Source organism: Geotrypetes seraphini, chromosome 16 (assembly GCF_902459505.1).
Source record: "Geotrypetes seraphini chromosome 16, aGeoSer1.1, whole genome shotgun sequence".
Classification (NCBI taxonomy): domain Eukaryota; kingdom Metazoa; phylum Chordata; class Amphibia; order Gymnophiona; family Dermophiidae; genus Geotrypetes; species Geotrypetes seraphini.
The window spans coordinates 52,521,248-52,643,143 of record NC_047099.1 but is presented as its reverse complement, the minus strand read 5'-3'; the positions used below and the strand labels follow the sequence as shown (position 1 = coordinate 52,643,143).

Sequence of the window (121,896 nt, the reverse complement as noted above, 5' to 3'; positions counted from 1 at the left end):
AGTGCAAGTGAATTCCAAGCCCTAAGTACCCTGAAAAACTCTCTAAGCCCCTCCTTGTACAGTTGTCTGTTAATTTGGATTGTTCTAGAGCGCTGCATATGCCTATCAGTTCTATAGAAATTTTAAATGGTAGTAGTAGTAAGAGTAGCAGTTTGTCAGGCAATTCCAAGCCTCGTTCGGGTGCTCCAATAGCTTTAGTTAGGGTGTTCCGGGCCTCTCTGTGACTGCTCACCTGCTTCTGAGGGCGAGTGAGTTCCAAGCCTCGTTCTGGCGCCCCAATAGCTTTTGTCAATGTGTTCCAGGCCTCATTCTGACTTCTCCCCGTGTGCAATTGACTTCCAAGCCTCGTTCCGGTGCTCCAATAGCTTTTGTCAGGGTTTCCAGGCCTTCTGTGACTGCTCACCTGCTTCCTGAGGGCGAGTGAGTTCCAAGCCTCGTTCTGGTGCTCCAACAGCTTTTGTCAGGGCGTTCCAGGCCTCACTCTGACTGTTCCCCTACTTCCTGCTGGTAGTTGATGGCTCCCCCTTGACAGCGTGATGACTGCAGGCAGCCACCCACTCAGAAGCGGCTTTTGGAAGTAAGAAAAACCAGGGGTGAAAATAAACTGACTTCTCTCTTGGGAAGCAGATTCTCCTGATCTCAGGCAGGAGAAAGGTGTGGGGTGATGTTAAATTCAGATTGGTTGTTGGGTTTTTTTTATTTTAATAACACAGGGACTCACTTTTAAAGGCAGTCTGTTATCTAACTGTCACTTCTTTTTCTTTTTCTAGTTTATTTCATATAATAGTGCCTTTTTACAGCATTGGGGCCTGGCCAGTTTGGTTTCAGGCCCGGCCACCCAGTAGCCACAGGCTGCTGGCTGCGGTTTGTACGCACTGCCTGCGGCTGACCCGGAAGCCTTTCCTCTGGTTCGCTTGCGTTTTACGTCAGATGGAAGGCTTCTGGGTCAGCCGCTGGCAGCAGAGACACATGATGGCAGATGAAGGCCAAATGGCCCATCCAGTCTGCCCATCCGCTGTCGGCAATGTGAAGAAATGGTACATGGTCTGGCGGTGGGTGGGAAGGAAGGGAGAGCGAGAATCTGCTGCACAGGCTGGGGGTGGGAAGGGAGGAAGAGAGAGAATCTATGTGGGGTGGGAGGAGAGAGAGGATTTGCTAAATGGGCTGAGGCGATGGGAAGGGAGGGAGAGGCTGCTGCACAGGCTGGGGGGATGGGAAGGGAGGGAAAGAGATGTATGCCCGCTTTGGGCTCAGGCCCACCAAAAAAGCTGGCTGTCTGGTTATGCCACTGCTAGAGGAAAAGTGAAACCATGACTAGTGTGTCTCAACCAGCAGTGGCAATGCAGTCTCGCCACTGACATGGACTTTGCGTCTGCCCTCGTCCCTCTCAACCCTGCCAATTGCTATACCTTCTGCATGATCTTGTGTCCACAGAACATGACTTTATCCCGTTTGCGAAAGCGGTACCATGCAGTTTTGACAGCTGAACTTTTATGGATTTGAACAGAGGGGAAAATGTTAGTTTTTAAACCACAGGCATGATCAAGATCTTTACAGCAGACATTTCTTCACGTTGGATATTCACAGACCATAAAGAGCTTATGCAAGAGGTCTTAAGACCGGTGAAACCTAAAATAAGACAATATTATTTATTTCTGTCCCGCCTTGGGTTGGATTATGCATACGGGAGACAGAACTTCAGTCTTCATCACAGATATAAAATTCATACAGAACTCCATAAAGAAAGAGAATTTACTTCTTAAGTCGTAGCCGCCTGACAAAAATCAGTTGTCAGTCTTTACAAAAGTAGTCCAATCTCGCGAGAACCTCTCCCCAACTGACAACAGTGCCACAAGCCAGCCCAGTGAGCAAAGTTTCAAGAGATGAAGGCGTGGCAATGCCAGACTCCTGTGCCACTGGGTGGAGGAATGCAGAGGTGGGTGGGTGGAGCCTGAAGATGAGGTTGTGGTGCTTCAGGTCTGGGGCAGAGATGGAAGACTGCCTTTGCCGTGTTTGTGAGTGCCCTACCGGACGGGACATCATCAGGGGAGGTGCTGCATCGTGCCTGAATGGTTAAAATGCCCCCCTCCCGGGGCATCACCCCTATCATACTGTGCAGCTGAGGGGGAGAGGTAAAGACGTATCCAGACTTCTAGCCCTGGCAGCAGGAGCTGGTTTCATGCACCAACATGCATGTCCTTCTGTTCCTGGAATAGTGCTTCTGTCTCTTTAATTTATGCCGTTTTCTGCATCTTTATTTCACTGTCAGCATGCACAGCGGGGAATTTGTGCAGTGACAGGGGTCCCTTCCCCAAAGAGCTTAGGAGATAAGGGAGGTGTGAGGGTACTATAAATTCCAAGTTTCAGCCCTGGCTACAACATGCACACATTTCTATCCCTGGAACAGTTCTTATATCTCTCTTTAATTTATCTGCTTTGTGCATGGCAGAGAATTTGTCCAGTGACAGGGGTGCCTGCACCAAAGAGCTTAGGAGCTAGGGCAGGGGCGAGGGTATATCCCAATTTCCAGCCCTGGTAGCAGCATGTACACATTTCTGGCTCTGGAACAGTGCTTATATCTCCTTAGTGTATCTGTTTTCTGTATCTTTATTTCTCTGTCACTGTGCACAGCAGGGAACTTGCCAAGTGACAGTGTGTCCCTGCCCCAAATAGCTTAGGAGATGGAGGAGGGGCAAAAACATCTCCCAATCTCCAGCCCTGGCAGCAAGAGCTTGTCATACATATACAGTATGTGTGGAACAGTGTTTATGCTCCTTTCTGCATGTTAATTTCTCTTAGTATGCTCGGTGTGTGCATTGGTGGGGGTCCCTTCTCCAAAGAACTTAAGGCTATTGGAGCATAGGAGGGGGGGTTGTTATATAACATTGTGAAAAGTCCCTGGAAGGGACTTTCTTTTATTTTTGCTATTTTGTTCTCACCCAAACCACCCTTATGAGGAACAGAGATAAATCAATAATGTATTTATTATTATGATATGTATTTTAAGGTAACGTGATACTACATTATGGACCCCCTGTTATGCAGTGGATCTAGGTATCTGTTAGGCAGTGGGCTCTTTTAGGTTTGTTTATTCACTTATATAATTCCATTTATCCCTAAACAGAGTGACTAAAAAGTGCTTCTCCACACTTTGGAAATTAAAAACCATCAAAAATATTTCGAGCCTCTATCTTTCAGACTATTGGTACAGTCACTGATCCTATCCACCTTAGACTACTGCAATATCATCTATGTGGGTTTTCCTAAAAAAAACGGGAGAAAATTAAGAATAGTGCAAAACACGGCCGTCCGACTAATATTCGGACTAAAGAAAAGGGATCACATTAGTCCCTACTACAAACTGCTACACTGGTTGCCAATTGAGGCAGGGATTTTATTCAAGTTCTCCTGCTTTTGCTATAAACTGGTGTGGGGAATGGCCCCAATTTATCTATTACCTCACTTCGACCTTCCCCCTCCCATAAGGACAACCAGAAATCGCAACCTCTTTGCTTACCCGAAGATCATAGGTTGCAAATACAGAACCTTTCTGGATAGAACTTTTAAGTTTCAAGCTGAAAACCTGGCTAGGCAACTTCATTGACAGAGCCAGGTTAACCTACGGCGCCTTTCGGAAAGAAATCAAGACCGCTCTGTTCAATAGATTTATACATTTACATTAGTGATTTTTACATTAGTGATTTTTATTCCGCTTGTACCTTGCGGTTCAAAGCGGATTACATAAGAAGAGAACTGGACATTTCCAGGATGGTACATGACAATAGAGAATACAGTTTGAGGATAGAGACTTAATAACAGAATGATAGTAAAGACTTAATAACATCGGAAGATGTTTTGGACGGCAGTGTTTTGGTTTCTTGGGGGATGGGGTGAGGGAGGTTAGGTAGATTGTATATATTTTTTGAACAGCAGTGTTTTGATTTCTTTACGGAATGTCTTGAGGTCTGATGTTGTGGTTAACAGTCTGGTGATGGAAGGTTCGAGTTTTGCAGCATGTGTTGCCAGGAGGCTATCATAAAGCTTTTTGCGGTGAGTACCCTTGAGTGGTGGGTATGTGAATGATGTCAGTGTTCTTCTTGTTCTGGTTGGAAGGTTACGGTTTAGGCGGTCATTTAGGTAGGTGGGTGCAGTACCGTTAATTACTTTGAAGAGTAGACAGTATAGTTTGAATTGAATTCTGGCTCGAATCGGTATTAATTTTGCAAAATAAGCAAAAAACATTGCAAACACAATATACAAGATCTACAACCTGATATCATCCCCCCTCCCCGTCCCCATCCCCAACACCCCAAAATCCTACCACCCCAATATCCCACAAGAACAAAGATCCATCCTCCAACAGTCAAATAGTATTACGGGTTTAACAGGTTACTACGAGCTTTATGAGTCAACGTAAGCCAAAAGGGTTCCCAAACTGAACAAAATACACGGCCCTTAGGTGTGTCCTAAGAGGTCAAGGACATACGCTCCATAGAAGCTTGACGAAGCATGAGAGTACGTCAAAGTGACACTGTTGGTGGGTCTGATACAATCCAGCAATGCAATATTGTTTTCTTTCCCAAAAGGAAGGTCCGGGCCAAAAAACCCCGGAAGCCCTTCGGGAACACCCGGGGGAGAGATTCCATCGTAAACAACAATTTCGGGCAGTTAACATAGCCATGGTGCCACATTGAGGCTATATGCTGCTGCAATTGTGACCAAAAGCTGTTCAATAGATTTATTTCCTAGCCAGGCAACGCCCCCCCCCTTTTTTTAAAGCTTTTCTCTTCATGCTGAAATTACGCTTCTTCACTAACGGTATTCTGTTCTTCACTCGACTGTTTAGTGTCTTCCTCACCATTTGTATTCTGTAATTCGCTGACCATCCAGCCCCTTCGATGTAACATGTTAAGATTATACTGTAACCTATTTGTACCCTGTAATCACTGACTACTCAGTGACATCTTACCTATTCTTACCCTGTAATTCGCTGATTGTACAGCTCTCTTTACTGTAAACCGCCTAGAAGTCGCAAGATTATGGCGGTATAGAAAAAATAAAGTTATTATTATTATTATTAAAAACAAACATCCACAATCAATGAAATACATAACAACAGTTGACACAAAACAAAATAACAGATAAAAACCGAAAGTCAACTGCTAACTTTACATCACAAGGGAAAGGATCTGTGAGTTCAAGTTTATTAAGATTTTGATTTACACGCAATATCAAATATTTTCAATGCGTATTACAAAAATTAAAATTTGGGGAAATAAATAAATTATTTAAACAATAGACATAAAAACATATCCATAGACAGTAAAGAGTACATAAGGACTACTGGGATAAAATTACATTTGTTTAAATTTAAAAAAAAAAACAAAAAACAATTTAGGGAGGAACAACATCAGGAAAGGTATAGATAGGGGAAGAAAGGGAAAAAAAGAAAAGATTATCTAATTTAAGAATCAAATGCATCTTTATAAAGGTAACTTTTTCAGTTCTTTTTAAATTTTTCTAGAGAGGTTTCAGCGCGTAGAAAGATAGGAAGTTTGTTCCAGAGCTGAGGTCCAAAAATAGAAAAAGTTGTATTTCTTCTAGTGCCTATTATTTTTAGCGTTGGAATGGTTATTAAATATTGTTCTGCTGATCGAAGAGATCTGGCAGGGGAATAGGGTATTAAGTACCGATATAAGAATATTGGGTATTAGTTTTCTGAATTTTAAATGTAAGCAGCGCAATTTTGTATGTTATTCTATGTGAAATCGGTAGCCAGTGTGCATTTCGCAGAAGAGGTGTAATATGATCATATTTTTTGGAATGAGTAATAATCTTTATTGAAGTATTTTGTATAATTTGTAATCTTATTTCTTTCTGTGTTATGCCTTGATATAATGTATTGCAATAATCAAGCCTGGAAATAATCAGAGAGTGAATTAAGATATTTAGAGCTTTAGGTTCTAAAAATTTGACTAGCGATCTAATGAGACGAAGTTTATAAAAACAATTCTTAACTACAGAGCTAATTTGATCATGATAGGATAGCTCATGATCTAATAATATTCCCAATATTTTAGTTGTCGTTACTTTTTGTAATGGAAAACTGTCCAAAAGAATTTTTGCTTCAAATGTAATTTCTTTTTTCCATGGCAGGAGCATTATTGAAGATTTAGATGGGTTAAAGGATAGCATATTTTCTTTTAACCATTGTGTGAGTTGTGATCTAAATTAGAAAAGCTATTAATTACAGAGTTCAACAATTAGCCTGGCAAGCTGGATGACCGATTCAGTTGGGGATTATGAATTAAGTTGTTAACCCATCAGGAAAGGGATGGAAAACAAAGATGAAAATGTTATAATGCCCTTGTATCACTCTATGGTACGGCCGCACCTCGAATACTGTGTGCAGTTCTGGTCAATGCATTTCAAAAAAGACATACTGTAGCAGAATTAGAAAAGGTATAGAGAAGGGCGACAAAAATGATAAAAGGGATGGGACGACTTCCCTATGAGGAGAGGCTAAAGCGGCTACGGCTCTTCAGCTTGGAGATGAGGAGACGGCTCAGGGGTGACATGATAGAGGTCTATAGAATAATGAGTGGAGTGGAAAGGGTAGATGTGTGAATCACTCGTTCACTCTTTCCAAAAATGCTAGGACTAGGGGACATGTGATGAAGCTACTAAGTAGTAGATTTAAAACAAACCAGAGAAAATATTTCTTCACAAAATGTGTAATTAAACTCTAGAATTCATTGCCAGAGAATGTGGTGAAATCAGTTAGCATAGCAGGGTTTAAAAAAAAAAAAAGGTTTGGATCATTTCCTAAAAGAGAAGTCCATAGGCCATTTTGAAATGGCTCAGGGAAATCCACGTTTTATTCCCAGGATAAGCAGCAGAAAATCTGTTTTACCACTTGGGATCTAGCTAGGTGCTTGGGACCTGGGTTGGCCACTGTTGGAAACAGGATACTGGGCTCAATGGTCTTTCGGTCTGTCTCAATATGTCAGTTCTTATGTTAGGATACCTCATATGTGTTTGTACTGTAGCAATGAGCTCCCTCTCTGTTCCTCCCTCCTCCCGCCCATTCATCCTGGATTTGGCTGCCCTTTCCCTGTCAGTCACCTTGGGCTCCTTTCCCAGTTGCAGGCCTTGGGGGTAAGAGGGAAGAATAAATAGCCTTTGCCAGGCAGAGGCAGTTCCCACCAGGGATCAAAAGAGTCAATTGGATGTTTGCACTGCGGCAAAAGAATCTCCCAGTCGTGCTTCCAAGAAGCCTTTTTAGTTCTGCTTCTGTGTTTGTCGCTTCTCGGATGTGGTCAGATTTCAGGACCCGCTCTAGTAATGGCATCTGTAATGAAGAGGAACAGGGCTTCCCGCAGCTCAAAATCTGCTTTATGAGACTGAGATATGAGGTAGGAGCTGGGGACTCGCGCATGCGCACTCCTGCTTGGCCACGGACCTACAGAACGTGGAACAGGGAATACAGAACACGATAGTTGGAGTGCGCATGCGCGGCTAGCATTTTATTATATAGGATAAGAATAGCCTTACTACAAGTACCTGGTAAAAACCCAGATGGTAGCAACATTCCATGCGACTGATCCAGGGCAAGCAGTGACTCTCCCCCTTGCCTGTCTCAATAGCAGACTGTGGACTTTTCCTCCAGGAACTTGTCCAAAACATTTTTTTAAACACAGCTGTGCTAACTGTTGTTACCACATTCTCTTGCAACAAGTTCCACAGCTTAACTATTCACTGAGTAAAATAATATTTCCTCCTGTTCTTTTTAAAAGTACAGGTACACGTTCCATGACCCTTTGCTCTTCCTGTTTTCGGCCTCTCTAGGGCTATTTGTTGTGTTAGCTGGAGTTTGACAAATATCAGAAGTCACTTGAAGAATGATGCAAAGCAGGGGGAGGGAGTGAAGACCAGTAATGAGGATGTTGAAGTGGAGGGTGGAAGACGATCTTTCTGTTCTGTCTCCTGCGCTTGGTGCTAATCCCCATCTCTGTTACTGACTCATTGTGGGACCTCAGGTTAAATCGCCGTTTTATCTCCTATGTCAGGGTTGTAATCGCCATTAGAGCATGACACGGGGATAAAGTTTGTCCCTGTCCCCGCAAGCTCCATCTCCATGCCCGTGGGCTCCATCCCTGCCCTGTCCCTGTGAGCTCTGTCCCCGTCTCTTCCTGTGCTTAGTTGGGAGTCTGTACGGCCTCGGCACCCTGAGGTTGTGGGTTCGAATCCTGCACTGCTCCTTGTGACCCTGGGCAAGTCACTTAATCTCCCCATTGCTCCGGGTACATTAGATAAATTGTGAGCCCACCGGGACAGACCAGGAAAAAATGTTTGAGTACCTGAATAATTTGTAATCCGCATAGAATTGTAGGATATGCGGCAAATAAATTATTATTAAAGAAAGAAAGAACTTGAGATTTGATGGTGATACTTCTGACGTCTTGACTTTCCATGCTACAGAAGTGAGCATACAGCCGCTGAGTTGCAGGGAGATAAAATGACTCAGTTCAGAATTGCTCAAGGAAATTGTGGCAGAGTTTATCTTGATCTAGGCTCTCTTAGTTCCCGCTTTCGTTACTGTCATCACCAGGGGTTGTTTCCCCTCTGGAGTCCTTCTGGTCCGACAGCTGGTTTTTAAGTTTTATTTTGTTTCCCCAGAATGCAGTGAGATGTTTTCAGAGAAGAAACGACAGGCATGGGACAGACTGAGTCGGGGGAAGAGGAGAAACAGCCCCAGCCACAGGTAACACTGCGTCTACAAGATTAATGCTGCTGACCAGTCTCTGGGCATCTCTAGAAATATATAGACCGCATATGACCTACACGGTTTACATAAGAAATGTACATAAAATTTGACAATACAACATAATTGTTATTAAAACAGATCCCACATATCATAAAATAACATCAAAAGGCATAAATTATCACCACTCCCGCGGAATCTGTCTCGGTCCCCATCCCGTGCCCGCGTGAGTTCTGTCCCTGCCTCATCCTTGCAAGCTTGTGCAGATGAGGACAAAAGCTTGCAGGGATGGGACAGGGACACAACGTGCGGGGTGTTCTGAATACAATTGCGCAAGAGCTGGCATTAGCGGCCAAAGCGCGCCTGCTGCGTGATCCAGGCAGGAGACATCTTTGGCTGCAGGACTTGGCATCCCCGCCATCCATAAAAGCAGAGGGGGGGGGGGGGGGCGATGGTGAGGGGACCCAGGCTATGCCACTGCTCCCTACTCTCCACGGTGCTCCTGTTCCAGGTTGACCCTGGGAGCGGAAGCCTGGTCTACCGGATGTTTTTATTTGCCTTAGCTGACGATGCCTCATGCATTTATTTCCCTCTTGTTGGCATAGCCTTTGGGTTTGAATCAATTCTGGTTGTCTCTTGGAACACGTTTTCACCTTCCAGACCTTCCAGCAGCTTTGCTAATGCTTACAGACTGGCTGGCATGATAATCGTAGATCCAGAGCAGCGGTTCTCAAACGGTGTGTCGCGAAAACTGGGCCAGCACTGTTTTGTTTTTTTTATAACTCCAACCCCTTGGGTCCATCGCTTCTTCCTTGGTCCTCTCTCGGCCCCCTTCCTCTCGCCCCCCCCCCCCAGATTTCAAATTCCTCTTCTTTACAGGCAGGAACAGTGGCAGCACTATCTTGCTGCCTGAACCGACCAGGAGCCTTTCCTGAGCTAAGGTCCTGTTCCTCTGACACAACTTCCCGCTGGAGAGGAAAGGGGGCAGGGAGATGCTGATCATAGAGATGTAAAGAAAAGAAAGGAGGTGGGGGGAACAGATCTAGGTGGAGAAAGAGAGAGGAGATGCTGGGCTACAAGGGTGCAAGAGGGAAGATACTGAGCATGGTGAAGCTATGTGGGAGAGGCCATGGAGGTTGCCAAGGAAATAAATAAGAAGAGAATATTGAATACAGAGGGTAGAAGTATAGTAACGGGTGGGTGAAAGAGAAGGGAATAGAAAGCAAGGGAAAAAGTGAGATAGGAGAGTTAGAGGAGGAGAGGAGGACATGGAAATTGAAATATAAACGGAGGATTGAAGAGAGAGAGGGGGCAAAATCTATGTGGACAGACAGAAGAGAGAGAGAACATATGTCAGAAAGGGATGTAATGAAAGTGGAAAAAGTACACATGGAAAGACAGGAAAGAAGAAAAAGAAATTGGGACCAACTTAGATGGAAAAATAAAATGCCTAGAAAACTAACACAGGCTTTCACAAAGCTGCGGTAGAGGTTTTTACCAGGGGCCAGTGAGGTACCGAAAATGCTGACACTCGTAGAATTCCTGTGAGCGTCAGAGCATTTACCTCACCGGTACCTTTCCAAAAGGAGCCCTAAGGTTAAAAAAAAAAAAAAAGTTTTATTTTGAATTTATTAGGTGGAATGTATTAGAAATGGTAAATGTGCATCATGTAGATAAGACTAGCCTTACTGGGTCCATCAAGCCCAGTAACCCATCCTCATGGTGGTCAATCCAGGCCACTAGTACCTGGCAAAAACCCAAAGAGTAGCAACATTCTAGAGTCTCAAAGAGTAAGCGAGATTACGGAACCTCAAAGAGTAAGCGAGATTCCGGAACCCCAAAGAGTAGCAACATTCTAGAGTCTCAAAGAGTAAGCGAGATTACGGAACCCCAAAGAATAGCAACATTCTAGAGTCTTAAAGAGTAAGCGAGATTCCGGAACCCCAAAGAGTAGCAACATTCTAGAGTCTCAAAGAGTAAGCGAGATTACGGAACCCCAAAGAGTAGCAACATTCTAGAGTCTCAAAGAGTAAGCGAGATTACGGAACCCCAAAGAATAGCAACATTCTAGAGTCTCAAAGAGTAAGTGAGATTGCGGAACCCCAAAGAGTAGCAACATTCTAGAGTCTCAAAGAGTAAGCGAGATTGCGGAACCCCAAAGAGTAGCAACATTTTAGAGTCTCAAAGAGTAAGCGAGATTCCGGAACCCCAAAGAGTAGCAACATTTTAGAGTCTCAAAGAGTAAGCGAGATTCCGGAACCCCAAAGAATAGCAGCATTCTAGAGTCTCAAAGAGTAAGCGAGATTCCGGAACCCCAAAGAGTAGCAACATTCTAGAGTCTCAAAGAGTAAGCGAGATTCCGGAACCCCCAAGAGTAGCAGCATTCTAGAGTCTCAAAGAGTAAGCGAGATTCCGGAACCCCAAAGAGTAGCAACATTCTAGAGTCTCAAAGAGTAAGCGAGATTGCGGAACCCCAAAGAGTAGCAACATTCTAGAGTCTCAAAGAGTAAGCGAGATTACGGAACCCCAAAGAATAGCAACATTCTAGAGTCTCAAAGAGTAAGCGAGATTGCGGAACCCCAAAGAGTAGCAACATTCTAGAGTCTCAAAGAGTAAGCGAGATTGCGGAACCCCAAAGAGTAGCAACATTCTAGAGTCTCAAAGAGTAAGCGAGATTACGGAACCCCAAAGAGTAGCAACATTCTAGAGTCTCAAAGAGTAAGCGAGATTCCGGAACCCCAAAGAGTAGCAACATTTTAGAGTCTCAAAGAGTAAGCGAGATTCCGGAACCCCAAAGAATAGCAGCATTCTAGAGTCTCAAAGAGTAAGCGAGATTCCGGAACCCCAAAGAGTAGCAACATTCTAGAGTCTCAAAGAGTAAGCGAGATTCCGGAACCCCAAAGAATAGCAGCATTCTAGAGTCTCAAAGAGTAAGCGAGATTCCGGAACCCCAAAGAGTAGCAACATTCTAGAGTCTCAAAGAGTAAGCGAGATTCCGGAACCCCCAAGAGTAGCAGCATTCTAGAGTCTCAAAGAGTAAGCGAGATTCCGGAACCCCAAAGAGTAGCAACATTCTAGAGTCTCAAAGAGTAAGCGAGATTGCGGAACCCCAAAGAGTAGCAACATTCTAGAGTCTCAAAGAGTAAGCGAGATTACGGAACCCCAAAGAATAGCAACATTCTAGAGTCTCAAAGAGTAAGCGAGATTGCGGAACCCCAAAGAGTAGCAACATTCTAGAGTCTCAAAGAGTAAGCGAGATTGCGGAACCCCAAAGAGTAGCAACATTCTAGAGTCTCAAAGAGTAAGCGAGATTACGGAACCCCAAAGAATAGCAACATTCTAGAGTCTCAAAGAGTAAGCGAGATTGCGGAACCCCAAAGAGTAGCAACATTCTAGAGTCTCAAAGAGTAAGCGAGATTGCGGAACCCCAAAGAGTAGCAACATTCTAGAGTCTCAAAGAGTATGCGAGATTGCGGAACCCCAAAGAGTAGCAACATTCTAGAGTCTCAAAGAGTAAGCGAGATTGCGGAACCCCAAAGAGTAGCAACATTCTAGAGTCTCAAAGAGTAAGTGAGATTCCGGAACCCCAAAGAGTAGCAACATTCTAGAGTCTCAAAGAGTAAGCGAGATTCCGGAACCCCAAAGAGTAGCAACATTGTATGCTACCGATCCAGAGCAAGCAGCGACTTCCCCCACATCTTGGATGTCTTTGTATTTTGTTCAGTACCAAAGGAAATGGATTTCTGTTTTTAATTTCACCCTCATTGTGGTATATGTTTAGTTCAGCTTCTCGAGGTTCCCAGTTCAATGTTTCTCTTTGCTATTTGGAATCCCCTGTTCTGTATTTGGAGAAGGTCTTTCTCTGTGTTATGACTGATTGAGGTGTGGTATCCCATTTGAATCTCTATTGAGATCTACAGCAGTCCCGCTTATTCTCTTTTACCAGGAGTAGGTGTATTGGTGTTCTAGGGCCCTATTGTATATTTGTAGTGCTGCCTATTCTTTGGTAGATTTCATGTTTGAATCATAGGAATTAGTGCTAATTCATTTTGCTACATCTTCAGTATGCTGAGCTAGGAGTTTTTTCAGGGTTTTTATTATTTCACGCCCTATTAGTGGAGGGATTTATGTTGATATTATTGGTGGTCTTTACTCAAAAGTCATGAGAATCAGATTTTTTTTTTTTTGGTATAGTAACTTCCACAGAGAAAAGGTGATTTCTGATCTGCATCCATTTTTTTGGTTGGGGGGGTGATATAATGTTTTTGCGGATGTGGAGAATGTTTACATTTGATTCATAAAAATAACCACACTGTATCAGACCAAAGGTCAGTGAGGTTTTTCTAGGTGATGTGTCACATATGTGACCATCGTCCACCAGGTGTGTCCTGACTGAAAAAAGGTTGAGAACCACTGAAGCAGCGCTTTGAACTCTGAGCGGATGCTGAAATGAGTGGAACAAATTTTGGGCATGCAGTTCTCTTATTTCCTTGCACTCTTTCCTGACAGGAAACGTTTTTAACTGCGATTCTGCAGACCATCGGACTCTTTGTCGAAGACCCGCTCCAAATCGGCGTGGTGAGTGGAGACAGGAAATATGGATATGCGCGTGTGCATGCGTGTATGTTCGCGTGTGTGGGTGCACTTGTGACTCTCTAGGTGAAGTCTTTGTGTGCGTGCCTGTGCGCTTTCTGTTTTCTCCGGGTAACGTTTGCGTGTGTGTGTGTCTGCTCTGTAACTCTTGGAGGGTTACACCTGTTCTCCCGCATGTGGTGCCAGTGGGCATCTCTACTCTCTAAGTTCCTATTCCGAATGTTGTTGGTTTTTTTTTGGGTTTTTTTTTTAACTTTCTCTGAATTAATGTTTTTTTGTTTTTCCAGATGTTTGCCGTGATGATTGGGGTCGGGCTTGCCTTATTCATCGTAACTGCATTAATTCTGATTTTTGTCAGGCGGCTACGGCTTAGAAGTAAGTTCTCTTTCTTTATGGAGTTCTGTATGAATGTCATATCTGTGCATGAAGACTGAAGTTCTGCCTCCCGTATGCATAGTTCAAACCAAGACGGGACAGCAATAAATAAAATTGTCTTATTTTAGGCTTCACCGGTCTTAAGACCTCTTGCATAAGCTCTTTCTTGGTCTGTGAAAAGCCAAAGTGAAGAAATGTTTTCTGATGCTACGTGGTAGTCCTTCCCCTCTCGAGTCTCATCTCGCCTTCTCTTGATCCTGTACCATTGTATCTATAGCTATAAACACGTCTGCCCACACACAAGTCTGCTGTAAAGACTTCGGACTTGCTTGTGGTTTAAAAACTAACGTTTCCCCCCTCCGTTCATTCCATAGAGGTTCAGCTGCTGGAAACTCCACGGTACCGCTTTCGCAAACGGGATAAAGTCATGTTCTATGGACGCAAGATCATGCGGAAGGTACAGCGACCAGCGGGGCTGGGGAGGGAAGAGGGCAGAAGCAAAGTCCATGTCGGTGGCGAGGCTGGCTGAGACACGCCAGTCATGGTTTCGCTCTTGCTGTAGCGCCATCGGCTACATGCTGTAGCATTGTCTGAGACAAGGGGATTAGCGAGGTGGAACCGAGATCTCTGTTCTTGGCTCTGTGCTCTAACAGCCATCCTCTTGCACTGTGTAGCCATACATGGCGCCTTTTCTATTTGAGCAGTGCTGAGTTCGATTGGCTTGAGTCGGTGGCGTGGTCCTCCAAGGGCGCCGTCTGAGTGAGGGCGCAGACATCTGTCGTCCTCTCCACTTCCCTCTGCCACGCATGTGCGCCGCTTCCCTTCCCCCGTGCCTCTGTAACTTTCCTGGCGCGGGCAGCAAACCCCCAGCTGCGCTCACGCCAGCGTCGGCTCTTTCTCTGATGCCACTTCCTGGACCTGTGCCTAGAAAGTGACGTTGGAGGAAGAGCCGAGGATGGCGTGACAGCAGCTTGGGGGAAGGGGGGTTTTCTGCTCGCGCCAGGAACGTTACAGAGGTACGGGGGAAGGGATGCGGCAGGAGGGGGCAGGAAAGGAGCCTGTGGCGGAGAAGAGGGCGGGGGAGAGGTACCTCTCACCTTTGCTATGCCACTGGCTTGAGTACAAGATTCAGCTTCCTGGACTGTGTAGCTATCACTTAAGAAAAGAGGTGGGAATGAGCCTTTATATCACTGGACGCCCACAGAATGCAAGCCATTAGATTAAAAAACGGGGGAGGGCGGGGTGCTGCTCTGTTTCCTCTCTTGACCTCTTTCATGTCAGCTCTCTGATAACTGTGAGGCTGTGGGAGGCGATGGAGATGCCACCAGAGCAAAAAGTTTCTTGCCATCCATCCCCCAGAGTCTGTCGTCCATGCACCAGCTGGGAATGACACAAAGTCTCTGGGGATTTCACCTTGCTGTTGTGTGAATATCCATCTGCAGGTTATTCCATTTGCAAAATTCTCTGCATATCCTGGACTTAAAATTGTACGTTTTCACTATGTTTGGAGTGGTTTTTGTCCCTTGCGTAAGAGTTGGCACCTGATTTGTTTAAAACGAAACGTTTCAGCCTTCGCCACTCACAGCGGTGCTTTCCGTGACGCCTTTAAGCTGACTATTAATGCTTCCCCCCTCCCATCACAGGTCTCTCAGTCCACTTCCTCACTTGTGGACACTACAGCCACCAGGTCCAGGATGAAGAGAAAACAGAAGATGTTGAGTATCGCCAAAAAGTAAGTGACCGGCCTTGTTTATTTCCCCCCACACTGCCCTGGCTCCAGGTAATTCTCTGCCGCCCTGTAATTGCTGCGAGTGAAATTGCATTTCTGGTTTGCAGGATCCTGCGGATTAAGAAGGAAGTGCCCACTCTGCAGCAGAAGGAGCCCCCTCCGTCCGTGCTGGAAGCCGACCTCACTGAGTTTGATGTCGCTAACTCCCACCTGCCCTCTGAGGTTCTCTACATGCTTAAAAATGTGAGGTCAGTGCTTCCCCTCCCCGTTTGTGAAGGATCCTACAAACCGGGGTTGGATTATTTAGGTATACACACAGTGCCTTTTGTGAATTAATGAATTGACAGTACATGTGGCTGATCTATATATGACACAGTGGCGAGCCAAGTTTGTACAGCAGCTTCCTGGTAACGTAACCACATTGACCTGTTTCAAAAGCGGGATATCAAGATTTTAAGAAACATAAGCATGGAAGGATCAAAGGATAACGAGGTTGCTGCCTGAAATAAGACCCAAAGGCAAAGAGGAAAGACATCCTGGTTCATTTTTGGTGCAGTTCCCCTCCCTACCCCAAGGGAGCAGTGTAGGCTCTGATAAATCTCTGAGGCAGCCATGCTAAGCTACCAATAGATTCCACAGAAAAAGCAGAACCAAACCAAAGCAAATTATAATAACTCCATTTAAAAAAATTAAAAATTGAAGGGCATTAATAACTGCCCCAGCTGTGTTTCGGCTCATGCCTGCTTTCAGGAGTGTAAAATGTCAGAAATATCTTTTCATTTGAACCAATCAGCTTGTGCGTGGAATAAATCCAATAACATTTGCTTGATATTCCACAAGTACCTGTGTGACATTTGAGTGTTGCTCACGCTTTGAATTCCTGGGTTTTAAGAAGCTGCTGGATTTATTCCACACACAAACTTGTTCAATTGAAAAGATCACTCCAACATTTTATGCCCCTGAAGCAGGTTTGAGCCAAAACATGGCCACATCAGCGTTTAATATTTTAATATCCTTCATTTTTTAATATTTTATTTTATGATATTAACCCCCCACCCCCCTCTTTTTGCAAAACTGTAGTGCAGTTTTTAGCGCCAGCCATGGCGGTGACAGCTCCGACGCTCATAGGAATTCTATGAGTGTTGGAGCTGTTACTGCCACAGCCGGAGCTAAAAACCGCACTGCAGTTTTTTGTAAAAGGGGAAATGAGGTTGTTTTCATTTGGTTGGTGTTTTTTTCTTGCAGTCTTTGACACCCTTTCTCTCTCTATCCATCCTGAGGAAACAGCTGGATTTCTTTTAAAATACATACATTTCTAATAAATTGTTGAAAATACCTCTGTGTAGTAATGCAGATGTTAAAATCAGATTTTTTTTTTTTTTTAAATCTTTATTTATAATTTTCAAACATTTGACAACAATATCGGTCAAAAAGAAAAAATACAGTGAACTGAAACAGTTTCATCGTAAAGGGTCAAAAACACATGATCCCTACTTTTAGGATAATATCAATTTATCAAAGTATGGTTAGTCCACAATTACAGAGAATGGAGCTAAAAGAATTGATTGAGAAACATCATAAAGGTAACTAAAGAGAAAAGGAAAATAAAGATCCGGCTTGATAGTCCCAGAACCATTTATCAAAATCAAATTTAAATGAGAGATTAAAAGGAGCTGTGTACTAAAAGGAGGGAGGGAATCACATGGTAGACTTTCTTATCGGTGTCAGGTCAAAAGTGCGCCGGGACAAAGGCGCGCCCAGACAATTGAGCGCAGCGCGAAGGTGCGCGCCGCTCAAAATTACTGTTTTTAGGCCTCCGACAGGGGGGCGTGGGGGGAACCCCCCCACTTTACTTAATAGACATCGCGCCGCGTTGTGGGGGCGTTGTGGGGGGCTTGGGGGGGTTGTAACCCCCCACATTTTACTGAAAACTTCACTTTTTCCCTGTTTTTAGGGAAAAAGTTAAGTTTACAGTAAAATGTGGAGGGTTACAACCCCCCAAACCCCCCATAACGCCGGCGCGATGTCTATTAAGTAAAGTGGGGGGGTTCCCCAACAAAACCCCCCATTGGAGCCCCTAAAAACAGTAATTTTGAGCGGTGCACGCCTCCGCGCTGCGCTCAATTGTCCGGGCGCGCCTTTGTCTATGAACCTTCTTATTGCTTGGTTTTTTTCCGATTGGGCTGTGTTAATGAATGTTATGTTTTCTGTTTTGTGCATTTTCTAAAAATAATAAAAAAAAAAAAAAAGGAGGGAGGGACAGTTGAGTGCCTGATTCTCTATTAAGTGATAATTTTATTTATTCCCTCTCCCCATCTAGGGTCCTGGGACACTTCGAGAAGCCGCTGTTCCTGGAGCTTTGCAAGCATATGGTGTTCCAGCAGTTCCATCAGGGGGAGTACGTCTTCCGCCCCGGTCAGCCCGATACAAGCATCTATGTGGTGCAGGAGGGCAAGCTGGAACTATGCCTGACCGAGCAGGTGAGAGGGGATGGAGTGGGTGGGGAAGGGAGCTGTACCTGAACCGGCAGGCTAAAGGGGTGGGGGAGGGGAAGCTCTACATCAGGGGGTATCCAAATGGTCGATCGCGATCGACCAGTAGATCGCAAGGGCAACGCGAGTTGATCGCGTTGCCTTTGCGATTTTTTTTCTCCCTGCTGCTTCCCCAAGCCAGGCCTGGTGCGTACAAGCGCCGGACTTACAAAACTTCACCTCCGACGTCAATCGCTGCCTGGCGTTCTGAGATTCTACCTGCATATCCCTCTCCTCCTCTCCTTTCTGTATATCTCTTTCCCTCCTATTTCTCCCTCCTCCCACCCCTTTTGTCTCCCTGCCCCTTCTGCCTGTCTTTCTCCATTCTCACTCTCTCTCCACCTTCTCACTCTGTCTTTTAGGATGGGAAGGAATCGGTAGTGAAGGAAGTGTTTCCCGGGGACAGCGTTCACAGTCTGCTCAGTATCCTGGATGTAATCACGGTAAGAGAAGAGCACCTGCATGCTCTGTGGAGCTGTTCACTTTTCTGTATTCCCCTAAAACAGAAAAGTCAGACTGACCTGCTTCTCTTTTTTTTTTTTTTTTTCATTGCTTCTTGCTGAAATTGTGCGTCACAGAACAGAGTTGGTTCTGTTACCTTATTGTCCAGTGTTAATTAAATTTTTAGACTTGTAGCAGGGGGAGAGTGTGGTGCTGTGGTTAAAGCTACAGCCTCGGCACCCTGAGGTTGGGGGTTCAAACCCACGCTGCTCCTTGTGACACTGGGCAAGTCACTTAATCCCCCCATTGCCCCAGGTACAGGGAAAAAAGCTTGAGTACCTGAATAAATTCATGTAAACCATTCTGAGCTCCCCTGGGAGAACGGGATAGAAAATTGAATAAAAAATAGTGTGAAAAGTTTCAGCCTCTGATAACCAGAGCTGGTATTGTGACATCATAATGCCTCATTCCACCAATAAGAGCCAACCTCATCAGTGATGTCACAATGGCTTGATTTTTACTACAGTGGAATAAATAAATATCACGTTTCCTGAGGTTCGGGTCCCTGTCCTGGGTATATTTGGGAAGACCACACAGATAGGCAAGACGCAACAGCTGAGACCCTTTACCCCCTTGCTATATTTTATAACTGTTTCGGTCTCACCACAGGGACACCAGAGACCATATCGGACAGTGACGGCCCGTGCCGCAGAGGAATCAACCATCCTGTGCTTACCGGTAGAAGCTTTTTCGGCAGTATTTGAGAAATACCCAGAAAGCCTTGTTCGCGTGGTGCAGGTGAGAGCATACGTGAGTGTGTGTGGGGGGGGGGGCTTGGCTATTCTTATACTCAGCAGGTGTCGCAGTTAAATGTGCTGGGGACCAGGGCAGAAATTTATTAGGGGGCCCCAAAGCTCACCTCAGCGGACTGTATCTGGTTTTACGTAGGCACAGTGGAGCCCCCTATACCATAGGGGCACAGGGCAGTTACCTTGTTTATACTCTCCCTGAAGCCAACTCTGTTGAGTAATGTCATGTCACGCTGATTCACTGTGTTACCTCGTTGAGGTGATGGTGAGGTACTGGTAGCACCAATGCTAAGAGCTACCATTTTCTTTAGCATCCCTCCAGACCTGCACAGATGGTTGGGTTTACGCTCCTATGCCAGCAGGTGGAGACAGAGAACACACTGAATTCTATCAGCAGTACTGTACAAGTGGACTGTGCAGTCCCTCTCGGTCTCCAGCAGGTGGAGGTGGTAAATCTGTGCAGTCCCGTTAGGCCTTTGGGTTGTGGCTGTTGGAAGGAACAGGGGTATCCTTTCTCTGGCCCTGTTCTTGTCCGGACAGAGGTTGGGTCCTGCGAGGGACCTTTTTTGTCCTTGGGGGGTGTCGCACTCAGGCGGCCGAGTCCCTTACTTCCTTTCCCCCACCTCCCTCTCCATGTTAGTTGTGCCTCAGCTGTACACCTTCCCTGAGGGCACTGACTACAGCTTAGAGAGCAAGTGGGGTCTGCTTCTTTAAGAAAAAAAAACCCATGCTGGCAGAGCCATTCCCACTCTGAAGGGAAGCCTTTCATTCATATTTTTCTTGCCATAGCTGACTGGATTTTGTCAGGCCTGCCTAGCGTTTTTCACAATGAGCACTTCTTGGCCGAAGAAGTGCTCAGTGTACTCTCCCCGAGGCCTCAACGATGCTGGCGTGTGTACTTTATGCTCACGGCCACACAAAAGGAAATCCTTGTTGGGGCTGGCTTCATGAGCTGGCAAGAGAGATTTCCTGGCAGCCGTGAAGGCAGAGTTGTCCTTAATCGGTATCAGAAATTACCCTTAAGGAGACCTGTCTATCAAAGAATATATGGGCTCTATCTCAAGTAACCTTACAGGGTGAAATTATGTCGTTAAATAACCTGAAATGTATCCTGGACCCCCCTGAATTTGAATTACAAAATTGGCAATTGATTTTAGAATCCTTCATCTCCCTAAGACCGATGGGTAGAGATATTTCTCCTAACTCACCAAATTTTATTAAGTTCACACAGTCTCTCTTAATAGAGAAAAAAAGAGCTTCTAAATTATATAAAATAATGCATGAATTGGGGAGGCAAGAGGTAATTTCCTTTGATGAACTTTGGGGGGAAGAATTAAACTTAATTCCAGATGAAACTAATTGGAACTCTTTCTGGTCTTTATCAGAACGTCCCACCATGTCAGCCTCAATTTATCAATCAACCTTTTTTATTCTGCTTAGGGCTTATTGGACCTTAATAAAATCGCTAAATTTAAACATTCAGTTTCTTCAGGTCTATGTTGGTCTTGCCATACTCAGGCCGGTACTCTTAAACACCTCCTTTATAAATGTTCCAAGGTACAAGTATTCTGGACAGATATTTGGTCCAGAATACTTTCTATAACACATTTAGAAAATAATCCTCCCATTTCTTACAAATCCATCGTTCTACGCTCCTCAAATCCTGATATCTTGATCCCACAAAAGCATACTAAAATATTTGACACAATGATTGCATTAGCTATCCAATTCGAATCGATTCACCGATTCACTTTGGGTGAATCGATTTGTTTTTGTAAAAAATAAAATTCACCAATTCATCAGCCCCCTTGCTAGAGACCCGTTCGAGCTTTCCCTCTGCTACCGGAATCCTTCCATCTAATGTAATTTCTGGTTTTGTAAAACCAGAAGTTACACTAGAAGCAAGGACTCTGGTGGCAGAAGGAAAGCTGAGTGGATCTCTGCGTGCAGAACGGCAGCAACAAGGTGATCTTTAATTAGTTAGCTGGCAGCAGATGCCCATGCCTCATCTTCCCGTATGCACGCTTATGCTTCCCCCGGAGCCTGGCAAACGCCCCCGATCTACCACCTGCATGCACCACTCTTGCTGCTGCTGCTCAGTGGCGTGTGCCTGCTCTCCCAGGTCCTGCCAGCAGCTGGCCTTTCATCGGCCATATGACGGCCAGAGCCTCACGCACTTGCAAATGCCGGGTGACGTGGTGGCACATGGGGGCTCCTGAGGAGCGGTGTGAGCGCATTGGAAGTGCTGCAGTGCGGAGATGCTTCTCACTCGGCTTTTGCAAGGCTGCGTCTTCTGCAGCTCATGGGAAAAGTGTTTGTCCGCTGTGCGAAGTGTCTGGAACTGTTGATAGGTGCCACAATACTGGGAGTCAGAGCTGGGGGGAGAGGGTAGATGGGAGATTGACTTGGACTTGCGGATGATGGACTGGAGAAGGAGAGATGGGGAGAAGATGGATGGTGGAGGGGGGGGAGATCATAGAGAAGGGGGATTGGCTTGGGGGAGGGAGAGATGAACTTGGGGGAGAGGGGAGATGGGAGGGGGAGAGGGGAAATGGGGGAAGGGATAGAAGAAATAATGGATCTAAAAACAGGAGAGGGAGAGAGATGTAGGACAATGGGATTTAGGGAGGAAAGGAACAGAAAGGGAGAGAAGTTGTACACAAGGGATGGTGCAGGGTGGGGGGTAGAGATGATGGATAGGAAGGTAGTTGGTAAGAGAAAGGGAGAGCTGCTGTAACCTGGGCTGGTGGGGAAGGAGGGAGAGATGTTAGATGAAAGGGTAGTTGAGAAAAGGTGGATCTGGGGATGGAGATGAAAAAAAGGAAAGATGTCAGACCTCTGGGGGAGGGAAGGGAAACAGAAGGGGAGGATAGAGATGGAAGATGGATGGTTAGCAAGAAGAAAGAAGGAGACCCTGGCAAGCGAGGTATCAGAAGACAACCAGCGCCTGGGACCAACAAGATTTGAATAATGACCAGACAACAAAAGGTAGAAAAAATAATTTTATTTTCTGTTTTGTGATTCCAGTATGTCAGATTTGAAATGTGCATCCTTCCAGAGCTGGTGTTAGACCGCGAACGTGAGCTAGGATTTAACAGAGAGAGGGAAAGTCTTTTTTGTTTGTTTATTTTGTTTACACCACAGCACCAGTGTGGATAGGAGAGGGTAAAGGGGGTGAAGAGGCTGTAAAATAAACCCACCAGGATGTTTGAAAAAAACACCCACTTGGGCAGGAAAATCGAATCGAAAAATCGATTCAATAGGCTGAATCGAATCAAAATATTTTTTCCTGAATTGGGCAGTACTACTATCCACCATATCGCCATCAATTGGAAAGATAATTCTAAACTCAACTTTCCTGAATGGTGGAATCATTTGAGTATAATTAGAAAATATGTATGATATTAATTTGTACACTTGTTGAAAGATTAAAAATGAATAAATATTTATAATTAAAAAAAAAAAGAAAATATGAGGAAATAATAGCCATGAAACAGAATAATATTGCTAATTTTACTAAGAAATGGGCTCCCGGGATGGTTTTTGTAAAAACTTGAAGGAGAATCTTCCCTAACTCCCTCCCATCTGAATTGGATATATGAGTATTTTATTTATTCTATGTTTAATTTTTGTTTTATTTTAGGTTGTTATTTTATAATAGACATAGGGCTCCTTTTACTAAGGTGCGCCAGCGGTTTTAGCACTACAATACCACACACGCTAAATGCTAACGCCGCCATAGAGTTTGCGTTAGTATTTTTCGTTTAGTGCGTGGTTAGCGCGTTAAACGCTAGTGCACCTTAGTAAAAGGAGCCCATAGTCCTCATTAAGTTGTAATAATGTGTGTATAATAATTATTATTATTGTAGTATACGTATTGTTATTAAGAAAATTTAAAATAATTTTAAAGAAATTACCCTGTAAAACACAAAACAAATCTTTCAAAACTCGACCGTCTCTTCTAGCTCAAGGCCGCGTTTTGAGGCTTCTTTTGCCCCTTAAGATGGCTCTTGCGAGCAAAACGTCAGCTCAAAAGTTGGGGAATTATGCTACTTAGTTTGACTTTGCGACTTCAGATTTACAAGAAATTCCCCGTGCTGTTTGATTGAACATCAAAGCTGAGATGATAGCATTTTTGAGTCGTCGGTTGAATGCAGGCTGTCAATTACTGCAGATTGCATGACACGGAATCTGTAAAAGCAGCCTGTGACTTCTGAGACTCATCCTTTACACCAGGGGTGTTCAACCTTTTGGCTTCCCTGGGCCGCATTGGCCAAAAAAAAATTTTCTGGGAAAAAGAGGAGGGAGCTGGCAAGACGGTAAACACCAGGGGGCAGCAGAGGAAAGCACTGCATCGCCCTCGACCGGGGCTGCACAAAATCCTTCACGGGGCTGCATGCGGCCCTTGGGCCAAAGGTTGGACACCCCTGCTTTAAACCTTATTATTTATTTTTGTTAAGTTTGGGCTGATTTTGACTCCGTGTCACACTTCATTGAAGGGGCAAAAGAAAGACGGGATGGGGAGAGGGATCTGATAGCTGTGCTGGGGCTGAGCTGTGACTAATGTCTGTGGGTTTTTGATAGCTGTGCTGGGGCTGAGCTGGACTAATGTCTGTGGGTTTCTTCTCCTCCAGATTATCATGGTGCGGCTGCAGCGAGTCACCTTCCTGGCTTTGCACAACTACTTAGGTCTTACGAACGAGCTCTTTAGCCACGTGAGTTTCTGCAGGATGATGTCCCTCTGTCTATTTATTTATTTTAAACATTTCTATCCTGCTTATATACTAAGCGGATTACAATATCCACAAACCTAAATGGAGCTTGCATGATGCCGCTTTCTATACTGGCGGGCACACACTTGCGTCCACAGGCTTAGGGGAAGCCTCATGACTTTGGTTTAGCTGATTTTGTTCAATGCCAGCGTGAGCACCCGTGTGCACATCCCAAGGGGCTGAAGCTCCCAGGGCTGCAACATATCAAGCTGGGGGTGAAGAGCTGGAGTAGATTTTGAGGGATCAGCGGAGGGGTTGGCACTTCTGTGCAGTTGGGAGCATTCAGTGTGTCGAGAGTCTGAGGCAGCGTGTGACCCAGTGTGCGAATACTGAGTGTCTCGGCCAGCGAGTAACCGGCGCTCACTTGTTTTTTTTGTGCTCTGTGAAGGAGATGCAGTCCCTCCGACTCTTCTCCCAGCCCAGCCATCCCGCCAGGACCAGCCCCATCAGACACAACAAGAAAGCCACCAGTACCTCATCAGTGGATGATCAACGGGAAAACTCTGGCAAGCCACCTGATTCGACCCGAGACTTGGGTAAGGAGCAGTAAACCTTTTGTAGATGGTGCCGCGTGCAAATTCCTTTTATCCACGTGTCTCGGTTCTAGATCTGTGTCTGTGTGATCTTGGAGAACAATACATAACGCAGACTATAGGAGGCCGGGATGGAGTCTGAACTCTGTGAAATTATTTATAAAGCACTCTGCATGTGGTTAAACCAGTCCTTCCAACTTTTAACCCTGCCACGTGTTTTGATTTCACTTCCAGGCGATCAGATAAAGACAAACTCCTCGGAAACCTCGGCAACGCCTCTCCTGAGTCGCTGTATCTCCATGCCGGTGGATATTTCAGGTACCTAATATTTTCTGTAGGAAGTGACTTCAGAGGAAGAGCCAATGCTGGCGTGACAGGAACGTTACAGGGGTACGGCCTCACACCCTCGCTACGCCACTGGATGTGGTAATGTGTGTGTATGTACGGCTTTAAGTGTGCTCCCTATTTTGTCCCTGTGGAGCAGTGGAAGTGAGCAAATGTGTTTCGTGCGTGTGATTCTCATGTTGCACCAGTGGGGCAGTGAATTTGCTGCCCGTTGTTGAACCTTTCCTGTGCCTCTGACTTCAGAAATGTCTCTCGTGTCTCCCTCAGTAATCCAGAAAGGCCCTCGCTCAGATTTTGACATGGCTTATGAACGCGGTCGGATCTCTGTTTCGCTGCAAGAGGACAGCTCCGCCACCCTGGCCTCCTTTTCAAGAGTGAGCAACAATTACGTTTATTATTATTATTTTTTTTTTTTTCCTGAAATTTTTGAACTCCTTTTTAATTTAAAGAACCGAGCAATCAAAGCGCTCGTTCACCTACAGACCAACAATTTTTATGGAGCATAGAAAGAAATGAAAAACAGCCATAGATTAGTTGCCATATTTCTCCCACCCCACATCTCAAATTAAATAAAATAAACTTTTGAACACCTTCTCTTTTCCAATTTCACACCAGTCAAGAATAACAACATTATAATACAGGAAAGGAACAACCCGAAAACAATGCACACCTTCAGTATCCAAGTAGACTAACACATTTCAGTATTTCAGAATTAATCAAATTATTTTTTAACCCAAATATTCATTCAACACATCCTCTGTCACACTTTTTGGCCTAGTTTTTGTTCAGCCTTTCAGATACTTTATTATTCAGTACTTCAGAAATTTTTCTGCTTTCATCACTGGGGCAGACAGCTTTGGCAGCGTTTGTAGTACATAAGATGATAAGAACAGCCTTACTGGGTCAGACCAGTGGTCCATCTAGCCCAAAATCCTGCTCCCAACAATTCAGGTCACAAGAGCCTGAAAGAAACCCAAATAGTAGCAACTAATCCCAGGATAAGCAGTGGCTTCCCCCATGTCTATCTCAGTACCACATTTCAAGCCACTGCTCTTACCCCCCCACCGGTAAGGAAGGGGGTGGTCCACCCCAGGCCCTCCCCCATTTCTTCCCACTCCCCCTGCCACGACCCTTTTCTTCTACCTCTTGAATTTTCCCGGCGCGAGCAGTATGACGAACGTGCCACCTGCGTCGGTGTTGGCTCTCTCTGACATCACTTCCGGGTTCTGTTTCTGGGAAATGATGTCGGAGGGAAAGATGACACAACACGGGCGGCAAGTTTGTGGTGCTGGTAAAATGAAAGAAGTATGGGGAAAGGGAAGGGGGAACGCATGCAAGGCGGGGGGTCACGAAGGAGCGGAGGGTGGAGTAGAGGGCAGGGGGCCACTCGCCCTCGTTACGCCACTGCCTCCTACCCTCCCTCTTTCCCGCGGCTTGAATGGAGATCAACTCTGCAGTGGTACAGATAGAAATTGAGAGGTAATGGAATGAGAACGACCTCAAATCTGACTGATGCGCAATGTCCTCTAATGTCTGGAAGTTCCTTCTTTCACAGCGAGATTTTCCCCCTCCCCCTTGCGTAGCCCAGTCTCTGTGACAGTATTTTGGGCAGCTGGGCTGGGACCTGCCCCTCTCTTCTTTTAAGGAACGCCTTGAAGGGAGGAATCTTTATCCTCTGCAATGTGACTGGCCAGATTTGGAATTGCATTTTTCTTGGATGGCCCATGTCACAGCTTGTCTGCCTTTGAGTTTTCTGGTTTCTCAAGTTTTTTGTTTTTTTTGTTTGTCCCCTAAAGAAGGCATTCCAGATTGCCGAAACTTGGATCCTGGTTGGGATCACAAACAGACATTGATATACTGGGGCTTTATATTATTGATGTCGCACAATAAAATGACTGTGTCTTTGGATTTGACATCTCGCTCGTCTTTTGCATGTTTTCCCCGTGTCGCAGGAAGCCAAAGAGCGTAAGTCTGTGACTGTGGAGGAGCAGCCCTCGGGGATCTATCATTACAACTATCCCGAGGAAGGAGACGCTCCCGACTACGGACTGTACCAAGGCAAACAGCCCAGCGCTGTGTTTGAGGCAGCCAAGCAGGAGCTCGTAAAGCTTATGAAAATAAAGGTTAGAGTAAGATCCCCTCACCCCTGCTCTCGGTGCCTCTCAACACCCCTATTTCTGCTACTCCTACTCCCAGTCCTCTTTGCTCATAGGATGAGAAAGGCACTCCCACCCTTCTCCCCATCTCCCCTGATCTATCTGTAGCGTGAGAGCCAGGTGAAGGCGTTACTTCCACTCAGTGAGAGTATTGTCTTCATTCCCGTGCCCCATCTGCAGTTGAAGAAAGGGTGGAACTGATGCTTTTCCATCTCTTCCCCTTTGCAGTGTGAGGGAATCACTTTCACTCACCCTGTTTGCAACATGAGAGTGGCAACAAAGGGTAAGGAATGACCTGTCACACTTGTTTGACAGAAGGGATATCTCCTTTCATATAGAGTGTAGTGGGAAGGACACACAAGAGTATTAATTGATGCTGGGACAGTGTAGGTTAAGGTAGGGGAGCCAGATGGCCTTTCCTTAGCATCCTGACCAGACCAGTCCAGAACAAGTGGGTTGTGTGTCTGTCAACTGCAGATGGTGGGATTAAAGGAAAGAAAATTAGCAGGTAGGACCTAATTTCTCCTTAACTGCTTGTATCGATCATGTTGCTTAGAAATAATTTTTATTGTTGATTTTCAATTTTTGGGGGAAGGATCCATCTATGCTGAACCATCGTGCTGTGCTACATCATGCGAAAGCTGGCACAGTGATTGCCCGCCAGGGAGACCAGGTGAGTCCGTGTCTCATCTAAGCAAGCGGAGCAGTCTGGCTCATCCAGGCGTCCACGTGTCATTGAGAAAGATCCTAGATTAGGAAAGGGGACTGTGGTAGGGAAGACGCACTCCTCAACCTAGCTTTTTAGAAAACTAGTAAAAACAAACTTGTTTAACCGATTTTTAACCTAAGAACTCTTAAAGGCTATCTCTTTATTCTGCTTACATGTATTCGATGACTTTACATTGTGACTACTTCTCTGATTGTCCAGCTCTTTTTATTGTAAACCATCTCGAACTATTATGGCTTTGGTGGTATATAAGAATAAAATTATTATTATTATTATCTTCCTTAAAAATGCACATTTTCAAAATACTTTCACATTTAAAAAAATTTAAAAAATCTATGCATCTAGTGGCCAAGGCCTGCTGGGTCCCTGCCTGATTTAAAATTGTGTTTTGAGGCGGGGGGGGGGGGGGGGAGGGGTTGACAGGTCACTTTACATTCCTCTGTCCACATTTTTGCAGTCCAGTTGAGCCAGCCCCATTCAAGGCCTTTGTTAACTGCAAGGGGAAAAGTCTGTTTCTTTATTAAATGCCTGCGTGGAACACTATCAAAAGCTTAAAATCAAATTTCGTCGTATAATAATAAACTTTTGTTAATCATGACAGGGGTCGCCATTCAGCATATTACCAATAATTGGAAAAACTATTCTAATCTCAATTATACGTTTTGGTGGAATTCTTTATGCCACATTTATAAGATGGAAAGAGCTATTGCTCTACAGAAAGGGAATTGCAATAATTTTATAAAGATTTATGGAAATATATTGTAATGAGTAGACATCACTTTTTAAGGGAGATTATATGTACACAGAGGGGGGGGTGAGGGGTGGTATATTTTTCTGTTGCGATTTTATTTTATTTTAATTACTTTAGGAAGGGTGGGAGGGACGGAAGTTATATTTTTGTTCCAGATGATATAGTAAAGATTTTAAAGCGTTTTATTGAATTTATAATAGATGAGTATCTTGTACACTTGCTGTATGTTTTAAAATGAATAAAGAATAAAAAAAAAAAAAGCTTAAAATCTAAATACACTGCATCTAGCTCTTTCAGTGGCATAGTAAGGAGGGTTGGCAGATTGCTCCGGGCGCAGTCTTTGTTGGGTGGGGGTGGCTCCTCTCCATCCTCCATACTTCTTTAACTCCTCACCGGTGCAAGCAGCATCCCAACCTGCTGCTTGCGCTGGCCTTGGCTGTCCCTTTGAAGTCACTTTTTGCCAGGAAGTGACATCAGAAGGAGAGCCGAGGCCAGCTCAGGCAGCAGGTTAGAGATGCTGCTCGCACCGGCATAGAATTATAGAGTTACTTGGGGGGGGAGAGGCACTCATGCGGCAAGGGTGTGGGGTAGGAGCAAGAGGTGCCACCGCCCCCAGGTGCCTCCTACTCTGGCTACACCACTGAGAGCTTTCCCTCTATCCTAACACTGAAATTTCTCCTGCCGTGTCCCTGCTTGATCCCTCTTGCTCCCCTTTCCCCTCCTCCTCTCTCCATTCATTCTCTCCCCCCCATCTTTTGTTTGGGCTCTTTCTCCATGCTCTCTGTCTCCCCCTACAGGATGTGAGCCTGCACTTCGTGCTGTGGGGCTGCCTCCACGTGTACCAGCGTATGATCGACAAGGCAGAGGGCGTCTGTCTCTTCGTGACGCAGCCCGGCGAGATGGTGGGGCAACTGGCTGTCTTGACCGGGGAGCCTCTCTTCTTCACGATCAAGGCCAACCGGGACTGTGCCTTCCTCCGCATCTCCAAGTCTGACTTTTATGAGTTAGTAGTTACTTGTTTATTTTTTTTTTTTTTAACCCTGTTGTTGGTTTAGTTTGGTTCTCGTTTAATATTCAGAGCTCTGATTTTGAGATGATGCTAAGTTCATTTTGGGTTTTACTTGTGGTTTTGCTTTTAGCCTTGACTTTGGATTATTTGTTTGTACATTTTCTCTTGCCATTTCCTGTTGCTTTATATTCTGTTTTTTGTGCTGCTGTAATTGTCTATTGCAGTGTTTCTCAACTCGGTCCTAGAGTACCCCCTTGCCAGTCAGGTTTTCAAGATATTCACAATGAATATGAACGCCACTAAGACCAAAGCCATTGGTTTCTGCACCGCACAAAAGAATGTCATACCTAACCTCACTCTTTCATCGGGCATCACTCTCATAATGGAAAAATCCGCCAAGGTACTAGGCTGCATCTTAGACGACACTCTCACAATGGAACCACAAATATCTAACCTTCGGAAAAAGACCATCTACACTATGCGTCAACTGCGACTCTCAAGACCATACGTCCACCCACACCACTTTGCTCTGATCGTTCAGATGATGGTCCTACCCCAACTGGACTATTGCAACTCCGTCTACCTTGGCATCAACATCGCTCTTATCCACAAACTACAACTCATCCAGAACACAGCCGTTAGACTAATCTACAAATTAAAGAAATTTGACTCGATTACAACCTTCATCAGGCATCTACATTGGCTCCCAATATCATCCTGAATAATCTTCAAATCATCATGTATCCTACCCCAGATCCTATACGGAAGCTTAGCAGCCCCTCTCATCCAATTATTCTCTAATGTTTGGTCGACATCAAAAAGAATCCTTTTTGATATTTACTGTACACTTAATGTAAGTTATAAAATGAATAAAGAAATTAAAAACAAAAAAAAAAAGAATCCTTTTTTTTTTTTAAATAATTCTTTATTCATTTTTAGAATCCAGCTAAACCTACCATCCACAAAATACCTCCACTACAAACAAATTTTCCACTCTATGCTAACCTATCTGGGTGTAAAATTCTGGAATGACCTACCAGAGACTATCAGGAAAGAGACAAACTACACTAGATTCAGAAAACACCTGAAGACTCACCTTTTTGACAACTATCTCAGTTTCTGTATGGCATCCCTTACGTCTAAGTCCCTCCTCTTATCTCTCCGTCTTCTTCTCCTCCTTCTTTTTCCCTTCCTCTTTGATCTGTCGCCTTGAGCCTGTATAGGTATGTGCGACTCACAAATGGAAGATGGAGGCAGTGTATGCAAATTTAATGGGGATATCCTTTAAACCTGACTGGGAAGGAGATACTCCAGGACCGAGTTGAGAAACACTGGTCTATTGCTTATGTTTGACTATTTATTTATTTAAAAATTGATATACCATATATTAACTATACGATTTACAAAGATTACAATCACCACATAACAGACAAAATTGCAAACACAGCTCTCGGGAAAAAAGAAAAGAACTTACATAGGAATGCACTAAAAAACAATTTTTTAGCATTTTCTTAAAATTCATCCTCCCAGCACAGTATCGCAAAGTTCCAGGCAACGCATTCCAAAGCCTGGCACCTGCCACAGACAGCATTGCTGCACCAATCCTAACATGAGAGGTTGACATCTTGCCCTATAAACTCAGTTTCATACTATTTTCTGATCTTAAACGCCTTCTAGGCCGATAATTTAAAAAAAAAAACCAAAAAAACCCTTGTAAGACAACCGGAGAAACATGATACAAGATCCAATGTATAGTTTTTTGGGTTTTTTTATATTCCTTATTCATTTTTGAAACTTTAATTGTGCACAACAAATGATGTATTTTTACATACATTATTATCATTACAGCACGATATACTTAATAAAAGAAAGATAAGACTTATTTTCTCCCATCCCCTTCCCATTTAGAAACATCTCATAAAAATGCTTATAATCAACTCTTCTTTACTTCTTAACAAATGCAAAAACATATCCCCTCACCCAAGATGTGCACGTTTTCCACAATTATACAATTAGATTAATCTTTACAATATTTAGTTAATGGTTCCCACACTTCCATAAATTTTTTATAATGACCCTTTCCATTTTGAAGATATAACATAGAGCAAAGAGTCAGATTTCTTCAAAAAACAATAAGCTTTTATTTATTTTGACTGGAGTTGCCATTCAACAGATTACATTCAATTGGAAAGATCATAGCAGATGAAATGACAGCTTCTGGTGGAATTCCCTTAGTCATATCTATAAAATGGAAAGAACATTAGCAACACAGAGAGGATATTTTGTTAATTTCAGGAGGTGTCGGGACCATGAACAGATTTCTGTAATGAGTGATGAACATTTTCCCAAAGATAAAATAATGGTAATGATGGGATGGGTGTGGGGTGGGTAATATTTTAGAAAATCGTATAATGTACAAATAATACATGAATATTTTTGGAGTATTAGGGTTGGAATTATGTAAGGGGAAGGCTGGGAGGGGAGGGATCTCAGATCTGGTATTAAGGGATGTAATTAGGAATATTTTTAGTATATTGAATTTTATATAATTTAGGTATTAAAAGGGTTGGGAGGGGGGTTTTATTCATTATATTTTTGTGGTACATGAAAGTTAATCAAGTGCTGTTGTATAAGTTCAACTATGTTTCTATGTTACACTTGTAATATGTAAAAATGAATAAAGAATTATAAAAAAAACCCAAAAACATAGGGATTCTCACCAGAATGAATAACTTAATCTATCCCAAATTTTCCAATTAGATCCGATGTATAGTTGAAAAAATCTTAAAGTACTCCACCTTGAGTGAATTCCTTCAAAAAGGCAGTAAATAAATCGTAATAAATAAGTGCACATTCGTTATCTTAATGGTCTTCGTGGTCATCTTGGCAGCAATCTTGTAACCCTTTCTGAGCTCTTCTGGGAGGAAGGGGTATAAGTCCAAATAAATAAATCTCCTTTTGAACCTGGTGTGTATGCGTGCTGAGTCTGACCACTAGATGGCGCCATTGTCGAACCGGTTTCCCACCCCTGACCGAGGGCCGCGAGTGTTGTTTCCACAGCTTTGCCAGGCCTAGAAATAGAACCCAGGTTCCCCTTGTTAATACACGGTACTACCGAGTAGCACATTTCTTTTGCTAGGTTCAGAGTGGAGGTGAGACAGATTTTGCTTATTTTCAGATCCTGCTAGATCGTTTTGTTTTTTTTTAATGTTATTCATGATTCCCCCTTGTGTTCACAGGATAATGCGGGAACAGCCAAGTGTGGTCCTTAGCGTCGCACATACAGTTGCCAGACGCATGTCGCCTTTTGTGCGGCAGATGGATTTCGCCATCGATTGGATGGCCGTAGAGGCAGGCCGGGCCTTGTACAGGTAAGGGCAGAGGGCCCTGGTCAAGAAGAAGGAAATCCCTCCTATTCCTTTCATAAATGTTTATGGCCAGCACCGGATTCGGGGAGCAAAACCTCGCTTCTCCACCCGCTCTTTAATCCAATCGGAGTTGTACCCATAGCCACATAGGTGGGGGATGGAATAGTCCAGGAGTCTCAGTGTAAACATGAGAGTTGATGAGCCTGGAACACATCCCGACTTCACCGCTGAATGTGGAAGCCTGTGTGTCGAACATCTTGGAGTGAGGGAGCGTTCTCAGGGGTCATTTAGGTTGATTGGGGGTAGGGGGTTACCATATGGCTTCAGAAAAAGGAGGATAGATTGAGACTTCTGAGTTTTACTTCCATTGCTTGTCAGGAAGGCAGGAGGCATGAATCAAACACACATAGGTGGAGGAAATGAAGATTCGGTGAAAGTAGTTAAAGTGGGCTTCAGCCAGAGTCGGATAACTCTTTTTTTTTTTTTAACTCCTCAGGCAGAATGACCAGTCGGACTGCACGTACATTATTTTGAATGGACGACTGCGCTCGGTCATCCAGAAATCCAACGGGAAGAAGGAGCTGGTTGGAGAGTACGGACGCGGAGATCTGATTGGAGTGGTGAGCCTGGGCTGGTTTTGTCTGTGATCTCTTGTCTCTGGTTTTCACCTCCGGCTTCACTTGTGATTTTAAAGTGTGTTGAGGCTGGTGCAGATGAGGAAACGGTGATACATTTTTCCCCCCGTGTCATTCTCTAGTGTAGGGCATTGGCATGTGCACTGGGACGAAACCTCAGAGAAATGGGAATGTGTAACCTTTCTCCTTGAACCCTTAGGTGGAAGCTCTCACACGGCAGCCCAGAGCCACCACGGTGCATGCGGTGAGGGACACGGAACTGGCCAAGCTGCCGGAGGGGACGTTGAACAACATTAAGCGCAGATATCCTCAGGTACAAGAACGGCAGGAAATGGGATGAGAGAGCTTTACGTATAAAGTAGGGTGTGGGGGCTGCAGAGACCTCCAAGTATAGGGAAGAGACTGTAGGAAAAAGGGAAGAGAGACGCCCAAGAACAGGACTTACAGGGAACGTGAAAAGAGGTTTCTAGGTGTGGAGTGAGGGAGAGAAAATGGGAGAACCCCCATTCCAGATAAGGGGCTGTTGAAATATATCTAGCCTTCTCTCCCCAATGTGTTGGGTAAGGGTGAAATTTGGTGTCAGCTCAGCGATTGAGAAGGTGAATTTGCATTACATGTTACCAGTTCTCCATCAGCTGCAAGTCACACTTTTCCTGTGTAATCTGGGACTTTTCTTTCCCCCACCCCTGTTTTCTGTATAGGTTGTGACCCGTTTGATCCACCTGCTGAGTCAGAAGATTCTCGGGAATCTTCAGCAGCCTCGAGGTTCCTTCCCAGGTAGGAGAGGGGGTCACGAGGATCTTGGGGGTCACAGAACCTCAGGGGTCCCTAAAACCCTTCAAGTGGCCCAGATCCCTGAGTGCTGGCCAGGATAAGTATGTTTTTTTTTGCCAGGTGTCGAGTTAAAATTAAAAAATAAAATTGCTGGGGTGACGAATCAAGCTATGCTTACTAGATCCAATGGGAGAGGGGGGGAGGGGAAATTTCAAAAAATACATTGAGATTGAGGCAAGAGGGGGGGAAAGGCAAAGACAGGGGTGTCTAGGTTGGGGATAATCCACATCTCCCTTCTCTCTCAGGGTCTGGGCTGGGGATGAGCACCACGTCGGAGGTGACAAACCCGACTAGCAACCTCTCCACGGTGGCCGTGCTTCCTGTGTGCGCCGAGGTACCCATGGCAGCTTTTACGCTGGAACTGAAACATGCACTCAATGCAATAGGTGAGTGCGTTGGGTGCGCTCTGGCGCTACAGAAGTGCATGGGTTAAAAGTGGAATCAAAGGGAGGGGGGGTTCTGGATATGGGGAGTGGCTGGATCGTGTTTCTGCGCTTAGTGTTGCGTGGGGGAGTGTATGTGTTGGCAGTTCGTCCCGGGAACCCTCTCCCTAAGGGCGCAGCACCGCCGCTCCTCTCCTTGCCGCGTGCCCCTTGCTTTCCCCCGGTACCTTTTTAACTTTTCCGGTGCGAGGTTGCTGCCCACGTCGGCATTGGCACTCTCCGACATGGGCACGCTGCTCACGCCGGCGAAGTAAAAAAGGGGCGAGGGAGAGGTGCCGACCACTCTCACTACGCCACTGAGTGTACGAGGTGGTTTGGGTTATGTGTGTGTTTAATATTGGAAGTACGTATGAGGTTGGATTGCGTAAATCCTTAGAGCTAGGTGTGTACGTTTTAAGTCCTGTGCCGATTGTTCTGTGCAGGGTTTGTTTTGGTTGTGTTTCCATGCTTGAAAGTTCAGTGTGCACTCAAGGTGGGATGAGTTGGAAATGTGTTTCTGCTTTTAGAGTCGGGCCAGTTTTATGTTGTGTATGAATTTATTTGATTTGTTTTTTTTAAAAAAATCTTTATTCATTTTCAAATCAAACAACAAGTGCACAAAAATATATCATACAAGTAATTCCAATATAGCACTATAATATCTAACACATTAGATCTAATAGTGTAAAAACAAAAAAAAACCACCCACCCTTCATCACATTTTCAACTAAAATAGAGTGTACAGCAATGAGAGCACAGAGTCAAATTTCTTCAAATAATAAAAAACTTTTATTTATATTAACTGGAGTAGTAGTTCAACAAATAACATACAATTGGAAAAATTATGACAGGTTAAATTATAACTTCTGGTGGAATTCAGTATGCCATATATATAAAATGGAGCGTACATTTGCAACACAAAGAGGTTATACTGATAAGTTTAAGAAGATTTGGGGACCATTAGCAGACTTTTGCAATGAATGATACAATTTTCCCATAATAAGATATTTGATAAGAGGGGATGTGGGTGGGTTTATTTTATTCATCTCATAATGTAAATAATTTATCATTATATCTTGTTGTATTGTATTCAATTTTCAAAGGAAGGGGAGGGGATGGGTTTATAATTTGAGTAATAGTTGGTATACTTATTAAGTACGATATGCTTTTTCAATATTATAGTAAAGGATTATAGAATGATACGTTGTATTTACAGTGATGCATGAAGGAATATCAAGTGTGTACTCAATGAAATTGTATAAATTTATGTGATATACTTGTTGTTATATGAAAAATGAATAAAAAACTTAAAACAATAAAATAGTGTACTATATTATATAACATATGATAACATATCTTATTAACTTACACTCCATATCCATCCTCCCCCTTGAGTGTGCTAAATAGATCTAAAAAAGAATAGAAAAGGTACAGAAAAGAACTGATGACTATTCATCACAATACTTTGCCAATGGCCCCCATATCTTTACAAACTTATTATATGTCCCTTTTTGTATCGCTATTGCTCTTTCCATCTTAAAAATATGGCATAACGAATTCCACCAGAATGTGTATTTAAGATTCTTGTCATTTTTCCAATTGTTGGTAATATTGAATTTATTTGGTTTGCGTTTGAATTTGTTCATTTCCATACTTCCATACTGCATAATCCAAAAGTTCTAAGCGGTTTACATAGATTACCGTATTTTCACCCATATACCGCGCACCCGTGTAAAAAGCGCACACGGGTATAGCGCGCGGGGAACAGAAATTTCTGTAAAAATTTTTTACTATAGCGCGCACACGCGTATACCGCGCATGCTGCCCCGACTCTCCTTTCGCCCGCCCCGACTCTCCTTTCCAAAGGACCGCTCGCACCCCCACCCGAAGGACCGCTCGCACCCCCACAGCCTCCTCCCTCTCCCCCTCCCGCATGGAGAAGCTGCCTACCGTTGTTTCCGGATGCCAGTGAGCCCAGCTGCTTCCTCTGCCGGCGGTCCTGCCCCTTCTCCCGAGCCCTGCGCTGCGCTGCATCCTCTTCCGGCGGTCCCGCCCTTTCTCTGACGTCAGAGAAAGGGCAGGACCGCCGGAAGAGGAAGCAGCGCAGGGCTCAGAGAAGGGGCAGGACCACTGGCAGAGGAAGCAGCTGGGCTCACTGGCATCCGGAAACAATGATAGGCAGCTTCTCCATGCGGGGAGGGGGGGAGGCTGTGGGGGTGCGAGTGGTCCTTCGGGTGGGGGTGCGAGCGGTCCTTCGGGTGGGGGTGCGAGCGGTCCTTCAGGGTGGGGGTGAGAGCGGTCCTTCGGGGTGATGAATCGGACGTCGGGGGGGGGAAACTATGTTAAAAAAAATTTGTACAAAGCGTATAACGCGCATGGTTATGCACGGTTTGTAAAATCGTGTATAACGCGCACGTTATATGCGTGAAAATACGGTACATACACAATAAATTATTGTCAGAGACAACATAGACTTAAAAACGTAACAGTTGTCACAATTTTAGAACCAAGAAACCAAATAAAATGAAACATCCCTTCCTACGAGATCTCGCTCAGTCGGACCGTATGCACACAGGAACAAGCTTGTTTTCAATTCCTTCTTAAATATTTGAAAATTAGGTAACTGGTCTTAGGGATATTTGGAGCATTGAGATCAAGCACCAAATTTCTGCCTCTCAATGGCCACAGATTTTGGTCTTGGAGATTAAAAAGTACAAGGTCAGCATCTATGAGACAAACTTGGTTCTTTTTGTTGCAAAGAGCTTTTTGGACCTCAGTTCGTTTACAAAAGTTGGATAGCTCTAGGTCTAATAGATGCTGGCATTGTAATTTAGATGCTGGGACTCTAGATCATTTACTTTTTTTCCGTCCCTTTGTCAATGCCTTTTGGAAGTTAATTTGGTCCCAAATGAATTCAATGTTAGAAAATCATGTTGCCCTATCCTATGATACTATTTTATTTGGAACGTCTATGAGATTCAAGAGTCAAATTTCAGCAAATAACAATACACTTTTGTTAATACTGACGGAGGTTGCCATTCAACATATTACTGGAAATTGGAAGGACTATACTAAACTTAATTATACCTTTTGGTGGAATTCAGTCTGTCATATTTATAAAATGGAGAGAGTGCTTGCTATACAGCAAGGAAACTATAATAGTTTCAAAAAGATTTGGGGGCCATTGATTGCATATTCTAATGATTAGACACCTTGGACACCTTTTTATTACATGGGGAGGTATGTTATGTGATTTAATGGGTTTATTCCTGATGAATGGGATGGGTGGGGGGAGGGGTCTTTTTTATATGCATTTGACAATAATTGTTACAATGTCAAGTGATTTATACGAATTATCTGATTGAATATTGTACACTTGTTGCAAGAGTTAAAACTGAATAAAGAATTAAAAAAAAGAAAAAGAAAATTAGGTATCTCTCGAACAAACATTTTACCACTAACCAGAGGAAAGACAACAGGGGGAGGGTGGGAGTTCCTGGCTCTCGGCAGCCTCGTGGGAAGGAAACATCTTTTTCCTTTGCTTTTTCGGAGCATCTGCTTTAAAGAATTTTGCTCCGGTTTTAGCATCCGTGGGAAAGCTGCGATCCTGTTCGGGGCACACACGCAGTCGCCGGTCCGCTTGAGTCTGGGGTTTAACCAGTGTTGCATCTCTCTTAGGCCCAACGCTGGTCCTGAACAGCGACAGCATCAGAGAGCGGCTGGGAGCCTCTGCGCTGGACAGGCAAGTCCATTTGAATCTTGTAATAACGCTTCTGCTAAATGTCCAGTTACTTTATTATTTAATTACTAGTCTTTAAGCCCGTTACATTAACGGGTGCTAGAATAGATGTGTCTGTCTGTCTGTGTTTCTTTATCTCTCTCTCCTTGGCCGCTGTCTGTATCGTTCTGTCTCCCCCTCCCCCCCGAGCAAAGCTGTCTGTCCCCAGCACACCTCCCCCCAAAGCAGCCCCCTTTCCCTCTTCCTGTCTCTCCATGGCCCCTTCTGTCTTCCCCCCAGAGCAAAGCTGTTTGCCTCAAGTACACCCCTCCCCCCAAAGCATCCCCCTTTTCCTCTCCCGCTGACTCTCTCTCTGGCCCCCTTTCTCTGTCTGTCTTTATGGCCCTCTCCCTGCCCCTGTCTTTCTTTCTGTCTCCCTCCCTCCCTCCCGCTGTCTGTCTGTCTGTCATTTTTCCCCATTTCCCTGTGCAGCAGCATTTCCATCCCACTTCCCTATGCAGCAGCAACAGTATTTCCCTCCTATCTCCCCCCCCTTTCCTGTGCAGAAACAGTAGCAGCATTTTCCCCATCCCCCTTTCCCTTCTCTTACCTTCTCTTCCCTGCTCCGTTCGGCCCCTCCCCCTTCTTTTACTGCCTTGTCCTGCTCGATCTGGCCTGTTCCTGACCCTCCCACCGCCGACAAATCTCAAGGCTCCAGCCGCGTAGGCAGCACTTTAAACACGCTGCTCTTCGGCCTTCTACTGCCGATTTCCTCTGCCGCGTCTGTCTCCGATGATGTCATCAGAGACGACGGCAGAGGAAATCGGTAGTAGTAGGGCGAAGCAGCGTGTTTATAATGCTGCCTACGCCGCTGGAGCCAGGTTTGGAGAGCACAGTCGCGCGCCTTCAGCCCCCGCATGCGCCCTGAGGTTTAGAATGTTGCCACAGAAGCACACCTCAGGGCGCCAGCGCTCACAAATTTTTAAGAGCGCATGCGCCTCTAGCTTTTTACTATTATTGATGTATTTGGATTTAGTTATTGCTTTTTATGTTTTTGAAGAAATTTACCCAAGGCGGTGTACAGAGCTTATAAATATGTGTTAAGGCAGCAGGAGGTGTCCCTCTACGTGAGGGGCAGAAGCTCCCTTGTACTATGTAAATCCTTAAAGAATTAGCATTTCAAGAAGAGATTAACCCTTGACTTCAGATGTTACGTTTGGTGCGGGTTTTCAAAAGCTTTTTATCTCCCTGAGGGCTTCTGAGCTCCCTTCCCTTCTCTCTGCATTTTTTTAAACTCAATCTGCTGCTGAAGGACCCTGTAAAGCAGTGGTCTCAAACATGCGGCCCGGGGGCCACAAGCGGCCCGCCAGATACTATTTTGAGGCCCTCGGTATGTTTATCATAATCACAAAAGTAAAATAAAACAGTATCTTCATCATAGGTCTCTTTAGCTATAAATGACAATATTATTATTAAGACTTAGCCAAAAGGAATGATTTATGAACTATAAAGAGTTTTACCTCATACAAAATTGTCATTTCTTTAATAAGACATTAGCTATTTTTTCTGCGGCCCTCCAAGTACCTATAAATCCAAAATGTGGCCCTGCAAAGGGTTTGAGTTTGAGACCACTGCTCTAAAGATTCCTGTTTATATTGGTGCAAAAAATGGTAGGATAGAGCCTGTCTTCTATGTATCAGGGTAAGAGTCATCTAAAGACACAAATTACTGAAGTCTTCAGGTCGGGGAGGGGAGGAGCATTGGAAATTCTGAAGAGATGGGGCCGTACCTCTGATTTCATTTCGGCTCACCCTCCGTACTCATCCCCTCTCTATCCTCCTCTCCTGCAGCATCCACGAGTTTCGGCTCTCGGGCTGGCTGGCTCAGCAGGAAGACATCCATCGCATTGTGCTGTACCAGACGGACTACACCCTGACACCCTGGACCGTGCGCTGCATCCGGCAAGCAGATTGCATCCTGATTGTCGGGTTAGGAGACCAGGAGCCCGCCCTTGGAGAGGTACAGCTGGAGGCCGACACAGGGTCAAATTTGTCTCCGTCCCCGCGGGATCTCGGTGGCCCTGTCCCATCCCTGCAAGTTCTGCCTTAACTGCACAAGTCTCGAATACTTACAATTTTTTTTTTTTTTTTTAATTCTTTATTCATTTTTGCATATTACAACAAGTGTATTAGATAAAATCATATGAACTTATAAATACACACTTGATTAACTCTCATATATCACATTAAATATAACATTTCATTACATATTTATATTCTATAATATCTTGAATATTATGTAATACACCTAATATCTAAACAATTATTATTAAATATAAAACCCTCCCATCCCCATCCCCTCCCGTAACAGAATTTCATACAAATATAGTGAGACTATTGATATATTCATATGCATTATGAGATAAATAAAAATAATACCCACCCTTTTCCCTTCTATCAAATATCTTACTTTGGGAAAATGTTATTATTCATTACAAAAGTCTGTTAATGGTCTCCAAATTTTCTGAAATTTACCAAAATATCCTTTTTGTGTTGCTATTATACGTTCCATTTTATATATATGGCATACAGAATTCCACCAAAAGTTATAATTTAATCTGTCATAATTTTTCCAATTGTATGTTATTTGTTGAATTGCTACTCCAATTTTAAAGAGTTTGAGGCTTGTGCGTGCGGATGAGGACAGAGTTTGCCGGAATGGGGCAGGGATTGAGATATCCCACGGGGACAGGGAAAATGTCCCCGTGGCTTTCTCTAGCGCTCGTAAGACAAATATAATCCCTCTCTAATCCTTCTGCACCATTGTGAAGCCACCTCTCAGACTTCATAGTCTAAATAATCCCAGCCCCTTTACCCTATCCCAGGGGTAGGCAGTTCCGGGCCTCAAGAGCCACAGGCAGGTCAGATTTTCAGGATATCCACAATCAATATGCATGAAATAGATTTGCATCTCAAGGAGGCAGTGCATGCAAATCCATCTCGTACATATTCATTGTGGATATTCCGAAAACCCGAGCTGCCTGTGGCTCTCGAGGACCGGAATTGCCTACCCCTGCCTTATCCTTATAGTATTTTTCAGCTTTAGCATTAAAAGAAATTAATTCTGGCATCTGCTTTGTGTTGAATGATCTGAACCTGACAGGGTCGAAGTCCAGAGTAAAAAGATCTGTGGTATTTGTACATTCTGGCCTAGATTCTCTTAAGCGCTGTTGTCGGCGGCCGCTGAATGCGAGTCAGTCACGCGACGGGTACAGAATCGCACCACTGGCAAAGATAGGCACCAGAAATGTAGGCCAGGGTTTCCCAGGCCTGCGTTTCTGGCGCCTACCTGTGATGTGAATCGCATCTCCGCAGATGCTTAGGGCCGCCTAACGCCACTTCTGGCGTTAGCCCGTGCCTACAGTGGAGTTAAGTGGCCTGTTTTTGAGGCCAATTTCTAGGCTTCTTGAAACTCACTTAAAACTGTTATTTAAATGGTGTTTTTTACTGAGCTTGGCTGCCCACCGTTGCCTAAAAAACCGGCGCCAGTTAGAGAATCCAGGCCCATGCCTCTTTTTCAAAATGATTTGACGTTCCTCCAAAGCGCAGTGGTGCCCACAGATATCCTTTCCTAAAGGTTTGGTAAAACTGCTGAGAATTCTGTCCCACTCTGTCTGTCTTTCTCACTCTCTTATAAGAACATAATAATTGCTGTATTGGGACAGACCGAAGGTCCATCAAGCCCAGTATCCTGTGTCCAGCAGTGGCCAACCCAGGTCCCAAGTACCTGGCAAGATCCCAAAGTAGTAAAACAGATTTTATGCTGCTTATCCTAGGAATAAGCAGTGGATTTCCCCAAGCCATCTCTATAATGGCCTATAGACCTCTCTTTTAGGAAATGAGCCAAACCTTTTTTAAACCCTGCTAAGCTAACTGATTTCACCACATTCTCTGGCAACAAATTTCAGAGTTTAATTACACATTGTGTGAAGAAATATTTTCTCTTAAATCTACTTACTTAGTAGCTTCATTGCTCTCTTGCATCGCTCTCTCATACTTGAGCTCTCTCTTCCTGTCTTAAGGCACGCGTAGCTTGGTGATTTCTTCTGTGTTCTCGTCAGGACTGGTGTTAGCATGCTGGGGCCCAAGGTAGAAATCTGGGATAGGGGTCCCAAAGCCCACTGGCAATTTGTGCCTTTCCTAGCTTCAGGCAGGCTCGGGGGCTCAGGGCATCTGCCCCGGTTGCACCCCTCTAACACCAGCTTTTCGTCTATTCACTCTCCATCTCTCTCCTCATATTTCTGTGTTATGTAGGGTGTTTTTTGTTTGTTTTTTTGCAGCTGGAGCAGATGTTGGAGAACACAGCAGTGCGGGCCCTGAAACAGCTTGTCCTGTTGCACAAGGAAGACAGCCTGACCCCCTCCCGTACTGTGGAGTGGCTGAACATGCGAAGCTGGTGCTCGGGCCACTTGCACATCAAGTGTCCGCGCAGGGTCTTCTCACGCAGGAGCCCCCACAAGCTGGTACGAGAGTGGCACCCCAACACTTTCCCTCAGCTAGCAGGAATTCCTTTCTCTCTCTCTCTTTCATCGGGTACTTCAAGCATTTTCCCTCTCTGTCCTGGTGAGCTCACAATCTACTTGAGGCAGTGAAGGATTAATTGACTTGCCCAGGGTTACAAGGAGCAGTGTGGGATTTGAACCCACAACCTTAGAGTGCTGAGGCTGTAGCTCTAACCACTAGGCCACTTCTTTCCTATGTTCTTTTTTTTTTTTTTTTAAGTTTTTTTATTGATTTTTTCACATATCAACAAGTGTTATAAATTTTCCATACATTTATGTTAACAATACACTTGATATCTCTATAATGTATTTTATATAAACCATATTTTATATTATTTTTCTTATGAATTTATATAAAATATATATTGTAATGATTTTATCAATTATTATTTAATTATGAACCCTTTTCTCTCCCTTTATCACATTAATTTCTCATAGGACTATCATTCATTCATTATGATATATTTTTTATAATGTATAATAAAGAGAATAAATTCTTTACCCCTTCCCTCCCTCCCTTCTTTAACCATTATCTTATTATGGGAAAAAATTAAAATCAGTCATTGCAAAAATCTGTTAATGGTCCCCAAATCTTCTTGAACTTATCCATATATCCTTTTTGTGTTGCAAATGTACGCTCCATCTTATATATATGGCAAACTGAGTTCCACCAAAAATTATAGTTTAATCTGTCATAATTTTTCCAATTATGTGTAATTTGCTGTACTGCTACTCCAGTCAATATAAATAAAAGTTTATTGTTATTTGATGAAATTTGACTTCGAGCTCTCATTGCAGTACCAAACAAAATCATATCATATGTCAAGGCTACCGGATTTTCTAACATCTTATTAATTTGAGGCCAAATTGATTTCCAAAATATTAATATGAATGGACAATAGAATAAAAGATGATCCTATGTTCTGCTTAGGGAGGAGGAGTGGAAGGTGAAATGTGCATAACATCAACTGGTTTTTAATCTTATTTATAGAAACACCATTTGGGTTTTTTGTAGTCCAGCAAACTGCTTCGTACTGTGTAGAGAATGAGACGGGAACTCATTTTCCCATCCCGGCGAGTTCTTTTCTCGTCCCTGCCCCATTCCTGCAAGCTCCGTCCTCACCTGCACAAGCCTCAAACACTTCAAAATCATAAGTGTTCGTGCAGTTAAGGCAGAGCTTACAGGAATGGAACAAGATGGGGAAAAATTTGTTCCCGTGTCATTCTCTATTATGCCCCATCACGTTTAGACGCCATAAAATAATGCTTAGCTAACTGTACTAATATTTACAGAATTCTGGTCTTTGACACACGTGCCTGACACCTAAATGTTGGTGCCTGCCTTCTCAAATTATCCCCTGAAGCACAGTGCTTCAGGGAACTGGAAAACATCCGTCCAGGTGTGGTGTTAGAGAACAAGCTTTGCCTAACTTACGAGTAGTATCTTTCTTTGGGGAAGGAGGGAGCCTTCATCTTTCTTGCTGTCCGTGGGCCATGTTTTCCTCTATTTCTTCTCTTTCTTTTCAGAGAGAGATGTACGAGAAGGTCTTTGAGAAGACGGCGGACAGGCACAGCGACTTTTCCCGCCTAGCCCGTGTCCTGACAGGGAACACGATAGCACTGGTGCTCGGAGGAGGCGGGGCCAGGTGTGTAGCGCCCAGTGGTATTCAGGGAACAAGCAAATACACCGAGCAGAGTGATATAATGGATAGGGCTATGTCTGATATACAGGATATAATACATTGCATGGTCAATGTAGACAAATCTTCACTCCCAGGATTAAATCATTAACAATCCTTAGATTTCCCGACAAGGCCCTGTTTCGCTATTAGAGTCATCAGGGGAAACTCTGAGCTTCAGGTTCAGTAAAGTTCTGCTGCTTCTTTGGAGCTGTGTTTGCACTCCTTCTTCCTTTTGGTTTGGCCATAGGCTGCTTCAGAGCTGTTTCAGAAGTTATTGTTTCATATGTTATAAATGCATAAAACTGGTTGTTTTTATGTTTACTTTTTCTAACTGTTTTGAATGATGGAGAGGGATACTACAACTTTGTCTGTAAATTTTTAATGATTAGCATTATATAGCTCTTACTGTATATATTGCGTAGGACAAAATGTAATTTGATTGAATAAGCAAAGGATGTGGAGAGCACCTGTGCCTGATGGCTGCCTGATGAATGCTCATTTGAGAATGAGTAAGGAAAGAAACCCTAGCAAGAGCCAGACATATTTGATCTCTTTTTTTTTCAGTATTCTTTCCATGGGTAGTGTCCAAACTGTGTTTATGTTTACCCTCCCCTGTCCCCTAGGGGCTGTTCCCATATTGGCGTGATGAAAGCGATGGAAGAATCTGGGATTCCCATTGATGTGGTAGGGGGTACCTCGATAGGATCCTTTATCGGGGCTGTGTATGCAGAGGAGAGGAGTGCTGTGCGAACCAAACAGAGAGCTCGGGAATGGGCCAAGGTAAGAGACAGCCCCTGTGAGAGGTCTTCCATAGCCCTCCTCCCCAGTTCCGTGCAGACTAAGCCTAAAACATAGTTCAGGGCCAAGATGAGCATTTTCTCATTTCTCCTTACCTTAGGGTGGTAGTTTCTAATCCCTCATTATCTACAGTTTTAAAAATCAGCCCAGAAGGATACATTTGTTCCATGGATATGAGTGGTGTGCGATCAGGGCCTTCAGGGGATTCACCCCACCTCTAAAAGCCCTGAGGGCACCGCTCTGAATTTTATTGGTTAATCAGGCAACAGGCAGATGCTGCTCAGCCAATCAAATTCAGATCAGTACTATCAGGGCCTTCAGGTGGATTCAGAGAATCCCCAGCCCAAGAGCTCTACTTTTTGTTTTGTTTTGTTTAATGTAATTTGACTCAACAAAAGTAAAAAGCAACAAAAGAGCTGGGGATTCACTGAATCCCCTAAAAGCCCTCACCACACGCCACTGATGGATACAAAGGTAGCAGGTACACTCATGCTGATGATTATTAGACATAAGATCTAGCCCACCTGGGACAATGATTGAGACGTTTGCTGATATTGGCTACAGTGACAGCTCAGACAAGTGTTTTCTAAACTAAACTAAGCCTTAAGTTTATATACCGCATCATCTCCACGGAAGTGGAGCTCGACACGGCTTACAAAGCATTAAAAATATAAGAAGAGAGAGGAGAAAGATTAAGCTGAGTGGATGGATGCTGAAGTCGCACATCTGTCCAAATGTTTGTTGTTGGGAGGAAGATCAGAGAGGGCCAGAGGGGTTGTCGTCTCCTTGTTGATTGAAACCACTTTCTCTTGACATTTCTAGAACATGAACTCGGTATTCAAGACTGTGCTCGACCTGACCTATCCAATCACCTCTATGTTTTCCGGGTCGGCTTTCAACACCAACATTTATAAAGTCTTTCAGGAGAAGCAGATTGAGGTAGGTGGCTCAGTTTAGCCCAGTGGTCTCAAACTCGTGGCCCAGGTGGGCCACATGCGGCCCGCTAGGTACTATTTTGAGGCCTTCGGTATGTTTTATCATAATCGCAAAAGTAAAATAAAACAGTTTCTTGATCATATCCTGGAAATGACCAGTTATCTTTTTGATGTAATCCGCTCAGAACTGCAAGGTACGAGCGGAATAGAAGTCATTAATGTAATGTAATGTAATATGTCTCTTTAGCTATAAATTACAATATTATTATTAAGACTTAACTCATGCAAAATTGTCATTTCTTTAATAAGACATTAACTATTTTTTTCTGAGGCCCTCCAAGTACCTAGAAATCCAAAATATGGCCCTGCAAAGGGTTTGAGTTTGAGACCACTGGTCTAGAGCATGCAGGTGGCTCAGTCTAGAGCCAAGCCAGGGTCACTCATTCTTTCCTCCTGGGTGTTGGACATAATAATAATAATAATTTTATTTCTTATATACCGCCAAAGCCATATTAGTTCTAGGCGGTTTACAACGAAGAAGGGCTGGACAATCAGCGAAAATGGTACAATGTTACAATCAGATAAAATTAGGTGGTAGAGAAAAAAAATGGTACAACAGAGAGAAAAAATGGTACAAACAGCAAGAAAGATGAGTGCAATTATGGCAATGAAATGGTACAGTGAAGAAGGTCAAGACAATCTGTGTAAAGGACATATAGAGATAGAGGGCCAGGGTGGGCATAGGGTCTTAGGGTATGAATCGGGTAAAAAGATTAGTTTTTAGTAGTTTCCTGAAGTTTAAGTAGGATGAAGAGCGTGAGATGATGTGGGCCAGCCAGTTATTGTGATGACCTGCTTGGAAGGCAAGAGTTCTATTTAGATATCTTTTGTAACGGCAGGTCCTTAGGGTAGGGTAGCTAAACAGGTGGGTTCTACGTGTGAGTTTGGGTGGGCGGTCTAGGATAAAATGGGGTACTAAGTAAAGGGGGGCCGAGCCAACAGGTTTAAATGACAGAAATTTCTGTTTAATCTATAAATCACACGAGCATTTTATGGATCTCGTGGTTAATAAATGCAAACATAGACAAATGGATATCCAAGACAGCAAGAGAGACATGGTGACTTCGCCAGGAGCAAAAGGCACACCCATGAAAGAAGCGGGAATTGAATCTGGGTTTCTTAGACCAGTGGTTCCCAACCCTGTCCTGAAGGACCACCAGGCCAATCGGGTTTTCAGGTTAGCCCTAATGAATATGCATGGAGCAGATTTGCATGCCTGTCATTTCCATTATATACAAATCTCTCTCATGCATATTCATTAGGGCTAGCCTGAAAACCCGATTGGCCTGGTGATCCTCCAGGACAGGATAGGGGACCACTGTCTTAGACCCCAGTATATTACGCCCAAATCGCTCATTTTTAATCGACTCAATGAACGGAGCAGAGCACAGCGCTCAGAAGACTGTACCGAAATGGTTCAAGTTAGACCATGGGTAGGCAATTCCGGTCCTCAAGAGCTGGAGCCAGGTCAGGTTTTCAGGATATCCACAATGAATATGTATGAGATGGATTTGCATGCACTGCCTCCTTGAGATGCAAATCTATCTCGTGCGTATTTATTCTGGGTATCCTGAAAACCTGACCTGGCTCTGGCTCTCGAGGACCGGAATTGCCTACCACTGAGTTAGACCGAGAGAAAATCATCTTAACATTTCAGATAACATAAGTGTAAAAATCAGAGCTCAAGTTTACTAACAAATTAATATTAAGTTTCAAGTTTATTAGGATTTGATATACCGCCTATCAAGGTTATCTAAGCGGTTTTTACAATCAGGTACTCAAGCATTTTCCCTCTCTGTCCCAGTGGGCTCACAATCTATTAAACAACATCCTTTATATCGAGTCATTGTGTAAGTTCTATACATGTAATAATTTGTACAGAATGGAAGTTGCAACCCTAAAAGGCTGTGGTACAACTTGAAATAGGCTAGATGAGGGTTATGGAGGAAGGGGGAGGGACCTTGCATAAATTTGCATTTCAATTTAACCAAAAGTGGACAGTTTGGTTCTGGCCAGACTGGGAGGGCCATTTTGTAAATGACAGTAGGAAAAAGCCAACTTCTTTATCATCCCTCCAGACTGGCACAGAACGGATGCAAATAGTCCTGAGGCAGCCGGTCTGGAAGGAAGCTTTAAATTAGCGTTAATTGCTTTCTTTTCTAACCAACAGTAGGAAAAAGCCAAATTTGTCATGGTGTAGCATGCCAGAGACATACCAGCTGATCACATATCTAACAAGGGAAGGAAAAGGTCTCTCTGCAAATCATTTGTTGATCTGCTTAGGTGGAAACTGAGTTGAAAGAAAGCACTTTTTGGTTAAAGTCTGTCATATCGCGGTCACTCCTGTAATTAGCAACATTCGGGGTAGGGTGTGGGGTTTTTAGTGGGTTTTTTTTCTTGATTTGTCCTAACGGTTTTGGGGCTCCTGAGGATTTGATATATCTTGCACACTTTTACTACAAGGAGCTCTCAAAGGTGTCCCAAACGACAGTATAAAGTCCAGCTTGAACAGTGGTTTATGGCACCATAATGATATACCGTGACTCAGCAGGGTAGGGGATTACAGAAGGTACGCCAGGTCCCACCATGTCAATTACTCCACATTTAACATTTTGTCTTTCTGTTTAATTTTTTTTTCCCCCAAAGGATCTGTGGCTCCCATATTTCAACGTGACGACTGACATAACCGCTTCTGCGATGCGCGTCCATAAAGACGGTATGTCTGCAGGAACATTTTCAGTTGTGTCTTGATTTTGATTTTTTTGATTTTTTAGCTGATAATTTGCCACCTTGGGCAGTGCCCCTGGGTACCTGGTTCCTGCCAAGTGTGAGGACCCAGCGGTAAGCACAGCTATGCCTATCAGAGCTGGGTGATTACAAAATAACATTATCGGGCTCCCCAAGAAACAGTTCAACACAGCAGAAGCAGCTCTTTAAAAATTTTGTTCAAGGAAAAATGCATACTATATACTTGTACAGTTAAATATTGTCAAAAGTACATCTGCTTTGCATCCCTTGGGAGCAGCCATATTCAGAGCAGTGACCTAGATCACCTGATACCTGACTTAGCATCTGATTGGTTCAGTCTGTATATGAGTTTGTGATGTCATCACATGTAACTCAACAGCCAAAGATGGACCAATCATCTGCTGCTATCTCGTGATCGCCAATTTGGGAGGCGACCTGGGATCACAGAATAAGGATTTACAACATTTTTAAACACTCTTTCCCCCCCCCCCCTTTGATTTCAATGATGTGTTCTTCTGCAGTGTTGAAGGAGTGGTATCTTTGAGGAGCCTGTTCTGACTACAGTCAGCTGTTGCCAAATTTCCTGCCAAGCCAAAAACACACAATGGGATTGATATTCAAAATGATTATTTGTGTATACGAAAGAGGAGCGGGACTTGGGAGTGATTGGATGTGATGATCTTAAGGAGGCCAAACAGGTTGAAAAGGCGAAGGAGAAAGTTAGAAGTTATGCTAGGTTGCATAGGGAGAGGTATGGCCAGTAGGAAAAAGAAGGTATTGATGCCCCTGTATAAGACTCTGGTGAGACCTCATTTAGAATATTGTGTACAATTCTTCAAAAAGATATAAAAAAGATGGAGTCGGTCCAGAGGAAGGCTACTAAAATGGTACGTGGTCTTCATAGATAAGGCGTATGGGGACAGACTTAAAGATCTCAATCTGTATATTTTGGAGGAGAGGGGAGATATGATAGAGAAGTTTAAATACCTACGTGATGTAAATGCATATGAATCGAGCCTCTTTCATTCGAAAGGAAGCTCTGGAATAAGAGGGCATAGAATGAAGTTAAGAGATGATAGGCTCCGGAGTAATCTGGGGAAATACTTTTTAACGGAAAGGGTGATAGATGCGTGGTAGAGATGGTAGAAACAAAGATACTGTCTGAATTAAAGAAAGCATGGGACAGGCACACGGGATCTCTTAAGGAGAGAAGATAGTGGATACTGCGGATGGGCAGACTGGATGGGCTATTTGGCCTTTATCTGCTGTCATGTTTCTATAATCCTAAAACTCTATGACATCACAATGCAGGTGTAAAGAGCCTTAGCCAATAGGAAGAGGGGGAGATAGTGGATGTTGCAGATGGGCATGCTGGATGGGCCATATGGCCTTTATCTGCCATCGTGTTTGAATGAATTAACCAGCCAGAAACTGCTCCTTGCTTGTTAAATTGCTTGTTTGGTGCTAATTGGTTATTTTCAATGGCACTTGACCAATTCGTGTTGGTTCAAATGACTGGTTAGCGCCTAACGTAAAATCGGCTATTTTGAGAATGTTCCGGGGACGGAATTAGTATTTGATTGGTTACGTGCATTTAATTGGCCAAGAACACCGCATAAACAGGACTGCCCCCGAGCCGGTGAAGTGTTGAATATCACACTTAGCCTATGGCCTAGCCAACTTCTCCAACCGGGACATGGCCAGGCATAATGCTAGCAGCGGTCAGCAAAACACTGAGCACCGCTGGCCGAATATCCACCCCGGTGGGGTTTACAGGTCTTGCACCCTGCAGGCTTCCCGGCTCAAAAATGTTATGTCGATCGGGTCTTCTATTCGGCTTTTATCTATTCAGTTCAAGGTCGGATCATATTACAAGAGGTTGGGTCATTATCAGGAAGTTACAATGGACAGCTTGACACGGACATTCAATAGAGTTGACAGTACAGGTAGATCAGTACAATTATTAATACAGTTAGATCATAGTTACAAGTTGAAGCAGGCCATCGTTGGCTCATCATTATGTCCCAGGAGTTGCATTAGACAGTTTAGAAATGGGCTTTTACAATTACCATTTCAGTTACTTCAGGGTACAAAAATGCCTTTAAAGTTGTCTGAATTTGAGGTAGTAGTCACAAGATCGTAGTGTGAATGGTAAAATCTTGTACTCTCCCAGCTCCTGGTTTCAGCACTGTGCTTCCTGCGCACGATTCCAGCATGTTTGAACCTTTGATTGCAGGAGTGGTCGCTTTGTACCACCTATTTGAAACCTCTCTCTCTTTTTTATTTTTTTTTTTTCGCTGGAATTGGTGCCCTCAGACTGCAGGTTGCATGCATGTGACCAGGCTCTACCCTGGGTGGTAAAGGGACATTGTTCAAGGGGGACCTAGAAAGGAGCAGTCTGAGACCTGGTGCCAAAAGCAGCTTCCCCTGAGCTTTTCCAGGAAAGGGGTGATGGGCCCTTACAAGGCTGTTGCCCTTACTCTGGAGCGGTCACGTTTCACGCATTTTGGTGCATTCAGGATGCACAGAGTGGACAGATTCTCGCATCTCCCCTCCATGGTTGCCAAAACATTTTGATTTTGAGAGGTGCTTTGATTTGTAGAGGACTCCTCATTGGGCAGCCAGTCCCTCTTGAGAAATCGGGCCTCGTCTGCCATATTTCATGACTCGCCCATCTTTTCTGCACTGTGAAATGTCAGCATTCATTCTTTAGTAACTCTCCAGACCGGCATAGGAATCTTACAAGTGGGTATATATCTCATCATGACCAGCAGGTGGAGACTGAAAGACTATGCCAGTCTGGAGAGGCTAAAAGAAAGTAAATTAGCATGTAAGAACCTAATCTCTCCTTATGCTGCATAACAATTGACCTTTCTATGTGGAAAAGCAAAAAACTAAAAATAAACGTGAAGTTTCAAGGTAGCCAAAACTTAAGTCTTATTCCCATTGTAGCATTGCATTACCTGCTATGGAACCAATGGCGTAACGAGGATGAGAGGAACCCCTCCTGCCGCATGAGCGTGCCCCTTCCCTTCCCCTGCATCTCTTTAATGCTCCTAGCCCGAGCAGCAACCCCAACCTGCTGCTCTCGCCAGCTTCAGCTCTTCCTCTGATGTCACTTCCTGGGCACAGGTCCAGGAAGTGACGTCGAAGGAAGTGCTAGCACAGACAGCAGGTTGGAGTTGCAGAAGGAGGGGGGTGGAGGGAAGAACTGGTGCTGGCGCCCCCACCAAAACGATGCCTGGGGTGGATCGCCTCCCAGCTCCCACCTTACTATGCCAGTACGGAACAGTCTTCAGTGTTTCACAGGGCAATATATAGTGCTGCTCTGTAACACTACACCAGCTGAGCCCATGAGTTGGAATTGGGGACAGATTTGGGGGCTTTCACCCCATGTGATCACTGGAGAGGATCCTTAATGCCCTTGGACCAACAGCATCCAGGTCCCAGGCTGCATCCTTACTGGGAACCAACGGGGAGGGGTCTACGGGGGGAAGGGAACGGCAAGTTTTGGTGTCTCACTTTGTACTGTGACTATTACCAGATGCATGGAAGGACCAGGGCTGTATGCAAGCTCTTGCCTGTCTGTTATAACACAGCCTAATCCCTTCAACGACGCTCATTAACCACAGCTAATGAGCGTCTCTCGCTTCTTGTGCCATGTTCTTCTTCTCTCCTTTGCGGTCCTGTGCCATCGGTTCTGGTTAAAATCTGCGCCATGCCCTCCTATCAGCTCTTTAGGCTTGTGAGGGTTTTTTTACAATTCTGGCTTAGGTGGAGGACAGGGAGGATGTTAATTTCACAAGAAAAGCTGCACCCCCTCCCTCCCTTTCAAACTGCTAAGAATTTTTGGCAGCGTAAATAGGTCCACGTTCAGACGTCGCAGCTCGTCCTGAGGACCCAGCAGCCAGTCGGGTTTTCAGGATATCCACCCAGGAACCCCTGTAGGGGGCGGTTCTATAACTGCGTTCGTCCGTTTAGGTCCCCCGGAGGGCATGAGGTTAGAGCAGTGCATCGCAAGTGGTGTGCCTCCTGAGATTTCAGTGGTGCCGCGAGACGCTGGGGGGAGGAAGGGAGGCACCGGCTGACTGCCTACAGGACGGGCCTCTCGTGATGAGAGGCATATCCTGTAGGCACTCAGCTGGTGCCAGCGCCTCTCCTCTCCGCGCATGCTCCCTGCTGGCACCTCCCCCCATGGCGGCTCAGGGCCCATCTGGAGGGCCTTCGAGCGTGCGTGGATGTCGACGTGATGACATCACGCATGCACGTGACGTCATCACGTCAATGTCCGCACACTTCTGGATGCCTTGAGCCATGGTCACTACGTTTAGTGGGTCACAGCTGGTTAGAGCCTATTATATAAAGGAAAGTGGGTACCTAATTTCTTTTAATGTAGAATGCTAGAATAGTCCTGGCTACATCTACCCATGCTTCCCCCCCACACTTTGCAAATGTGTGCTATGTAAGTTAAGCTCCTAGTATCAGAATAGCAATTAAGGGGCTTGCTGGGATATATATACATAAGTGCACTTATATATATCTGTGCACTTATATATACATAAGTGCACAGATATAGGTGTATTTCTTAGCATTGTAAACATTTGTGTGCATAAGTGTGTATTTGCTCATATTTTAACCAGTTATGTGCATAAATGTTAACCCCCTAGCTTACAGAATTGCTTTTCACGTGAAAATCTGTCTTGCGCATGCGCGTGTAAGGTCTCCTGGAACCCTGGTTGGCTGAGGGGGTTTGGGGAGCGCCGTGAACTGGGTTTGCCACCCCTGCTTCCATGATTATAGATCCAGATAAATTGGAGTTGGGGAGTAGGAAGGAGCTTCTGTTCTGATGAGCACCCCCTCATGCGGTTGGCACACTAATTCATGGGGACCTGCCAAATAAGCAAACCCTCCCCGCCAAATAAGCAAACCCGATAGATGGCTATGATTGAAAAGTATCCGCTTTCGATTTAAAATTGGGATAAGAATATTAGAACTAAATTGAACATGATTAAAAAACCAAAAAAAAAAGAGAGCAAGTCACCTGAACTGCAGCAAAGTGGCTGGGCTCATCCTACCAGAACTATCAAAGTGGTTGACCACAAGGGATGGAGGAAGAACAGAGGACTCCAAGGGTAAAGTGAGGATAGCCTGAGTCAAGAGGGAACGCTTCTGGGATATCCATGTTCCTCACCCCCTTCTCCAGCCCAGTCGAAACTTGAATCACGTCCTTTCCCAAATCTGGCCCCTGTTCTTGGGCAGAAGGTGCAAATCAGAGCCCTGAGAGGTCTGTGTTGCTGGAGAGGGGCAAGGCGTCTTTTTTTTTTTTTTTTCTGTCTGCCTAAAAACCCAGCTCTCAGGCCGACCTGTGACCCTCTGCATGCCGTTTGGGGGGACACTTGCTTGGGTATTCTCTTGTGGTTTAGAAGTAGTTAATTTACAGCAAGGGCATTTTAGTATCTGTGTGCAGCCACCTCGCAACAGGTGTCTGTTTTAAAAAGGGGGGGAATTGGATAATTCACGATCTTACGTTCCAAGTGTGTCGAGTAGACGAGGCCCGAGGAGGTAAGTGATTCATCCCCAGATCACAGACACGGAGTCTGCCGCAGAGCCGAGGGTTAGAAGTGAGGCGCAGGGACTTGTCCCCTGGCCACACACCAGGTCAACAGAGCTGAGGATTAAAAACTGAGGCACAGGGAGTTAAAAATGACTTGTTTAGGGATCACACACAAAATGAGTGGGAAAGACGAGAATTAGAAGTCATAGATTTTGAGGTAGAGGCTGTTGACGTCAAGGACTCCCCCCCCACATACACACACACACTCCTTTCCTTCTCCCTCAAGTCATTATGGGGCACCAGATGTGAGCTCTGAGATTGTTAACCCTAGAAGCGGTGGAAGGTAAATTTTTAAAGTGCAAAATTTTAGCACGAAAGACCCTGTTAACATTAATATTCATTTGGTTGCTGTTATTCCTGTTGGTGATCAGGATTTCAGATAAATAACGAATGGTGATAGCCACTGACTGGCCACATCAGTACAATTACATGATCACCTCTGATACCAGAAGCGTTCTCCCTTCTTCCTTTCCCCCGCATTTTTAAAATTTATTTATTTTTTTTAAATTAAACCCACCTGACATCCACTCACCCGCCTTTCTGATTTCCCCTTAACTTATTGAAGCCAGATGGAGTTTTAAGAGCGCAGTGAAACCTCAGGGTGACTTTCATGGAGCTCAGTAGGTGGACCACTTGCCGTGACATTTTTTTCAAGCTGGAAAGTAACCATCTTCCCCTGGATGGCATGAAATACTTCAGTTTCTAATGGGGAAAAAGACTTGTGCAGTGCCATGCAGGAGAACTGGGTTTGATCCTTGAGCTCACCTGCTCTCCTTCCCCTCCCCAGTTCAGGTTTGCTGTGGAGGTATTATTAAGAGCTTCAGGAGAGGAGGGAGTGAGAGTTTAATCATAGCTGAATGATGGTAATAACTATTAGAACATAAGAATTGCCATACTGGGACAGACTGAAGGTCCATCAAGTCCAGCATCCTGTTTCCAACAGTGGCCAACCCAGGTCCCAAGTACCTGGCAGAAACCCAACGAATAGCAACGTTCCAGAATCTCAAAGAGTAAGCAAGAATCTGGAACCCCCAAATAGTAGCAACATTCCAGATTCTCAAAGAGTAAGCAAGAATCCAGAACCCCAAATAGTAGCAACATTCCAGATTCTCAAAGAGTAAGCAAGAATCCAGAACCCCAAATAGTAGCAACATTCCAGATTCTCAAAGAGTAAGCAAGAATCCGGAACACCAAATAGTAGCAACATTCCGGATTCTCAAAGAGTAAGCAAGAATCCGGAACACCAAATAGTAGCAACATTCCGGATTCTCAAAGAGTAAGCAAGAATCCGGAACACCAAATAGTAGCAACATTCCGGATTCTCAAAGAGTAAGCAAGAATCCGGAACACCAAATAGTAGCAACATTCCGGATTCTCAAAGAGTAAGCAAGAATCCGGAACACCAAATAGTAGCAACATTCCATGAGGAATCCTCAAAAAGTAGCAAGATTCCATGTGGAATCTCAGAGATTCCATGCTACGGATCCAGGGCAAACAGTGGCTTCTCCCATGTCTATCTCAATAACGGACTATGGACAATTACAGCAGTAACAATATTCAATTTAAAATATGGCAAAGTAGCCATTTATAATGTCAACATAATACACATTGAAACATTTTACTAGACACCGTAGGGTGTTAGTAGAGGAGGAACATAGAGACAGATAAGAGAGAGTAATCGAAGTGAGAGAGAAATAAGGGTGATTGCACTTAAGAAAAAATAGCATTTGAAGTCTCTCTCCCTCTTATCCTTCCTTACATCTCGGTTTTGATAGGCCAGGACCACAAGTTGCACCAAGGCTAGCGTATTATGGTCTTTGACACATCACCTATGGTCTACCCTAGTAGGGTTGGCCATTTCTTTGAACAGCTGTGGCTTAAAACTCCATCTTTCGGGTTTCGCCATCCCCCTTAGTACTTATGTTTCACCTGGGACATTGTCGGCGCTGTCTTTATTCTCTGGAGCACCACCCGCTTGTGTGTGTATATATGTGTGCGTGTGTGTGTGTGTTTCTTCCCTGCCTTGTCTTCTGACTTCCTCTCCTACCCTTGCATCAGCTAACTATAGTCCACTGCTAACCCGAACTGCCCTTCTCCCAGTCATGGGATTCAGAACTGACAAATTAACTTTTGGTGGGGTTTTTTAAACTTTAAACATTTTTTTCTGTGTTGTTTTTTTTTTTTTTTATTGCATCACAAAGTGTTTGGGGAAGGTTTTTGTCTGGACCAGAACTTACTAGCTGTAGTTACTTGGTAGATCCTCAAGGATGTCTACCTTTGGAAGGGTTGACTACCCCTCCCAGTGCATAGAAGGAGGTGCATGAGGGAGTTCGGTCTTCATCCGGCATATCAGCAGTCAAGTGGAGGGATATTCTGTAAAGGGGCATCTAACAGACGTGTACCCTAGAAAGAAAAGTGGGTGCTTGCTTTTCCTCTGTAGAATTTTTACATAACCAGATATTTACAGGTTGAGGCCAAAAAAAAAAGTAAACCCCTGTAGTTTTTTTGCTGTTTTCTCAGCAACCGCTTATAATTTCAATATGAAATTTTACAGTTTTTCCTTCTTGTTACTAACTATGTTTTTGTGCCAAGCGGAATGAAATTATCTTTAGTAGTAAATCTTTTTTTTTTTTTTTTATTGGGAAGCAAAATTCATTGAACAAGCCACAATTACACAACGAACCAATGTATTGTATTCCAAACAATCCACTTTGAATTCTGACTTTTGCCCTTCTCCGATCCTCCTGTCCTTCCCTTTTACCTATATAATTCAACCAGCTATCATGTACCAAACTCCCCATCCAACCTCCCAACCCACCACTACCATACAACAGTGAAATGGCTGCTCCTCCAAAATAACATCCTTCCATAAACTGACAAAAAAAAAAGTACTACAATCTGTTTAACAAGAAATTACACCCCCGTGAATGTAAGGTTTGTACTTAAGGCTTCCTCTTCGTGTCCCCCCCGGGCATCTCTGGCCTCCCAAGTTGCAAATTGATGCAATGGATTACGCCAGTGCCAAAAGGCCGGGGGGATCCGCCAACAATCCAACTCTGCAAAATGCATTTTAAAAGCCAGCAGGCGCATTTTCTGATATAATGTCAGTTGTCCCCCTATCCGTGCGGCCATATGCAGCGGACAAGTCTAGCACCAGTTGAGAGGGAGTGCATTGTATGGGCGTAAATGCGCTTGAGTCAAGTCTCTTTCATTTGAAAGGAAGCTCTGGAATGAGAGGGCATAGGATGAAGTTAAGAGGTGATAAGCTCCAGAGTAATCTGGTAGATGCGTGGGACAGTCTCCCAGTAGAGGTTGTGGAGACGAGAGACTATGAATTCAAGAAAGCCTGGGAATAGGTATGTGGGATCTCTCAGAGAGAGGAAGAGATAATGGTTAGTGCGGATGGGCAGACTGGATGGGCCATTTGGCCTTTATCTGCCCTCGCATTTCTCTGTTTCTAAGTATAAGGAAACCATGCCATTATGACATCACCGGGGAGGGGGTTGTATTGTTAAATCACAAAAACGTGATGACTTGGAATTCTTACTTCTTTAGTCTGGATGTACTTTGTATTTTGTTGGGTGACTCTGTTCATGATGTTCCTTTGTCATCAATAAAATTGTTTGAACATAATACTAATATGATAACTAAATAAGTGCGTAAAATTTCTCTTTGAAATTCCAAGTGGTTGCTGAGAAAACGGTAAAAAAACGATTGCCTCACCCTGTATATGTGGTTAAATGGAACGAGCCGTAGATGCCACAAACAAGCGTGTAACTTAGTGTTCTATAAGTTATGCGTTTAAGTACGAGCCCCGCCCTTCCATGCACCTGTCTGTAAAATACACGCTATGGAAGGTACCCATTTATTTATAAAATAGCGCTGTGCCGGATTTTTGCCATTTGCCTGCGTTTGTTGCAGGTGTTCTAGTCATCGATGCCCGTGTTTTGACGTGTAAACGTCAACACCTTTTAAAAAAAAAATAGAATTACTCCCCATAGAGTTCGGCGAGGTGTAGGGGAATCATCCCTCAACTGATGCTGTCTCCTGCTTTGCCGGATCTTTCAGGAACTTCAAGAAATCTTTGTGTGTTGTAGTGAGAGCATTTTGCCTTTTGCCCTATCCGACTTGGGATGCTTGTAGTCCCATATGTACGTTCAGTCGTAGGAGCATCCAAGAAAGTAGTTAACAGAAGATGCCATTGGGTGAAGACCTGCACGTAGGGCAGAGTGATTAGTATTCAACGGGACTGCAGGTGGGGGGGGAAGGCCATTTTTTTCATATCCCAACATAACAACTGCAAAAAATACCTACTGTCCCCAAGAGATTTCCTCCCTCCCATCCCCATTCTCAATATTTTGTGTTGTCTTTTTTTTATGTATCTGGTAGCCGAACGTAGACCGCCCTCCGTAGTCTGCAGTTTGTATCTCTGTGGCCTCTATCATAATCTCATCCTTTTGTCTCCCACCCTTTTCCCTCCTCTTCGCCTTCTCTCTCTGTTTTGATTTAATGTCACTCTTCATCCGGCAGGCAGTTTGTGGCGATACGTCAGGGCGAGCTCCTCCTACACCCCCTATTTGCCTCCTCTCTGCGACCCCATGGATAGTCACTTACTTGTGGATGGCTGCTATGTTAACAATGTCCCAGGTCAGCATTGGTTTCCTCTTCATAAATTGACCCAAGGTGGACAGTGGAAGGAGGTGGCAGGCCCCACTCGGAAGGAGAAGGCTGTTGAACGTCAACTGTGATAAACCCTCCCGTATCCATAAGGACAGAGTCGATGCTCCATTCCAACTTCCCATTGACGTCCAACTTCCACTTGACCTGCTACTCATTGTTCTTTTGCTGTGGCATAAGGGCTCCCCCTGTTCCCTTTCCTTCTGTTCTCCAAATTTATTGTCATATATATCGCAGATATAGTCTGCAGCTTTCTCCTTCCAAGCCATGTTGCATTCAGGCTACTTCTCCTTACCCCTTCACCTCGCTCCCCTCTTCAGCCAGAGGTAGGGCTGTGGCTGGCTGGCTGGCTTTGAGAAGTCATATGCATGGTCTTATCACCGTGCTCCAGGACCTGGGGCCCCAGTCTTTGAGAAACCTGCACACTTTTGAGCAGATACATAAAATGGGTATATTGCGGGAGGGAAGGGGGGGGGGGAGTGATCTTAGCAGAAAGCAGATTTAGGGACAGGTTATGCTTTGATGATGGCTTTGGTCAACATCATTTTAAACTGTTTTCTTCATAATTGATGAAATTGGGAAGGCACTGCTGGACAGGACCATGGAAATGGTTAAGTCCGGGTACTAGATTTCTTTACAGATTTTGTAAAAAGAAGGAATTGGAGAGATAATAACTTTTCTTCCTCCTCACACATTAGAGGAAGAGGCTTTTTGGTCAAAACAGTGAACTATAGGTCCGATGCCAGATTTATCGTTCATGTGCCTGCTCATTCCTCAAGATGGGAAGGGGGCAGCATTACATTCAGGTTACAGAAGAGAATAACTGGTTACAGTAGAGAATAACAACACATTCAGGTTACAGAAGAGAATTACATAACTTGAAGGAAGCAGTTTTCTGGTTACAGATGGTGGCTGCTTATTTGGGTTTCTGAATATATATTGGTGATAAGGTTTGAAAAATTGATTAGGTGTTACTATAGGGGTGGTATTGAGGAGGGAATCTGCATGTGCGAATAGGAAGGAGGTTAGAATGAGGGGAAGTGTTTTTTGAATAGAAGTGTTTTGATTTCTTTTCGGAACACTTTAATGTCTGTTGTCTTGATCAGCAGCTTGGAGATGGTAGGGTCAGTTTTCGCTGCCTGTGTCGCTAGAAGGTTGTCGTATAGTTTCTTGCGTCGAGTACCATTGAGAGGAGGGTAGGTGAATAGGCTCTGAGTTCTCCTTATTCTGGGTGAGAGGTTACGGTATAGACGGTTGTTTAGGCAACTGGGTGCGGCACCATGGGTTCCTTTAAATATTAGACAGTAGAGTTTGAATTGGGTTCTTGCTTTTATCGGTAGCCAGTGAGAGTCTAGGTAGGCATTGGTGATGTGGTCATATTTGCCAAGGGAGTAGATGTGTTCCGAACGGTCTGTAGTTGTTTTATCATGTTGTTTGGGCATGGTAGGTATAGGCTGTTGCAGTAGTCTACAATACTTAGTACAAGGGATTGGACTATGATCCTGTATTGATCTTTGTTAAAGAATTTTCTTATTTTTCTTAAGTTTCGCATAGTGAAGAATGCAGCACTGGTGAGCACCACATTTCCTGGTCTTTGCTTTTATTAGAAGGATGGGCCTTTCATAACCTCTTGGATAAAGGTCCGGTGTTCCTGCTGGAGCCATGCATTCTTGGTTAAGAGTGAAAGATGGGACAGACCTAGTTTGTATGCATTTAAAAAAAATATATATTTTTTTTTGGCCACCTCGGGCAAACTGTTTTGAGAAAGAAGGGTATAAGTGCAACAGGCCAAATTTAAAGGCAGGGAGATGGGGGAATGCCACAGAGGAAGAGGACTCGGTGGGGGAGGGGGAATCGGGGACTACAAGCTTGGTTTTGTGCAGGATCAGGATGTGAAGAGCTTCAGAGTTGTTTTTCCACACATAGAAGCGAGTGGGGTGAGCAGAGCGAGGCTGATGGGCTCGGAAAGAGGGACGGAGAAAAACCTATCTGCAGAAAGCTAATTCGTTGTCCCGCTCAGAAGTAGTGTGCAGGTTTCTCTGATGGAGAAAGGTGTTGGAGGAGGGGGGTGGGGGCACATCCCCCTGCCCTCCACTCCCCCCCCCCTGTGCCCTTCTCTCTCTCTTTCTCTCTCTACTGATTTGCACAGGGGACTCGAGGTCTCTCCTGCTCATCTGATAATGTTTGTTCCCTCACACGGTCAGGCTCACTGTGGCGGTATACGAGAGCTAGCATGACCCTCTCTGGGTATCTACCGCCACTCTGTGACCCCAAGGATGGTAATTTGCTGATGGATGGAGGCTACACCAACAACCTGCCAGGCAAGTACCAGTGCGGGAGCGAAGAGGCAGCAAATTCCAGGCATGGCACAGACCATTCCTCTCTCTTTCCCCCTTCGACCTTAAGAAGGGGCAGCAGGTGACTCTATATATACAGTCTGGGTAAAGCTATGGGGACATGGGGTGAAGCAGCCACTAGAGCGTTTGCTGTTTCTTATGTCCGTTCCTGAGTTTTGCATGCTAGGCATTTAAACCAATAACTGAATGCATCTCAGCCTGGTTTTGCTTCCCACCTAGGTTGCTGACTGGCTCCAGATTCATCCAGCGGGTTGATCCAGTCCTGGGTTTATCCCATTGCATGAGGAAACCAGAGCTACAGGTCCCTGAAGGCCAGCGAGGGGGGAGGACAGGGCCAGATTAACCCTTTAGTGAGCTCTAAGCATACAAGAGCATCAGGCTGTATTATAAATGGTGGCGGGACAAAAGCGCGCGAGACAATCGAGCGCCGATAATACCACGTAGACAATCACACGCAGGACATCAGCACGCCGGACTTAAACTTAATTTGAAAGTGCTCCGAGGGTGTGTGTGGAGGGGTGCCCCCCACTTAAGTTAGTACAGTTGCCGCTGCCTTTGGGAGTGTGGGGGGAACCCCCCCCCCCATATTATAGAGGAAATTGACGTTTTTCCCTAAAAATAGGGAAAAATGTCTCTTCTCTCTATAATGGGGGTTCCCCCCCCAACACCCCCACCCAACGGCAGCGCGAACAGTACTAACTTAACTGCGGGGGTTCCCTCCCCAACCCCCCCCCCCTCGGAGCACTTTAAAATTAAGTTTAAGTCCGGCGCGCTGATGTCCTGCTCTGTATTGTCGGCGCTCGATTGTCCTGCGTGTTTTCGACTATGAACCATTATAAACGCAGGAAAACCTTGGTTTGCGAGCATAATTGGTTCTGAAAACATGCTTGCAATCCAAAACACTCGTCTACCAAAGCGAATTTCCCCCTAAGAAATAATGGAAACTTCACAACCCCAAAACTTTAATACAGAATACTGTATGCACTTGTATTGCAAGACCTTGCTTGTACAGTGGTACCTTGGTTTACGAGCATAATTCGTTCCAGAAGCATGCTCGTAAACCAAATTACTCGTATACCAAAGCGAGTTTCCCCATAGAAAGTAAGGGAAACTCGCTTGATTCATTCCCCCCCCCCCCCCCGAGGCCAGTGGCACTGCTCTACCCCCCCCCCCCCCGAGAACTAGCATTGCTCCCCCCCCCACTTACGAAGGCCCCCCCCCCGCGTGATCTACCATCCCACCCCCCCACGCGATCCAGCACCCCCCTGCTCAAGGCCTTAGTTCCTGCGCTCTCCGAGATTCCGAGAATCTCAGATGCGCAGATGCTCAAAGCCCAGCAAAAAGGACGACAGATCTTCGGGCACCGGCATGTCCTGTGCGTTGGTGCCAGGTGCCAGATGGGGGGGTAAGTGATGGGTACGGGGAGGATGTCAGATCGCGGCCGGGGAGGGTGCCGGATCGCGCCCGGGGGGGGGGGGGTGCTTGTATATTGAGGCACGCTCGGTTTCCGAGGCGCCAATTTTGCAAATGTTTTGCTCGTCTTGCAAAACACTGACCCCTCCTATGTTTTAGGTTCTGGACATTTGCATAATTTGCTAATGTCTTTAATCCAGCTCTGCCTGAGCGGTAAACCCAGGACTGGATCAACCGCATTAGGCAAATCTGGAGCCAGTTGGAAACTGCCGGCTACAGCCAGTCCTGAGAGTGGGAAATCTTCCATCTGTTTTGTGTGGAAGTTTTAATTTTTGTGATCCCCATGAAAAATTAAACACATAAGACGCACACAATGAAATGAATACATATTTATTTCTTCGTGTGTTTAATTTTTCATGGGGATCACAAAATTCAAACTTCCATAAAGCATTCAAAGGCAACAAGGTGACTGATTGCATGCTGGCATCGAGGGAAGCCAATAAGAGAGAAACTGAACATGTTTAGAATATCTCTCTTTTTTTTTTATCTATTTTTAGGTCAAAATGTTTTTATTAGATTTTTAAATCCTGGGTGGTTTGAGATTTTTCTCTTAAAAGTAGAGAGCAAGTTTTGCACTCTAGTTTTAAGAGAAAAATCTCTAAACACCCAAGATTTACAAAAAAAACAAACCTTAGTCCTTCCTTTGAATTAGAGATTGACACGGGGACAAATTTTTCCCTGTCCTCGCAGAAACTCATTTTCCTGTCCCCATCAGGTTTTTTCCTGTCCCTTTCCCATTCCTGCAAGCTCCATCCTCATCTGCACAAGCCTCAAACCCTTTAAAATCCTAAGTAGCAACATTCTAGAGCTCAGATTGTGATGTCATAATGCCTCATTCCACCAATGCCTAAGCTCCGTCCTCAAACACTTTAAAATCATAAGTAGCAACATTCTAGAGCTCAGACTGTGATGTCATAATGCCTCATTCCACCAATGCCTAAGCTCCGTCCTCCTGTGACAAGCCCCAAACACTTTAAAATCATAAGTAGCAACATTCTAGAGTTCAGACTGTGATGTCATATTGCCTCATTCCACCAATGCCTAAGCTCCATCCTCATCTGCACAAGCCTCACACTTTAAAATCATAAGTAGCAACATTCTAGAGCTCAGGTTGTGATTTCATAATGCCTTATTCCACCAATGCCTAAGCTCCATCCTCAAACACTTTCAAATCCTAAGTAGCAACATTCTAGAGCTCAGGTTGTGATGTCATAATGCCTCATTCCACCAATGCCTAAGCTCCATCCTCAAACACTTTCAAATCCTAAGTAGCAACATTCTAGAGCTCAGGTTGTGATGTCATATTGCCTCATTCCACCAATGCCTAAGCTCCATCCTCAAACACTTTCAAATCCTAAGTAGCAACATTCTAGAGCTCAGGTTGTGATGTCATATTGCCTCATTCCACCAATGCCTAAGCTCCATCCTCACCTGCACAAGCCCCAAACACTTTCAAATCATAAGTGTTCGAGGTTTGTGCAGTTAAGGCAGAGCTTACAGGAATGGGGCAGGGACAAGGACAGCTACAAAACTCACGGGGACAGGGAAATTGAGTTCCTGCAGGGACAGGGACAAATTTGTCCCCGTGTCATTCTCTACTTTGAATCTCAAATGATGCATCAGTTTTCGTCAAAAAGCAAGCAAAAGCCACACATTTGTTATAGCCCCCCAAAATAAAAATATTAAATCTTGTTTGAAATGAAGAAAACAATTAATTGCAAATGTAAAACAAAAAAAATGGATTAATTTGAAAGCTTTAAAAATCTGTAAAACTTAATCAAAGGCAGTGGCGTAGCAGGGGTAGGAGGTGCCCCCATGCCCTCTTCTTTGCCCCCAGCTCCTATCCTGCTCCCCCGTCAGGCGTGAGCCTTCCCTCCCCGTACCTCTTTAACTCTTCGCTGGTGCGTGCATCACCTCCAACCTGCTACTCGCTCTGGCCTTGGCTTTTCCTCTGATGTCACTTCCTGGTCCTGCAACTAGGAAGTGACTTCAGAAGGAGAGCTGAAGCTGGTTGGACATTCTGCTTGTACCAGCGAAGAGCCAAAAAGGTACAAGGATGGCGGAGACAGAGAGGAGGAGAGATGCCAGTGCCCCCATCAAGACAGCCTTACTACGCCAGTGATCAAAGGGGTCATTCATAGGAAAAAAGGCATTTCATGAGTTAGTCACTGTTCAAAATTCGACATGCTCTTGTATGTGTTTCACATTCTGTTGTCTCACGTAAGAGTGTTTCACTGAACTACAATTCACAACACAATCTACGCTTTCAGGAGGAAACAACAATTTCAGAAAGATTCAAAAAGTCATTAAGAATAAGAAACCAAAAAGTCCTAGTTATATTCGTTTTTGCGTCTTTTGTTATTGGAAACGGAGTTAATTTGGGTTTACTAAAGCTTCCTTAACAAGGCCCAGAATAAGTTTAAAACAAACAAACAAAAAAGCTAAAGACCATCTGTGTCCCGTCAGACTATTTACACTCATTCAGACACTTCTTGATCAAGAATCTGAAGCAAAGGTCTAAACCAGGGGTGTCCATCCTTTTGGCTTCCCTGGGCCGCATTGGCCGAAAAAATTTTTCTGGGGCTCCACAAACGCTGCAGCAAGACAGAGGAGGGAGCTGGCAAGACAGTAAACACCCGGGGGCAGCAGAGGAAAACACTTCATCGCCCTTGACCGGGGCCGCACAAAATACTTCATGGGGCCGCATGGGGCCCTTGGGCCACAGATTGGACACCCCTGGTCTAAACTTTGTGAACATGGAGCTGCCGGAAACAGTGAATCTTCAACAACCCCCTACACACACGCAATATTTTGATGATAATTATACTGTCATGACCATCACACAAAAATCCTAGAGAAACACAGGTTAAATCATATACTGATAGTTCATTGAGTTCGTCTGGCTGTCAAGATTTAATGTTTGTTCCCATGCTTTATATAATTTTTCTTCACCTTTAGTTGGATGTTTCTGATTATTAAAAGATGCAGAGGTGGTGTTTCTCTGGAGCAGTGCCTGGAAATTAAACGTTGAAAGGGCGTTGATTTAGTTTTGCTCTTGATTCGCCCTTCAGGTAGCTTAAGATGAGCAGATTTAAGCTGTATATTTTTGTAACATTGGATATTTTAATTGCTCATGTAGGATTATATCACATATAGATATTCTATAAGAGAATAAATGAAATTAAATTTGAAAGAACTTGAGCTATTCAACTAGGGAGAACAAGCAAAGGCCGCACCATCCAGCTGTGAAAAGTTGGTGGACACCAAAAAGGTTAAATGCACTTTCTTTTCGCAAAACGTTATTTAAAAAAAAATATATATATCATTGGCCACATAGCTCCTGAAGAAGCGGACCAAGTGCAACGGAGAAGCTCCGTAGGGCGTTTCGTGGTCTGCAAAGTCTCCGCACTTTGCCACCACCATTGAGCCTTACTGAGGAACTGAAAAGGTTCTGGTCAGCAGGCTCTCGGACTTCAGGGGATGATCATTTAGCACAGTGTTTTTCAACCTTTTTACACCTATGGACCGGCAGAAATAAAAGAATTATTCTGTGGACCGGCATCGGTCCGTGGACCAGCGGTTGAAGAACACTGGGCTAAGTCGTGGGCCAGACCCCGCCCATCTCTACCCAATCTCCACCCCAGACTCCGCCCCCATAATAGTACCAATTGCACCTTGCACATCCCATGCCTCATCTGGAAGCCTTCCCTCTGACATTGCAATGTCAGAGAGAAGGCTTCCGGTTCAGGCGCAGGATGCCCGTAGGAGCCACTGCCCGTGGGCTTTGTACACTGAATCAGTGAGGAAGAGGGAGCTGGCTCGAAGATATCGCCGCATCGATCGCACCGTGGACCGCACCGTGGCCTGATGCACTTGCTGGCCCTGTGGACCGGCAGGAAATTTCTGTGGACCGGCACTGGTCCATGGACTGGTGGTTGAAGAACACTGGTTTAGCACATTGTGAACTGCAGCTAAGTAACGGTGTTTAATATTGGGCTTTAAATGCAACAATTATCCACCTTTGTTGGCTGGATGGTTATTCCGGTGCAGACTTTGAAGTTTTTTATGACCAATGATAGCTCTGGTTTATAGATACAAGGCAAGAAGTATTTCTACACCTTAGGTCTGGAGCACTTGAGGTCTTTTCCTTATACAACAAAGTTTGCCAGGTGTATCTAGCTGGGTTTTGGGTATTTATCCTGAATAACTCATGGCTCTTATTACTGCAAAAGGGGGGCTTCCAACTCCAGGAGCATGAAGATTTACACAGTGGAGACTTTTTGGTATCTTATTCCGAATTACTTTCCTGATATTTGCTGAAATATGTTGCGTAGATTAGACAAGAAGCTCGCACAGGTGTGTGAAGGCTGTAATTTGCGTACATAACTCTTGTGATCGTCAGATATCATGACACGCTTCAGCTGTTTAAATGTATTAATTGTTCTTTTTGAGTATTTTTAGAAAATATTATGGGATAATTCTCCAATAACTGGGAATATATCCCTCTCATTTGCAAATGGAAAAGTCCCAGACTTTGGGAAGATTTCTCATATGTAAATCACTTATGAAGGAAGAATCGAAATGTTGCATCTCCACTTAACAGGTGGGAGCACTGAAATGCTGGCTGAAGGGCGGCCATCTTAGATTAGGGCGGTGCCCAGACTCCCATAATGCATTGCATTTTCAAGTTATTTAAACTTTTCTATCCTTGCAGATGGGTCCTTTCCTGTGCTTGTCACCTGCCTCGGCCATTAACAACCCCCCCCCCCCCCCAAAAAAAAAAAAAATCCTGTTTATTAAAACTCTTCCCGATTAGAAATTGTGTTTTGTGGTTTTTTTTTATGGGAGGGGAGATTATGTGTGACTAGAAATTGTCTCATTCCAGACAAATTCCAATTGGGTTTTGAAAATCCTTTTTCCCCAGCACCATGGCAGTGACTGGCAGACCCATAATGCAACGTGTGAAGCAAAGAAACAAATTGTAATTCATTTAGCATTCTGACCACACTAGAATACACCCAGAAAAACTTCTTAGTCTCTTCCTATGTACTTGCTTATCCCTGGGTTTGGTTATTTCTGTTTTGGATTCATTTTATTTTCTCCTGGCATGGAGCGGAGGAATAGAAACAGCAAGGAGGTGGTGGGCATGAAAAGCAAGAGTGTTTTTTTTCTCACACCATCCTCTCTCTTTTCTCCTACACGCCCTGCAGCCGACATTGCCAGGAACATGGGCGCCAAGACGGTGATCGCGGTGGATGTGGGCAGCCAGGACGAGACAGACCTATGTAACTATGGTGATTGCCTCTCTGGGTGGTGGTTGCTCTGGAAGCGAATCAATCCATGGGCAGAGAAAGTAAAGGTGCGCCCGAACGAGGCTGCGTCTGGGTTGAGTGGTGTTTGCTCTTCACTGGACTCCCTCGCCTAATCTTTTTTATTTTTCCTCTCCTCCCTTCTGTCCTTTTACACCTTTCCAGGACTGAGACAGAAGGGAGGAAATATGGATACGAGAAATGTTGCAAGGTTATGATATGGGTTGTGTTTCAGGGTGAAATGCTGATGGGAGCGAACAGATACAGGCACGGCATTATGGAGCTGAGATACAGAGGGGAGAGAACATAAACGGAGATTTATTCTAGGGCTAAGACACCGGAGAGAGAGCATAGTGATATCGGATGGGTTCTAGATGAATACAAGGCCATCTAAAGGACAAGATGAATGGATATGGGATGTGTTTCAGGATGAGATATGGGGTAGGGAGAGTGAGTATAATGATTTATTTATCAGGCCTGAGATAACAAGAGAGGGCGGAATGATATATGATGTGTTTCAAGGTGATATGTTGGGGGGGGGAATGGATACAAAGATTTATGGAATGATTATGCCAGCGGTCTCCAACTCCAACCCTTTGCAGGGCCACATTTGGGATTTGCAGGTACTTGGAGGGCCTCAGAAAAAAAATAGTTAATGTCTTATTAAAGAAATGACAATTTTGCATGAGGTAAAACTCTATAGTTTATAAATCTTTCCTTTTGGCCAAGTCTTAATAATAATATTGTCATTTATAGCTAAAGAGACATATGATCAAGAAACTTTTATTTTATTCTTGTGATTAAACATACCCAGGGCCTCAAAATAGTATCTGGCAGGCCGCATGTGGCCCCCGGGCCATGAGTTTGAGACCACTGGATTATGCCATGTGTTTCAGGGTGAGATACAGAGCTAGTGGGGGGGGGGGAATAAATACAGAGACTATTAGAGGGCTGAGAAACAGGAGAGGGCACGGTACTATGACAACCCTATGATTTGTGCAGCCTGCATGGATGCTATTTCTCATCTCTTCCCCCCTTCAGGTGCCAGACATGGCGGAGATCCAGTCCCGCCTGGCCTACGTGTCCTGTGTGCGGCAGCTGGAGCTGGTGAAGAACAGCTCATACTGCGAATACATCCGGCCGCCGATCGACAGGTTCAAGACCATGGACTTCGGCAAGTTTGACGAGATTTTTGTAAGTGTCTTTACACCTGTAAAGTGGGCCTTTGCAGGAGGTGTTCTGGACCTCTTCTAAGATAGAGAAGCTGTAGTGGGGGGGGTGTAAAAATATGTGTGTGGGGTTTTTCTTTGCGTATAATTCTAAAAATCTGGGGTTGGGGGGAAAGCGATTATTCTGCATATGAAACTTTTACCTTTTCCTTATGAAAAAGGGAGTGAGATGCGAGTGGTGGGTAGGCTTGAACAAGATCTGCATTTTGGGTGACGTTAAAGCCAAGGGAATGTTCTTTGTGGGAGGAGACGTCAATTGTATATTGGACCTGGGGGAGATAGAGAATTACGGCTGAAGGAAAGTCTTTGAGAAAATGGTGGGTTAGTAGACGGAGCGGGCGTAACACAGGCAGTGAGAGATTACATCTGTCTTTCTGGGAAGGCTGGCTTGGATATGTTGTTTTTTTAACGCATCAAAAGATATTTGCACTGTCTTTTTCATATATAGCTGTTGCAACCTGAAACGAGCTTCCTTTACCTGTAAAGAAACAGACCTCTTCTTATGCTTTTCGTAGAAGCCTTTCAATTAGGGTCAATTTTTATTTTTTCTTATTTTCATTTATGTAATTCTAGTTTTTTAATTTCTTGTACACTGCTCAGAACCCTTCGGGGGAGAAAGAAGTCTATAAATACAAGATTATATTAGATTCATCTTCACCCAATGGGAAGTGTTACCCACTGTCCTTAATAGAGAGACTGTTTAACAGTAGCAGTTTTTTGCTTCTGTCCTGATTACACATTACAGGCATGTCTGTAGTCCTACCCACCTTCCAACTTCCAGAGGGATAGATGCCAGGCTGAGATTTTGGCACCCTTTGTCATCATTGTCCTTAGCCAGGGCCTCACGTGGTCCAGCAGGAGAGGGAGACTTGAGAGAGGGGAATATACCAGATAGAGAATGACATGGTGACAAAATTTATCACTGTTCCCGTCCCTGCGGATAACCGTGGGAAACCATCTCCGGTGCATGCCTGAGAACGTCAGGCCAGCGGTTTTCTCTGTAACACTCAGGAGTAGTATTAAACCAGTCCTGTGCCAGAAACACATCATTCTCGCTGTCAGTCTGTATTCTCTCTCTCTCTCACAGGATGTGGGGTACCAATACGGAAAAGTGGTCTTCAATGGCTGGAGCCGGGGCGATATCATAGAGAATATGGTGAAAGATCGGCGTTTGGCTGACTTCTATGAGAGCAAAAGGATGGATGTAAGTCTGCATCATCCTCCCACCAGTCCTCTTCAGCTCCGGTGTGGCTTTGGCCAGAGTGACCACCACAGCAGCTGTAATGCATTTCACAGGATAACAGAGCTGTGACTCAGTTGGGGGGGTCAGTGTGAGGTGTGTATTTTGTCTTCAGCCTTCATGTTCTAGAAATAATCACAAAGTAGAAAAAAGTACCGAATTTTTCGCTCCATAAGACACACCTGACCATAAGACGCGCACCCTATATTTAGAGGAGGAAAACAAGAAAAAAACCATTCTGAACTAAATTCTCCCTGCCAGGCTCTTCACCCAACTTCACACTCCTTGCCAGGCTCTGCACCCTGTCCCCCCCTCCCTGCCAGGCTCTGTACCCTGTCCCCCCCCTAGTGGTCTAGTGGTAGGCCGAGGCAGGGCATAGGGCGGTCAGGGACAGGGCACAGAGCACAGAACAGGCAGGCCTAATGGCAGGCAGGCAGGCAGGCCTAGTGACAGGCAGGTAGGCCCCATACCCCCCTTGTACCCCCCAGTACCTTAAATCATCCCCCACATACCCCCAGTACCTTTTTTTATCATCCACCTCTTGTACCTTTTTAATCATCCCCCCTCTTGTACCTTTAATCATAACCCCCTTGTAGATTTTTAATCATACCCCCCCTTTGTACCTTAAAAAAAACCCCATACCTTTTTAAATTCTTCCCTCCACGGCTCTGCATTATTTTCTGGCAGCAGGCGCTTGAGTCAGGAGCGTGGCGGTCAGGGCAAAGCTTTACACACTCCTGCTTGTGCCCGCGCCGCTTTCTGAATGGCTGCAAGCAGTTCTTGCGAGTCCCGCGAGAACTGCTGTCAGCCATTCAGAAAGCGGAGCGGGCCCAAGCAGAAGTGTGTAAAGCTTTGCCCTGACCGCCGCGCTCCTGACTCATGCGCCGGGAAGTAATACAGAGCCGTCAAGGGAGGGATATACTCTGGACCACCAGGCTTAGAATCAGGTATGGCAGCGGCGGTGGCTGGTTTGTAATTCCACGGGAGGGGGGAGTGATTAGTGGTGTGGTGCGGAAGGGTGGTTTTTTTTTTTCAATTGTACGGGGCAGGGGGGCGAGCGGTGCAGAAAGGTAGTGCAGCTGCGGCACGGGGGGCGTTTTCTAATTGTATGGGAGGGCGGTGGTGAACAGTGCTGAAAGGCGGTGCGGGGGAGGGTGTTTATTTCAATTGTATGGGTGTGGCGGGCGGTGCGGCTGCTGCGCGTTGGTTTGGGGTGTTACAGTTATGCGGTGGATTTAAATTTTTTTACCTTCGCTTCATAAGACGCACGGAGATTTCCACCCACTTTTGGATGGAAAAAAAGTTGCGTCTTATGGCGCGAAAAATACGGTAATTTGTACATTATATACTATATTACAGGTAATCACCAGAAAAAATAGGGGGGGAAACATTTTCCCCCAGACATTTTGGAAGTGATCAAAACCACCTTTGCCTTGATACAGACTTTTCCGTAGGCGTAGACAGAATGTCCAATCCTAGAACCCTGGGTCCTTCTATGTAGAGAATGACACGGGGGACATATTTTTCCTGTCCCTGCCCCATTCCTGCAAGCTCAGTCCTCATCTGCACAAGCCTCAAACACTTATAAGTGTTTGAGGCTTGTGCGCTTAAGGCTGAGCTTACAGGAATAGGGCGGGGACAGGAAAAATATGTCCCCGTGTCATTCTCTACTTCTGTATCAATACCATTTCTTCCTGGCAAATTAGACTCTTTTGGGATAGAAATGTATGAAAAACTTAAGGGCCAGACTGTGGGGTTGGTGGGTGCCAGTGCAAAAGTTGGCTCAGGGCGTCACAGTCCCTCGAGCCAGCCCTGCAAAACTCTAAACCTTCGGTAGACGCATAATACAATATAACAAATCCTGTCTGAGAATTAAACGTGGCTGGCTGGTGGCTCAGGTGGTAAGTGCTGCAAGCCATCCGGTGGAAGGTCTTGGTTCAGTTCCTGAGGCGGGACTTCTATTTCTCGGTTCTCCAGAGGCAGTGTTAGCCCGTAGATCAGGGCCCAGAGGCGTAAGATTCAAAAAGGTTTTATTTTGTTGGGGGGGGGGGAGAGATAGCAGACAGGAAGTAGGGGAAACAATTCTCAAGGAGTTCAAATGAAGGTTCCTGACATCACATTCCAGCCTGGGCCTGTCTAACCTGAAGAGAAAAGAAAAAAAATATATAATCTTAAGATTGATCCTCACTCATAATCTAAAACACACCCTCTCCTGGGCACTTAACTCCTGCTCACTCTGTCGTTTCCCTTCCAGGTGTTAACCTGCCCCAGCGCTGGCTTCACGGACCTTGCGGAGATCGTCTCCCGGATAGAGCCAGTTGCGAGCTGCGTATCGGACGTTCACGCAGATGGTGAGTGAGTTTCCGGTGATTTGGCAGATCAGTGCTCACACCTGTGACTCTCCCTTCCCTCACCTGCACAGTCCGTGGGAACCCTAAACCTCACGCACACAGAAAGCCATATCCTGTAGCTCAGAGTGTGAAGGTTTCTGAAGGGGGAGAGGCACAAAGGGAGAGACCTCTCTGTCCCCATCTGTCCTCTGAAAGCCAGCCATGCTTTGCCTTTTTTTTTTGGAAAGGCTGTGACTATGAAACATTCAGGGATCCCTTTATACAGTAAAAAATTCACATTGTAGAGCAATGCAGATGTTACATTTCATTCTGCGCAGTTTTGGGAGGCCTGTGTACATATCCTTGGGTGCTGCTGTAAATAGATGCCTCTAAGCATGGTTAACAGATAATGTATGGAAGGTTGTGTCCATCCAGTGGCGTAGTACTCATCGGTTCATAGACAACGGCGCAAAAGACAAAGGCGCGCCCAGACAATTGAGCGTAGCGCAGAGGCACGCGCCACTCAAACTTACTGTTTTTAGGGGCTCCGACGGGGGTTTTTGTTGGGGAACCCCCCCCCACTTTACTTAATAGACATCGCGCCGGCGTTATGGGGGTTTGGGGGGTTGTAACCCTCCACATTTTACTGTAAACTTAACTTTTTCCCTAAAAACAGGGAAAAAATGAAGTTTTCAGTAAAATGTGGGGGGTTACATCGCCCCTACAACGCCCCCACAACGCGGCGCGATGTCTATTAAGTAAAGTGGGGGAGTTCCCCCCCCACGCTCCCTCGTCGGAGCCTCCACGCTGCGCTCAATTGGGCGCGCCTTTGTCCCGGCGCGCTTTTGACCTGACACCGTACTCATCCGCCTTCAACTGAGCTGATTTTTTCACGTGGTGTCTGTTCTGCTTTTATCAGAAGAGTCGGATTACCTCACAGAGTATGAAGAAGAAGGGATGGATGCGGTTAGGGAAGAGGACGAGGAGGGGGATGCAGACTTTTGCCCTCCTGGCTGGACTCAGAATGGCATCTTTGAAACCGTGAGTGCTCACTATCCCTCTCGCCACGTTGGCCCTCTTTTACGAAGGTGCGCTGAGCGTTTTAGGGCGCGTTTATCACGCGCTAAACACGTGTCCCTAGGATAACGTGCGCGCGCTAATCAAGTTTCAAGTTTTATTTAAAATTTGATGACTCGCTTAATCATAACACAAAGCGATGAACAAGTCTAAAAATAGTGCATCAATAAATAGAAATACAAATAATTCAAAATAGCGCCATCAAAATAATCCACCATGGGAAAAAATACGATCACGTAACTCCCTATCTCATAGAATCTCATTGGTTGCCCATCAACCAACGTACAACATATAAAATAGCATTACTGGTATTTAAAACACTAGATACTAATGAGCCACAGTTTATAGATCGGCTCCTAATTCCTCATACTTCAAAACGTTCACTTCGGTCCAATCCTCAAGGTCTATTAATGGTCCCCTCATTGAAAATAATAGGAACTAGACGCCATGACATCTTCTCAGTTATGGCTCTTCTTCTCTGGAATAACCTTCCTCTATATATCAGAAACATCAAAGATCTTAACTTATTTAACCCTTTCAAGACCAAGGGACATATTTGTCCCATAACTTTAAAATCCTATAAATTTTGATTGGGATAGTCTACAGTTCTTAAATTTGATATGTACGGATTCCATAGGATACTGCCTTTATGTAAACAAACTAGTTCCGACATTCATTCATTAGCGTCGTTGCCAGATTGACGAGAAGATTCACTTGCCACACTGTCCATAAGCCAGAAGTTTGATTTTTTTTTAAAAAAAATAATGATATTTCACAAAAAAAAATCAATTTTTTGGCATCTGCAAGCCCTTTTTACCATAAAAATGTCGTCAAAACCACAAAAATTGGCCTACGATCCTTATGGTCCTGAAAGGGTTAAAACTAATCTAAAAACATATCTCTTCAAATCTTCATTTAACCTTTAGAACAACTTTTCCGCGTACAGCTAAACAATTAATACTTCCTCACACATCTTCCCCAACCTAATCGTTTGGTCCTACCCATATCATACCCCTTTCTTCCCTTGAGGAAACAACAATTTGTAACTTTTATTCCCTAATGTCCTTCCCTAATGTTTCTTAGTTCGTCTGTATTGTCAATCTGTCATAGCCCTTTGAAAATTGTTAATGTAAAATAACTTGTTTTACTGTTTTATACTATTATTCTTTTTATTATGTAATTCGCTTAGATTTAATAGGCGAACCATCAAATTTTATTAAACTTGAAACTTGAGACTACAGTCTAACGTAGAGCACCATAGTAAAAGGAGGGCTTTAGTCTTTTTTTTTTTTTTTTCCCCACCAGGTTCATCCTCGGTGCTAAGGTTTTGGCGGGGAGGGGTTTTCCTTGTACTGTGTAAAATACTGAAAGATATTTCTTGTGGTTGTGGATTTATTCATTCTACTTCCCAGATTAATTTTCAAATATTTTGTTTGCAATTAATTAACCTCACCCTAGCAATTCAACAAATAACATACAATTGGAAAAATTATGACAGATTAAATTATAATTTTTGGTGGAATTCTGTATGCCATATATATATATAAAATGGAACGTACGATAGCAACACAAAAAGGATATTTTGGTAAATTTCAGAAAATTTGGAGACCATTAACAGACTTTTGTAATGAATGATAACATTTTCCCAAAGTAAGATATTTGATAGAAGGGAAAAGGGTGGGTATTATTTTTATTTATCTCATAATGCATATGAATATATCAATAGTCTCAATATGTTTGTATGAAATTCTGTTACGGGAGGGGATGGGATGGGAGGGTTTCTATTTAATAATAATTGTTTAGATATTAGGTGTATTACATAATATTCAAGATATTATAGAATATAAATATGTAATGAAATGTTATATTTAATGTGATATATGAGAGTTAATCAAGTGTGTATTTATAAGTTCATATGATTTTATCTAATACACTTGTTGTAATATGCAAAAATGAATAAAGAATTTAAAACAATAAAACAATTAACCTCACCCACAATCAAACCTCCAGACTTACAAGATCATGAAGGGCATAGAGAAAGTGGAGAGGGACAGGTTCTTCAAACTTTCGAAAACTACAAGAATGAGAGGGCATTTGGAAAAATTGAGAGGGGACAGATTCAGAACCAGTGCTAGGAAGTTCTTCTTCACCCAAAGGGTGGTGGACGCCTGGAATGCGCTTCTGGAGGGTGTGATAGGACAGAGTACGGTATTGGGGTTCAAGAAGGGATTAGATATTTTCCTGAAGGAAAAGGGGATAGAGGGTTAAATACAGGTCCTGGACCTGATGGGTCGCCACGTGAGCAGACTGCTGGGCATGATGGACCCCTGGTCTGACCCAGCAGAGGCACTGCTTATGTTCTTGTTTAGGGTAAATGTCAGGGCGTCATCTCTGCTAAATTTCTTGATTTGAAAAGCGAAGCTCACATTGTTTTTATTCTAAATATATATTTTCAGATACCCACCAAGGAACTGTGAAGAAATTATATCAGTCTTGTCCCTTTTTTGTATGGGAAAACAAAAACTTGTCACACGTTAATGACATCATCATTCAAGTGTGTGACACTCACCGTTATAAAATTGGCTTATGATGTCATCTGATGATAGTCTGTTCCAGCTTTTGAACCTGATAGTTACAGAAGTTTCTGGACTTTTGAAAACATAAATTTTTTTTTGTGTTTGTTTCGAGAAAATTAGGATGAAGAGAAAAGCATCAGACATCGCAAAGGTCCAACAGAAGAACCTGACCCCTAGCCTGGCACTGTTGGAGCTGTTCTGGAAACATAGGGTCAGGCAGACCCCACACGTGGTCCTTGATGTAGGCACCTGGTGAGACACCCCATGCAGTTAGAGTTTGAGACGAGCACCGTGAAAAAGACAGCTGGAGACAGGGCTTCACTGTACCCTGGAGATGGTGGAAAATGAACTCAGATGGGACGGTGGCAATCCCTTTCTTATCTCTGACTCCTCTCAATACGATGGGATCTCAGAATTGTCATCTCTGGCGCCATCTTCGTTTGACATGTCAAGCTCCTGGCCCAGACGGGTTAGAACTAAATCTTTGTTCTATAAACATCTCACCCATAAGTGCAAAGCAGTTTTTGGCCACCCATAATGCAGGAGAGTTCTCCTTGGTCTTTGTTTTCCCTCTGGTGAGCCTCTCACAAGACTGAACTCTTTTTCTTACACTGATTTACTGCTGCATACTTAAATGAACTAGCATGATGAACACATATAACCACCTTCCCTGTGGCCAGCAGAGGGAGCCCTTGTGCCTGTGAGCCTCACATATGTGGGCTTCACTTACATGAATACAGCACTAGCCCCCCTGGGCATTATGACTGTTCTTTTATTTATTTGGGAGGAGGGGAGGAGCATTTAAATGTTAAAAAGAAAGGGAAACCCGCAGGCGGGCATTGAAGGCACCAGTGATCTCTGTTAAAAGGGGCTGTTTAGTGAGCAAGGACCATTACCCAGCTGGGCTGGGAATTAACAGCGCGTGATCTGAGCCGGCGGAAATGTACAGACCTTAACTTGCTTTCTCGCTTGAGGGTGTTTTCTCTTTTGTTTGTTTTTTTCTTCTCTTTTTGCCAAAGATAGGCCCGCAGGCTTTGCGTAATCTGGGGCGAGCCAATTTGTCTCCTTCTGTCTCAGGTCCAGCACCTCTCACGCCCTGTCTACCCCCCCCCCCCCGGAAACTGTCATTGGAGTTTACATGACAGAATAGTGGTGTTGGGGGCTGTTAAACGCCCCCTTCTACCCACCCCCCCAACCCAAGAAGAATGTTTTTGCTTGTTTCTGAAATATGACATTGCAAAGCATTTTGGGCTGTTTGAATGACAGGCACTTGGTTTCATTTGTTATTCTTTTAATAGCCCTATAGGAAAGTGAAATCAGTTTGTGACCTTTCCCCTATAGACCCCAGGGAAGGAGGAGAGAGGATACTATAGCCTCATGGAGACGGTAACCAGTGTTTATTGGTCTCTGGTCAAATAGCGTTTTGTTAATATTACCAGATGTCGCCTAGGACTTCCTGAGCCAGCCCTGGTCTTATGCCCACCCCCCAATTGAATTCACGGAGACTAAATTCTATTCTAATCTCCCTGTGATGAACAGAAAAGGCTACAAGCTCGCGCCTGCAGTAGGAGAGGTCAAACCAGCACTGGCTCCATCTTTTCTAGGTGACATGGCTTCACATCTGGTAATCTCATTCAGAACTTCCCAGACGTATGCTGGTGGCCTCCATCCGTCTCTCCCTCCCTAACAACTATTCAGGATTTCAATATATCGATAATGAATATACGTGAGAATAAGTTCGTATATATGGGAAGTCTCCATTGTACGCAATCTCTCTCGTGCATATTCAGACTGGATATCCTAAAAACCTAAACTCTCTGGGGTGGAGACAGGGGGTCAGTAGGATAGGTTTGGGAAGCTCTGGTGTACCATATGCCACACTTTCATTTCAGTAAACCCTCTTTATGCAAATAAGGATTTGGGGTAGGAGGAATGCCAGGGAAAGACAACACTAGCTCACACACTATATAAAAAATGAAATTAAAATACAACGATGCTACTCCTATAGATTGAATTGCACTAAAAGACTCTTAGATGTTAAGGATGGAGAACCTAAAATATTGGATTTTAGAACAAGAAAGATATATATCCATGTTTCTAAATTCTGCAGAGAATTGGACAGTTGTCTGGAGAGCAGGACACACCACCAAACTAGTATAATGCATGTCAGTATAAACACAGTCCAGAAGCTAAACAGTGCCACCAAAATGAAGCAAGTCCCCCAGAAACCAATGGAATGCCATTTACTTGTTCTTTTTTTTTTTTGGGGGGGGGGGGCTTCTGGGGAATTTTTTAATTTATTTTATAATTTTTTTGTTGATTGTTTAATTAATTGACAACTGCCCCAGATTTCTATTTAGTTTTTACTCAGGTAGAAAAGAACGATTAAATAATAAATCGTAACAAACTATATTTAACTGTTTGGATTTCCTGCTGAATCTGTGTCCCTTTGTTTCAAATCTAGGAGCTACCGGGTTCTCTTCTGGGGCCTTTTTTCTGTTCCCGATTGCTTTGTGTTATTGTAATTTAAGGTCCCTTACAGTGTAAAATTAATTTTAATGATAATACTCCCGTTTTAATGGAGATGTTAAGTCCTAATACTGCTGGATAATTTGGAGGCTTCACAGAAATAAAACACTTCAGTAGCGCTAGTGTGTTGTGTAGGGTTTTTTTTCCAATGAAATCTATATATATAAAATCGGAGGTATGTATGTGTGTATGTATGTGTGTGTGTATGTGCCGCGATCACGCAAAAACGGCTTGACCGATTTGAACGAACCTTGGTATGCAGATCCCTCACTACCTGGGGTGATATGTTCTGGGGGTCTCGCGGCCCACAACTCTATGTTGCTTGCTCAAGGGTGGGTTCCCCCAACAATTTCTATGTTCTTGCTCCTGGAGGTGAAACTAAAAATGTTGTTTATAATCACGTTTTGCGTTAGTTGTATTGTATTCATTTTGTCAAATATTTCACACTATAATTTGAATATTGTACTTTTTATTAAGCTGTAAAACAATAATTTCATTCCCCACTATAAAGTATCTTTATTTGAATCCATTTACAGTGTTATTGCTATAATGAAATACCCGTGCAACGCCGGAGCATCAGCTAGTTCTTTTATAAAACTGATCCATTTAAATAATTGTGTGACATTTGGAAAATTCTTCCACCATTATATAACCTCTCCTAGGTGTGCTTTCTAATGTACATGTGGGGGGACAGGTGGTCAAATGAGTAAATCTGAGTCGGGAGGAACGGCTGGAACTTATGAGTTCTAATCCCCACTCTGTCATTGACTCATTGTGAGGTTGGATGCTTTTTCACCTCAGCGTTTGGCGCTTGAAGCTAGGGAGTGGTAAGCGCCCTACTGCCGCCTTACGTCATTGGTTTAATCGGCGCACTAGTTGGCTGTGTCGATTAAAAGCCAATTAAAATGCAAAAAGGTTGCCGTTCTCCCTCCTCGGCCATTATCAGAAGGACAGACACATTTTCTTATACACCTGCAGAAGCAGTTCCAAATACGATGAGTAATTATGGCGATACAAATTAAAAACAAGTATTATGATATTTAAGAATCATTCATAACAAATTCTGTTTTGAAACATCTAACTTTAGATTGCTGGTTAATATTAATTGGTAATGCTTTGCACAGCTTTGCTGCTCGATTTGCCCATGTGGAGTTAAAAGGTTTATTGTATCTAATTCTCCTAATACCTGGATACCGAAAAGTATTATTGTTTCTTAGATTCAAAGATGGAAAATTTAACAAAACGTGGCATAGAATCGGGAGTTTCTCCAAACCGTATTTTAAACAGAATACAATAGAATTTATAAAGTATTCTCCCTTCTATAGTAAACCAGTGCAATTCACGTAAATAAGGTGCAATTTTATCGCTTTTTTTTCAATCTGAAGATTAATCTAATGGCTGTATTCTGAAGCATTTGTAGTTTTATTCTAATTAAATCTAAAAAGATGACATTGCGCCACCCGGCTCTTGTCTCATCATCTAACTTCCCACTGCCTCTGAGGCCTGAACCCGGGACCCAAAATAGACTAAACTATACAAAAACACTGCGATCAACGCAGCATCTTCGGGCCGGCTCCCTGAGTGCTGCATTGCACAAAGCTGTGGGCAGCGGCTCCTCGCGCGCCTCATCTGGAAGCCTTCCCTCTGACGTTGTGACGTCAGAGAGAAGGCTTCCGGTTCAGGCACAGGATGCGCAGAGGAGCTTTTTCTCACGGCTTTGTGCACTGCAGCACTCAGGGATGCGGCCCAAAGACACTTGGTATAAGACCCTGTAGTTTTTTTGTAACAAATGCAAGCAAATTTAAAAATCGCTCTCGCTTTGACCGGAAGCCAATGTAATTTTCGATAACATGGTGTCACGTATTCTGATTTTTATTCAGATTGAAAATTAGACACACTGCCGTATTTTTTTATAATTTGCAACCTCCTAATGATAAGAGCCTAAATAAATGATGTTACGAAAGCCTTAAAGTGCTCAAACCCAAAGACTGCATTATCGGTCTAAAGCGGTGTATCGCAAACTGTGTCCTGTCTGAAATTTCAGGCGGACTGCGAGACACGGGAGGAGGAGGTCCATCAAGCCCAGCAACGTGCCGGATTTTAAGAGGAAATGGGATACACGTGGGATCTCTAGGGGGTTAAAATCAAGGGGGGGGTAGGTCATTGGAGTGGGCAGACTTGATGGGCTATGGCCCTTTTCTGCCGACATCTTCTATGTTTCTATGACTGCCTACAAGGACGTGCCTCTCACGGCGAAAGGCACATCCTGTAGGCAATCAGCCAGCGCCAGCACCTCTCTGTGCGTCTTCCCTGCCGGCAGCCCCCTCTGGCAGCTCAGGGCCCGTCTGGAGGGCTTCCGTGCACTTCTGGATGCCTCAAGCCGTGGCCACTACATTTAGAGTCAGCAAAATTTGTGGGGCGGTGGTCTAAAGGGCAGAAAATCAAAATAAGATTTAATTGTGCAAAGCTTCCACAATATAAGAAAAAAACCTTTTCTTTACCAAAGCATCAAGTTGAACATCAAATAATAATTTTGGTCTAAATATACGCCTAAGATTTTAATAACTGGACTAATAATTCCATTCAATATCAGCAAATTCTCTTTAAACATTACTGGTCACAGGATTGGGTGAAGGATGTCTCTTTACCCCATAAGCTGTAGTAGTATGTAGGGGAGAACATACGCTGAGACCTAAGGTTTGCATCTCCCCTCACCCAATCTCCCTGGTAATGAACAAAATGTTTGAGGCTTACTGTGTCCTTTCGGCACAACACACTCAAGTGTTCCCCGTCTCTGTACTTAGAGTCTTATCAATAGCCAAGCACATGCATCCTTCCCTTTCCCAGAGACCACAAAGAGAAACACATTTAGATTATTAAATCTTCCATAAGAGTTGCCATATTGGGACAGACCGAAGGTCCATCGAGCTCAGTATCCTGTGGCCAACCCAGATCCCAAGAACCTGGCAGAAACCCAAAGAGTAGCAACATTCCAGAAGTGAGATTGTGATGTCATAATGCCTCATTTCACCAATGCCTAAGAGCCAACCTCATCAATGATGTCACACTGGTTTGATTGTCCTATACTTGGCTCACATAAGAACTGACGTACTGGGTCAGAACGAAGGTCCATCAAGCCCAGTATCCTGTTTCCAATAGCTATGAAGCCAAGATTTTATTGACTCATGTATGGATCTTTGGATGTCACATGCTTGTTTCAAGACTCAAACTCTTGCAGTACATTTTGGTATCATGGCAGATGTGCAAAGAGGTTTCAGATGATTTTCACTTGGGTTCTCTACTAGCCAGACCCAGGGTCCATATTAACCAGGTTCTGGATTTAGCTTTGGTTTGTGGCTTCCTAACCAAGGATATAACAGAGATGATGGAGCCGATTTACTTTTTCTTGGGTGGAGGAGCAGGAACCTAGCTAGTTGCAAATGATGATGGATGGATCCCAGCCCTGGTTCTGTCTTGTGCTTGGAAGCCCAAAAGGGACAGGAAGAAAACTTAACGGGACCTTCCCACCCAATTAAGAAAAACGGAAAAGATGAAACCCACATCTTCATCCTGCCCACATCCCCTATCTGCTATAAGCCAGCCGCTCTTCTGCCTTCCCATCTTATCTTGCTCTGCTGCCCAAGGAGTAATGGCTTGGCAAAGCATGTATGGGAATATCGACAGTACAGACCAAGTGCAAGCTCAAAAGGAACTCCTCAGACAGAAGCATCTATCCAGTAAGTAACCATCACCCTGACTGGACAATGTTTCCTTTCTCTCTGTAGGTGTTCTCTGTGAAATGATTCAAACAAAGCCAGATTTAAGTTTTGCCTCCTCCCCACAACGAAGAAAAGAGAGGAGGAGAGGTGTATCGGAGGTTTCTGCCACTTCTGTAATTGGAAAGCAGCTTCCTCCATGACTCTTTCTTCAAAACTAGAGAGCTTTGTACTTTCAATCGTTTTTCCCTTCCAGAAGCTGTGGGAAATGCAGTCCTTAGGCACACATGCTTAGTTTCAAAACTGTACCATTATACTGCCTGGGTTTTATAGATGGTCCGCTCGGTTTTTTTTTTTCCTTTGCTTAACCTCCGATCTCCTGCTTCAGTCTTTGCAGTGACATGGGAGAATGCGTGTCTTCTTGGTGGTAAGTGTGCAGATGTTCAGGTGATGTAAATTGTTCAATTTGAGCAGAGGCGTAGCCAGACGTGATATTTTGGGTGGGTCTGAGCCAGAAATGCCCCCCCCCCCCCATATATTCTGTCCCTTGTGCTGCTTCTGCACCAGCAGCCCCTAACAAATACTTGTGGGTTCCCTAAGCCTCATCCTTCTGAAAGAAGTCCTCCAACAGCCAGAGCGATTCACTCTCCTGCTTGCTGAAGCAGCGGCCCTGTCCACACACTCCCTCTGTGCCCGTCCCCTCCTGCGCACATGCTCCGTTTTTGTACATGAACAAAAAAACCAAGCATGCACGAGGAGAGGTGGCAGAGCAGTGGGCAATGCCCCCGACTGCAGCAAGTAGGAGAATGAGCTGTTCTGACCGCCAGAGGACCTCTTCCAACTTGGTGGGCTTAGGTATCCCCACTAGCCATAACAAAGGTGCCAGAATTTTGGTTAGGCCCTGTCCTACCCCTGGCTACACTATAGAATTTGAGACAAGACATCAAAAGCTTCACGTATTAGAATCTCTGAGACGGTTTATGCCCCTGATCCAAAAACGCAGGCATCATTTTGCATCAGGTTTATAAGAATTCCAGCTATGGTCTTCTCAGAGAGGCCTAGAACAGGGCTTCTAGCTAAGGACGTCCAGAATAGGGCTTTCAAATGTGATTATTCCATGCAAGATCTAGAACAGAGCTTTGAGCTGTAGTCAGAAAATAATGAAGGAACAAAGGCCAGTACTGGTCAGGCTTGCACGGCCTGTGTCCCATATATGGACAAAAAGTTGAGAACGGGCTGGGATGGTTAAGATAGGCTGGAGTGAGCTTCGATGGAGACTCCAGTAGATGGAACCTAAGCACACTACAGGGCAGGGCTCTGGGTTTCTGGCCCAGAAATATCTAAGGAAAAGGACCATTTAAACTTAATTATTTTATGGAGCATGTATGGTTGGGCAGACTGGATGGACTACTTGGGTCTTTATCTGCTGTCATTTGCTATGTTACTATGCTAGTCATATTGCACAGGGACTAGGCTAAGGCTTTCAATTATGGTCCTCTTTGAAGGGTCGAGAGCAGTGGTTTGAGCTGGGAGCTTCCAGTTATGGATATCCAGAATAAGTTCTGATCATTCCATGCAGGGCTTTTTGCTGTGGTCATCCTGATTTAGGGTCTAAAACAGGGCTTTGAACTATGATCACCCCTTGCAGAGTCTAGAACAGGGGTCTCAAAGTCCCTCCTTGAGGGCCGCAATCCAGTCGGGTTTTCAGGATTTCCCCAATGAATATGCATGAGATCTATGTGCATGCACTGCTTTTCATTGGGGAAATCCTGAAAACCCGACTGGATTGCGGCCCTCAAGGAGGGACTTTGAGATCCCTGGTCTAGAACAAGGCTTTCAGCTGCACACCTTGCCCCTCTCTCTCTTTCTCTCTCCAGCTGAAAGTGACATTTATCTTGAAGAAGAAAGCATCTATGAACCCATCCAAAGTACAGAAACCACAGAGAGGAGATACAGCATCAAGAAGCCGCCTTTTAGTCCAGGTAACCCAAATAGTCCAGACCCTGGCCTATAAGCTCGTCTCTCTTCCCTCCTCTGTCTACCCTATGTTGTGTGTGTATGTGTATTGATTTATTTTAAAGAATTTATATCCCGACTACCTCTAAGTGGCTTACATAATAAAAATATTCAAAATCACATACAATGTCTTCCTCATTCTATAATACGGTGACTAAATTTGAACGCCCTTATGCAGATCAGCGTTATTCTACAAATGACATGCGGGACTTAATTACCCCCAAATTCTGGGTCCAGGACGATTCATTGTGGCCGTTTCAGCACGATGAATTGGCTGCAATGAATCCAATTCGGCATTTGTGGGGGGGGGGGTGATGCCTATTCCAGCGATCAACCACCCTTTCAGTAAAAAAGAATTTCCTGGTGTCACCGTGCAGTTCCCGCCCCTGAGTTTCCACGGATGCCCTCTTGTTGCCGTGGGACCCTTGAAAAAGAAGATATCTTCTTCCACCTCGATGCGGCCCGTGAGATACTTGTACGTCTTGATCATGTCTCCCCTCTCTCTGCGTTCCTCGAGAGAGTATAGCTGCAATTTATCCAGCTGTTCCTCGTACGGGAGATCCTTGAGTCCTGAGACCATCCGGGTGGCCATTCTCTGGACCGACTCTAGTCTCAGCACATCTTTGCGGCCACATTACCGCAAAGATGTGGAATAGCCTTCCACTTCAGGTGATTGAGGCCAGCAGCGTGCCTGATTTTAAGGCCAAATGGGATCGTCACGTGGGCTCTATTCACAGAGAAAGGTAAGGGAGGGACATTAGGGTGGGCAGACTAGATGGGCCGTGGCCCTTATCTGCCGTCTATTTCTATGTTTCTAACTTCTCTTTCAGGAAATTAACCAAACCTTTTTTAAACCCTGCTAAGCTAACTGATTCCACCACATTCTCTGGCAAGGCTATATGTCCATGTCCTATATAATAGTAGGGCTGTATAAGGAAAAGTATTTTCTCTTTGGTTTTAAATTCTCTGCCCTGTTTATTTTAATTTTTTGTCACTGTCTTCATGTTTTAGTGTGATCTAAAGCAACCAAAAGGGAACCAGAAATGCATTTGTTTTTCTGACCCTGAAGAGGATGGTGCTTCTCCCTTTAATATGTACGGTTGTTGCTTTTGGTAGCAGGAATCTCTGTCTGATGTCTTTGCCCATATCTCTGTAGCCCAGACACCCCGATCCGAATGCAGGCTCCTAGTACTCGTCTCTGGGATACTGGCGGCTTCCCTGCTCCTGTTCCTGGCTGTCCTCACTGTGGGCTTTGTCAAATGTAAGTATCCGGGGAGGGGGACGATGCTAGGGAGGCTGGGGACCAGCTGAACCTTTGCTTTAAATTGGGAGCATTGCATTTTCAGAATATGAATTGAGGATTAATAGAACATTCATGTAGCTTGAATAAGAAGGGGAGGAGAGAGAAGGGGCAATAGTTGGAGGGGCATGTGGGGTCCAGTGAGGGGTTTTTTTGAGGAGGGGTGTAATTATGGCATGTTTGAAGACATCAGGAACAGTTGCAGTGGAGAGTGATAGGTTGAGGATGTGACAGGAGGGATGACGGTAGGAGAGATAGTTCCTAGTAGGTAGGTGGGAATCGGATCAGAGGAGCAGGTAGTGGGTTTGGAGGAGGAGAGAAGATGTGGAGTTTCCTATTCAGCGATTTCGGAAAAGGTGGCAGGGGTTGAGGAGAGGTTGGCAGAAGGGACAGATGGAAGGAGGAGTTTGGGGGGAGGTGGCCTAGTTGAGAACTCAAGGTGACACTTCTGAACCTTGTCGTAGAAGAACTCAGCCATAGTCTGGGAAGAAAGTGAAGGGGGGGGGATTGGAGGTGAGGACACTTTGAGTAGAGAGTTTAATGTGGCAAAGAGACAGTGAGGGTTAGAACTATGCTGAATATCTAGGGTACTGCACTGGTTTCTACAAACATCCAGAGGATGACGATTTTCCGAGCCCTTATCTGGATACTGGTGTTTGAATATCATCAATCTCCAGCTAAATCTTGGCTCCTCCACAGACCATCCCATCGCTGTCCAAATATCACCAGGGCAATCTATAGTGATAAACCAAAAGAAAAGACCAATATGTTCCACAGCAAGACATGACGCAAACAGAAACTCCCTCCCCCAACCATGGAACAAAAATACTGGATAGAATCCCTTGGCACAGTGAATGGGGTCCAAAAGCAATGAGTCAACCAGAAAGATGGTTTTAGATCTTTTATCCTAAAAGAGTATATTTTATGGGTATTTTACAAAAGGACCTCTGAAGTAGAGAATGACATGGGGACCGAATTTGTCACCGTCCCCGCGGTTAACCAAAGGAAACCATCTCCATCTCAATCTTTAAGGGGAAAAGGAAGAATCCGAGTATGAATGGACACAGCCACTGACCCTCAAGCCTTGCATTGAAGAATGCTGGTGTAGAATGACTGAGGTTGAGATGGACACTAAAGAATGACACAGGATGGTTTCCAACCACTGACCCTCAAGCCTGGCATTGAAGAATGCTGGTGTAGAAGGACTGAGGTTGAGATGGACACTAAAGAATGACCCGGGATGGTTTCCAGCCACTGACCCTCAAGCCTTGCATTGAAGAATGCTGGAGTAGAAGGACTGAGGTTGAGATGAACACTAAGAATTACTTGGGATGGTTTCCAGCCCCTAACCCTCAAGCCTTGCATTGAAGAATGCTGGTGTAGAAGGACCGAGGTTGAGATGGACACTAAAGAATGACCCAGGATGGTTTCCAGCTCCTGACCCTCAAGCCTTGCATTGAAGAATGCTGGTGTAGAAGGACTGAGGTTGAGATGGACACTAAAGAATGACCTAGGATGGTTTACAGCCATTGATTCTCAAGCCTTGCACTGAAGAATGCTGGTGTAGAAGGACTGAGGATGAGATAGACGCTAAAGAATGACATGGGATGGTTTCCAGGCACTGACCCTCAAGCCTTGCACTGAAGAATGCTGGTGTAGAAGGACTGAGGTTGAGATGGACATTAAAGAATGACACGGGATGGTTTCCAGCCACTGACCCTCAAGCCTTGCACTGAAGAATGCTGGTGTAGAAGGACTGAGGATGAGATAGATACTACCCTGAAGAAGACATTAGCTGCCGAATGGATGGTGTTAGGTTCCATCTTGTCCATACTTCACCTCTTTTGGGTCTGTTTATATCAATTGTTGAATAAACTTATAGTCATCCAGTTCTTTTGTTCCATGGTGGTTTTTTCTGTTTCCTGTAGCATTATCCAGATAATGGTGCTAAAAATCTAGATGTCCGCCCCCCCCTCCCACCTTCCAGTCAGCGCAACTCATTCCTGCTCAGAAAAATAATTTTGAATATCGAACCCTAAATCTCTTTCTGCATATATATATGTGTGCGTTTTTATGTCTAAGAGCTGAGGATGGATTCTGTAAGTGAAGGAATAGGTCTCTGATTTAGGATGAGGACTGGAGGACTGTAATCTCCCTCTGGCTTAGTTGGGGCTTGCAGACGTCCGTGCTGTGTTCACACATCATGTGGATCAGTGTGACGTCTGCACCGAGCCCTGATGAAGATCTGCTTTTCGCGCTTTATGTGGACCCAGCGAGAAAGCTCACGTAACTTCCCTGTGATGCTGACGCCGTCTCGTGCATTATTTTTAGACTCGGCGATAAATACAAAATTAGAAGAAGCCCAGCTGCAGAATCTGCTGCTCAGAAATTCTGGTGAGCATTTTCCTCTTTTCACTCTGTCCCAGAAAAGAAATATTCAGAACCAGAGGACATATAGCTCAGAGTCCATAATCTACGCTAGCATTGTGTGTGTGTGAGGCGCACAGCTTGCACTATTCTTGCTTGTGATGTATGTTTCCTGTGGTAGGTGTGGGAGTTTGTACATTTGCGTGCGTGCAGAGTGCCTGTCTTAGCTGTCATGTGATGGGGTTGTGTATGTTTGCATAGGAACATACCTGATTCTGCTGCAGCCTCTGCCATCCCCACTCTGTGCAAGAGGAGTTTGTACTGCCTCCCACCCTGTGCTGTACCTCTCTCTCACTCGCACACCTGCCCTTTATCTACATCGTTTCCAATTTTACCTCACGTCTGCTCTTTCCCTTCGCTTCAGTCTCCAGCCCCTTCCTGATCTACAATGAAGATCACAACCGTTGTGTGGCAGTGGAGCATCCTGATGCCGTGAAAGCTATGCCCTGCGACCCTCATAACTCAACTCAGCAGTTCCAGTGGCTGTCCAAAGGTCGGCTACTGCATGTGGCCCTGAAGCTGTGCCTGGGGGTGCTGGATAAATCTAGCCGGCAGGCTCTGCAGCTCCACCCCTGCAAGGCTGGGAGTGATCTCCAGCAGTGGGAGTGCCAGGATGACAAGCTCTTTGCCATGAAAGGGTCCAAATTGTACTTCAACTATGGGAACAGTAAGAGAGGCGTGGCCATGCTGTACTACGGCACTGGGCCCTGGAGCCGCTGGGTTATCTACGGAAGCCGGGATGACCTCTGCTCCTGGTCTTGTGATGGTGAGTTACATAGTATGCAAAAGTGTGTCTAAATGGAACTATTAAATCAGAAAGTGCACAAGACTCTGGGGCCAGATGGGTTACCTCCCAGGATGTTCAAATGATTTCACCCATTGTTTGTAGGCAAGCATGGTTCCAGCTGACAAGATGGGTGGACCCTCTCCTCTTTCATGAAGGTGAAAACACTACAGGTCAAATTGCTCTGACCTCAACAGCTGTGATTTAATTTTTTAAAAATTCTAAATTTTGGACTGCAGCTATCTAAACGGAGAGGAGGGGGTGAGTGAGAAAATGATGTACATCCACCATATCTCAGGGTGATCAAGTTTCATGATCTTAAGGTTGCCAAGCCTTGGAAGAAGACAGAAGGATGCAGGAGACCCAGGGGGAGAGGTAAAACTGGGAGGGAGTAATCATCCCTTGGGCAGGGTGCTAGGAAGACTTCATCTGGAGTATGATCCAACTGTGGAAGCAAAATATCCAAAAACATATAGACAGATCAGGGACAGCCCAGACCAAAAGTCCTATGAGATAAAAGTTAAGGACCTCAATGTCACCCAAAATATGAGAGAGGGGGTATATGATGGGGTGGGTATGCTATAAGGCTAGCCCTATGTCTGTATCCTAGAGTGACTAAGCAAGACAGATAGGACATGTAGCCTTGTCAGATGTCAGAGAATGTGGTGAAATCAGTTAGCTTTGCAGGGTTTAAAAAAGGTTTGGGTAATTTCCTGAAAGAGAAGTTGGTAGACCATTGTTGAGATGACTTGGGGGAAATTCACTACTTATTCCTTGTTTTGGAGGCCCAGGTCTCATCATCACTAACCATGGCTACGTAATGCTTTTCCCATCCACAGTATGTCTACCCTGCCTTAAGGGATGGAGCTTCTATCAAGGGCACTGTTACTACTTCTCATGGTTTTCTGCCATCTGGGAAGATGCCAACAAGTCTTGTGTCTCCCAGGAGTCCAGCCTTCTCATCATTGATAGCCAAGAGGAACAGGTACTGAGCTATCAACCTCTGCTGACACCTTGTACAAATCTCTTCTACCTATCTCCAACCCCTCCACTCCCTTTCCGTCTGTCCATATACATTCTTCATTTTACTGCAGTAGTAATGGATGGGGTGGGGGAGGGAAGAAATAAACTCAATGAAAGTATATGAGGTCAGGGATGGGGTAAGGAGAGAGGTTCTATCACAGTATGTGAGGTTAAGGAGGAGGGGAAGGAGAGAGATTCCATCACAGAGTGGGAGGGAGAGGCTACATAGTAGTTTGGGAGTTCAGGGAGGAGGAGGTGAGAGGCAGGAGGAAGGTGTGACATTGGCTAGAGGCGGAATCACTTCATTGCAGAAAAGTGAGGAGACGGTTCTAGAAGTTCAAAAGGCCCTACCTGAATGATTCAGGAGTGAGTGTCGAGGCTGCCAAAATGACCGGAACTGTGCTAGTGCAAGAGAATTGGGTGCCCTAGGTGAGCCTTTAAAAATATTTATACATTCAGACTCAACATTTACGAGCTGACATCAAGTATAAGTGGAGGGCTCTGGTGGAAACTGGTAGAGTTTATGGAGAGAGCTCCACCCAGCCGTGAAGGATTATACTTACTATCCTTCTGTACATCACACCTACTCCCGCATTGATATGTGGCTAGGGGCAGTGGAATTGTTTCCAGTGGTGCAGTCAGCTGATATCAGCCTACAAACTTGGTCCGGTCACGTCCCCTGTGTTGGTGGTATGGTTGGGTAGACTGGATGGGCCATTTGGGTCTTTATCTGCCGTCATTTGCTGACACGGATGCAAAAGCTCTGTCTGCAAGGCTGAGCTGAACAGAGAATCTGCACACAGATAAGGATTATGATAGCCTACAGGCAGATGTGCTCTGCAGCTGGAATGTATTATTGGCGTAGTTGGCAGGCTCCGTAGGCCACTTCTTTCCTTCTGCAGCCTGGCTACCTCGTCACTTAATAGTTTTGTGGCTGATTTTCCATTGTTATAAGTTGGAGCTTCAGACTTGAATGAAAATTGAGCTGCGATGTTTCTTCTCCTGCAGATTTACATCCAAGATAAAGTGGCCACTAAAGCCTTCTGGATAGGACTTACCCTGGGAGAGGAATGGAAATGGGTAGACGGATCCTCTGTGTCACCACATGCCAGGTAAAGCACTTCACTTTGGCCTGACTCGTGGCAGTCTTAACAAAATGTGGCATTTGTCCCAGGACATTTCCTACCGATTCCATCCTGTAGGGCAGGGGTAGGGAACTCCGGTCCTCGAGAGCCGTATTCCAGTCGGGTTTTCAGGATTTCCCCAATGAATATGCATTGAAAGCAGTGCATGCTTATTCATTGTGGAAATCTGAAAACCCGACTGGAATACGGCTCTCGAGGACCGGAGTTCCCTACCCCTGAAGTATATAGTATGTGGTAAGACGTTGGGGTTATAGGCAAGCAGTCTTGTTAATTGTTGTGTGTGCATATTTTGTATTCTGCCTTGGATAAAGACGGGCTAGAAATGACAATAAACAAAACTAAACTGTAATTCACAAAATACAAGTTGGGAGATATTTTAGGACTGTCGGTGCCGACCAGTCACAAGTAAGGAACTCCGGTCCTCGAGAGCCGTATTCCAGTCGGGTTTTCAGGATTTCCCCAATGAATATGCATGAGATCTATTTGCATGCACTGCTTTCAATGCATATTCATTGGGGAAATCCTGAAAACCCGACTGGAATACGGCTCTCGAGGACCGGAATTCCCTACCCCCTGCTCTAAGGGAATATGGAAGAACACTAGTATGCAAATGGGTGTACATGGGCACCTTATAGAATTCTATAGGTTACACACATAGGCATGCTCAGTTACTCTAGGTTAGGGGTAGGGAACTCCGGTCCTCGAGAGCCGTATTCCAGTCGGGTTTTCAGGATTTCCACAATGAATAAGCATGCACTGCTTTCAATGCCTATTCATTGGGGAAATCCTGAAAACCCGACTGGAATACGGCTCTCGAGGACCGGAGTTCCCTACCCCTGCTCTACTTAATGACACAGAACACAAACCGCCTTATCCACTGTTTCAATTATTCTGTCACACTAACTCCCTGTTTTACAAAGCCGCACGGCAATGAGACCCGAAGCCCTTTAAATTTCTACGGGCTTCGGGGCCGTTACCGCAGCGCAGGTTCGTAAAACAGGCCCTAAGCGTCATATTTCATGATACAGAAGAAGTGTTTTTTTAAAAAAAAAACCATTGGCTTAAATTCCTGCAGATCTTTCAGCTGTCGTAAACGCACAGGTAATTTGTTCCACTGCATAGGCCCCGCACGAGAAAACACGCTTTTCCTTGTATTCTCACAGCGAAGACTTTTGGAAGCTACAACAATCAAACTTGCCTTTGTGGAAGATCTTAATTGTTGGAACATATGGAGCCAAACACTCACTTAAATACCTAGTTCTCTTTCCATCTCGCCCCTAATAACTTAGGGATCCTTTGACGAAGGCGCGGTAGCGGTTTAACGCACGCTAAACCGCCGGACGCGCCTAGCCCAGGGATCTCAAAGTCCCTCCTTGAGGGCCGCAATCCAGTCGGGTTTTCAGGATTTCCCCAATGAATCTGCATGAGATCTATGTGCATGCACTGCTTTCAATGCATATTCATTGGGGAAATCCTGAAAACCCGATTGGATTGCGGCCCTCAAGGAGGGACTTTGAGATCTCTGCGCTAGCCACTAATGCCTGCTCTTGAGCAGGCGGTAGTTTTTCGGCTAGCATGGGGGTAGCGCGTGATTAAAAGTCGCACACGTAAAAGCCGCTACCGCGGCTTTGTAAAAGGAGCCCTGAGTGTTTCCTGTGACAGATATTTTCAATAGCTTTTTAGGGAGTTTCACAAGAGAATGACACAGTGACAAAATTCATCACCGTTCCCGTCCCCGCGGATAACCGCGGGAAATAATCCCATGTCATTTTCTAGTGTCTATTTCATCCTCTATCCTTCTACACCAGCATTCTTCAAAGCAAAGCTTGCGGGTCAGTGGTTGTGGCCATTCATACTCTGATTCTTATGGGAGCCAAGGATAATGAAGCCATTGTGACATCACTGATGTGATTGGCTCTTAGGCACTGGTGGAATGAGGCATTATGACATCACAAGATCTGCTCTGGATACCAGAGACTGTCATTCTTCAGTGTCTATCTCAACCTCAGTCCTTCTACACCAGCATTCTTCAGAGCAAAGCTTGTGGGTCAGTGGTTGTGGCCATTCATACTCTGATTCTTCCCTCTCTCCTTAAAGAATGACATGAAGATGGTTTCCCGCGGTTATCCGCGGAGATGGGAACGATGATGAATTTTGTCACCGTGTCATTCTCTACCTTCTTCAGATTAAAACCTTCAGTCCAAGAGGTGAGAGGCTTCACATCCCTGTGCCCAACCTCTGAGCCCTATTTAGGTAAAGACTGTATTTTTATGCCCAATCCCTAAACCCTCCAGTTTCTTATGCCAACACTTATCAGATACTTTGGAAAGCATGGAATTAATCTGACAGTTCCCAAATGCTGGATGCCCTAAATTCAGAGTCAGGGATTAATTGTGTTTGATTCAGAGTGAGCCTTCACTCTATCCTTTCCCCTTTATGTATCTAAGGGAGGGACGCAGAGTTAATATGGGAGTGGGGGAAGAAGAAGACTTTTAATTCCCTCTCGTGCCTGATGCTGATTCTCTCGCTTTGCTCTGCAGGTCCTGGGGTCCCGGACAGCCTGACAACAGCCGAGATGAGGAATGTGCCAGCATGAGCCACACTGGGGAGTGGCATGATTGCGTGTGTGAGGAAAAGCTTCCTTGGATCTGTGAGAAAATAGCTTAATGCTTCTGCTCGGAGGCTTGCTGACTGGCATCAGCTATGACTGATAAGAACATAAGAGTTGCCATAGTGAGACGGACTGAAGGTCCATCAAGTCCAGAATCCTGTCTCCAACAATGTCCAACTTAGGTCACAAGTACCTGGCAAGATCCCAAGGGGCAAACCAGATTTTATGATGCTCATGCTAGGAATAAGCAGTGGATTTCCTAAGCCATCTCAATAATGGCTTCTGGACTTTTGTTTAAGGAAATTATCCAAACCTTTTTTAAACCCTGCTAAGCTAACTGCTTTCATAACATTCTCTGGTAATGAATTCCAGAGTTTAATAACATGATGAGTGAAGAAATACTTTCTTTGGTTTATTTTAAATCTACTACTTAGTAGCTTCATCACATGTCCCCTAGTCCTAGCATTTTTGGAAAGAGTGAACAAGAGATTCACATCTATCCTTTCCACTCTACTCATTATTCTATAGACCTCTATCATATCACCCTTGAGCCATCTCCTCATCTCCAAGCTGAAGAGCCCTAGCCGCTTTAGCCTCTCCTCATAGGAAAGTCGTCCCATCCTTTTTATCATTTTTGTCGCCCTTCTCTGTACCTTTTCTAATTCTGCTACAGTAACTGGAAGTTGCGTCAGAGGAGAAGTTCTGCCCACACACGCACGCGACTGCACGTACACTCCGGTGGCTTTCAACAAGCTACTCAAACCTCAAAACGCGCCGCGAAGGTAAGGTGGGGGGAGGGAGGGAGATAGATGCACGGACCGTGCGAGGGGTGCTGAAGGGCAGTGAGGTGGTGAGAGGGAAGGGTGGATGCGACGGGGACGGGGGTGGTTAAGGGGACAGTGATATGGGAGGTGCCCGAGCAAATTGGGGCCTTAGGCCCCTCCCAGTGCATCTCAAGATGCACAGGGAGGGGAAAGGGCTTCCATTTAAAGAGGTGGCCCTTCAGGCAGGAGGGAGTGGACATCCTTCCTGTCTAATTTTCCACAAAAGGTACGCAGGGCTGTGTCGGGGGTGGAGGGTCCTTGAGATGGGGGGGGCGGTCTGACCTGACCCCAACAGCCCACTAGACCTCCAGAAATTTGTTTTGGGGTGGTTAGAGTGGTCAGGGGGATCGGAAGGGGGGTGAGAGGTGTCAGGGGGCTTTGTGTCTGGTTCCAGTTTTGGCCCCCCCCCTGCCATCAGGGCTGCAGGTTGGGTTTTTTTTTTAAAAATGTTGTGTGGGGGGACACTGTCATCTTACCCCCCTGCAGTAAGATCAGTGAGGTCTGCAGGAGTTTAAAAAAATGAGGTTCCGTGCAGACCCCATACCATAAGGCCCTGTGGGGTCCGCAGAGATCCTCTTTTTAACTTCTGTCTTTGCTGGCTGCGGACCTCGCGGATCTTAACCGCACGCCCAGGACCCGCAGAGATCCTTCTTTTAACACCCTCGGACCTCACGGATCCTGCTCACCTTCGAGGTGAGTCGATTTTTAAGGGCGTGTTTTTAGGATCCGTAAGGTCCACGGGGTGCGCGTTCTATCGCATTCCTACTTCACATGCTGTAACTCATCAACAGATAAATGTGTCATGTTCTCTGATCTTCAGGATCAGCAGGGCTGATGGAATGTCACAGCATGTAAAAGATATCACGGTATCCCTCGGTGAATTGATTGCAATATAGGTTGTGAGAGCTAATGAATTATGTAGCCATCTTCACAGGGTCAACCTATGCTTATAGTGGTTCTCCTAGGACAAGCAGGATGAGTCAGCCACATATGGGTGTTGTCCCAACAGCTCCCAATTTGCGGATAAGCTCTCCAATAGCTCAGAGATTTTTTTATTTTTTTTTTCTCTGAGCACGTGCAGTGCCCGGGCCCCACTGGGCATGCCCGAGCCCTACCCATTTCCCCCTGCTTCCCCCTAATCCCCAGTCTTTAGTTTCCGCCCGTTCCCATCGGTCGGATTTTTCTACAGCTCTCCATTACAACTTTTCTACTCATCACCTTGAAGATGCCTGAATCATCTAAAGAAACGACTGGGATGCAGGAGGAGGATGAACACACTGGATCCTCATGAATTGTGCGCCCACTGATTGGATCCGGCGCTCGAGGTTTCCGTGTTGCTTGCATTAGAAACATAGAAACATAGAAGATGACGGCAGAAAAAGGGCTATAGCCCATCAAGTCTGCCCACCGTACTGTCCCTTCCTCTTAAGTCTATACCTAGTGACTATTTATTCAGATTGACTCTCTTAGGGATCCCCTCTTTCCTCCTCTGACCCTCGTAGGGATCCCACATATGTATCCCATTTATTCTTGAAGTCCAGCACGCTGTTGGCCTCGATCACCTGCGCTGGAAGCTCATTCCAACGGTCAACCACTCTTTCTGTGAAGAAGTACTTCCTTATGTCGCCACGAAATTTCCCGCCCCTGAGTTTGAGCGGATGCCCTCTGGTGGCAGAGGGTCCCCTGAGAAAGAAGATATCATCTTCCACCTCGATACGTCCTGTGATGTATTTAAATGTCTCAATCATGTCTCCCCTCTCCCTACGTTCTTCTAGAGTGTAGAGCTGTAGTTTGTTTAGTCTCTCCTCGTATGAGAGACCTTTGAGACCCAAGATCCTCCATGTCACCACGTGCACGCAAGCTAAGGAAGAGGGCACTGAGAGACATCATGAAGAGAAGTGAGGCCCGAGAATCTTCCTCCAGCAGCCATCCTCATCGGAATGCAGCACCTGGGGATCCACAAGCTACAGCGGCAAGGAGCCTCCAGGATGCCCTGGCTCAGCTAATCCCACTTAGTATATTTTTTTTCCTTTTTGTCTTGTTAATTTAAAAGGCATTAAAAATGCTGGAAGTTAACAAAGTTGAGCTAAGCAACTGCCGAGGGGAAATTGAGATCTGAGGTTGGAAATGTGCAAAAATTAAGAAGCGAAACAAAACTGAAGGAAGTTGATTTAGGCTAAAAAGTGTCTCCTTTACTATAACGAGCGTGGAATGTAGTGGGGGTTTGTTTTTTTTGGTAGAATGTTTGTTCCAGTACAATGGTTCCACTTCCTGTTTTGGGGTTGTGTTTTTCATGTACTGTAAAACCACAGTTTTCCTTTAAAACACTCAAATTGCACCGAAGAGCTCAATTTGCGCAAGACTTTATTGATGAGGTGATGCACCAATATTCCTGGATCGTCTTCTGATACCATATTCTCCAGAACAGCATTTGCTTATTATTGCTGGGCATCATCAAAGGGTATCACAACCAGGACAAAGGAAGTCATCATGCCGCTGTATCGCGCAATGGTGCGCCCGCACCTGGAGTACTGTGTTCAATACTGGTCACCGTACCTCAAAAAGGATATGGCGGTACTCGAGGGAGTGCAGAGGAGGGCGACTAAACTGATAAAAGGTATGGAAAATTTTTCATACGCTGACAGGTTAAAAATGCTGGGGCTGTTCTCCCTGGAGAAGAGGAGACTTAGAGGGGACATGATAGAAACCTTCAAAATCCTAAAGGGCATAGAGAGAGTAAATAAGGACAGATTCTTCAAACTGTGGGGAGCCACAAGCACTAGGGGTCACTCGGAGAAATTGAAAGGGGACAGGTTTAGAACAAATGCTAGGAAGTTCTTTTTTACCCAGAGGGTGGTGGACACATGGAACAAGCTTCCGGAGGAGGTGATAAGCCAGAACTCTGTACAGGGGTTCAAGAAAGGTTTGGATAGGTTCCTGGAGGATAAGGGGATAGAGGGGTACAGATAGAACTTGAGGTAGGTTATAGAAATGGTCAGTAACCACTTCACAGGTCGCGGACCTGATGGGCCGCCGCGGGAGCGGACCGCTGGGCAGGATGGACCTCTGGTCTGACCCAGTGGAGGCAACTTCTTATGTTCTTATGTTCTTATCCCATCTTTAAAAGTAATAGGTACCAAGAGATCTACTATTTTTTTCGGTTATAGCACCCCCAGCTCTGGAACGATTTACCAATTTACTTACGGGGAGAATCCTCACTAGAAAAATTTAAAAGCTCTTTAAAAAGTTACTTGTATAAGGACGCATTTGAGCTATAGATAGATTAACGCTTATGTTCTAAAACTTTATTTTAATCTGACCTTACATCTAGGCCGCAATCTCCTTTACCTTCTCCTCTAGGCTCAGCCATGTTTTTAAAATTATTCCTTGTTACCCTCCAGATGTTTTTTTTCCCTTAAATGTATCTTCATTGACTTTAAAGATTGTAGTTCATCCCTCTCTCCTTTTGTATCGATAATTTTTGTACGTTAATTTGTATAAAACTGTTTTATTTTTGTCTCCTAATTTTAAATTGAAGTGCTTGACATTGCGTGTACAACAAATTTTTAATAAACTTGACACTTGACAGCTTTAACTAGTGACAAACAGGGGGCCATTAAGGGACCTTTTTTGTGTTAGGTGCTAAAGCTTAAAATAGAATGCACCCTGTGTTAAACGCACACATGTACACACGCTAATTGCAGTAAAAACGATATATTTTGAGGGGGGTTGTCGTGGGCAGAGAGGGGGTGTTCCTGCCCTAACACTATTCCTCAAATGTTAGCTTGATGTTTTTGCATTCTGTAGTAATTTGACTTCAGTTTTCTCAACATTGGAGGGGACGTTTGTGAGGGGGAGGAGATGAGAGACAGGGGTTTTGTTGATCCTTGCTCTGTATTATTTGTGATTTAAAAAATGACAATTGTACAGAATATTGTTTCTTCTTTTAGCCCATTACATTAACGGGTGCTAGAATATATGTGTGTGTGTCTGTCTTTTTTTTTTCTCTCTCTCTCTCCTTAGTCGCTTTCTGTATTTCTGTCTGTCTTTCTTTTTTTTTTCCCTTGCCTGCTCCCCCTGTCCATTCTCCCTTCCTTTTACCTCCCCTGTGTCCTCCAACACCCCATCACAGCTCACCTTATCCAGCAGCAGCCCTTCTCCCCCTGTCCATCATCACCTCCTTCCTGCTCCCCCTGTCCAGCAATAGGCCTGCCTTCATTTTTCTGTCCCCTGAATTTTAAACGCTGCTGCTGCCCGAAGAAGCCAGGCCTTAACCACAAAGCTGGGGGGGGGAGGGTTTTAAAAGGTACAGCGGCGGCGGTGGTGGTGGTGGTGGGGGTTTGAAAAGCCATCCTTTAAAAACTTGCCTGTTCTATTTTTAAATGCCATCTGGGCTCGGCCGCCGCGGTCAGCAGCCGCTGCGGCCCGTCGACAGCCGCCACGGCCGACATCCGCCTCAGGGGGGAAGGGAGAGAGAGAGCTTTGCGCGCATGTGCATTCCTACCTGTGGTGCCCTACATCTCACAGAAAACGGGCGCACGCAGGTGGGAGTGCGCATGCGCGGTTTAGGGTTTTATTATATTAGATAAAATAAGTTCAGTATAAAACGATTCGAGGCTTGTGCGGATGGGATCAGATGGTTTGCAGGGATGGAGCCAGGGACCGAGCTCGCAGGGATGGGGACACATTTTTTTTTCCCTGTGTCATTCTCTAACCTAGATCCTTTTCCTGGGCAGTGATTCCTAACACAGAATCCAGCATCACGTAGGTATAGTTTGGGTTCCTCTTTCCCACATGCATCACTTTGAACTTAATCACATTAAACGTCGTCTGCCATTTTGACGTCCAGTCCTCTTGCGATTTTTCACAGTCCTCTTGCGATTTAACAACTTAGAACATCTTTGTGTCATCAGCAAACTTAATTATCTCACTAGCTATCCACATCTTTAGATCATTGATAAATATATTAAAAAGCAGACCCCTGGGGCACCCCACTGTTTGCTCTTCTCCATTGAGAATATTGACCATTTAAACCATAAACCATTTAAATTTTCTATCTTTCAACCAGTTCTTAATCCATAAAAGGACACTACCCCCTATCCCATGATTTTTTTAATTTCCCCAGAAGTCTTTCACGAGGTACTTTGTTAAATACCTTTTGAAAATCCAAATACACAATATCAATGTTCATTCACCCCTTCAAAGACATGCAGTGGTATGGTGAGGCAAGATTTCCCTTGACTAAGTCCATGTAGGCTTTCTCTCATTAAGCCATGGTTACGAATGTGTCCTGTCACTTTGCTCTTTATAATAGCGTCTACCATTTTGCCCAGCACCACTGATAGACACACTGGTCTATAATTTCCTGGATCTACTCTAGAACCCTTTTTACAAATCGGCATCACGTTGGCCACCCTCCAGACGTCCGATACTATGCTGGATTTTAAAGATAAATTGCAAATTACTAGCAGGCAGTCTTGGGGACGGGAGGAAGGGGGGAGGTAGTTCTGAATTTTTCTCTTTCTCAACCAACAGACATAAGAGAAGCTCACACTTGAATTTTGTCTCTCCACCGGTTAGAGGTTGTAAATTTAAAAGACATCATCAACATCTTTTCTCACATCAGGCAGCATTGTGGGGTAAAGATCTGGAACAATTGCTTACGCCTACTACTTATGGGAAATTTAGGAAACGCCTAAAAACATATCTGATCCTGACGTATTTAGGTAACTGACCTAAGAACATAAGAAGTGCCTCCACTGGGTCAGACCAGAGGTCCATCGTGCCCAGTGGTCCACTCCCATCAGGTCTATGACCTGTGAAGTAGTTCCTGACCATTTTTATAACCTACCTCTACTTCTATCTGTACCCCTCAATCCCCTTAACCTTTAGGAACCTATCTAAACCTTCCTTGAACCCCTGTACAATCTTCTTCCACAATAACTGATCTCTGGAACTCTTAATCACTAGCTTTTAACTTTGTTAATTCTACTCAGTTTGTAGCATCTTTTAATCATTGCAAAGCGCATCGAATGTCATGGTCCTGTGGTATATAAACTGTTATTATTATTATTATTATTTGCACTGGAAAGCCAAAAGCAGAAAACAGAAAGAAATCTTCTGTAAACTCCCCAATTAAGAAAAAAAAGAACTGTGAAACGCACTTCCTCCTCTTGCCCGTACTTCTGCTAGGTGGCACATCCCCCTATCTACTACAATTTAGCGGCTCTCTTGCTTTCTACCTTCTGCTTTCTACAGTCTCAAGAAAAATGGATTCACTAAACATATATGAAAATGTCGACATCACGGAACAACAACAAGCCCAAACCATACTAAAGAAACGGCAACATCCATCCAGTAGGTAACCATCACCCCCCAATGGCCAGCCTTTCCTTTCTCAGTGTAATGTTTTTTCCCTAATATTTTCTCTTTTACTTTGACTATTGTAGTTCTTGCCTTTTTACCTTTTGTTCCTGTTTGTCTTTGTTTTTAAAAGTCTTCGTAAGTTATTGATATGAGCGAGAGAGGTTAGTTTTAGTTTCATGTAACCGATCATGTAGGACTCTCGTATGACACTATATTATTTGGTACAGCAATGAGAACTCAGAGCCCGATTTCTGCAAATAATAACAAGTTGTTATTAATATTGACAGGGGTCGCCATGCAACAAATTACTCAAAATTGGAAAGATTATACTAAATTAAACTATACATTTTGGTGGAATTCAGTTTGTCACATATATAAGATGGAAAAGATGATAGCGTTACAACAAGGGAATATTCATAATGTTAAAAAAATATGGGGACCATTGACTATTTATTCTAATGATCAGATATCATAGCACATGGGTAGTATATATGTGGGGGTGGGTTGGGGAATGTATATCATTTGGAATAGGATTGATAATAAAAAGGGGGGTATTTAATTTATCATATAAGAATATTTGATTGTAAATACAGTGATATGTGGAAATTGTTTATATTATGTTTAATTCACTTGTTGTAAGATGCAAAATGAATAAAGAATTATAAAAAAAAAAAAAAAGTTTCATGTAACCGGTCCAGGAACTGAATTTTCTGCCACTTCTGGAAGGGGAAAATTTGTCTGCATGAAAAATTTCAATTGCCCCACCCTTCCCGGTTATATCTACTTTTTTTCTCCAAAGTGGATCCAAGTACTTAAGATCTTTATAATTGTTTTCTTCCAGAATCTTGGGGACATGAAGTCCTGGTTTCAAACTGTGTTAGTCCACTTTGGGGTCCTTTTTTTAAACTGCGATAAAAAGTGACCTTAGCGTGCCCTTGCGCTGTCTTTCCCACGTGCTAAGGCCATTTTTAACACAGCTGGAAAAAGGCTGATTTTCCTTTTTTAAAAAAAAAAAATTAAATATTTAAACTTTTACATACGTGATATGCAAACAAGAAAGATCTGACAGATTACAAAGAAAAAAAAAATAATTATATGCACGAGGCAGTAGTTAATCCCCATCACAAGAGCGCGCGGTTGCATAATCACAAAATAAAGAAAACCCCCCCCCCAAAAAAAAGAGGGTTTGAGAGTTCCCTTATCGAATCAACAATGAAGAACCCCACCCTAAACTCTCTCAGAATACTTTCCTCACCTTGAGTATTATATTCTGCTTGCTGTATCTCAAAAAAGGTACAGCAGAACTAGAAAAGGTTCAAAGAAGAGCGGCCAAGATGGTAAAGGGGATGGAACTCCTCTCGTATGAGGAAAGACTAAAAAGGTTACGGCTCTTCAGCTTAGAAAAGAGACGGCTGAGGGGAGATAGGATCGAAGTCTACAAAATCCTGAGTGGTGTATAAGTATTACATTATTTTTCACAGTAACTAGTAACTGTAACAGAGGTAAAAAGTGGCCTAGTGGTTAGAATTACAGCCTCAGCGCCCGCAGAATGTGATGTCATAATGCCTCAATCCACCAATGCCTAAGAGCCAAGCTCATCAGTGATGTCACAATGGCATCATTGTTCTATACTTGGCTCACAGCTGGTATTGTATTGGAGGGGAGTGTGGCACAGTGGTTAGAGTTACAGCCTCAGCACTCACAGATTGTGATGTCATAATGCCTTAATCCACTAATGCCTAAGAGCCAAGGTCATCAGTGATGTCACAATGGCATCATTGTTCTATACTTGGCTCACAGCTGGTATTGTATTGGAGGGGAGTGTGGCACAGTGGTTAGAGTTACAGCCTCAGCACTCACAGATTGTGATGTCATAATGCCTTAATCCACTAATGCCTAAGAGCCAAGGTCATCAGTGATGTCACAATGGCATCATTGTTCTATACTTGGCTCACAGCTGGTATTGTATTGGAGGGGAGTGTAGCGCAGTGGTTAGAGTTACAGCCTCAGCACCCTGAGGTTCTGGGTTCAAGCCCCATATTGCTCACTTAATCCTCAATTGCCCCAGGTTCCTTCGACAGATAGGGAAAATGCTTGAAATTATCTGAATGCAAATAATTTAAATAAAGTTCCGGTTTCCTAATAAAGCTAGCGACTGTTTTCTTTCACTTTTTGAAAGTAACTTACTCAACAGTGGTTACTCATACTTTTAAAAGTAATATATTACTAAGGATATACTGCCAGTAATATATTATTGGACCTCTTTCTAAGGTGTGTTACGCTTTTTAGCATGCAGTAACCATGCGCTAAACGCTAATGCATGCATGCTAGTCTATGGACGCATTAGCATTTAGCGCATATGTAGATTTAGTGCGCGAAAATACGCATACCGCAGCTTAGTAAAACAGGGGGTTACTTTTCCTTACTTTCTTCAGTTTTTTTTTTTCCCTTTGCTCTTTAATAATTGGTAGTTTTTCCAGTCAGATTTAGATGAATTGTCTAATGTTCATAGCTTTATCTCCCCCAGGAAAAATAGTTTATTAAATTATATTAAGCAATAAACCATAAGATGTTGCTTGGGCAGAACTTTGACAATACCCTCTCCAACTGATTGGGTTTTACAGGTGTATCACTCATTTTTTTTCTCTTTGCCCGACCTCTCCCCTCCCCGCCTTGGTCTTACGTGTCCAGGTGATTGAATGGTCTGTGTCGGGATGAAGCTCTGAAAGCCGGGCTAGGAGAGGTGGACCAAAATCTCTAAATAGGGCCCTGTTTTCTGGCTCTTTATTGTCTATATTTTCTGCTTTTAATTGAACATTTGATATGTTGCCAAATGATTATAGCATAACCTGAAAAATGTATTTCTATACCGTAATACCATTAAGTTCTATGCAGTTTACAAAATAGAATACAAGAATGCATACACTTCTCCCTCTGTATTTGCGGTTTCAGCATTTGCGGTTTTGATTATTCACGGGTTTTAGCTTGCTGGCTCCTCCCCCCAAATGACATCAGCTTGCATTGAGAAATCGCTGATTCCAAGCGTTTACAGAGAAAATGGCCGATTCCCGGCCCTTTCTTCGCCGTGTTTTGCCTCTCCTTCAGGAACAGGCCAGGTCTCCCGCCATGTTATTTGCGGTTTCACCCTATTCACGATGGTTTTTAATAGAAAACAGCGAATAACATACGAAAAAATTATTTGCGGTTTTTCTGTATTTTCGGTTCTGTTAATCCCCTATCACAGCGAATACGGAGGGAGAAGTGTATATGCAATACAATACATTAATGCAACACATTAATTTCCTAAAATTTTTTTAAAGAAACAACGTTTTCAGTTGTCTCCTGCATTGCTGATATGAGCAGGAGGTCGCTATTAGAGAATTCAAATCTTTATCCCATATTGCAGCTTGAAACGACAGAAGGTGTTCATAAATTTTTTTTAAATTCATCTTTATTAAGCAGAACAAAGAACAATACAGTCTTGAGAAATCAAACAGCCAACGCAAGAACATGAAGACAAGAGAAAACAGTTTTGTAAATTTTACTCCCTCCCGAGCATCTATTTGCTGGGCGTGCCTGAGGAGACACGTGCCAACCGCATAGTCATCATGTAATTGATTTCCCTTAGGGCGACCGATAAGTGCATCTGGGAAGCCAACTTAAGACTACGACACAAAAGATCCACATAGATGGAGTCCCCCTAAGTCACGAGACCATTGTTGACTCAAACGCATATAATCAAAGTTGGGGAGATGCTCCTCCAGGGACTTCAAATGAAATCTCAAAGGAATAAGACTCTGCGCTTCCAAGCGGAGCCCCTCACTAAGGAGCTCAAGGGATTCCCCTATCAGTATCTCAGTGGGCAGGGAACGGATGTAATGGCGTAACTACCAATACACAAATTGATCTGTGGCAGAAAGCCGAAATTCTACCTGGAGATCGGCAAATGGGCGAAGGGAACCATCCTCGTGCAAAATCTGATGGAGGTATATCAGATTGTTAGAGGTCCAGTTACGAAAGGAAGCCGAGATCAAGCCCGGTGTAAAGAGAGGATTACCCCCAATCGGCAATAGTACCATCGTTGCTGGCGGAAGTCGCCACAATCCACAGAACTGTCACCAAGCTTTACGGATCAAGAGATAAAGAGGGAACGATCGGATAGCAGTGGGGGGGGAAAAAACCTCAGTTAATATTTTTTATATTGATAACTTTGACTGAAGGAAAGGTAAAAACAGCATGCGTGCATCGAGAGTGCTATGAATTTACAAACGTGAACGAATCCACATGATAATTAGGTCGAACAATACCTTATAACAAATGCAACCACATTGAAAGATATCGAGGGTGGTTTACAATGGAGAACAAATGCAAGGGCTAACGAGGCCCATGGGGAGAAACTACGAACACAACAAGAAACTAAGGGAGGGAGCTGGGAAGTACATTATATGTTACCAAAATGCAATGCTATGAAATAAAACCCAGCTAAACACAAGAGGGAAAGGGGTGGAACAGCTGGAGAAAGGAAGCACAGAGCAGGTCAGGAAAGAGCAAGCGAGGACGCGAAGGCCTGCCGAAAAAAAGCCATGTTTTTAATGCAGACTTGAATTTTGGGAGGGAGGAAAGTGAATGTAAACCAGTGGGGAACAGCATTTCTTAAATGACACCAAAATGCAGCCTGCATTCTGTATCAGGTTGGTAAGAATTCTAGCCGTGGCTTTCTCTAGAGGTCTAGAACAGGGCTTTGGGCTGTGGTCATACTGTACAAGGTCTAAAAAGGGCCCTCAGCTGTGGCCATACTGTACAGGGTCCAGAACAGGGCTTTCAGTTCTTAGTAAAGAGTTTTAGAGCAGGGATTTGAACTGGATCTTGTACTGTACAGGGCTTTGAGCTGTAGTGCTCCATAAAGAATCTAGAACAGGGCTTTGAGCTGCAGTCATATTGTATGGTCTAGAACAGGGGGTTTAAACTGCATTCCTCTTTAAAGAACCTAGAAAAGGGATTCGAGCTGTAGTCATATTGCACAGGGTCTAGCACAGGGCTTTCAGCTACGATCCTCTAAGGTCTAGAACAGGACGTTGATCTGTGATCCTACTGTACGGTCTAGAACAGAGTTTTCAGCTGTGGTCATCCATAAAGTGTCTAGAAGAAGGGTGTGAGTTGTGGTCATACTTTAGATTCTAGATCAAGGTTTCCAGCTGTGCATGTTGCCCTCTCTCTCTCTCTCTCTCTCCAGCTCAAAGTGACGTTTGTCATAAAGAGAAACCCACCCAAAATACAGACCCTGCAGAGAGCAGAAGCACTGCTAAGAAGCTTCCTTGTCCAGGTAACCCAATAATCCAGATTCCTCATTGAGAATCAATATATTACTGCAGGTAACTCTGGCCTCTACGCCCTTTTCTCATTCCTCCTTTGCCTACCCCATGTTGTGTGTATGTGTGCATTTATTTATACATTGTGATGCAAGTGGTTTGCCTCTAGTCCGGGGGTGGGCAACTCCGGTCCTCAAGGGCCGGAATTCAGTCGGGTTTTCAGGATTTCCCCAATGAATATGCGTCGAAAGCAGTGCATGCAAATAGATCTCCTGCATATTCATTGCGGAAATCCTGAAAACCCGACTGGATTCCGGCCCTTGAGGACCAGAGTTGCCCACCCCTGCCCTAGTCCAATGTGACAACCCAAAAGTGGGTGTGCTTAGGGAGCAGATCACGGGCGTGTTTTCAGGTTAGATGCCTGTTTTTGACTTGGGCATCGTTGTACACACAACTTAGGCACGCATAAGGGTTATCCGGATTTCCCCAGACATGTCCGGGGGTCTGGATGGCTTTTCAAAACCCAGCACCTTTGTCCGGGTTTTGTAAAGCCTCCTCAAATAACGTGGGGCAGGGAGGAAGTCTGAGGGCAGGATTAGGGCTTTACGGGGAGGGAAGGGACATCATTGAAAGTGATTGGCACTAGAAGAACCACAACTTTTTCTATCTTGGGACCCCAGCTTTGGAACAAACTTCTAATTGTTTTGCGCGCTGAAACTTCCTTAGAAAAATTTAAAAGCAGACTAAAAAGCTATCTTTATAAAGATGCATATGAAGCTTAGATCAGATAATCTTTTTTGATTTTTCTATTATCATTTAGATTAAGTCTTTTTTAAAAAACAGTTACTTTTAGACCAAATTTCTCCAAAAACTTTTTAATACCCCTCCTGATGTTGTTCTTCCCTAAATGTTTTTCTTTTTTGGTTTCTTTTATTTTAAACAAATGTAGTTTATCCTTGTATTCCTTATGTATCTTCAAATAACTATGGATACGATTGTATGTTTATTGTTTTAATGGTTGTCATTTGTTCCCCCAAATTACAATTGTTATACGCATTGAAAATACTTGATATTGCGTTCAAATCAAAATTTTAATAAACTTTAATAATTTTTTTAATTTAATAAACTTGAACCGGGTGTGCCTGGGGGGCGGGTCTAGGGGTCCAGATTTTCCAATTGGAAAATCTGCCAACCCTAGGCGTGCGCTCATTTAGGCCGAGAAAACCCTGGCGTAAAAAAAGATGCCTCTAAAAGCTAGGATAGGCATAGGCATCGCGAAGCGTCTCTACCGTGCGCCTGGTTGGACCTTCCCAAACTTGTTCAGCTGACCCACGGCCATGATCATGCATGAAAGATGCCTGCACAGGAGCTGAAAAGGCTGAAAGAGACAGATTTGTCCCCTGACTCCGTTATCCTTCTCCTGAGCATGCTACATTCTGATTTCTAGAGTGGTGCAGTGTAGAGAATGACATGGGGATACATTTTTCCCCGTCCCCGCATTTTCCCCGTCCCCGCATTTTCCCCGTCCCCGTCATTTTCCCGTCCCGTCCCCGCGGGTTCTTTTTCTGTCCCTGCCCCATTCCTGCACACAGTGCTAAAATGTCTCATGTGGTTTAATTTGAGCCGTCACTAATGCAGACGACCAAACCTTTCCCTCTCCCAAGAGTACATGTCATATTTTATGTTAGGGTTGGCCATGGCTAGGGGTTTTCTGTCCGGTATATTTTATTTATGTCACCATCTTCACATTTTGTGTTTTTTTAGTGTGTTCTAAAGCAACCAAAAGGGAACTGGAAATGCATTTGTTTTCCTGGCCTTGAGCAGGAGCATAACCAGCCACCCAAATTTAGGCAGACTTGAGCCCAAAGTAGGTGGGTGTGACAACCCTCTGCCCCCTGCCAGTTCCCCTTCTGGTATCTCTTCCTTTCCTCCCAGGTGATCACTTAACTCCAATCCCTGATCCTTCTCTCCCCCCCCCCCCCCCATTGGTACCTTAAATCCTTTAGGTCTTTGCCGGCAGCAAGCAGCAACCCATTCCTCTTGCTCATGTTGGCTTGGAGCCTTCTCTCATCCTGTGAACAGGAAATTGTGTCGGAAGGAAGGCTTGTGCCATAGTGTGAGCAGGAGAAACATGTTGCTGCTCTCTACCGGCAAAGAACTAAAGGATTTAAAGGTACGATGGGGAAGGGGGAGAGTGGAGTGAAGTGACCCCACAATCATGTGGAGGGAGAGATGTGGGACTGGGAGTCTCCAGTTGGCAGGGCTTGGGGATCTCTTCCAGCCACATTGCTGCTGTGTCACCACTGGGAGGGCCTGAATTCAAAGTAGGCAGGCCTGTGTCCACCCAGGCCCACCCAAGGCTACGCCATTGTCTTGAAGAGGACAATGTTTCTCTCTTTAACATGTAGGGTTGGTGCTTTTGGGAGCAGAAGCCTCCACTTAATGTCTTTTCCCATATCTCTGTAGACCAGACACCCCAATGCAGACACAGGCTCCTACTACTTCTCTCTGGGTTACTGGTGGCGTTGCTGCTCCTGTTCCTGGCTCTCTTCACTGTGGGCTTTGTAAAATGTAAGTATCCAGGGGAGGGGAGCGAAGCTAGGGAGGAAAAAGACTGAGATACTATTTCCAGGTTCTATTGGGTATGATGAAGATGCAGAGTTTTAGTCAAACTTGTGGCGTACGGAAGCTAGATTCTATGTAATGAGTTTTCAAGTACAAGTACTGGTCAGCTTATGCTGTTGGTAGGGAAATGACATTACAATGATAGGAAGAAAATAATGATTTGAGAAACGTATTGCTTTTAATTTTTCAGAGCATATAATCGTCTCATTCATTAACATCAATGTGTTTTTTAAAATTCTGGATTGTGCATCAGGTTGGTATAACATCTACAATGTAGACCAGTGTTTGGACTCCTTTATGCTATTTAGAAAGAATCTATGCCATGCTTGTGTTTTAGCTAAATAGAAAATAGGAGAGATTGTAATGCTACTTTTACCTGTTTCTTGTGCACTGTTTGGATAAGCATAAAAAGGTGGTAATCGTGCATTTCTTTTGGAAGTCCAGAGAAGAGCGACTAAAATGGTTAAGGGGCTGGAGGAGTTGCCGTACAGTGAGAGATTGGAGAAACTGGGCCTCTTCTCCCTTGAAAAGAGGAGACTGAGAGGAGACATGATTGAAACATTCAAAATACTGAAGGGAATAGACATAGTAGATAAGGACAGGTTGCTCACCCTCTTCAAGGTAGGGAGAACAAGAGGGCACTCTCTGAAGTTGAAAGGGGATAGATTCCATACAAACGTAAGGAAGTTGTTCTTCACCCAGAGAATGGTGGAGAGCTGGAACGCTCTTCCGGAGTCTGTTGTAGGGGAAAACACCCTCCAGGGTTTCAAGACTAAGCTGGACAAGTTTCTGCTAAACTGGGACGTACGCAGGTGAGGCTGGACTCATTTAGAGCACTGGCCGTGTGAGCGGACTGCTGGGTAGGATGGACCAGTGGTCTGATCCAGCAGTGGCAATTCTTATGTTCTTAAGTTCTTACAACATTTCTGTCTCAGAGAATGTTAAACTACATCTGCATTGACTTAGGGACCTAAATGAGAGGGCATAGGATGAGGTTAAGATGTGATAGGCTCTGGAGTAATCTAAGGAAATACTTTTTTTACAGAAAGGGTGGTAGATGCATGGAACAGTCTCCCAGAAGAGGTGGTGGAGACAGAGACTGTGTCTGAATTCAAAAGGACCTGTGATAGACACGTGGGATCTCTCGGAGATAATGGTTACTGAGGATGGGCAGCTCTATGACCTCACAATGCAAGTGTAAAGAGCCTTAGCCTATAGGAAGAAGAGATGCAAATGTTAAGAGCCTTAGCCAATAGGGAGAGGAGGAGATAGTGGATGCTGCGGATGGGCCATTTGCTCTATGACCTCACAATGCAGGTGTAAAGAGCCTTAGCCTATAGGAAGAAGAGATGCAAATGTTAAGAGCCTTAGCCAATAGGGAGAGGAGGAGATAGTGGATGCTGCGGATGGGCCATTTGCTCTATGACATAAGAACATAAGAACATAAGAAGCGCCATCTCCGGATCAGACCTTCGGTCCATCAAGTCCGGCGATCCGCACACGCGGAGGCCCTGCTAGGTATACACCTGGCTTATTTTATAGCCAACCATATCTTTATATGCCTCTCTCAAGGAGATATGCATCTAGTTTGCTTTTGAAGCCTAGGACTGTCGATTCCGCAATAATCTCCCCTGGGAGAGTATTCCAGATGTCAACCACTCTCTGTGTGAAGCAGAACTTCCTGATATTAGTCCTGAACTTGCCCCCCCCCTTAGCTTCATTTCATGTCCTCTTGTCCGTTAAGAGCCTTAGCCAATAGGGAGAGGAGGAGATAGTGGATGGTGCGGATGGGCCTTTTGGCTTTTATCTGCCATCATGTTTCTAAATATGCCAGACCTGTTGTGAAGTTCTTATTAAAATGGGTCTCCCAGTTGACACCTTGAACTTGCAGCTCCTGGGATTGGAGGGTGGTAATCTCCTGTGGGTTTAGTACGGAGCTGCTCACTGCAAGCTCTTACAATCCCCAGCGGGTCTCCATGTTTTGGCTTTGACCAAAGACAGGCAGTAAGTTTCGGCTGTAGTTTCGGTTTCAGCGAAAAGTGTTTAGACAGTTTGAGCAGAAGTTCAGTTTTGGTTGGCATCTAGCCTTAATTTTGACTCGGGCATGAGGTGCCTGCAAATGTCTGTGCCGTATTCATGCTTTATATGCTTGCATAGAGCTCTGATGAATATCTGGTCTTCAGTTGTCTATGCTGTGTTCATGCTTTGCTTAAAGACCATAGAGACCACAGTTAGCCTCCCTCTTACATTATTTTCAGACTCAGCGATAAAGGAAGAATTACAACAAGCTCAGCTACAGAATCAGCTACTCAGAAATTCTGGTGAGAGTTATGATGGTTTTTTTCTTTTGTTCTCTGTTTATTCTTTCCCAGAAAATAGATCTTGGGCTTTTTCCCTTTACTCCAGTCTCCAGTCTTTTAGTTCAGGATTCACTGCTCTCTCTGTAATCTTCCTGTGGCTTAGTTAGAACTCAGCAGTGCTGCTAATTATAAGGGACCTGCAGCTGTCTCTGCTGTTTTCATGCTCTCTGACTATTGATGTGACACCGGCACTGGACTCGGATGAAGATATGCTCTTCAGTTATCTGTGCTGTTTTCATGCTTTATCTGTGTCAGTGTAACGCTTGCATGGCGCTCTGATGAAGATCTGTTCTTCATTTGTCCGTGCTGTATTCATGCTTTATCTGTGTCAGTCTAACGCCTGCATGACGCTCTGATGAAGATCTGTTCTTCATTTGTCCGTGCTGTATTCATGCTTTATCTGTGTCAGTCTAACGCCTGCATAGGGGTCTGATGAAGACATGTTCTTCAGCTGTCCATGCTGTATTCATGCTTTATCTGTGTCAGTGTAACGCCTGCATGACGCTCTAATGAAGATCTGTTCTTCATTTGTCCATGCTGTTTTCATGCTTTATGGGTATCAATGTGACATCAGCACCAGACTCTGATGAAGCTCTACTCTTCATTTGTATGTACTGTATTCATGCTTTATCTGTGTCAGTGTAACGCCTGCATGGGGGTCTGATGAAGATCTGTTCTTCAGCTGTCCATGCTGTATTCATGCTTTATCTGTGTCAGTGTAACGCCTGCATGACGGTCTGACGAAGATCTGTTCTTCATTTATCCATGGTGTTTTCATGCTTTATGGGTATCAATGTGACATCAGCACCGGACTCTGATGAAGCTCTACTCTTCATTTGTATGTGCTGTATTCATGCTTTATCTGTGTCAGTGTAACGCCTGCACGGGGGTCTGATGAAGACATGTTCTTCAGCTGTCCGTGCTGTATTCATGCTTTATCTGTGTCAGTCTAACGCCTGCATGGGGGTCTGATGAAGATCTGTTCTTCAGCTGTCTGTGCCGTATTCATGCTTTATATGCTTGCATAGAGCTCTGATGAATATCTGGTCTTCAGTTGTCTATGCTGTGTTCATGCTTTGCTTAAAGACCATAGAGACCACAGTTAGCCTCCCTCTTACATTATTTTCAGACTCAGCGATAAAGGAAGAATTACAACAAGCTCAGCTACAGAATCAGCTACTCAGAAATTCTGGTGAGAGTTATGATGGTTTTTTTCTTTTGTTCTCTGTTTATTCTTTCCCAGAAAATAGATCTTGGGCTTTTTCCCTTTACTCCAGTCTCCAGTCTTTTAGTTCAGGATTCACTGCTCTCTCTGTAATCTTCCTGTGGCTTAGTTAGAACTCAGCAGTGCTGCTAATTATAAGGGACCTGCAGCAGTCTGTGCTGTTTTCATGCTCTCTGACTATTGATGTGACACCGGCACTGGACTCCGATGAAGATCTGCTCTTCAGTTGTCTGTGCTGTTTTCATGCTTTATCTGTGTCAGTGTAACGCTTGCATGGGGGTCTGATGAAGACCTGTTCTTCAGCTGTCCGTGCTGTATTCATGCTTTATCTGTGTCAGTGTAACGCCTGCATGGGGGTCTGATGAAGACCTGTTCTTCAGCTGTCTGTGCTATATTCATGCTTTATCTGTGTCAGTGTAACGCCTGCATGGGGGTCTGATGAAGACCTGTTCTTCAGCTGTCCGTGCTGTATTCATGCTTTATCTGTGTCAGTGTAACGCCTGCATGGGGGTCTGATGAAGACATGTTCTTCAGCTGTCCGTGCTGTATTCATGCTTTATTTGTATCAATGTGATGCCTGCACAGAGTTCCGATGAGTATCTGATCTTCAGTTGCCATGCTTTACACAGAGACTTTCAGCAACTCAGTTAACCCTTTGATGCCAGGCAGAATTAGAAAAAGCTCAGCTACAGAATCAGCTCCTCAGAAATTCTGGTGAGAGAGGTTTTTAAATTGTACTCTGGTGCTTAGTAGGATCTTGGGGAGTAGCTGAGAGACCAGCAAAGGTGTGAGTGAGTTTGCCCGTGAAGCTTGCACTGCTAACAGTCTTTGTAGTGGGGCTGTGTGTGCATGCATCACTCACACGGTCCCAGGCGCGGTCTCACATTACCTGCATCATTTCGCAAATCACCTTTTTTTTCTGCTCTTTCCCTTCGCTTCAGTCTCCAGCCCCTTCCTGATCTACAATGAAGATCACAACCGTTGTGTGGCAGTGGAGCATCCTGATGCCGTGAAAACTATGCCCTGCGACCCTCATAACTCAACTCAGCAGTTCCAGTGGCTGTCCAAAGGTCGGCTACTGCATGTGGCCCTAAAGCTGTGCCTGGGGGTGCTGGATAAATCTAGCTGGCAGGCTCTGCAGCTCCACCCCTGCAAGGCTGGGAGTGATCTCCAGCAGTGGGAGTGCCAGGATGACAAGCTCTTTGCCATGAAAGGGTCCGAATTGTACTTCAACTATGGGAACAATGAGAGAGATGTTGTCATTCTGTACAATGGCACTGGGCCCTGGAGCCGCTGGGTTATCTACGGAAGCCGGGATGACCTCTGCTCCTGGTCTTGTGATGGTGAGTCTTGACACATATACAGATGAAGTGTGTCTGAATGGAATGTGCAGAAAACTCTGGGGCCAGATGGGTTCCGTCCTAGTTTATTCAAAGGAGCTCGAGGAATTATGTCTAGTTACTGGTGGTGGGCTTGGTTCCACAAGACTAGAGATGGGCAAAATCTTTCCTTCTTCATGAAGGTGGCAACAGGTGTGTGTGGAGGGGGTAGAAGTGACTCACTTCAGGCCTGATCTCGGCTGTAGGGAAATGAATGGAGCCATTAGTGAATGACAAGATAAACCTTTATGTCTTGAGTCCAGAGGATAACAACATCTGAGGTTGTGCAGTCTTACCAGAGGGTCACCTATCTCAAAGGTAGATCTGGGGAAAGTCACTGCTGCCCCCTTTAACATCCACTTCCTGTTTAGGGGCACCGTGACCCGGACCACTCGCACTCCCTCCTCCACTGCCTGAGCAAGCTAGCAAGTTGGGTACACCACTGCAGTTGACATCCGCAAGGAGCTGTCAAGAGTTTTGAAGCTTCGATTTTAGTTTTTAAAAAAGTACAGAATCCTGCATTTTGGACTGCAGCCATCCAGATGAGCTGACCGTGATGGGAAGGAGGGAGAAGTGAGAGAATCATAACCTCAAGGTTGTGAAACCATGCAAGGAGAGGGTCACCAGAGTCAGAGGGATGCAGGAGAGCCCAGGAAGAGGTAATAATGGGAGGAGATGATCGTCCTTTTGGCCAGATCATAAGGGGAGACTTCATCTGCAGTATGGTCAAGTGTAGAGGCCATCTATTTAAAAACATAGAGAGGGGACAGCCAAGACCAAAAGTCCTATGAGATGGAGGGGGGTATACAGTGAGGCCAGCAATATTTCTCTATCCTGAAGTGACTGAGTGAGAAGATCCTGTGTTGGAAGCCCCAGTTTGTGTATCACTAACCTTGTCTGTGTCGTTCCTTTCCCATCCACAGTATGTCTACCCTGCCGTAAGGGATGGAGCTTCTACCAAGGGCACTGTTACTACTTTTCACGGTCTTCTGTCACTTGGGAAGATGCCAACAAGTCTTGTGTCTCCCAAGAGTCCAACCTCCTCATCATTGACAGCCAAAAGGAACAGGTAAAATGCCATCAACCTCTGCTGATGTCCTGTACAAGCATCTTGTTTGTCACCTTCTACCTAGTGAGGGAGGCGGGGACTTCCCCAGGAGCTGTCTTGGTGGAGGTAATGGCTCCTCTCCGCCCCCCCCTCTCTCCTTTCCCATCACATGCATGCCTTCAATTCTCCACCACCACTCTAGCTCTTCACCGGCGTGCGCAGCACACTCTGCCTGATGCTCGCACTGGCCTTGGCACCCTTCTGACATCACATCCTGGTCCCGTGAGCAGGAAGTGAGGTCAGAAGGGAGCCGAGGCCAGCACGAGCAGCAAGTGGAAGACGCTGCTCGTGCCAGTGAACTATTAAAGAGATACAAGGGGGGGCAGAAAGGAGGAGAGACGCTAGCGCCTTCCCCCCCCCCCCCCACACACCACTGACTGTATACCTTTGGTAGATACAAAAGAGCAGATTTAACATATTAGCATATAAGAAGGGTTATCCTAATAAAACTAGATACTGAATATAAAAACATGTCTTTGTGAACATATTAAAAAAAAATCTTCCAGCAAAAGGCAGTACATTCAAGATAACACCAGAAGAATCCTAGAAGCAAATACAGGTCCATAAACATCTGATAAGCACCAAAATGGGGGAGAACAGTTCTAACACTTGCCAAATAAGTGCCAATGCGAAAACCAAAATTACCAGCATGACGCAAAAATAATCCTAATTAAAGTGAAAATAAGTGGATTTTGCTATATCCAACAACCCAAATAAGGAGAAAACTCACTTAATATAACCACTAGTGGTCACCATTCATACATCTCACAGAGGGTAGGAAAAGCCTCACGAAAAAAATATACGGGAATGGCAGAGCTATCTTAGCAACTCTCTCGAGTCCCCTTTTTCAGACATCGGCATAAAAACCTCTCCTCTGGTATGTTTAGCAGTTTGGAAGTCCACATTCACTTCTTGACGGAAGGATTTCAATCTCCTGGGCTCTTTTGTAAACAAAGAAGCAACTAGCAGGGAGGAAATAGTCCACAGAATAGCTCTTGGTCGCTAGTCAATGAAGACTCAAAGTATTCCAAGGCAAGGAGACAACACTTCAAACGAAGATCAGACTTGCCCGTGCAATCATTTTCTCAATGGTCAGTTACAGATGCGAAAGCTGGACCCTGCAGAAACAAGACAGAAAGAAGATTGACTCATTTGAGTTTTGGCGCTGGAGCAGAATTACTGTATATGCGTGTCTTGGACCGCCGGAAGAACTAACAAATTGATTCTGGAAGAGATCAAACCGGCTAGGTCACTCGAAGCCCAAATGATGACGTTACGACTGTCTTGTTTTGGTCGCACCATCAAAAGTGAGAGATCACTGGAGAAGGGCATCATGTTTGGGACGATCGAAGCAACCAGGCGAAGAGGGCGATCAGATGGCTGGACACACAGAAAACAACCATGGGGATGACGCTGGAGGACCTTTCTGGACTAGCACAAAACCGATTTCTTTTTAGATCCACAGTTCCTAAGGTCGCTACGACTCAATGGCTCCTAACAAGAGAATTACTAAGATAGCTCTGTGATTTCCGTATATTTTTCTGAGGCTTTTCCTATCCTTTGTGACCTCTAGCTGCATATTAAGTGAGGTTTCTCCCTATTTTGGGGAGACAAAAATAATTCTGTCCTGTATTATACAGGTATATGTGTCTTAAGGCAAAAAGAATAGTAACATGAATGGGGTAAAGTAGCAAAACCTCGGAGATAAGGGAGCGTGACAATCAGTGAGCCTGTGAAGTAATACAAAAAATGGAAACCGGAAAAATACTGACGGGATCTGGTAATACCGGACAGACAGAATAAGATGCCAGTGTAGCGCAAAGGGGCTAAAAACTAAGGGGGAAATTCTACAGGTGCCTAACTTACCCTCCTCCCTTTTACTAAGCCATCGTAGAGGTTTCTACCGTGGCCCAGAACGCTAAATGCTCCGACGCTGCTCCAACGCTTATAGGAATTCTTTGGACATCAGAGCAGCGTCGAAGCATTTGGCGCTCTGGGCTGCAATAGAAACCTCTACCGCGGCTTAGTAAAATAAGGGGGAGGGGTTGTTAATTAGTACGCTGGCTTCAATTATGAGCTTTAGTAAGCTCCTAAAATTAAAAATTAATTTCTATTAAAAATAGTCTTAGAGACATGCGGAGCATCGAGATAAAACAGCATATTTCTGTATCTCGTTGGCCACGAATTTGGACTTGGAGGTTGAAATGTACAGCGTCAGCATCTATGAGACAAACGTGGTTATTTTTACTACATAGGACTTTTTGGACCCCAGTTCGTCGACAAAAACTAGATAGTTCTAAGTCTAATAGGTGCTGGCATTGTCATATTAATATAGGGACTCTGGATCGTCTGTTATATGTTTTGTCCACTGATACTTAGTTTCTGGAGGTCAATTTGGGGGACAAATAAATCTTGTTCTTGAGTCATCTATTCCCTTAACTTATGAAGCCATAATTTGTGGTACGTTACTACACGTTAAGCCTACTTTGGACAAATATAAAAGCCGTCTTTTCTTGATCATGACGGGAATAGCTATCCAAACGGTCACACACAACTGGAAGAGCCACATAAGAACATAAGAAGATGCCTCCGCTGAAGCAGACCAGAGGTCCATCTTGCCCAGCGGTCCGCACCCGCAGCAGCCCATTGCCTGAACAGTGCCCCTGACTAATTTTGTAACTGCCTCTAATCCTATCCCTATAACCTACCTCTACTCCTATCTGTACCCCTCAATCCCTTTGTCCTCCAGGTACCTGTCCAGACCTTCTTTGAAGCCCTGTAGCGTGCTCCTGCTTATCACATCCTCCGGTAGCACGTTCCATGTGTCCACCACCCTCTAGGTGAAAAAGAACTTCCTGGCGTTTGTTCTAAACCTTCCCCCTTTCAATTTCTCCGAGTGCCCCCTTGTACTTGTGGTTCCCCATAATTTAAAAAATCTGTCCCTGTCCACTCTTTCTATGCCCTTCATGATCTTGAAGGTTTCTATCATGTCCCCTCTAAGTCTCCGCTTTTCCAGGGAGAAAAGCCCCAGCTTCTTCAGTCTGTCAGTATACGAGAGGTCCTCCATACCCTTTATTAGCTTAGTTGCTCTTCTCTGGACTCTCTCGAGTACCGCCATGTCCTTCTTGAGGTACGGCGACCAGTACTGGACGCAGTACTCCAGGTGCGGGCGCACCATTGCACGGTACAGTGGCAGGATGACTTCCTTCGTCCTGGACGTGATACCCTTCTTAATGATGCCCAACATTTTGTTTGCCTTCCTTGAGGCTGTGGCGCACTGTGCCGACGCCTTCAATGATGTGTGGGCAAATGTGTGTACCACATATAAATATGAGAGAATGAATGCGGAATGTTTGGGGTTTAGTAATTAATTTAATAAGTGTGGAGCTCATTGACTACATTTGTTACCTCGCAATAAGATTTCTTGGATGGTGGATGGGGGGAGGGAAATGTATTTTGAGGATTTCAATTACTTAATTATAATATTGTAATCACATCATATGTCTTATTGTATTAATAATTGGGAGGAGGGTGGGAGAAAATGATTGTTTTATGTATTACTTGTGTAGTTAATAGTGTGCTTTATGCAGAATTTTATGTTCAATTAATTGTATTGCACTATCAAAGTTTGAAAATCAATAAAGATTTAAAAAAAAAAAAAGAATAATAATTGAATGATAGGCATCTATATTCTTAGGTGTGGTTCTACAAAAGATAGGTGCTCCTCACCTGGATGCCTAACTCCAAAGTAGGCGTGATTAGGACGGAGTCACAAGGCGCGATTCTCTAAAGGACTTAGGCGCCTATAATAGAGGTCTTTAAAACTCTGGCCTACATTACAGGCGCCTAAGTTTTAAGTTGGGCGCGATTCTGTAATGGGTGCCTAAGTGTGATTGACGAGAGATGGGTGCCTATCTTTTCAGACGCCATTTACAGAATTTCCCCCTAAACGAATGGGAAACATAAACAGATGAGAATATATTCCCTGTTGGGAAGAAACGTGACAGAGTAAAATGAAAAAGAATTTGCAAAAGACAGACAAAACTGGACCTTTAAGAAATGAGAGCGCATGCAAAGTGAATAGTCTACCTTTTGTCAACTCCTCCACTCGCCCGTCCACCCAAACCCATGCAGTAGTCAAGGTGTGTGAGGTCATGGATGGACAGAAGGAAAGAGAGTCCATCACAATGTGGGAAGTCATGGATGGGGAGGAAGGAGAGAGACTCTATCACAGTGTGTGAGATAAGAACATAATAGCCTTGCAGGGCGAGACCAATGGCCCATGTAGCCCAGTAGCCCGTCTTCATGGAGGCCGATCCAAGTCACAAGTACCTGGCAAAAAACCCAAGTAGTAGCAGCATTTTATGCCACCGATCCAGGGCAAGCAGTGGCTTCCCCCATGTCTGTCTCAACAGCAGAAAGGAGAGAGAGACTCTATCTCCATGTGGGAGGTCCAAGATAGAGGGAAAAAGAGAGACTCCATTGTTGTATCTGAGGTCAGGGATGGATGGAAGGTGAGAAGTTGGTCAGAGGTGGAAGAAGAAAAGTGAGGAGACAGTGGAAAAATAACCTAATGGTCCATATTTAAAAAGCTCTGTCTGAATGATTCAAGAATGAGTGTTTGGGCCGTCAGAATGAATAGCAAAGTGGGTTATAGGAAACTTTAGAAGCCTGGTAGATATTCCAGTGCCGCTGCAGCCAGGTCAGGTAGTCTCGGCTAAATAATGGATTTTCTAGGAGCGGTTTAATGGTTAAAGCTACAGCCTCAGCACTTTGAGGTTGTGAGTTAAAATCCCATGCTGCTCCCTGTGACCCTGGGCAAGTCACTCAATCCTTCATTGCCCCAATGTACATTGGATTCATTGTGAGCCCACCGGGACAAATAGGAACAATGCTTGAGTGCCTGATTGTAAACCACTCAGATAACTGTGATAGGTGATTTATAAATACCTAATATGTTCTAAGGTTGGGCTTTCCATCTGCTGTCCATCTACCTTGTTGCTGACTTGAATAAACTGATCTCGGAGGTGTCTTCTTTTGAAGGTCTACATTCAAGAAAAACTAGATGATCGAGGTTTCTGGATTGGTCTTACCAGGGGGGAGGAATGGAAGTGGTTGGACGGATCCTCCATATTACCCAGTACCAGGTAAAGTGTTTCGCTGTTGCCTGATTCATGGAATGCGAGATTGGCCGTTTAGCATGAGAGCAGTCTAACAAAACGTGGCCTGGTCTGTGGTGTTTCTTGCTGCAGTCTCCGAGACCCCCTTCCAGTGGGCATTCCTTTGACATCTGCATGACAGTCTAGGAACATCTCGCAACCTGAGAGTCTTCTCTCTCCGTCCCACTTCTAATAACTACGGCACTTCCTGTGACTGACATTGAGGGTCAGCAGTGCATGACTGTAAAAATTATTTCCAATGTCAGTCACAGGAAGTACCTTAGTTATTAGAAGTGGGATGGAGAGAGAAGACTTGCAGGTTGCGAGATGTTCCTGGACTGTCATGCAGATGTCAAAGGAATGCCCACTGGAAGGGGGGTCTCCCCGAACCGTTTACCTTATAGCTTCAGCCTGCAGCGAAGATCGCAGTTACAACGTCTTTGCAAAGTGCTTTAAGCTGTTTCCTCTGCTGTGATCCCGCCTCTGACTTCAGAGGAGGGGTGGGACCGCAGCAGAGGAAACAGCTCAAAGCACTTTGCAAAGACGCTGTAACCGCGATCTTGGGCTGCAGGCTGAAGCTATGAGGTAAATGGTTCGGGGAGGCCAGGGTGAACATGGAGGCCTTCCTGGGGGGGGGGATGCGCAGTCTTTTGGGGATGCAGTCTTCGAGGAGGCCAGGAGGGAAGCCGGACAGCACTTCCCGACTGACCCTCCCTCCTCGCCCTCTAAAACAGGTGCGTCAGCGGCCAACCAGCAAGAGCAGCGCTGCCACTCCTGCTTTGGGGGGTGAGGGGAGAGGATCCGAATCGGGA

The 121,896-nt window shown here is 44.6% G+C and overlaps 3 protein-coding genes across 8 annotated transcripts in view; all 3 read left to right on the top strand.

Annotated features, from left to right (window-relative positions):
* The first annotated feature begins 445 nt into the window (after positions 1–445).
* Positions 446–79,829, top strand: PNPLA6 (patatin like phospholipase domain containing 6). 5 transcript variants are annotated; one of them, XM_033924402.1, is made up of 36 exons: positions 446–577; positions 8,680–8,764; positions 13,274–13,342; positions 13,645–13,732; positions 14,107–14,189; positions 15,376–15,464; positions 15,569–15,709; positions 17,782–17,941; positions 18,355–18,435; positions 19,103–19,231; positions 23,877–23,957; positions 24,403–24,550; positions 24,782–24,865; positions 25,160–25,266; positions 26,845–27,015; positions 27,644–27,721; positions 29,324–29,529; positions 32,775–32,906; positions 33,400–33,523; positions 33,738–33,851; positions 34,240–34,315; positions 34,618–34,758; positions 38,473–38,536; positions 40,363–40,531; positions 42,852–43,034; positions 44,601–44,719; positions 45,379–45,535; positions 46,376–46,492; positions 49,195–49,264; positions 61,792–61,908; positions 68,628–68,776; positions 69,768–69,920; positions 71,043–71,159; positions 73,450–73,546; positions 74,445–74,566; positions 77,299–79,829. In XM_033924402.1, exons 2-36 carry the CDS (start codon positions 8,717–8,719, stop codon positions 77,353–77,355), a joined length of 4,041 nt encoding a protein of 1,346 aa, XP_033780293.1. In that variant the 5' UTR covers positions 446–577; positions 8,680–8,716; the 3' UTR covers positions 77,356–79,829. The 5 variants fall into 5 exon arrangements, with proteins under 5 accessions (XP_033780293.1, XP_033780296.1, XP_033780297.1 ...); XM_033924405.1 differs by lacking the exon at positions 61,792–61,908 and adding an exon at positions 59,441–59,557; XM_033924404.1 differs by lacking the exon at positions 446–577 and adding an exon at positions 2,005–2,132.
* A 3,527-nt stretch (positions 79,830–83,356) lies between these two features.
* LOC117349825 (macrophage mannose receptor 1-like) lies at positions 83,357–94,785 on the top strand. Its single transcript, XM_033923421.1, has 7 exons — positions 83,357–83,444; positions 85,301–85,405; positions 86,596–86,700; positions 89,531–89,932; positions 90,790–90,935; positions 91,982–92,085; positions 94,659–94,785. The coding sequence occupies exons 1-7, from the start codon at positions 83,357–83,359 to the stop codon at positions 94,783–94,785; spliced, it is 1,077 nt and encodes a 358-aa protein (XP_033779312.1).
* A 6,859-nt stretch (positions 94,786–101,644) lies between these two features.
* Positions 101,645–121,896, top strand: part of LOC117349546 (macrophage mannose receptor 1-like) — a 22,155-nt gene continuing 1,903 nt past the window's right edge. Inside the window, exons 1-8 of one of the 2 annotated variants that reach the window (XM_033923097.1) lie at positions 101,647–101,910; positions 107,153–107,242; positions 109,695–109,799; positions 112,112–112,174; positions 113,343–113,405; positions 114,380–114,781; positions 115,741–115,886; positions 120,969–121,072. In XM_033923097.1, the coding sequence (XP_033778988.1) occupies positions 101,823–101,910; positions 107,153–107,242; positions 109,695–109,799; positions 112,112–112,174; positions 113,343–113,405; positions 114,380–114,781; positions 115,741–115,886; positions 120,969–121,072 (1,061 nt within the window). In that variant the 5' untranslated portion in view covers positions 101,647–101,822. Of the gene's footprint in view, positions 101,911–107,152; positions 107,243–109,694; positions 109,800–112,111; positions 112,175–113,342; positions 113,406–114,379; positions 114,782–115,740; positions 115,887–120,968; positions 121,073–121,896 lie in introns of both variants that reach the window. The other variant, XM_033923098.1, reaches the window with a different exon arrangement.

Excerpts from the sequence above, each read along its gene's own strand:
- PNPLA6 (XM_033924402.1), top strand. The coding sequence starts at position 8,717 with ATGGGACAGACTGAGTCGGGGGAAGAGGAGAAACAGCCCCAGCCACAG. Across the intron at positions 23,958-24,402 it reads CGAACGAGCTCTTTAGCCAC|GAGATGCAGTCCCTCCGACT; the intron begins GTGAGTTTCTGC and ends TGCTCTGTGAAG. Across the intron at positions 49,265-61,791 it reads GATGCGCGTCCATAAAGACG|GCTCACTGTGGCGGTATACG; the intron begins GTATGTCTGCAG and ends TCACACGGTCAG.
- LOC117349825 (XM_033923421.1), top strand. The coding sequence starts at position 83,357 with ATGGCTTGGCAAAGCATGTATGGGAATATCGACAGTACAGACCAAGTG. Across the intron at positions 85,406-86,595 it reads GAAGCCGCCTTTTAGTCCAG|CCCAGACACCCCGATCCGAA; the intron begins GTAACCCAAATA and ends ATATCTCTGTAG. Across the intron at positions 90,936-91,981 it reads TTGATAGCCAAGAGGAACAG|ATTTACATCCAAGATAAAGT; the intron begins GTACTGAGCTAT and ends CTTCTCCTGCAG.